Source organism: Chiloscyllium plagiosum, unplaced genomic scaffold (genome assembly GCF_037043375.1).
Source record: "Chiloscyllium plagiosum isolate Xiang-an unplaced genomic scaffold, Cpla_swu_hap1 HiC_scaffold_1, whole genome shotgun sequence".
Lineage (NCBI taxonomy): Eukaryota > Metazoa > Chordata > Chondrichthyes > Orectolobiformes > Hemiscylliidae > Chiloscyllium > Chiloscyllium plagiosum.
In genome coordinates, this window is record NW_028270139.1 from 27732905 (window position 1) to 27857925 (window position 125021).

General features: G+C 40.3%; 1 protein-coding gene across 2 annotated transcripts; it reads left to right on the top strand.

Moving 5' to 3' along the window:
- Positions 1-30677: 30677 nt before the first annotated feature.
- Positions 30678-113733, top strand: ugt8 (UDP glycosyltransferase 8). Of its 2 annotated transcripts, none has more exons than XM_043696937.2 (6): positions 30678-30785; positions 60914-61737; positions 87789-87931; positions 105213-105289; positions 109206-109425; positions 111245-113733. In XM_043696937.2, exons 2-6 carry the CDS (start codon positions 60916-60918, stop codon positions 111597-111599), a joined length of 1617 nt encoding a protein of 538 aa, XP_043552872.1. In that variant the 5' UTR covers positions 30678-30785; positions 60914-60915; the 3' UTR covers positions 111600-113733. The 2 variants fall into 2 exon arrangements, with proteins under 2 accessions (XP_043552872.1, XP_043552862.1); XM_043696927.2 differs by lacking the exon at positions 30678-30785 and adding an exon at positions 31205-31548.
- Positions 113734-125021: the final 11288 nt, after the last annotated feature.

Sequence of the window (125021 nt, forward strand, 5' to 3'; positions counted from 1 at the left end):
GTCAGGAAGTTCCGCCAATAGCTTTATTGATGTAAACTTGTAATAATAATGGACCAGAAATCTCTACTAGGTCTACTTAAAGAGGGCAAGGGAGTGCCACTCATAGCTTCAGGCCAAAGTCAGCAGTGGCACTAAATGCATGTAATTACAAGCTGGAACACCATCTGGGAGGCAAGTAGCAAATGCAGATACATTGAGTTGCCTCCCACTGGTAGATACACCACCGGAGGTGCCACCACTGGACGAGTCTGTCATGGTTTTAAATTTTCTGGACACACTTCCAGTCACAGCTGACAATATCAGACTTTGGATGCAGAAAGATCTGGTCCTGACAAAACCGCAAGACCTGGTGGTGATGACGGAAACTAAAGGACCATCACAACCAGAATTGAAACCTTTTTGGACCCAGAGAGACCAGATCATGGTAGAGGATGGAAAATTATTATGGCGAGCAAGAATGACTATCCCGTGTAAGGTCACCACCAGATACTGTCTGAACTCCAAAATGGTCATCCAGGATCTACAAAAATGAGGATATTGGCTAGAAGTTATTCTGGTGGCCAGGCTTGGGTGCAGAAATAGCTGCATTGGTTGCGCAGTGCCAAAGGGACAAACATTGCCACCAGCAGATTCTGCCATATTCATGGGAATAGAATAGGGTAGATATGAAGAAGAAGATTTGTAGAGACTAGGACTTGAGGGCACAGCCTCAGAGTGAAGGGATGGCCCTGTAAAACACAGATGAGGAGAGCCAGAGGTTGGCGAGTCTGTTCTCCTCATTGCTGCGGAAGGCTATGAAGGCCAAGTTCTTGAGTTTGTCATACAGTCATAGAGATGTACAGCATGGAAACAGACCCTTTGGTTCAACTCGTCCATGCTGACCAGATATCCCAACCCAATCTAGTCCGACCTTATTGAGTATATCTAGGACTTGATTCTTAATTAAGACTTGATATGTTCTTGATTAGTAAGGGTTTCAAGGGTTACCTGAGAAGGCAGAAGAATGGGGTTGAGAAACATTTCTGCCATGGTCAAATGGTGGAGCAGACTCGATCGGCCAAATGGCCTAATTCTACTCCTACAATTTATGGTCTTACATCACCTCTTGCACTTTCTATTGCTCCCGTTGTAACATTTGTTGAATCTTATGATCAGCTGTGCACAAGTCATATCTCATGTCTTCTAGGACTGCCACTTATGTCCACTTTGCTTCTAATGAGGCAGGTCAGAATAAAAGCGCTCTCAGTTTGATTTAATCCCCACACTCCGCCTTCACTTTTTGCACATAAACATTGCCCCTATTGGACCTTGCTTGTCACTGGTTCCCTGGCCATGTGGGTGTTTTTCCTGGTGGTGGAAACACTGAATAAAGTTATATGCACAATTATGTCTTCCCTGAGTCCCTGCACTTACATATACGCAACATAGATGTTCAAAGTTTGTGAGAAGATTTGTAGTTCGGGTGCTCGTTGTTGTGGTTCTGTTCACCGAGCTGGGAATTTGTGTTGCAGACGTTTCGTCCCCTGTCTAGGTGACATCCTCAGTGCTTGGGAGCCTCCTGTGAAGTGCTTCTGTGATGTTTCCTCCGGCATTTATGGTGGTTTGAATCTGCCGCTTCCGGTTGTCAGTTCCAGCTGTCCGTTGCAGTGGTCGGTATATTGGATCCAGGTCGATGTGCTTATTGATTGAATCTGTGGATGAGTGCCAAGCCTCTAGGAATTCCTTGGCTGTTCTCTGTTTGGCTTGTCCTATAATAGTAGTGTTGTCCCAGTCGAATTCACGTTGCTTGTCATCTGCGTGTGTGGCTACTAAGGATAGCTAGTCGTGTTGTTTCGTGGCTAGTTGGTGTTCATGGGATGCGGGTGCACAAAACACTCCATAGGACAAACAGGAAGACAGCTAACGATCCGCATCCCATGAACACCAACTAGCCACGAAACAACACGACCAGCTATCCTTAGTAGCCACACACGCAGATGACAAGCAACGTGAATTCGACTGGGACAACACTACTATTATAGGACAAGCCAAACAGAGAACAGCCAGGGAATTCCTAGAGGCATGGGACTCATCCACAGATTCAATCAATAAGCACATCGACCTGGACCCAATATACCGACCACTGCAACGGACAGCTGGAACTGACAACCGGAAGTGGCAGATTTAAGCCACCATAAATGCCGAAGGAAAGATCACAGAAGCGCTTCACAGGAGGATCCCAAGCACTGAGGATGTCACCTAGACAGGGGACGAAACGTCTGTAACACAAAGTCCCAGCTCGGTGAACAGAACCACAGCAACATAGATGCTGTGGGGAAAAATAAGCTATGCAGCAGGAGTGTGGGGGTAACAAAAAAAAGCAGAAAAAAAGGTGCCCTCAGGTTTACTGACCTGCCTGAAATCCTACATGTACAGGAGGTGATAGATTGCATATATAAGGCTTTCAAGGCACCTTCAGATCAACCAGTAAATCTTTATCAATGGAAAATGATTCCATACCATTAACATGCAGCTGGTCTGCAAACATCAAAAAATTATCTTGTATAAGATATTGAGAATGCTGCCCTGTTGCCTTTATTTTGCACCACCCAAGTCTCCCAGGGATATTCACACCTTGAATTAGGGTGAGATTGTTGTTTTATTGTCAAGAACTACTAAAGCCATGGCTGATGATACATATGAGGAACCCGATAACTGACTTGCAGGAAAGGTACAATCCCGGCGACATGGTCATGGAGTAAACCATCTGAATACTGTATTTAGATGCTTTGGCAAAACTAGCAACTAGGCTTTCCAGAATCATAGTGCACAGTATCCTATAGCAGTGAGGACTGGAGCTGTGGCAGCAAATCTGTTTGCTGTATATTTTTAGAGGAGGAGTAGCAATAAGAGATGAGGGAGGAGCCTGATTTAGCCAGGGTGGTTCAGTAGTTAGTTGTTGAGGATGCTGGGACAGATTCATTCAGGCATGCTCCAGCTAATCTGAAGCAGTGCAGCTGTCCGACACAGTAGTGTTTAATTCAATGCACTATCTCCGAATCCCCGCCCTCCCCCCATTCCGAACCACTCCCTCCCCCAATCCATCTCACAGCCACACAGTCAACAATCCATCCCTGTCATTGACACCCATTGCTCATCTCCCGTTCTGGTCATACCATCTTCCTCATTTGGCTGAAAGTCACTTGGCAGGTGGCAGGCAACAATGGGAGGACAAACAAAAATTTGTATTTATGTAGTATTTGTATAGGACGGGACAATGGAGCTTTCATGGCTCGTAAACATTGAACATAAAAGTGACAATTTAACAAAATGAAAAACAAAAGGATTGATTTTCAGTGAAAAGGAAATGATAAATTGGGTAGGGTGTAAAATGGGCAGCTGACTCACTACTCGCTGTTTCTTAATCTGGAACAATCAGACATAATGTTAAGGTGTTTTTAATGAAACAGGGAAGCTTAATAAAGAAGCTAATAGGAGTATTTGATACTTTGATGGGCTTCAGAGAAGAAATAGTGAAAGATTGTTTTCAAAAGTTGTTGAATTGGTTACAAAGGGCCATAATGTAGTGGACAGTGAAGAAGTTTATCTCAGAATACAATGATATCTTGATCAAATGGACCAATTGGCAGAGGATTGTCAGATGGAGTTCAGTTTAGATAAATGTGAGGCATTTCATTTTGGTCAGGTAAACCAGAACATGACTTATACAGTTAATGATAGTGTCCTGTGGAGTATTGCCAAACAAAGAGACTTAGGGGTGCAGGTGCATAGTTCCCTGAAAGTGGGAGTCACAGGTAGACAGGGTGGTGAAGAAAGCATTTGGCAGCCTGCCTTCATTGGTCAGTGCATTGAGTGTTGGAGTTGGGAGGTCATGTTAGGGCTATACAGGGCATTGGTGAGACCACTTTTAGAATGCTGCATACAATTCTGGTCGCCTTTCTATCGGAAAGATGTTGTTAAACTTGAAAGGTACAGAAAGATTTACAAGAATGTTGCCAAGACTGGAGGGTTTGAGTTATGAAGAGTGACTGGATAGACTTGACATTTTTCCCTGCGCCATTGGAGGCTGAGGGATGACCTTACAGAGGGGCATGGATAGGATAAATAGACAAAGACTTTTCCTTGGAGTGGGGGAGTTCATAACCAAAGAACATAGGTTTAGGGTGAGAGGTGAAATATTTAAAAGGGACCTAAAGGTGTGGGGGGGGGAGGGGCTCTTTGACACAGAGAGTGGTGCACGTATGGAATGAGTTGCCAGAGAAAGTGGTGGAGGCTGATACAGTTACAACATTTAAAAGGTGTCTGGATGGGTGTATGAATAGGAAGGTTTAGCGGTAGATGGGCCAAATGCTGGCAAATGGGACCAGATTAGTTTAGGATATCTGATTGGCATGGGTGAGTTGGACCAAAGAGTCTGTTTCCGTGCTATACACCTCTATGACTATTAGTGAAATACAGGTTATGGTCCTACTATGGCCAAATCATGTCTAACATTTTTTTAAAAAGCTGGATTAAACTCTAATAATAATATTAAAGTATAGATCAAAAAGCAGATAAGTTAAGATTATAATTGAAAATTTAGCTCTATTACTGGCTTATGTATGGTGCCTAAAAGACATTTTCTTGTGCTGGAATTGTTGATTCTGGAGGAAGATCATCTGCACACTGTTGGTAAGCTTGGGGATAGGAAAGGCATTTAATTAAGCAGGATAGTGGCGTGCCTAAACCTTACTGCAGTGTCACCTCCACCAGAATTAAGTTCGAGGAAGTAAGGCTTCTAGTCCACCCTTTTGTCCCATCACCATTTGAAACCTTTAAATGGCCACTTCCCACCCACTTAAGGGCCTCATCCTATACTGAGATTAACCCAGCTACAGGTAGGCCTAATGCTTTGCAAGATACATACAGCTGAAACCATGTGGACTGCTTATCACCACTCAGGTTAGCCCTTTGATCAAAGGCAGTCATGACTGACTGCACATTGGGAAATGGGGGTTTGAACTGTACCAAACTGGTCTCCTTGCTACTGACCTCCCTTCTTCTTTTCCCATGATCCCTATGTTACTAAACATCCCATCCACATTAACTGTGACCTGGGATGCTCAATGTTCCTGGGAAAGCCTTAAAAAAGCTTTCTCTTGCACTCACATAACCTCCCTCATGGAGCTGTAGCCTTTTATTGACCAACAGCACTCAGTAGGTGATATTTCTGCTCCAGTCTTGATTCCACTGGAAGGTCTGTAGGTACCTTCACCACTGCTTGATTAGTTTGTGGTTTGATGAGCCTTCCCAAAGTAAGGCAGTGAAGAATCACACTGGCTCTGCAGTCTTAACAAGGTTCCAAAATGTAATTCTAACTTACATTTTTCTCCAAAATGTAGAGATTATTTACCCATGCAACATGCATTTTCATCATCGTTGGAAGCTTCTACCTAATTAATATTACAAGAGAAAATCTTCATTTAATGAAACATGTTTAGATACAATTAGGTCAAAATTGGATTCATAGCACTACTGGCACTGACACAGGAGCTATATAAGAGAACTATATAAGAGAACCCCTCTCCCACTAATACTAATTAAAGGATTAGCTTTCATCTAATGAATAGCACTGATGTATTGGATGTAAGTATCCCCTCCCTAAAAGTGGCAGAAAGGGCAAATAATTGAGCAGATTGGCCCTGGATAGTTACTCACTCAATCCCTTCTCACCACCTCAGCAAGTAAATGCTGTGAGACAAGGTCCATGGTTGAACCTTTTGACTTGCCACGAATAAAATAGTCAATTATCAGCCACCTAGAGACCCGAGCTCACCAGCAGCTCAATTACATGAGAAAAGAGTTGCATTTTCAACTGGGAAACCAGGGTCACCTGTCTGTAACATACAAAGATCTTTGCCATGAGCTGGAAAGTTAGGCTGGATATCCAGCCAGTGGATCACTACCAATGGCTTTTCCTTCCACCCAACATACTAATCTCTGGAATTCCGCGAAGATACATCCTTCATCCTCTTCTGTTCTCATCTATATGTTACTTTTCAGTGACACTATTTATTGGGGGTTAACTTACACATGTGCACAGACAATATTCAACTTGAGTCTTTCTCCACTTCCACTGGATCACAACTATCAAAGACTGTATATATGGTATAATTGAGTGTGCATGCTCTTCACTTGAACATTGGGAAGACAAAATCCTTTATTTTTAGTCCATGGCTAATTACTCAAACTTAACCATACTGCAAACACCTCAGAATCCTGTATGACTTCAAATCCTACAGGCTGTCCCTCACTAAATCTGCTTCCTATTATCTTAGAAATATTGTCTGCCTCAGCTCCACCTCACTTCCACAGATATGAGGACAATTATCCCATTTTTGTCAATTTCATACTAAACCTCCTTATGATTTTCATTGACAAGAATTCAATGACTATAACTTGCATTCAGGTCTATTTTTCCATCATATTATGCTTGACCACTTAGCTCTGTGTACTTCAGAAATTGAATCTAATATCCTCAGACTTGTATGTGGATTCTTCATGCTTAATCACAACTCTTCCTGCTTTACTGTGTTGTCTTTCCCCTGAATCTAGCTTTCTAAGGACCTTTCAGCTTGCTTAAACCACTATGTGTAACTCCCACACTATAAACTATTTCTTTTTTTCCACATTTAAAAGTCTCATTTGAAATTAGACATACAGAGAGAACAAAAACAGTCAAATAATTTTGATGCTTGTTTCAGGACATACTCAATGCTTCATTTCTATTGAAAGTAATGAAACTAAATATCCATTGGGGTATGTAACAGGTAAATGACATGATACAGCTTGTTCGTACCTCATGACCAGACCTTCTCTTTCCCTTATACAACATCTCTATTAAGATTTAGCAACCATTTCCTTCCTCTGTGAAGTGCGTTGGGATGTTTTTCCACAGTCAAAACATGTGTTGTTGACATCGATGCCAGAAGACTCATACCCATTATGGTTTGATAGCCCGAGGGTTAAGTGTAATATGAGATAGGCTACAAGATGGAATTAAGGCCACAATCAGATTACCTATGGTTGTATTGATTGGTACAGCAGATCTGAAAGACCAAGTGGCCTATTATTATTCTTATTTATAATTTTATGATTCTTACAAGCCTTTGCTGGTGTCATATACCAGAGATATATCAATTAGTGGTGTTGTAATCCAGTTGTTGGTAAGATTGAACAAGTCATATCTCACTGTGAAACCTGGCTTGATGGACCTTTTTTTTGTTTACTGGGAGGACAATCATTAAACATACCTAAAAAGAGCTGCCGAGTAGTTTTAACAAATCAGCATAAAAACTTGTTAGACAAAAGCAAAATTAAACTACATTACATTAGAGGAGACCTATTGGAGCACTTGTCATTATAAGCGTTAAAAAGAAAGATTCACCTCTTTTACCCAAGCATCACTCTTACTGACACTCAAATTCCAGTGAAGAGTTACCCCTAACCCGGGCTAAACATGTTGCTTAGTTGGCATGACTGTAATTGATTTATTAATTTGGTAAATCACGGTGCATTCATTTGATGCTATTTGTTGAGTAAATGTCTAGCCCCAAGATCCTTAAAACAAATTACAATCTGAACTTGCATAGTCCTTAACAAGCATTCCATAAACTCAAATCTTTGACAACCTTGTAGCTTCTCCATTGCCTTCTGCTGTTGCATCTTGTTGACTTTAAAGGAACTTGAGACTTGTCGTTGCCCAGCTTGGAGACTTCTTATATCAACATCTGTTCTACCCTGTATTAACCTGCTTCTGGACTCCTCTATCTATCCATCGCTCTCTCTCTCTCTCTTTCTCTCTCTGTCAGAAAAGTCGTCAGCCTATATATATGACTCCAGTCTGTCATCAGTGTGGTTCACTCCGATGTGTTTTCTCAACTGGCTGAGCCAACCATCTTTTTAAGGATAATTAGAGATAAGAAGGGCGGTAAAGACAAGCCAGGGAACTATAGACCAGTGAGCCTCGGTGGTAGACAAGTTGTTGGAGGGAATCCTGAGGGACAGGATGTACATGAATTTGGAAGGCAAGGACTGATTAGAGATAGTCAACATGGCGTGGGAAATTATGTCTCACAAACTTGATTGAGTTTTTTGAAGAAGTAACAAAGGGGATTGATGAGGGCAGAGCAGTAGATGTAGGCTTTCCACAAGGTTCCCCATGGAAGACTGGTTAGCAAGTTTAGATCTCACGGAATGCAGGGAGAACTAGCCATTTGGATACAGAATTGGCTCAAAGGTAGAAGACAGAGGGTGGTGGTGGAGGGTTGTTTTTCAGACTGGAGGCCTGTGACCAGTGGAGTGCCACAAGGATCAGTGCTGGGTCCTCTACTTTTTCTCATTTACATAAATGATTTGGATGCGAGCATAAGAGGTACAGTTAGTAAGTTTGCAGATGACACCAAAATTGGAGGCGTAGTGTGCAGCAAAGAGGTTACCTCAGATGACAACAGGTCCTTGATCAGGTGGGCCAATGGGCTGAGAAGTGGCAGATGGAGTTTAATTTAGATAAATGTGAGGTGCTGCATTTTGGGAAAGCAAATCTAAGCAGGACTTATGCACTTAATGGTAAGGTCCTAGGGAGTGTTGCTGAACAAAGAGACCTTGGAATACAGGTTCATAGCTCCTTGAAAGTGGAGTTGCAGATAGATAGAATAGTGAAGAAGGCGTTTGGTATGCTTTTATTGGTCAGAGTATTGAGTACAGGAGTTGGGAGGTCATGTTGCGGCTGTACAGGACATTGGTTAGGCCACTGTTGGAATATTGTGGGCAATTCTGGTCTCCTTCCTATCAGAAAGATGTTGTGAAACTTGAAAGGGTTCAGAAAAGATTTGCAAGGATGTTACCAGGGTTGGAAGATTTGAGCTATAGGGAGAGGCTGAATAGGCTGCGGCTGTTTTCCCTGGAACATCGGAGGCTGAGGGGTGACCTTATAGAGGTTTACAAAATTATGAGGGGCCTTGGATAGGGTAAATAGGAAAAATCTTTTCCCTGTAATTGGGGAGTCCAGAACTAGAGGGCATAGGTTTAGGGTGAGAGGGAAAAGATATAAAAGAGACCTAAGGGGCGACTTTTTCACACAGAGGGTGTTACAGGTATGGAATGGGCTGCCAGAGGAAGTGGTGGAGGCTGGTACAATTGCAACATTTAAGAGGCATTTGGATGGGTATATGAATAGGAAGGGTTTGGAGGGATATGGGCCTGGTGCTGGCAGGTGGGACTAGATTCGGTTGGGATATCTGGTTGGCATGGACGGGTTGGACTGAAGGGTCTGTTTCCATGCTGTATATCTCTATGACTCTATATACAATAAATAGACTTGGCCTGAAATGTCCCCATCCTGTGAAAATGTTAAAATACAAATGAGCTGGTAGTATTGGGTCATTAGATGACTTCATGGATTATGTTCAAGTTTAAAGCAGGTTTGTATCAATAACAGATTCTACACTTCTAACAGTCTCATGCTTACCAAGAAAAATTATAAAATGACTGAGCTCATGGTACTCTAGTTCCTTGAATGTCGAGAAGAATTGACAGAACCCAGAGATCAGGACTTGTTTTACTAAAGGGATTGTTGGAATGAGAGTGGACAGTGAGCTGGTTAACTTCGGAATAGAAGGTCTAAAACTGATAGGATGATACCACTTGCGAATTGTATCTCTGATTCTTCCAGTATTTGTGCACATCATTCTGCAGACTGCCAAAAATGGGAAACTTGAATTTAAAAATGCCAGTTTCCATGGATTCTTGAAATAAGGGCTAGTTCTTTTCTTAATTGATCATTGTCTGGTGGGTCTGTTTGTTTTGAGGGAAATAAAGGAAATGTATAGTGAATTTTGTTTTGGAGCATAAGGATTATTTATCTATGAAAATTTCAGAATTAACTTCTGAAAATGTTTTTAGCTTAGTGAACTTAAATGACGATATCTGATTTCTGTATCATGGATGTGTTGCTGGAAAAGCGTTTCTCTGAAACGCCTCTGGGACACCGGACCAACCAACCCAACCACCCCGTAGCCCAACATTTTAACTCCCCCTCCCACTCCACCAAGGACATGCAGGTCCTTGGACTCCTCCATCGCCAGACCATGGCAACACGACGGGGTTAGAGGAAGAGCGCCTCATCTTCTGCCTGGGAACCCTCCAACCACAAGGGATGAACTCAGATTTCTCCAGTTTTCTCATTTCCCCTCCCCCCACCTTGTCTCAGTCAAATCCCTCGAACTCAGCACCGCCTTCCTAACCTGCAATCATCTTCCTGACCTCTCCGCCCCCACCCCACTCCGGCCTATCACCCTCACCTTGACCTCCCTCCACCTATCGCTTTTCCAAAGCCCCTCCCCCAAGTCCCTCCTCCCTACCTTTTATCTTAGCCTGCTGGACACACTTTCCTCATTCCTGAAGAAGGGCTTATGCCCGAAACGTCCATTCTCCTGTTCCTTGGATGCTGCCTGACCTGCTGCGCTTTTCCAGCAACACATTTTCAGCTCTGATCTCCAGCATCTGCAGCCCTCACTTTCTCCTTCTGTATCATGGAGACAAGATTGAGAAATCTATCAGAATTTAGGTTTGTAGGAGGTAGTTGTAGAAATATGCTACAGACAGTTACGAAATGGGCTAATACTTCTCAAATTTCATCATCTGGCAGTTTCATGGACTGTAACAAGTTTTAAACAAACTGTCTTAAAATGGCAACAGCAAACAATTGACCACACAGATGAGACAATTTTCACAAAACAAATGTGGAAAATATTCATTTAGTGAATTAAACAGAAATTAACACTTTAATCCAAAAAATACTGAAATTAGTCCAGCATCAATAAACTTAATTCCTGTTGGGATTTACAGCCTATCATAGTTACCTGTGTGGTAAATTGAATATAAAAGACATCACCTCTAATTATAAAGGTTGGAAACAACGAATTCAGACATTGAAATTCAGAAACCAGCTATATTTCAGGGAATTGTTTTTAGTAGACCTAAGGAGATGGATTTATGATTAGAACCAGCTGGCAGAAGTACTTTCTTGGCCTCCCAACAAGAAGAAACAATAAACAGAAAGGACAATACACTGCTTGCTGAGAATAGAAGACATAAATTAAACAACTGTGATCTCAGGTAAAAATCTTTTCACTTCAAAGATGTCCTTAGGGTATTAAACTTTATTTTTTTTATTTTCCATATGAACAGACAAACAAATGAAGTAGGCATAGAAGTAGTAGTCCATTTGTTCCTTTGAGCCTGTTGTGTCATTCGATAAGATCATGGCTAATCTCATGTATTTTGAATTCCCTTCAATCTTTGATGCCCTTGCCTAACCATTTCTGCATTAAAAATATATAATGAGCCCACCGTCATTGTCTCCTGTGGCAGAGATTTTCAAAGTTACTCAGTCCTCTGAGAGAAAAACAAATTATCCTCATTTCTATCAAAAAAGGGTGGCTCCTAATTTTAAAACAATGATCCCTGGTTCTGGTCTAAGTCCCAAGATGAAAAATCCTCTCCACATCCATTTTCTGTACAGGATATTATTCCTCTTTTAACAATGCACTTATGTGTTTGTGTGCTTGAAATTGTGCCTTTATTTGCTAACTTTGAGAAATAAATAATAAAAATGCCTCATTTCACTCAAGAAAACCTTATAATTGGTTCCTTACTGATGTGCTGACATTACGTTTTTATCAGGCAGAGGTATAGCCTTGTTCTGGAAGGACATAAATCTTTTGATAACTGCACCTCCATGGCTATATGCAATGGAGCTTGATGAAGTGGGAGCCAATTTGTCTGCACTCACCTGGCCATCACAAGTTTAATTGGGTTTAAAAGTTTTATTCACCAAGAATGTTCAGTTATGATTTATTCTTTCCTGTCTTCAATTACAAATGAAGAATCGCCTGACAAATTTTCTGTCTTCATGATCATCTTCCTCTGGATGGAGGTATAGGATGTTTTTTTTTTGCCAACTTCATTAACATAAGCATCTCTGAGAGCTTCAAGCAAATCTTTCTGTACACTCATATTCTGTAGGACACTACAGGCCAAAAGGATCCTGGAAGCTCTTGATGGGCTCAACCAGATTTGTCTAGTACCTAAAACAACATTTTAGAATGCTAGTTGTTTTCACTGTGACACTTTTTGTATTCCCATGAGCCTTATTTGTTGAATCCAGTCAATGATTGCACCTTCATGACTATAGTCAATATCGTAGATTAAACACATATAGATCAGAGTCATCTGAGACATTACTGTGAATACACACATGTTGAACATGTTATGGTGGTATCCAGTGTAGTATGTATTAACTTACAGGGTAAAGTGACTGGCATTGTGCAACTACCCCATCAAATTAAGTTCTTGTTGTTCATAATGTTGAAGATTATGTCATAAATCCAAGGGCTGCAAGCTCAAATAAATGTAGCCTATATCTTTGAGGATGTTGCTGGTTTGTAGAATGAATTGCATTCTCCTTTCCATGGGTCCTGTGCTGAAACTACACGATTTGCCGAAAGAGGGAATCAATTATTTTACTTGTACAATGATGAGTTGCTGCCTGAAAGGATCAAATAGCAAAACAAAATAAGTGGTCAATTAAACTATGAGAGGCAATGCACTTCTCCTTATTGAAGTGAGTTGTAGCAGTTGGTATGATTACATAATATCTCTGAAGGATGCACAGCCAAGCAGAACATTTTGTGTAAAACTTTTGAGGTTTACAGATCTAATGGCATAGGTATCTGCGTAATGCAAGCAGAAGTCTAGTGATGCCTCAAAGTTTCTTTAATGTCACCTCTTTCTTAACCTCTTCTTTCTCTTCTGCATAGCACAGAAGAAAATGATTCCCACTAGGAATCCCCTTCTCCAGATCAAAATGTACCTTTGACCAGTGCACACATAAACTGCAGTAAATGTTTTAATCGCCTAGGAGGAGGGAGTCAACAAGAGTAAACAAAATAAATTGTTGACTGTAAATGTTTCACAAAATTCATGTACTTCAAGCATGGTAGCCTTCTAAGTTCTTAAATGCTGCTTATATAATCTCTCACATAACAATAGTGTTTTGAGAGGTCAGCTTTGGGTTGGTAACTGGGACAATTTCATAGACATTGGTTATACTCTCCTGTTGTCATTTACTCATGGACCTCAATAGCTGATACTGCAGAATGATAGGTTTTAAATAATTTATTCAAATTATTCAACCTTATACTTCAGTATTTTGTGACTATTTTACTCATTGTTGTCTGGACCTTCCACATTGTCGCAGAAGCTAGAAAACCTCCCCAAACGTTTCAAATTCCTACTTTTTCAAACAATTCTCAAATGCATATATCTGCTCTTCATTTCATAGTGTCTTCTCAATCTTTCCAACAACAGAACATCAAAGATAGTTTAGATGTAATTACTTTGTATAATAAGTAATGAATGCAGGAAATAGGTTGCCAAAGAAAGATTGACAGCTTATTTTCATAAAAGAAATGAAGAGTGGATCATTATGAAAAAATAAATATAAAGAAGAACATGATATTTCCTAGATATTTAGATCAGCCAAATGAAGCAAAATAATTTTTACGGGTCCTGTGTATTTTTATGTTCCTAGCCATAAAGATTATTTTTATATTATTTTGTCTGGAAAATCTTAACATTGTAAGTTATCATAGTTGTAGAAAGTTAGCATTAATGCTGTCCACATCTAATTATTTGGCACTTTTTGAAGCTTTTTTGTTGAAAAAATGGAGCATGTAGTATAGTGGTGGAAATTACTGGTGTAGCAGTCCAGAGGCCCTGACTAATGCTATGGAGATCAGAATTCAAATCCGTTGATACCAAGTGAGAATTTAAATTCTATTAATTCAAAATTCTGAAGTAAAATGAATGCCTAATTAATAGTTAGTCAAAAAACCCATCTTATGCACAAATGTTTCTCAGGGAAGGAAATCTGCTTTCCACTATAATGCTGTTGACTTTGAGCTGAGCCAAAAAGCAATGTTTCAAGCATAAGCTGTTCATCAGGAATGGGGGGTGGCCCAAGGGGGCTGAGAGATAAATGGGAGAGGGATTGTGGGGTGAGGGGGTTGATAGTAGCTGAGGATGTGATAGGTAGGTGAATTTGGATGTAAAAGTGATAAGGTCACCCCCAACTTCATCTACCTATTGCATCCTTAGCTACTTCCCCCCCCCAACTCCACCCACCTCCCATTTTTCTCTCAGCCCCCTTGGGCCACCACTGCATTCCTGATGAAGAGCCTATGCTTGAGATGTGGATGTTCCTGCACCTCGGATGCTGTCCGACCTGCTGTGCTTTTCCAGCACCACACTCTTGACTCTGATCTCCAGCATCTGCAGTCCTCACTTTCTCCCAAAACGCAATCCATTTGTATCAAACTGCTGCAGTGAAGTGAAAGTAGCTCCACCATATAGACTGCCGCAGTTCAAGAAACTGGTTTGTAGAAGCGAAAAAAACAGCAGCAGGAAATAGGCCATTCAGCCCTTACAGCCTGCTTTGCCATTCAATATGATCATGGCTGATCATCTAATTTAGTATCCTGTTCCTACCCTGCCTCCCCCACCCCCTTTACCTTTGATACCTTTAGCCCTAAAAACCATATCTAACTCCTTGAAAACATTCAATGTTTGACCTCAACTATTTTCTGTGGCAATGAATTCACAGGCTCACTACTCTATGGGTGTAGAAATTTCTCCTTATCTCAGTGTCATCACCTTCTCAAGGGAATTAGTGTTGGACAACAAATGCCGGCTCAGCCAGTAAATGAGTTAATCCAAAGAATTGATTAAAGAAAACATTTTGCAATCAAACAAAGATCACTTAGCAAATGAAGGTTAATGCACAGTTATTATCTACCAATATTTATGCTACCTATCTAAGCAAGTTTCTGTCATCATTGATCTTGGACTACGTGACATCACGGTTGCTATGATATGTCCTGATCTGCTTATATTTCTAAAGTACATTCCAGTGCAGCCAAATGAGCTGGTGTCATTTAGGGAACTGAACAATATCACGCTGTGCTGCACAGTGAACTCTTTATAAATCATTCATTTAAAATGTCATGGAGCTTAACTGACATCTTTCCTATCTTTCCCTTCCATTTCTCCCTCGCCTTATATTGTTTTAGATTTCAACATCATTCTCCATTATTATTCAAGTTATTTTGTATCAAATTAGAAAACAGTGATCTAGAAATGTCTACACTGGACTTGCTGAAACTACAGGTTTATTCTGCAATTGGCCAAAGTTTCGAGTCAATAAACTTTAAAGTTAGCAAAACCAAAATATTGCGATACTACATCTGAAATCTGACAACAGGTCATTGATCTGAAATATTGGGCTGATCTTACACTGGAGTGTTTGAAGGCAGAGGATTGATAAAACCCAACAATGGCCTGCCCCCTGCCTATGACACTTGCCCTGACCTGTCTGAAATTGTATGGTGGGGCAGGGGAGGTGGTCTCCCTGCTTGGGCCAATTGAGGCCCTTAAAATTCTGCTATACCCAGAGAGGAGCTGTGCTTAAAGGAATCAAAGTTAGAAGTAGAGCTGTATCCCCAGTTCTATAAACCACAGTTCCTGGAAGCACAAAATTTAAAGTCTTTTGCTTACTGTGTTTGAACTAGATGCTTTTGTTTTAAGATGTTACAGTTGGTCTGGTGATGGTGTTTCCACACCACTATTGCATCGGGAATCCCTAGGACTTTGGACCCACCACAGTGAAGTAAATGAACAGTGACAAATTCTCCAATTTGAAATGATGTGTGATTTTTAAGAGAACTTGGAGGTAATGTTATTGTCTGTGCAAGTGAGCTTGTCTGTGTCTGTATGGCATGGAACCACAAAAGCAGTGAAGGGGCTGAAGAATAAGTTGGGCAAAGGTGTTCCAAGTGGGGGATGTGCTGCAATCAGTTTAGAGGACTGGGCTCCAGTCAGTCTGGTGGAGTCGGAATGGGGCTCCAATCAGTGTGAGATTTAGGCTCCAGTCAGTTCAGGGTACGCCATGTAGACAGTACCATCATGCCAAGGCCACATTTTTACGCTTCTGCCTTTAGTCGCCCTGAAGATAAGCTGATGTGATTGGTATGTGAAGGCAAAAAGATAAGCTGATATAATTTGTATGTGAAGATGCACTGGTTACTTTCAGAACCTGGGCAATGCACACTGTCATCATACGCATGTCACAGTGCTCACAAGGAACTGTTCTTTAAAACTATTTGAGGATTTAGCTTCCTATGAAATGCATGTGGCTTGAGGAGTTGACCAGGTGAAGTTTCTCTGAGGCATGACATGGTAACTGGCAGTATGAAAGTCCATGGGACCCTATGAGTGTGAGGGCACAATGCGGAGATGGCACTTACCTTGTGGAGGGCAGGAGACAGTTCACCTACTTCCTGTGCCAGATCCTACTTCTCTGATTCCTACTTTAAGCCCCTATTCCTATCCAACCTTGGTCCAGGCTGGTCCACACTGATGACTGGGGCTTCTTTCTACCAACGGTGGGAAAGAAAATTTAATTTCTGCCTGAATTGAGTGGAGCAAAGTGCCTAGAGAGGATTCCATCTTCTGTTGTCTTGCAGTCATCTCTGGATGGTCTGCAGTGTTGAAATGGCGGGAGTGGGGTGATGGGATTATAATGATGATGACATGCAACAAGTGAAAAAGTTGGCAGGGGGATGAAGCCTTTAAATATGGTGCCAGAACTTTTAACCGCACAATTCGCTGGTGGAAACAAGAACCTCTGCCTGCCAGCTGCATGTGAAATATAATGAAATGTGGTGATTCATTCAGACAATTTGCCACATCCTTGGTAGGAGCGACACCATCTAAGATGCCTGCCACCATACTCTAAAGCCAAAATGGGAAATCCTGGATATGGTCTGAACTGGTATGCCAAACAGCAGTTGGAGAGCAGTGCTGAGTGCTCAGATGTTTCAGTCACTTTTGAATTCAAGAAAAGATTAAATAAAGTGGGACGTGCTTTTCACAACATTACCCGTCATGTTCAAAGTTTTTTTTTAAATTATCAAATTTTTCAAGGGGTTGTTGAGTGAGTCAGTGGGTGAAGTAGGTGACTGTGACATTTGGATACGAATAGTTATGGTGGTGGGGGAATAGTTCAATAAGAAGATAAATGCTTCGGTTTTGGGGTAGCTGAGTGGGGATGGTAGTCAGGTCAAATAAAGGTCAGTGGGATAGCTACGCTTGGTCAAGCGGAAGATAATTCATGAGGTCAGTTGTAGTTGTTAGTTCAGTTACACTGGCTAAGCAAGGCATTGAACCAGGTATTATTCAGTGTAACATTTCCACAATAGGAACATAGGTAAGTCCCACATATTTGTCCCACATCCCTTGCACTGATGTCATTGCTGGAGACTGTCATGGAGTGTCTCAGGCAGCAGAAGTCAATCCATCACAAGTTAAACACCCCAAGCAATTTCAGCACATAAGTGTAGGATGCCCACAGAGCTCTGACATTATTTCCCAATGTTCTCCCATCTCTGAGGACCAGGAAACTGGAAGATTTATGATGTCTGATATTGGAATGTCATATGTGAATTCTAGGTTCCTCGATGCATGAAAAGTAGGAAAGTATGATCAGATCTATATTTTCCTGCAAAGATTTGGTTTAAAAACAATGCCTCATATTGATTACAATACCGTGTTCCTTGAATACATTTTGCGTTTTTCACTTTTTTGGCAAGACTGATGTCAACAGCAATGCTAGCCAAGAACTTACTTTCAATTAATAATTTTGTGTTACATAACTTGAATATTGCTGGAAAAAAAGGCATTTTATCAAAGCTTTTAATCTTGCATTCATAAGCATAATTTCAAGAAAACCAACATTTATAGGTAAGAGAGAAAAGTAATGATTGTTTGGCAAGTGGACTTTGATGAATAGAGGTATTTCCATGATGAATGCAGCAGTTAATGATGATTGATTGTTAACTGCCAGGTTTTGTTTATATTTTACGCTATGCGGGCTGATATTATATGTTTCTGTATTGGCTACATAGAATAAGAGGATAAACACTTGATTAGCTGGCATAATTTTATTAATCTCTGCTTTCTCCCTCAAAAGAATAGTTGAAAGTATCACATTACATTCTTTGGGACATTTTAGAGCAACGTAATTCTGTGGACAACATGTATTGCCGGTTACTTAAACTCAAGTGAACAGGGTCAGAACAGCCAAAAAAAATGGCTCCCTGCCTGTTTATGCTGGCTATTGATCTCAAAGGGGCTTTCTGCTTGAGTGCCTGTCTCTTGTAGATGGTATCGCCTTTTAATATGCTGATCACATTATCATCTGCACATAGAACACAATAACTTACTGATAGCCTGTAGTAAGATGGTTGACAGCTGTAGGATTCTGATACTTAAATGTTAGAAATAGTAATTCTAAAACTTGATTTCAGTCTGAAAATATAGTTACAATCTCTTGTCAATGCCAGTTTTAACTCATCTCATCCCTCTTCCTATATCTTTAGGAATGTGTAAACGGGGAACTCTGAACTCAAAATCTCAGAGCAAAGCTGTACTCAAACTTCAAATGTCAAAACTGGTGTGAAGCAAATTACACAAAGAACATTCAGATTGGGAAATTTCTCAGAGGGCCTCTTAACTCAGCCAAGCACCAGCATTTATAAACCATTACCCTGGATTCAGTCTCAATAAAGGAATGTTTTCATATATTGATCTAAGTTTCAGCACCGGAGTAATTAAAGTTGCTGCTGGTTTCCTGTAGCTCCATTTCCTGTAAATCTTCCTACATTACTCATTTTCAAGTTAATTCGTAATCCTCAATTTTTTTAAATCACAAGTCACATATCATGTTTCCAGATGTTGTCGATCTTGGTCACCTTCTTCTAATACAACCTTGCATCTTTAACTATTCCACCCATCTTTCTTCTCAGAATTATGGTTGTTCATCCACTAGCAGGTTCTGATTCCAGTCATTATTCAGTGAGGACTGGCTGTCTGTGGTGTCTGGATGATCTGTGTCACCTGCCTATGTCTAAAAAGTCACCACTAAGCTCACCCAGGTAAAAACAACCGTTGCGCAAAATGGGTGTCAGTAAACTGACAGCTCATTTTACCATCTGCCCAATCTTCTTTCCTATTGAAATCTATGTTACTCAAGAATCAAACAGGCAATTGATTCATTATTGCCTAACTTGTATGACTTTCCACAATGAATTTTACCACTTTCATTCCAGAAGTTACAGACTTAATTTTTTTTCACATTTTAAATAGAAATCATTTATACTTTTGATTGAACTGTATTAACATTAGTTTCCCAAAGGATGTCAGTTTCAAATAACTTCTCTATTTGAAATGTTTATATTGTTTTATTTTTTAAAAATTGCTGTTCTTAACATCAAAGAAGTGAGTATAAGGAAGCAGATGTTACACTGCAACTACACATACCTTGGTTAGACCCCTGTTCGAGGACTGTGAGCAGATCTGAGCATCTCACCTTAGTAAGGATATATTGACCTTGCAGGGAGTATGACAGAGGTATGCAACTATAATACTTGGACTTCAGGGGTTGCTTGATGAGGAGAAATTACACAAATTAGGCTTGCTTTCATTATAATTTAGAAAGTCAGGGGTGATCTGATCAAAGTTTTCAAGATAATAATAGGAAATGATAGGGTAGTTAGAGATAAACTAATTCTACTGGTTGGAGATTCTAGAACTAGGAAGCATAGTCGAAAAATTAAGGTCAGATTATTTCGGAGAGATGATAGGAAGCATTTCTTTGGAACGTGGTAGAGGTTTGAAACTTACTTCCATAAGCAGCAGTGGTTGTGAGATCATTTCTTAATTTTAAATCTGAGATAGATACATTTTTATTGAGCAAAGTCATTTAGGTATATGGAGTTAGGCCCAAGAAAGCCATGATCTCCCTGAATGGCAGAATAAGCTTGAGGGGCTGAATAGCCTACTCCTGTTCCTACGAAAGGACTTGTATATCTATGATGTTGTCATTTTGATATGCTTGTTAGACTTTGGAAGTTTATAATCAAAATTCTGCAGGGTCTGCCCCCTTGCTAGAGCAGGAAATTTGCCAACAGCAAAGGAGTTCTTCATTGGGATCCTCCAAAATGGCATTGTTGGAGATTGCAAATTAAAATTATTACTCACCACATTTCTCCAGTATTTGCATTTTGTTTTGGAACATGTTGCTTTCTAAAATATGCATGGGTGGTGTAAGTAAATATTACATTGTGTAAGGCACTGCTTTCTCTGACTTGAATAAATCTCTGTGATAAAAGATTTAAAAATGACCAGGTAAATACTGATCGGACAGAAGGCAGGTTACGCAGAAATGTATGAAATGGATGAGCAAGTATATGAAGGACAATCGTATTTATTGAGCTTAGCTTATTTTAGAAAATGGCCAACCAGTGGAAGCAGCAACAAAATAATGAAATGCTAATATGGGCCAATGCATGCAACTCTGAGAACTCACAATGGGCTATTGACAGGCAAAGAATTATGCTTTATACCAGTGAACCTTTCATCACAACACTGGTCACTTGTTCAATTTCTTTGCCGCTCAGGATTAAAAATGTAAGTAGTCATCACCCTGCAATATTTTCTTCTTTACTCCCATATTCTGAAAGAAAAATGTACCAAAGTTATCTGCCGATCCCCAGTTACCTTAGTAGGTTCAGATACGTTCAAGTAAATTTCAGTACTTGTCTCATTGTTTAGTTACCCAGCGAGCAACTATTAGCACAGAAATGTGGCTCCCTTCTTACTGTTCAATTTTGTAAATTTGAACAGAGATCTGTTCTATCAGTTTACTCTTTTGTTCCAATGCATGTCCAAGTGTCCACTAAAGTTTCTAGGTTGAGTACTAGTGCTGTGGAGGACACAGATGTTCACTTTTTGGTACCAGAATATTAAAAAAGGTTCATAGAATTTAATGTAACAGAACCTCTACTGACACCTCTAAAAGGATCCACTGAAGTTCACATTGCTGCTTTCGAATCTCATGGCTGTCGTCACTTTAGGTGAAGCACTCCTCCATGAAACAATTTATGAATGCTCTGACAGGTGAGCAAAATGGTGCTTACTGATTCACCACTTACCCATGCTCCTGGCCAAAGGTGATTAAGATTTTAAAGAGTTTTTGTCATCACTACAAAGGTTGTAATTTGCCTACATTGTTTGTATAAAGGTGGCACAAAGATGAGTGCAGAATGGCAATGTCAAAACTACTGTCAGTATGTTGAGCAAGGATTTATATTATGTGCTGTCTGGGACTGGAAACCAACTATGTTCTGACAGATTGATCGATACTAAAATGATAATAAGGTGCATAAAGGTAAAATGTCATCTTTGTACATCTGTTATCTGGGCAAAGCCTAGTGCTGGCTTCATTCTGGGGTAAGGATCCTTGACCAGATTCCCAAGTCTGGGTTTCTGCCTGTTAGGGATCAATAAGTTATTGTTTTAAAAAGGACAAAATTTGAAATCATGATGACTTGCTAAAAGAAAATCATAAATTTCCTTCGATATTAAGACAAACAAAATTAAATTGACAATATTACATCAGAAAAAGAAAACAAGATACAATATCTATCTTATACTCTAACACACTTAACACATGGTAAATAAAAATCAACAAAGGGTGGCAAATGCAAACAATGCAGATACCATGGATTTGTCCCTGAAGAAAAGTTATACCTGAAACGTCGACTTCTCCACCTTCTGATGCTGCCTGGCTTGCTGTGTTCTTTCAGCCTCCTGCTTGTCCGCTTTGGATTCCAGAACCTGTAGTTTTTTTGTTTCTAACAAAGATAGTCTGGTGGCCAGAATGGGAGTAGTTGTGGTTGGTGGGGTGGGGAGTAGTCACTGTCGGGGAGTGGGGCCTGTCAATGTAAGTGACTGTTGGGAATTATCTCTGTAGTTACCAAGGAGTATGATTTTTCTATATAACATTTCCTCAGTAACTGTTTGGGTAAGTCTAACGGAATTGTTTGAAGTCTCTGACTCTAATTAACTCTTTTTTAAAGGGCCCTCAGAAGTATAGAAATTACCTCTCAGAAGTAAAATGTCCTGGGCAATTCTAGAGTCAATAAGTCTGGATTTCCATGACCTTCCAAGTCCTGACCTGCATCTTGGGTTTCCTATATTCTGGAGACTGGAGGATCTGGGCTAAAATGTAAATTTTTCTCTTGGATTAGAGAGCCTTAATGATACACACTGTTGTGGAAATTAGAATATGTTGTTGAAAATCTGTTGCAGTCAGCAAGAATTCCACTGCATAAAAGCCAAGGACGAATTTTGACTCTAACAGCTATAACATTGCTGTTTGTGACCTGCATCAAGGTTCAGGTAATATTTATAACAGGTTGTGTATCTTGGTTACAGACTCATTAGTGAGGTCAGGGTATTTGAGAAATTGGTCCTGAGAAAAGCTGCATATTGTCTGAATATCCAGTGTGGAAATGTTATCCCATATGGTATCCTCCTTTGATGTCAACACTGATTTGTATTGTCCTTTAGCCCTGAAGCTGTCCCACTATTCATGATTGCAACCAAACTAGCTGAGAAGTGGAAAATAGTGGTACATCAGTAAACTATTGTTGCTCCTGGATGAAGTGAACTTTTGGAGTGGTGAAATTCATCATATAAACCAGAAGTGAACCAGCAATCTGAAATTACAGACCAAAAAATAACCTGTAATTAAATTGTGCAATGAAACCTCAATTATCAATATAAGTTAAAAAAATGTTTTCCACAGCAGTTTGACATAAAATAGTTAAATATATCTCTTTGCACCTTGTCTGCCAAACATCAAATACATGTTAGAGCATATTGGAATGCTTCTTCATGAACATTATTTTTGGACAGAATGAAAATCTAGTCAAATTTTGAAATTGGGGGAGAAAGTGAGGGCTGCAGATGCTGGAGATCAGAGCTGAAAATGTGTTGCTGGAAAAGTGCAGCAGGTTAGGCAGCATCCAAGGAACAGGAGAATCGATGTTTCAGGCATAAGCCCTTCTTCAGGAATGAGGAAAGTGTGTCAAGCAGGCTAAGATAAAAGGTAGGGACGATGGACTTGGGGGAGAGGCGTTGGAAATGCGATAGGATGGATGTCAAGGTGAGGGTGATAGGCCGGAGTGGGGTGGGGGCGGAGAGGTCAGGAAGAAGATTGCAGGTTAGGAAGGTGGTGCTGAGTTCGAGGGATTTGACTGAGACAAGGTGCGGGGAGGGGAAATGAGGAAACTGGAGAAATCTGAGTTCATCCCTTGTGGTTGGAGGGTTCCCAGGCAGAAGATAAGGCGCTCTTCCTCCAACCGTTGTGTTGCCATGGTCTGGCGATGGAGGAGTCCAAGGACCTGCATGTCCTTGGTGGAGTGGGAGGGGGAGTTAAAGTGTTGGGCTACGGGGTGGTTGGGTTGGTTGGTCCGGGTGTCCCAGAGGTGTTCTATGAAACGTTCCGCAAGTAGGCGGCCTGTCTCCCCAATATACAGGAGGCTACATCGGGTGCAGCGGATGCAATAGATGATGTGTGTGGAGGTGCAGGTGAATTTGTGGCAGATATGGAAGTGTCCCTTGGAGGGGAGTATGGGGGGAGGTGTGGGTGCAAGTTTTGCATTTCTTGCGGTTGCAGCGGAAGGTGCCGGGAGTGGAGGTTGGGTTGGTGGGGGGTGTGGACCTGACGAGGGAGTCACGGAGGGAGTGGTTTTGAAATTGATTGCAGCAAACATATCTTGTTTGAAATTTCCCAGTTTCAATACTTTTAATACATTCTTTTTCTTGCTCAGGCTATTTAGTGATGTAGCAATATATCAGGCCATCTTTCACACACATTACAATGAGTTTTTTTTTCTTTTTTTAATTTTAATTGTTACCCCCCCCCCCCCATTACCGCCTAACTGCAGTTGTGCTTATCTTTTCCCCCAGCATCCATGTTGTGTGTGTGCAGGTGTGAGACACAGTGAAAGACACAAGGTGCACGAACCTATATTCAGTTTCCATCACCAGGAAGAAAGGAAACACCCACGTGGCCAGTGACAAGCAGTGCCCTTCACATCAAAGGGCAATGCTACGTGATCAAACAGTGAAGGGGAGGGCAGGAGTAAAATCAAAATAGAATTGGATGGGGAAATAATACACTCCACTCCCCGCAGCGCCCACCTCTCCCATTACAATGAGTTTAAACCAATTCCTCTAGCAAATGATTGGCTGTAGTGAAGTACAATATATATGATACACCTTCCCCTTGCCATTAAACAAGAAGAAAAAAAGGAACTGTGGATGTTGGCAATCAGGACAAAAACAGAAACTGCTGGAAAAAACTTAGGATACACTACCAGTTATAATCATAACCTGAACCTGGAGTCAGGCCATTCAAGTAGTGGGGGGGTGGACAGGATAAGGAAGAGAGAGGGTGAGAAATTGATAAGGTGGAGAAGGAACCCTTCAGACCCTAACAGGGTCACTTCAGTTATGAAGCATGGTCACTGGACCCAAAATGTTAACTCTGCCTTCTCTGGCTGTATCAGTAGTGATAAGGCAGACTTAACATTTTGGGTCCAGTGACCATTCTTCAGAACTGAAGTGACCCTTTTAGGGTCTGAAGGGTTCCTTCTCCACCTTATCAGTTTCTCACCCTCTCTCTTCCCTATCCTATCCACCCCCAACTATTTGATTATTCCCTCTCCCCTTTCCTTCAAAGTTTGTGCAAAGATTTGTAGCTCGGGTGCTCTTTGTTGTGGTTCTGTTCGCCGAGCTGGAAGTTTTTGTTGCAAACGTTTCATCCCCTGGCTAGGCGACATCATCAGTGCTTGGGAGCCTCCTGCGAAGCGCTTCTTTGATGTTTCCTCCGGTGTTTATAGTGGTCTGTCCCTCCGCTTCCGGTTGTCAGTTTCAGCTGTCCGCTGTAGTGGTTGGTATATTGGGTCCAGGTCGATGTGTTTGTTGATGGAGTTTGTGGATGAATGCCATGCCTCTAGGAATTCCCTGGCTGTTCTCTGTCTGGCTTGCCCTATGATAGTAGTGTTGTCCCAGTCGAATTCATGTTGCTTGTTGTCTGCGTGTGTGGCTACTAAGGATAGCTGGTCGTGTCGTTTCGTGGCTAGTTGATGTTCATGTATGCGGATTGTTAGCTGTCTTCCTGTTTGTCCTATTTAGTGTTTTGTGCAGTCCTTGCATGGTATTTTGTACACTACATTAGTTTTGCTCATGTTGGGTATCGGGTGCTTCGTTCTGGTGAGTTGTTGTCTGAGCGTGGCTGTTGGTTTGTGTGCCGTTATGAGTCCTAGGGGTCGCAGTAGTCTGGCTGTCAGTTCTGAGATGCTCCTGATGTATGGTAGTGTGGCTAGTCCTTTTGGTTGTGGTATGTCCTTGTTCCGTGGTCTTTCTCTTAGGCATCTGTTGATGAAAATGCAGGGGTATCCGTTTTTGGCGAATACCTTGTATAGGTGTTCCTCTTCTTCTTTTTGCAGTTCTGGTGTACTGCAGTGTGTTGTGGCCCTTTTGAATAGTGTCCTGATGCAGCTTCGTTTGTGTGTGTTTAGATTAGATTAGATTACTTAGATTAGATTACTTACAGTGTGGAAACAGGCCCTTCGGCCCAACATGTCCACACCGACCCGCCGAAGCGTAACCCACCCATACCCTTACATTTACCCCTTACCTAACACTACGGGCAATTTAGCATGGCCAATTCACCTGACCTGCACATCTTTGGACTGTGGGAGGAAACCGGAGCACCCGGAGGAAACCCACGCAGACACGGGGAGAACGTGCAAACTCCACACAGTCAGTCGCCTGAGGCGGGAATTGAACCCGGGTCTCTGACGCTGCGAGGCAGCAGTGCTAACCACTGTACCACCGTGCCGGGGTGGTTACTTTCATAGTTTAGGACTTGGTCTGTGTGTGTGGCTTTCCTGTATACCCTTGTAGTGAATTCTCCGTTCGGTGTTCTCTGTACCATCACGTCTAGGAATGGGAGTTGGCTATCCTTTTCTTCTTCTCTCGTGAATCGGATTCCTGTGAGTGTGGCGTTGATGATCCGGTGTGTTTTTTCTATTTCCGTGCTTTTAATGATTACAAATGTGTCATCGACATATCTGACCCAGAGTTTGGGTTGAATTTGTGGTAGGACTGTTTGTTCTAACCTTTGCATAACTGCCTCTGCTATGAGTCCCGAGATTGGTGATCCCATGGGTGTTCTGTTGATTTGTTCGTATATCTGGTTGTTGAATGTGAAGTGTGTTGTGAGGCACAAGTCCAGTAGTTTAAGTATGCCGTCTTTGTTGATAGATTCAGGGTCCTGTTTTCTGTTCTGTATGTCCAGTAGGTTGGCTATTGTTTCTCTGGCTAGGGTTTTGTCAATCGAAGTTAACAGTGCCGTCACGTCGAATGATATCATGGTTTCTTCTTTGTCTATGTATATATTTCTGATGATGTCCAAGAATTCCTGTGTTGATTGTATAGAGTGTTTGGATCCGCTGACCAGGTGTTTCAGTTTCTGTTGTAGTTCTTTGGCCAGTTTGTGTGATGGTGTCCCTGGTAGTGATACTATGGATCTGAGTGGGATGTCTGGTTTGTGTACTTCAGGTAATCCATAGAATCTGGGGGTGTTGTTGCTTTCCGGTTTCATTCTTTGTAGAACTGACAGCCAGACTACTGCGACCCCTAGAACTCATAACGGCACACTAACCAACAGCCACGCTCAGACAACAACTCACCAGAACGAAGGACCCGATACCCAACATGAGCAAAACTAATGTAGTGTACAAAATACCATGCAAGGACTGCACAAAACACTATATAGGACAAACAGGAAGACAGCTAACAATCTGCATACATGAACATCAACTAGCCACGAAACGACACGACCAGCTATCCTTAGTAGCCACACACGCAGACAACGAGCAACATGAATTCAACTGGGACAACACTACTATCATAGGGCAAGCCAGACAGAGAACAGCCAGGGAATTCCTAGAGGCATGGCATTCATCCACAAACTCCATCAACAAACACATCGACCTGGACCCAATATACCAACCACTACAGCGGACAGCTGAAACTGACAACCGGAAGCAGCAGGGACAGACCACTCTCAACACCAGAGGAAACATCAAAGAAGCGCTTTGCAGGAGGCTCCCAAGCACTGATGATGTCGCCTAGCCAGGGGACGAAACGTTTGCAACAAAAACTTCCAGCTCGGCGAACAGAACCACAACTCCTTTCCTTCTCCATTCCTCTTCTTCCCATCCACCTTACCACCACATCTTATTTGCTCAAGGAATATGAATATTGCTCACCAGGTCAACATTTGTGCCTATTGCTGACTGCCAAAGAGAAAATGATAATTGGCTAGAGTCACTGTACTTGTTCGGGTGCAGGGGCAACCACAGTGCTGTTAGGAAGTGATTTTAACTGCTCCCTCCTTCCATTTTTCCTCCTCATTCTGCTTAATATTCCTCCCATAAACACCTCTTACTACTCCTTCCATTCCTCTAAACTTCATCAAGCTCTTTCCCATTTCCATTCCTGTCCACCTTTCTTGCTACCTTTTTATCCTGTTTCACCTTCTTTCCAGGATGATTCTTGTTCACTTCATTTATCCCCATCTTCTTTTTTCTTTGCTTACCTTTACCTACCCTTTCCTACCTCATCCTCTCCCAACTTCTACTTTTGCACTTTCCCCAATGCAAGCTATTTCTCCTCCAATTTATTTACTTATATTCAATCTTTCTTTCTCACTTCTCCTCTTCCAGCCACATATACATTGTCTTCCAGTCCCACACACTAATCCTCTTCAACTCATCTCCCTCCCATTCATCCTTCCCCAACTGAACTCTTACTCTCTTCATTTCACTATTCTACCCATTCCTCCTTTGTTGCCCATTTCTGCTCCAGTTCTTGTACATCTCATAGACTAGATTAGATTAGATTACTTACAGTGTAGATTAGATTACTTACAGTGTGGAAACAGGCCCTTCGGCCCAACAAGTCCACACCGACCCGCCGAAGCGCAACCCACCCAGACCCATTCCCCGCCATTTACCCCTTCCCCTAACACTACGGGCGATTTAGCATGGCCAATTCACCTGACCTGCACATCTTTGGATTGTGGGAGGAAACCGGAGCACCCGGAGGAAATCCATGCAGACAAAGGGAGAATGTGCAAACTCCACACAGTCGCCTGAGGCGGGAAATGAACCCGGGTCTCTGGCGCTATGAGGCAGCAGTGCTAACTACTGTGCCACCGTGCCGCCCTTCATTGTTTCTTTCCCACACTTTCACACCCCTTCCACTTGCCCATCTTCCCCCGTACCCCCTCTACTCCATTCCCCATTCCTCTCCATCCTTTACTCCTCCCCTCACGTCATTACTATCCATTTCCCACTCCTCGCCTATTTCCTCCACCCTCTCCTCAAAGCACTTTTTCCTCCCCTATTCCTTGCCCAATTCCCCTCACTCATCCCTCCTTCCAATTCCACTCGTCCCTGCACTCTCACCTCTCTCGTCTTCCCGTTCCCACTCCATCCAGACTCCCCTTCTCCCATACCATCCAGACTTTCCTGCCCTCACACCATCCAGACTTCCCTTCTTCCATACCATCCAGACTACCCCAGCCTCAGACCATTCAAACTCCCCCGACTCCCACTACAACCAAACTGCCCCACCTCCCATTCCATCCAGACTCACCCCCACCACTCTATCTAGAACCCTCCACCCCCACACCATCCAGACTCCCTCCACTCCCATCACTCCATCCAGACTCCCCCACACTCTATCTAGAATCCCCACCTCCCACTCCATCCGGACTCTCCCCATTCCCACTCCATCCAGACTCATCCCCAATTCTATCCAGAACCCTCCACTCCACTGAGATTCTTCCACCCCCACACCATCCAGACTCACCACACTCCATCCAGACCCCTCAACTCCACTCCATCCAGACTCTCCCGACTTCCACTCTACTCCACACCGTCCAGACTCTCCTACTTCCCCCAACCCTTGCTCTACACAATCCAGGCTCCCCCAGCATCATCCTGACTCTCCCCTCTGTCCTGCACCATCCAAACTTCAAACTCCCCTCCTCCCCCCAAACCATCCAGACTCCTCCCAACTTCAATCAGACCCCCTACCTCCACGGCATCCAAACTACCCCCAACTCCATCCAGATCTCCACCTCCCACTCCATCCAAACTACCTCCACCCGCAATTCCAGCCAGACCCACACTGACTCCACTCAGTCCTCGCACCCCCCACTCCATTCAGTCCTCCCTACTCCATCAGAACCCCAACACCATCCAGACTACCCCCACCTCCCCAATCCATTCAGACTCACACACTCCATCCTGACCCACCCAGCCACCACTCCTTTTTAACTCCTCCAACCACCACTCCATCCAGAACCCCACACCCCACCCCGTTCAGACTCCCCTGACCATCCAGACTCCCCCTCAACACCATTCAGAATTCCCCCACATCCAGATTCACCCCCACATCATCCAGACTCTCCCCTTCCTTCTACTCCATCCAGGCTCCCCTCCCACTCCATCCAGGCTTCCCTCCCCCAATTCATTCAGGATATGCCCTAAAACACCATTCAGGCTCCCCCCCGCTCTCCCATCCCCCGCAAACACCATCCAGGCTCTCCGCCTCCAAAAACACCACCCAGGCTTGCCTCCCCCACACAACACCATCAGGGCTAGCCCCCCACTAACACCATCTAAACTCACCCACCCCGAACATCATCCAGACACCCAACATAATCCAGATTTGCCCCCAACATCATAGACTCACCCCCCCCGCCATCATCCAGATTCACCCCTTCAACATCATCCAGACTTGATCCCTCAATACTATCTGAACTTCCTCCCCATCATCCAAACTCCCCCTCCCCCCATCATCCAGACTCCCTCTTCTTCAACATCATCCAGACATCCCCCCATCATCCAGACCCCCCCACCATCTGGACTCCAACACCATCCGGACTCCCATCATCCAGACCCCCCCAACATCATCCAGACTCCCCCAACACCATCTGGACTCCCATCATCCAGACTCACCCCAATCATCTAGACTCACCCCAATCATCCAGACTCACCCCAATCATCCAGACTCACCCCAACATTATCCAGACTCACCCTTCCTCCACACCATCCAGACCCCCCAACATCATCCAGACTCCCCCAACACCATCTGGACTCCCATCATCCAGACTCACCCCAATCATCCAGACTCACCCCAATCATCTAGACTCACCCCAATCATCCAGACTCACCCCAATCATCCAGACTCCCCCAATCATCCAGACACACCCCAACATTATCCAGACTCACCCTTCCTCCACACCATCCAGACCCCCCAACATCATCCAGACTCCCCCAACACCATCTGGACTCCCATCATCCAGACTCACCCCAATCATCCAGACTCACCCCAATCATCCAGACTCCCCCAATCATCCAGACTCCCCCCATCGTCCTGACCTTCCAACATCATCCCGACTCCCCCAACGTCATCCTGACTCTTTATCCAGTTTCCCCAAGCACACCCATGTTACCCTCCTCAGCACGTGGTCCCTCCGAGCTCCCGCCGCTTCCTCCGCCCCGTACTGCGCGTGATGTCAGAAAGGGTTGGAGGCGGAGCTCGCGCTCTGACAGGAGGTCGGTGAAGACCGGAGCGAGAGCGGGAAGAGCTCGAGGGTGCGCGCGGGGAGCCCGAGTTCAAACAACGGACAGCCGGTAAGAGAGGGGGCGGGGAGGAGAGGGGGAAACAGGCTTCCCTTCCCTCTCGGAGGGGAGGGGGCGACGATGTTAGGAGCTCCTCATCGTTAATCCCCTTCTTTGGGCGCCGGGAGACAACTTTTGTTTTAAGAGAACCTGAGCCAAGTCCAGTTGCCTGTAACGGTCCCGGGGCTCCCGGTACCGGACATCCCGGTTCAGACCGGGGGATGCTCCTGAGTTTATCCGGGAGGGGTGAGTGGGGAGCGGGGTCCGAGCTTCCCACCGAGAAGTCCTGTTCAAACTTCTCGAGCAACAGGTGAGCTGCTGGGAGAAGCAGGGCAGCAAACGGAGCAGTTAAGGATATAGCCGGCTCGGTACCGGAGTCAGAGAGAGAGAGGAGGTCTGCCCCTCCGTCCCAGCTCCACTGCAACACGTTATGTTGGCTCAGGTCCCGAGATCTTTCCGCGGGGACTGTTGGTGGATGTGGTCGCAGGGCATGGTCTTCCCGTGAAACGGCACCAACTCCAAGATCAGCATTTTTAAAAAAAAGACAGTTCTGAACCGCCCCGTGGTTTTCCCATTCTCCAAAATATAAACAAAGCTTATCCTTGACACAGGGTGCACCTGCCTGGAAGCGGGAGAGCGCTCGTTTTGCAGATGCACAGCTTCATGACCAGTTGTACCTTGTCATTCGATTTGCATCGATACTGGTTGCATCATCTCTATTTTTTTTGGAGTGCTCGGCAACCTTTTGTGTTTGAAGTACGAGCCTTTGCGCCAGGTACGAAGCCGCCCCTGTAGTGCGTTCATTGGAAACTTCCTGAAGGTTGTCTGACAGCTCTTGCTCTCCAATGCTGTGCGAGCCAGTTTGTTAACCTGGCTTCTTGGATCCTACAACTTCCCAGCTGCTGATGTGCCATTGAAATTGCTTCTGTGTTGCTACTGAATCAATACCGCATTTGTTGTTCAAGTTAAATGTCGATGATCTACTGGTCGTGTGTGGAAACGTGAGCATGTGCAGCTAAAAAAGCCCCATCTTCAGGATCATCATTTATCACATTGCTCCGCTTCACTTTCAAATATTATCAGTGTGTGAACCCTGAAGTGCCTTGTTGCACTTTAATCAACTTAGAGCGCCTAATATTCTTTGAAATGCCGCGACTTTCGGATTAACAGCTGTGAAATGTTTGTTGGCAGTATCTGATACATTTACAATGGTTGTGATTTTTCAAGCCTAATTTCATATTTGAAAGCCTCTTCAAGTTATTAAATCAATTTTGAATTACTGTTGAAAATGATTCTATCCCCTCAAATTTTCTGGCAGAGCTGGTTAGCCATCTGAGGTTTTTCTTTTCCCTGGCCAAATACAACCATTTACTTTACCCTATAATTTGTTTTCACTTCACATGTTCATTCAGTTGACATTTGAAAGTTGTGATTGAATCTGTTTCTACCTCAATATCAATCCATTTTTTTCTTATTGCTTCTGTTTCTTGTGTCACACACCACATACCTTTGTCATTTAGTTTATCGATATTCCGGTAATTTAAAACAGTTTTCTTTATTTCTGCACATTCTTCATGATTTTATGTATCTCCATCAAATCTATTTTCCTTGCTCTAAAATAATAACTTTAATTTTGTTTATTAACTAACCCCTCATCCCCAAAACCATTGTAGTAAATTTTTTGTGTCCTCTCCAAAACCTTTATGTTCTTCCTGACAAATTCAGCCCATAAATAGGGGCTGAATTATTGTTTATTTTTTATATAGGCTTAACATAACTTCCTGGCTTTTGTACCATCCACGTCTATTCATAATGCTCCTCTGTTTAAAGTCTAGTAACCAAATGCATTGTAGATTGTTTTGGTAATCGGTCTTAACTACCTTCAATATACAAAGACTTTCACATTCACTGTCTTGGCATCAAATGAACAAATGACCTCCAATTATTTAAAGAGGGAAAGTACTTTGAATTTCTACTCTTGATCTAACCAGCTGCTACTACTTGGTATTTATGCGGATACTCATGAGCACATAATCTGTATTGACGCTGACCATTTTTTACGATTCTTTCCTGACTATCAATATTCTGCTGCTGTTTGCAAAAAAAAGTGCAGCTTTCCCAAGTTTTGTTATAGAGTTGCAGTCTGTATCCATTTGTTTACGTGGTTGGCTGCTGGATGTGTAGTTAACTGTTCTTTTCATTTGTGCTATGGATGCTGATCTAATAGTGTGTCCAACAGCTTTCCTTTGTTCCTGCATTTTGACAACAGAAAATATTGTTGAATCAGCTCTAGTTGTGTTGCATAGAACACCACGCAGAAGCCTATACATGCATGAATTTGCAGGCTTGTAGAGTACCATAACTGCTAAGAATGAAAGTTGGAGGTGGCCTGGGGCTATATGTTGGGCTGTGTGGGTCAGCAGTTGCAGCTTGAAGAGCTGTAGGCATATGTGGAAATGTACTGTAGCATGATTCTCTAAATTCTGGTGGAATAAGGGAGGGGAAAGTGGGGATTGGGGGAGAGATATGTGGGTGAAACTGGAAAGAAATAACTTTTCTAACAGTTGCTTGATTTTATAATTCAAATTGGAATATCAATTTATTCTGTTTTCAACAGGGCTAATAAAAACATTGTTTTTAAATCAGCAACAGTATTAAAAAACTGTGCTTCTAGAACTGTTATAGCACTAGCATTTTTGTCCATGTGGTATGGACACCTTTTGCCACCTTTGTGGTATTTATAGTGTATTTACACAAAGTAGTAATTAGATATACCAAATGAAGTTATGTAAGCACCTTTGCAAGAATTGAATTAAATTGTTACTTTCACGTTTGTTGCATATATACTGAGGCAAAATGTAACTTTTATAATTCTTTTTTGGTTAGTATTTGTGTGCATTTTAGTGACTTCCATTTCAAATGTTGCAATATTACTGTGGCAATATTGTTTTTAAATGTGGTGAGTTGCCATATTTTAATAAGGAATTGATTGTACTGGACAGGATCCAGATGAGATTCACCAGGATGTTGCCTGGGCTGGAGCAATTTAGCAATGAAGAGATAATAGATAGGTTGGGGTTATTTTTCTTTTAGCAGAAAAGGCTGAGGGATGATTTAGTTGAGGTGTATAAAGTTTGGAGGGTCGTGAAAGATTGGAGGTTTAGAGGGTATTTGAGGAAAGACTTTTTCACCCACAGCATGGTTGGGATTTGGAAAACTCTGTCTTGAGAAGGTAGTTCGAGTGGGAACCCTGATGTCCTTTTTAAAAAATACTTGAATGAGCACTTGAAGTGTCACAATATCCAATGCTATGGATCTAGCCTGGGAAAGTGGGACTGGTTTAAGTAGTAATATATTTTTGGTGGTATACATTGGATTGATTGAAGGGCCTCTTCTGTATATATGATTCTTTGGGTAATTAGGGAGAAACCTTTCCCTTTAAAGGGGCCAATTCACAAGGGGCAGAGTTTTAAGGTAAAGGTTGACAGGATTTGAGGACATTGCTTTTCACTCAGAATTGTGGATACCTGGAAATTGCTGCACAAAAGGGTGGTAGAGGCAGGAACCTTCAAGACATTTTAAAGACAATTTAGATGAGCACTTGAAAAGCTATAGTATGTGAACCAAGTATTTCAAAATTGAATTTAAATAAATGGATGTTTGACTGGCACAGACTTGCTGGGCCAAAGGGTATCTTACTGAGTTGTAAAAACTGACTCCATGGCATACTCAGCTGTTTGATATTTTGTAACTTCTACTAATGTAGCTTTTTTTAAGTTTTCAGTTTTATTACAGTTTGAGATGTACATTGAAAATATTATCAATTGTATGCTCATGTTTTTACAAATGATTGTGAACAAGGAAAAAGACTCTAAGTTGAGTTCAAATAACCTATTTAATCCTTGAATGAAACTTGAGTCATTCCTTGGTGTCATTTGAACCCAATGACACATTTGTATCTTTACCTGCTGTATGATGTTTTTAGATACAGCAATTGTAAATGAGACGATGCTAATATAGCTAAGTATTGATAAAATTACATTGAAGTTGTAAATCTCTAAAGGGTTTCAGAGCAAAATATGGTAATTACTAGAAGGGTGCCGAAAGAGATTTGTTTCATTTCCTAAGTAACTTGATAAGTAATAGTTTAAGGCCTGGTAATCACACCTCTGGATTGGGCATTTTATTATTTGCAATTGGAATACAGATATTTGGAGCAGAGAGAAAATAAAGTCAGGACAGATAATTGAGTGACCGACTGTGCCCAAATCGCATAGCATTGTCAAAGCATTGTTTCTTTTCTTGATTTTTAGTTCTGTTATGCTGGTATCAACATGTCTCTACATTCTTCCAGAATATGGATCTCGATAGATTACACCACCAGACTGATACTGATAAGTTAGAGTGCACAACATAGCTGGCTATTCTTGTGTTACCTGTTGGTGATGTAGAATGGGACTGGAGGAATTGGATCTGGTCAGTGCTGGTAAGAGTTGCGCTCATCTTTGCATCTCTTGCATATGTCTCCCTTCGGAGGAGAAGACCTGAGGATTAGATGTAATTATATATCCAAACTCATTGCGGGCACTGATTTCTTTTTAAAACAGTTGGTTTGGAGAAGGGTCATTATTTTCACCGATGCCACTTTTTGTCCATCATTCATCTGACAGGGGAAGTCAGAAACTCTTAAAAGGTATTCACGGTGATGCAAATTTCACTGTAAATCATGGTGATGAATTGATTCTAGATTTTTTTTTTCTCTTTCCTGATATTTTAGGGAGCTAGATTTTCTTCCATGTTCCTATTGTAGTTCAATTAACAGCACAGTTGAACCCCATTTGTAAAGGAACAATGATTTAGTCAAAAAACATTTTGATAAAAGGTAAGAATTGAAAAAAAGGATCTAAAATTGTGAAAAATTAACTGAGAGTTGGCCTTGTTAACATTGCAGTTAACATTTCAAACCAGTGAGAAGAAAATGCTGCATAAGTGACTCCTTCTTGGAAAGGCATTAGTAATGTTTCAGGATATTTTGTAAGAAGTTGTTACAATTCCTGTAGATTTACCTGTTGCTTTTTTTTCATCTTTGAGTATAATTTAAACTACAGAGCTGAAAGAAATGTATCAGTATTTTATTTAAACTTAATTAATTACATTTTAAGAGTTGAAACTGGTACTTTTAAAAACTAGAGCTGGAAATGTGTTGCTGGAAAAGCGCAGCAGGTCAGACAGCATCCAGGGAACAGGAGAATCGACGTTTCGGGCATAAGCCCTTCTTCACGATTCCTGAAGAAGGGCTTATGCCCGAAACGTCGATTCTCCTGTTCCCTGGATGCTGTCTGACCTGCTGCGCTTTTCCAGCAACACATTTCCAGCTCTGATCTCCAGCATCTGCAGACCTCACTTTCTCCTCAAAGACTTTTAAAACTATACTTGCATCCCAATAAAAGCACTAAAACGCACCATAACAGCCTCTGGTCCCTTCTGTTCTTCCTTCTGTTTCTGAAGCATGCTAAATTGCTATACTAATGCGCACAACATACTTGTACCCTTCTGATACTGTACATGGTACAGAATTTATGCACAACTGTTACAATGTTGTAAATATCAGTGCAATTTATCTTGCAAGAAGAAATAAAATAAGGATCAGTGACTATGGTTAAATATTTGGTTTTTGCTGTGTTACCATTGTAGCTTGTTTGTACAATTGACTTCTTGAAATAAGATGCTTTAGATCCTGCGTTACATTTGTATACATTAACATCTCCTTGCTTTCTAACTGGAAAAAGACTTGTCTTAGTTGTATCTCAGGTTACAGACCTAATACATGTTTGGGTAACTAAGTATCATTATGAACTCTCTGAATACTGGAAACCCTCCATGGTTAACATGGTCAATGAATATCATGGACAAATGTTGGTGTAGCTTTAGCAGCAGCTGGCTTTTCTGCATGCAACTAAATCATACTGTTCTTATTAGGTTATAAGCTTTGGATGTGTTCTCATAACCCCAGAAAATGGATGTTTACTTTTCCTATGTTAATAGTTTCGGTGACTTTCATTTTGATTTTCCATGTAGTTGTGAATATTATTTCCATATGTAACTTAATCAGGAAGCAAAAGTGATAACAGTCCTGAAATCACACCTTTTAAAGAGATTGATTTTTGTATCAGATTTGTCAAAGAATGTGGATAATATAGAAATGTCTGCAGACTGATTTTTTTTTGTGGTTTTGGTTACTAGTTTGCTTTCACAGATCTGGCTCAAAGGAAAGCTGGATGGAACCTTGTGCTTAGGCTCTTAATTCATGTGCATTCTCCACCTAAGATTATAGTTAACAATTTGGCAAGTTTTGATGTGATGCAAAATTCATGCCCTCAAACTGTCCAAAATGGTGACTTATGAATCAGATTTTAGGTAATATCAATTGGGCGGCACAGTGGTTAGCACTGCTGCTTCACAGCGCCAGAGACCCGGGTTCAATTCCCGACTCAGGCGACTGACTGTGTGGAGTTTGCACGTTCTCCCCGTGTCTGCGTGGGTTTCCTCCGGGTGCTCCGGTTTCCTCCCACAGTCCAAAGATGTGCAGGTTAGGTGAATTGGCCATGCTAAATTGCCCTTAGTGTTAGGTAATAAGGGGTAAATGTAGGGGTATGGGTGGGTTGCGCTTCGGCGGGTCGGTGTGGACTTGTTGGGCCGAAGGGCCTGTTTCCACACTGTAAGTAATCTAATCTAAAAAAACATTTAATCCATGTACGTTTGACTCTACCTTACAACTACTCCCTCATTTTCCTTGTCTTTGCCTATCCACCATTGATTGAAATAAGAATAGAGGAGATGGTTGGATAATGTGTAACTTGCTGTAATAATTTTGTTTTGGAAAAATTGGAAAACTTTCTTTTGTATTTGATAAATCTAATATTCGCATGAAATATATCTTTTTACTTCACTAAAGGGAATACTGGCAAGGTATAATTTGTTGTTGTTATAATCAGTAATGGACACTGTTAGGCACAATTGCATCTTTGGGATTGCTTGTTGAGGGCCAGCATATACTTTGTGCTGTAGTCAAAATAATTGGTAGTACTGTCAACTGAACAGGAAAGGTGTGAATTAGTAGTTTTTCTTTTAAGAATTCCAGTTTGTTTCCTGACTTATTGCTACTCCTGTGCTGATGAAGTGCAGTTTTTTGGTGTCTTTGGAGAGAAGAAAGCTAAAACGAGATCTTGCTGAAGTTTTAAAAATTATGAGGGGGGTTTGCATAGAGTCGACGGGGAGAAACTGTTCGTTCAATGAGGCAGAGTATGGTTTTGTGAAAGAAAAATAATGGACTGACAAGATTATAGTAATAATATCCAGAATGGACATTGTCTACTGTATGTACCTATGTAATAGTAATTTGCAAAAAAAAAAAATTAAAAAGTATGGGTTGCCTTTTACATAAGTAATAGTTTGAAGTGGTTAAAATCCACCCTCTTCCCATTACCTTGCAGTGTAGTGTTGCCAAATTGATTGTAGACAAGCAGGAGGGTGGAAGAACACAGCAAGCCAAGCAGCATCAAGAGGTAGAGAATTCAGCATTTTGGGTATAACCCTTCCTGGCTCGCTGAGTTCTTCCAGCCTCCTGCTTGTCCACTTTGGATTCCAGCAACTACAGTTTATTTTTTGCCTGTGGGTTAATGATTTGTTTCTGCTCATCTTTTTCCTAAATTGTAGACCAGGAGCCAAGAACTATGGACTATTGAATTATTATTTATAGACAAAATCTCCATGATCTTTTTGTACACTTTGTTAATCAAAAACAAAAGCGAAAGATACAGATTTATTCAATTTTTAACAGTATAGATACACATGCTACTTAGCAGAGTACGTGCTGAACATATATTAAACTCCATTTTAAAAAAATCATCCCTTTCTTTAGAACCATACAACACACCTTTACACTAATTTTTGAATGATATCATCATATGGATCAACAGCATCATCTTTATCGCCAACATGTCACCATTGGCATATCATCTTGCCATCAGTGTTTCAGATATCTCACTTTTAATAATTTAATAGCAATCTATTTTGTTTTATTCCACACTCAGCAAGCTATTCAATGTGGCTATCTTCTGAGCTTGTGTTCTTCCTTATTTGGTAAATATTATCTCCTTGAGTCATTCAGTTTTTTTTTCTCATAATATTGTTGAAGGGCTTGGCTAAAGAAAGATCCAGTGGTTGAACAGCACTGTTTAGACCCCTGACATTCGCTACAATATCAGTATGCTATGATCGAACTTCAGCAACATTATTGGTGAGATCTAATTTGAACATGTCCAAGATAAGGCTGTTTGTTTTTTGTGATCCTTCATGAAAACTTCAGACTTTCTTTTGTCATATTTTCAAGTTTTTTTTTTAATCCACCCATCTTTTATGTGAATTTGGATGACTGCTCCTTTTGAAAATTCATGTTTGTGAAAGTTGTCTTGAAAATCACAGTTAGCTTGAGCTTTGTTCAGTGAGACATAATGCAGAACATCAAACCTGTTCTTTTCATGGCCAGTTAATTTTCCTAATGTTATTTTCTCTTCAACTTTTTTGACTATTTATGTTAAAATTCATGGAATTCTTGCCCTTGTAGGCAAATCTACATTCCTTCAAATTGATAATGTTCTTCTCTCCCTGGAACACTCCAACTGCTGCACAATGATTGAAGTTTGAACTATGCATTATATCTGCCATTTTTCTGACATACATGCTACCATATTGGACAGTAGGAAAAGTAGGATTACAGTGCACACCTGTCTTGGTGTTAAATGTTGATGTGGACAATCATGTGCAGCTGGACGGTTCCTTTCAGTGGCTGTTATTCTATGATTCTATAGATTTTGAACAAGTAGGTATGCACCAAGGCAAGCTTGACTTCATCAATCAGGTTTACAATCAGATGATTACAAACAGTTTGAATTTTTTTTGGCTAAAAGTTGGATGTTACAATTTAAATTAAATTAACCTTATTCATATGCAGTATTTTGATTTCCAAAATGTCTTGGTGTCACATAAACATTTATTGTGGAAGGCAAGAGTTCATGTTGTTAAGGTTAGCTAAGTAAATTGACAAGCTAACAGGGAACAAAATCTGGATAATTGGATCAATTTTGGGCTATTTAACTGCAACCAGTGGAGTGTTTCAGGGATGAGTACTGGGGTACTTAACTTTATATATTAAAGACTTGGATGAAGAGATGGACGTTTATAGCTGAATTTGCTAACGAAATCTTTTGATTGCAAATATATTTAAATAGCTCAATTGGTTTAAAAAATGGCAGATAGACCATAATGTATGGGAATGAGGTAGTCCACTTTGGCAGGAAGAATAGGAAAGTACAACATTATTTAAGCTGAGAGAGGCTGTTGAATGCCAAATACAGATGGATCTGGGTGTTTCCAATGACAAGGAGTTTCAAACCGCCTGTCTCTGTTTCATCCTGGACAAAAGAGTAGATCAAAACTCATTGGCTGTTATAACAACACTGTATCATAATAGCTTCTCACTTGCATTCTAGCTCAAGTGTTCACTCAGTATCTGTGATCAAAACTAAGTTCAGAAGCTTCACTTATTATCCAGGATCCATCCGTAAACAGAAACTGTGAGAACTAAATTCTGAAAGAAGCTGCAAGTCATCAAGTAGCCAGTATTTAACTAGCTTCATTTTCAAAGGTCATTAAACATTTATTTTTGTGCTTTTGATCGTGGATTGAAATGGGAAGAAGGACTTTTTTAAAATAGAGGATTGTGGAAAGCATTTAGACATATGAACAGACAGGGAATATAGGGATATGGACCATGGGCAGGCAAGTGGAATTAGTTTAGACTGGCATCATACTCAGTGCATGGTGGGTCGAAGGGCCTATTCCTGTGCTGTACCGTTCTACGTACCTTTTTATGATTTGAGCTCTTTTTACAAGCAAGTTACCCAATATTCATTCTAAGTGCTGCTTACATTGCTGTTTGTTCAAACAGTTGGGAGGTTACTACAAATGAGTTGGAGCTCTGAGTTATGTTCAGTAGGAGATTCTGCTGGCAGTAAGTAGCTGATTGCTATGGAGTGATGACTGCTCATTAAAGACAGACTTCTACCTGTGCACAGCTATGGAATGATTCCCAGCTCACTGAACAGCGTAATGATGTGAATGTCTTAGCAGGAGTCTTTGGACCTCCAAAATAGAAGATGTGCATTCTCTCTTTTTTTTAAAAGAAAACACTTCTCAAGACTGAAGAAAGCCTGTTCATTTTTACTTGTTAGGAACTGTAAACTGTGGCTCTTGACCAGTATGTCAGAAACATTGTAAATTATGAGCCAGTCACCCTGTACCACTTGGAGGAGGAATGTTTTGGAGCAACAGGACCTGACCAGCCAATATCATCATCTCAGAAAACATTGGGCAGGAACTGTGGAATTGCATTAGTAGTCTTGCTTTGCACCCATAACGTGCATGTTTATACAGGAGTTTTATAAAGGGGCTGGCATTTTAAGCAGTAGAGTGTTTATCAATAACTAGAAGCTATTTATTTGCAAATAGTCATTCTGTTTAAGTACAAAAATTTGATCTGTGCTTTGTCAACGTGAGTCTAAAAGATAGGCAAATCAGGGTACTATGCATCATTTTATAAAAAAACTTTAAGTTTTGTGACAACACTGGGAATAGTAGCCTGATTTCCAGTATGCTATCCCAGTAATGTGTAATAGTCACCTAAGAACCAATCTCCCAGTTATTTGACAACAAGAAACCTCAACTTGCTGTGAATACTTTGCTTTATAAGACCATCACTTCAACTTTTAAGTCACAGAAACCAGAGACCTGCTAAGTCGAAGACTGGGAAACATAAAGCAAAGATTGAATTAACAGAAATTAAACATGTCTTCATCCAATCTGAGAGTTTGCTGTGTGACCAAGTGTGAGATGTTGCATTAATTCTTTATAAGTGTTCAAAAAGATACTGACCTCTTATTTTAAATCACAAGCTTCCTCCTGAGATAGTTATTTGGTATGAGGTATGTATACACCTCTTTCTGTACACAACACAGATTATGGTCAGTGAGGGAGGAATATATTCTGTCCATGACAGATTGCCCAGTGATTCAAGAACAGTTAATTTGCTTCAAGTGGATGCATCTCATTTTAAAGTTGTCATTAATAGATACTTAAATTTTCAAATCCTCCTGTTTTTCCTAAATTATGCTGAAATTTTAAGCTTTTGTGATTTTGTTTTTGTTTTACCAGCTTTCAAGGAGCCATAAAAATGTGGATTGTAAATGAAGATCTATTTGTCTTGTGGTTTGTCACAGGTTGGGGATACTCCATGTTTTATGTCTCCCATTTAACCAGGTAGTTTTCAGTGTTCATTTTCCTAAAGAACTGGAGATGATTCTTTTTGACCAGAAGGTTATTGGCTAACTTCTGCTTTATGTTGAAATAACTGATTTCACCTGAAAGAGAATTGAAAAAGGAAATTGATATAAATATTTCCTGAAGCATAAAATAGTGGCAAATTCTCTAAAGCCATAATAAAAATATTTATTTAATACAACTGCGTCTTCCAGATTCCTCCTTCCATGGTAATGTACTAAAATTCTGCTGTGAATTGTTTGTGTCTGTTCAAAATTTCTGGGCAGCCAGCTTATGGGATTTCTGAACTAGCGAGACTTATAGTGCATTGAAATTTTGGATAAAAATTATATTGGGCTTGATGTTGGCCTCTAGCAGCTTATTTACTTTTTGGGATAACAATTGTGCATCCACTGTTGTAAGCTGCAGGTGACTTTGAACATGTGAGAATCTTTAGGGGGACGTGGAGAAAATTATTGATGAAACTTGTGTACATTTAACTGTGTATTGGAAAAGTCTGTACCATTGGAACCTGTACTAAGGTTTTGATTGTCAGTTTGTTTGAATGATACATTATTATATATTGTAACTTAGGAACCCTATTTTTAGACCTTATTTTTGAGAAAGTCGACATTAGCTCTGTCAACCTTCACGGCGTCACTCAACTCCTTTGAACAGGTGACTTATGAGAATCTCAGCTTCCACTACAGCAATTCTAATGTGTGGGATGAAAAAGTGGACAAATGCTCACCACTGTCACTGAATCCAACTGATTCACTCACTAATTATCAACAATTTGTGCGAGACGTGAGCAAGGAAACTGCACACATTTCTTAGAAGTAAAGAACAAAAACTGCTGGACGTTGTGTGCATAGTTACAATTTCACCAGGTTATCCAGAATTTTTTTTTTTTGTTGTACTAAATGCAATGAACATGCATGATGAGATGGAAAAAGCTACATGTACATCGGCAAAGAAAACAACTCCATTTGAGAGGAAAAGGATGGGAAGTTATCATTGACTGTAACCAATAGTTGGAGAGATGGCTGGAACAAACTTGTCGTCCAGGGAGATCAGTCACCAGTGGAACTCTGAGCAACATAGAGAGCCAATATCAAACTCTTGTAATGCAAGAGTTTGATATTGAACCAAAAGTACAGGAGATCAACCAGAGAGTCATTTGGTTTGCAATTTGCAAACTTCTGGGTCCTGATACTGTGCAAAGTAGACTGGCACTCCATTGCATAACTTATCTCTGTAGAGAGATGAGGCACTGCCTCAATGTGTAATGCAAGGATTGCTACCTTGTAGAAGAACAAGGATGGCAATTGCAGCAACTCTCGTGACGTTTGCTTGCTGAACATGTTGGAATAAACATTTGTCTGTGTGGCCCTTGTCACACAGATGTTGCTCTGAATGCATCCATCTCAAATCCCAGTCTTGCAGAAGTGGAAAATCCACAATTAACGTATCATTTCAGCAACTGAAAAAGCAATATTTTGAATAAAGGGGGATTTCCACCTATACTGTTTGAATAGCTGCCCACTAAAGTAGTCAATGTGATTCCCTCTTTCTATGATACTATCATGGGCAAAATTAGACCCATTTGAAATCTGTAGTGATGTCAGACAGAATTGCATTCCATTGTAAATATTTTTTTCCTTTTGGTGTTTTCCTTGTCATGTACCTTCAGTTCATACACAAGTGGACACCCTTTGTAGATCAGAAATGACAAAGCTCTTCAACCTTATCTTCCTGAAACCCAAAACAAATGTATACTAAATCCTCAGTTGCTTTAGTCTCGTGCTGTGCTTGAAGTTTATAATGCTTGCAGCAAATGGACAGATTTTCTTATGCCTACAAAGAGCTTTGTTCAGGATATTGCAGTACTCTCTCTATCAGCATTGATAATGTGACATTGGAGCTTGATAGTTTCATGGGTAGGTTCCATAATCGTAAAGATCATTTGAAACTAGAATCCACATACGTTGCAAAGGCAGCAGCTCTCAGCTTAGACACGTGTGTGTGCAAGACAACAGAAACCTAACCAAGACGACAGATTGGATTTATCAAGCTGCATCATTTGTGCACTTTGCTGTATAGTAGTGACTTCTTCTTTAAAACATTACTTAATAGGAGAAAAAGACCCAAAGAGTTTCCACCTTGACTGTCTTGAACCTACTGTTTATCTCCTTTGGAAAGGCAAGGTTAGCAACTGAGGTCCTGGAGTATATCACATGTTAATTCCATCAGCATGTAGTCATTACTAAGTGAGCAATGTCTGTTGTGAATTTCCCTATCAATCGTATACCCATAAACGTTCTAGAAAGCGAACTGATACTTGTTCATGATTTACTGGGCATGCTACATATATCCAGGAAAATGTTGACTGTTTGGAAGGGTATTGGAAGAAGTGAACTGAACCCAGAAAACTCTCACCTGGCCAAGAGAGCCCAGAAAAGGCAGTGGCTAGAAAATAGAGTACCTTCTCAACCTACTGTTCTCACCTGAAAATGTGACAGAGACTAGTTTCTGAACCATACCACCTGATGCTTAATGCAGAGTTGACCAATAAATGGATCTACTATTACATCACAAGATGAAAGGCAACAGAGAATAACATGTAGTTCTCTGCCTGTAATAGTAAAGTTGATGTAAATTTGCACAGATGGCCTTTGAAAAGGAATTTCCTGTATTCTGCCTTGAAATTCTGAAAAATAAATATTGGGTAATAGAAGAAACGATACAAGAGAACAAAACTGAATATGTTGTATTTATTGCGTTGTGGGTGGTTTGAAAGCATGCAGATTGTATGGGTAGACAAAGAATGTATAGTCCATGGTCTTAACCTTGCTGCCCACACTTCTATGCTGCTGAGGCCTTAGCCATTGCCCACACTTCTTTTGCAATTTGGGTGCTTTCTTTTTTGTCTATAATATAGTTAGTGTAATTGTTTAAATTTCATTATGAAGCAAGATTGAATTGTTGTGGTAGAGTTATTCCTTTAAAAATCTAGGCCTGTGGGATACTTCCAGCTGAATGAATGAATGATTTCACCAGCATGAAGATGTTGTGATATCTTAAATTTTTCATCCAAAATATTATATAGTGTACATGTTTATGCAATTCATTAAAGGAACAATCATCCTAAGTATTGAAATTTGAAGCACTGTAGGAGTTTGTGTGGCTACATTTCATGGTTGCTTCTTCATCTTGACTTCCCTGTGACGTTTACTGCAGTCAACATTCCATTGTTTCCCAGGATGGGGGGGGAAGTGGGCAATAATCCTGCATAACTCCTATAATTGGAGTTCCTTTGCATTCATTTCATTTCCAAGCTTGGAATCAGCTTAAATTTATATGATGATTACTCCCAAATTTGGTCATCAGTTTTGAAAGTTATTGTGAACTCTTCAACAATATCCTTTTTGGTATTACATGTAGTCAGAATATCTAGCAGTTCAACATTGACTTGTTTCAGTTAATGATTTTTAGATGTTCAGAATTCAGTTCAGTAGCCTGCAGTTTCACCTAGTTTGTCCATTTTGTGTACAGCCTTTATATCCTGTCCATCTTCGCCCTGAGCTTTTAAACTCTACATTCGCTGTTATCACTGGTGTTGTTTGCTTTTACATTGTGAATATGGCTTTTCCAAGTCATGTTTTTATGGATATTGCTGCCATCGTTAATATTTTTGTAACCACCTGTTCTTAAAAAAATATATATTTTAATCTTTTTCAGTGTTACTTTTGTTGGTTTGCAGTGCTGTATAGTACTTGGGCAAAGTTGCATTCATTCAGAACTCTGACAGAGAGATATAATCTGTTTATTTATATTAGTGACTTAGATGAAAGGACCACATGTACGTAGCAAACTTTTGCTGACAATGCCGCAATAGCCAGGAAAAGCAAGTTGTCAGGAGATTGTAAAAGGTGCATAGGTGAGGTGGCCCATGTTGGCAGTAAAAATGAAAAAGTCGAATAGTGTTCAAATTTGAGAACTCTGCAGAATGCTGTGGAGCAGAGATCTTGGTGTTCTCATATATGGAACTCACAGGTAGCATGCAAATACAGCAAGTAATTAGGATGAAGAAAGGAAACATTTGCAATGTTAAAGTAGGAAATTTACTGTAGAAGACCTTGGTAAAACCACAACTTGGATGCTGCATACAATTTTAGATTAGATTAGATTAGATTACTTACAGTGTGGAAACAGGCCCTTCGGCCCAACAAGTCCACACCGACCCGCCGAAGCGCAACCCACCCATACCCCTACATTTACCCCTTTTAACCTAACACTACGGGCAATTTAGCATGGCTAATTCATTTTGGGACTTACTCCTTTGGATATCCAATACTAGAAGTGATTTAAAGAAGGTGATTCCTGGAAAGAAGGGTTTGTTTTATCAGGGAAGGTTAGACTTATACTTGAAGCTTAGAAGAAGAATGAGAGATGATCTTATTAAAACACATTGGTTCTGAGGGGGCTTGAAGTGGAAGATGTGAGAGGGTTCTTTCTCTAGTATGTGAATCCTAAACTTGGGGGCACGGTTTCAAAATAAGCTCTCGTTGGAATTTCATCTATGAAGATCATTAATCTTTGGAATTCTGCTTGCTTAAATTGACTTATTGCACCTGAATACAGTGGTTTGAAAATCCTTGCAATTCAGCATCAGTTACTCCTTATTTTTAGACATTTTTGCAGTGAGCTTGTCTTGCTGGGCTCCACTTGCATAAACACTCACTAATTTGCAACTTTGAGCACTTTTTTTCCTAATCTGAATCCTTAACAGGACATTAAAAATCATGACATTATTTACTATGTCTTTGAGTTCCTCATGTCCTGACTAACTTTTCTACTTCGATCAACAGTACTGCAATTTTTCTTTCACTCAATTCAACCTTCTGAGTTCAATCTGGGTATTCTTCTGTATTGTGGCTGGGACTTAGTTCCTTTACCAACCAGAACTGAACGTAATATTGAAGATTTAAGCTTGCCAGGTTACAGTGGTGTTTACTTTTGAGCATGATGGTACCTGCTTTCCATTGTTTTCGCAATAACAGGATGTCCTCACTTAGTTTAAGGTTGTGTTTGTGAAAATTGTAAGTGAGGAAGACTAAGTTCCATAGTCTTCCTTAGCAGCAAAATACTGTTAAATACTAAATGGCTAAATTCCTATATTGATAAATTAAATAACTGTTAAAATACATTTTGAGAAAAAAAATGTAGGGTACACAAACTGCTGTAGTGTCTACTCATCAGGCTCCAGGTTGCTTGTTGGGGCAACACTTCTCCCTGGGGCTGCTCCTATTGGCTGGCTGCAGATCATAGAGATGTACAGCGCATTGGCATTTTGGGTGGGCAAGAAGACCATGGCTCCGCCTGTCTTGACGGATTCAGTGGCTCCCCTGCATTGTTCTGGGGAAGAGGGTGGGGATTTATTGCAACATTCTGGTCAGATATAGTATTGTAGTAAACTCTATTCAAACAAGTCTTTCTATGCTCAACAAGATTTCAGGTTGCTGTAACCTATCAACATTAAAGTGAAACAATGCCAAATCTGGCAATGTTAAAAGTGGACTCTATTTTTAATTGGCTTAAGCATCTTGACACAGCTTTTCAGTTTTATCAAAAGCTTTTGGAAGTCATGGCATACTAAAATCTCTTTATATATTTTAAGTGATAATTCAAACCTTTATTAATTTAAAAATAGATTGCAAATATTTATTTTGTGATAAGCCTATATCTAATGTGAGGGCCAAGATTTTCAACAATTGAAACTGAATAAACAAAACCGTTTGATAGTTTAATACTGTAATGTAGTCAGTATCTTTGCAAATACAAGCTTTTAAACAGGTCTGATTTACTGGCATTTTTAAAAAAAATGTTGAAGGCAAAATAGATTTTTCAGAGCTGTCTCAAAATTCTGCAAATGGGTAGCTGATAGAAAAATAGATTGGTTTACCGGTTAGACGTTAAACCTTTCCCAGGTGGTAATTTTAGAATATTTCTCTAATGTATTCACTCAGTGTGGGCATTTGTGATGAGGTAGCATCTATTGATGTTGAAGGTGTTGAGTTGCCTGGCTGACACAATGCATTGTAAAGGTAGTCCCATAGCATGATTTAGGTTGGGAATTGCAGGATATTGACATCAGATCCATATTTTGTTATACAGTGATACAGGTGATTAGCACTGCTACCTCACAGTGCCAGGAACCCAGGTTTGGTGCCAGCCTTGGGTAACTATTTGTGTGGAGTTTGTATGTTCTCCCTGTGTCTGCATGGTTTCCTCTGGGTGCTTTGGTTTCCTCCCACAGTCCAAAGATGTGCAGATAAGATGGATATGGGCAATGTTTTAGCATGGCCAAGTGTCCAGGCACGTGAAGCCATGGTGAATGCAGGGTTACACGGGAAGGATAGGGAGCTGTGTCTGGGTTTGATGCTCTCTCAAGGGTCTGTGTGGACTCTATGGGTTGAGTGCTCTGTTTCCACACTTCAGGGATTTTGTGATACTTCCAAGTCAATAGGATACGTAACTTTGGAAACTGAATCAATACAGGGGTTTTTTTTAATCTTTTTTGGTCTGAGCTACGAGAGATTTTGGGATTTGTCATTGGTGCGTCATTTCTGCTTACTTCTACTTGTAGTAGAACTTGTGGTCTGAATCGTCTAGATAGTGACAATCACTATTGTATTGCTCTGATTCTGGCATTTTCAGAAGTTTGGAACACACCTTCTATGATCTTGTCATACAGGATACACTGAGGAAGTTGTGCCACACTATACTATGGTGCTAATTGTCACATTCAGTTAGAGTTTAAATGCCCCAAATTGTTAATTATTGCACTTCCAAAGATGTTTCACAGCAGAAACCATTTAGAAAGCTTAGTATCCACAGTGATTTTAATTATCTTGTGGCCAGTATTTCTTTAAGGACCTGGTTTCCTGGTAAATATTCCTCCCACCCCGCCATGACTTAATAGTGTTCACCTCCCTCCATCCCCATTTTCTGGCACTTTTTTTAATCCTGTGCTCTCACCCTCTCCAATCGAAGGAAATGCTGAACCATCCCATTACTGCCCTTCTTTTGACATCAGCTGGACAGGAGCCAAGAATTCCAGGAGGCTGTGCCACCAAGGGTTGGGATGAGTGCTGATTACTGTCTATGTTTTGGCTTGGTTTGTGTGGTTCTTGCTGACTGATCTTATTGATTTTTAAAAATCACAACACCAGATTATAGTCCAACAGGTTTAATTAGAAGCACACTAGCTTTCGGAGTGACGCTCCTTCATCGGTAGTAGTGGAGGGCTCAATCCTAACACACAGAATTTATAGCAAAAATTTACAGTGTGATGTAACTGAAGTTAACATTGAAAAATTGATTGTCTGTTAAGCCTTTCATCTGTTAGAATCCAGTGATAGTTTCACTTCTTTCATGTGTAAATCACAAAACTTTTTTTTTTAAAGTTGCATTCTCTGGTTAGTTGTTAACAATGGCAATAGCTCAACAATATGTTGAAGGTGTTGGCCCCCTGTGTTCTCTAGCAGAAAGTGAGGACTACAGATGCTGGAGATCAGAGCTGAATATGTGTTGCTGGAAAAGCACAGCAGGTCAGGCAGCATCCCAGGAGCAGGAGAATCGACGTTTCAGGCATGAGCCCTTCAGGAATTAGTAGAGTGTGCCAAGCAGGCTAAGATAAAAGGTAGGGAGGAGGGACTTGGGGGAGGGGTGTTGGAAATGCGATAGGTGGAAGGAAGTTAAGGTGAGGGTGATAGGCTGGGGTAGGGGTGGAGAGGTCAGGAACAAGATTGCAGATTAGGAAGGTGGTGCTGAGTTCGAGGGTTAGGACTGAGACAAGGTGGGGGGAGGGGAAATGAGGAAACTGGAGAAATCTGAGTTCATCCCTTGTGGAAGATGAGGTGCTCTTCCTCTAGCCGTCGTGTTGCTATGGTCTGGCGATGGAGGAGTCCAAGGACCTGCAGGTCCTTGGTGGAGTAGGAGGGGTAGTTGAAGTGTTGAGCCACGGGGTGGTTGGGTTGGTTGGTCTGGGTGTCCCAGAGGTGTTCTCTGAAATGTTCCGCAAGTAGGCGGCCTGTCTCCCCAATATAGAGGAGGCCACATCGGGTGCAGCAAATAATGTGTGTGGAGGTGCAGGTGAATTTGTGGCAGATATGGAGGGATCCCTTGGGGCCTGGCGGAAATGCAAGAAATGCAAAACTTGCGCCCACCTCTCCCCCCTGACTTCCCTCCAAGGCCCCAAGGGATCCTTCCATATCTGCCACAAATTCACCTCCACACACGTCATTTACTGCATCCGCTGCACCCGATGTGGCCTCCTCTATATTGGGGAGACAGGCCGCCTACCTGCGGAACGTTTCACAGAACACTTCTGGGACACACGGACCAACCACCCCGTGGCTCAACACTTCAACTCCCCCTCCCACTCCACCAAGGACATGCAGGTCCTTGGACTCCTCCATCGCCAGACCATAGCAACACGACGGCTGGAGGAAGAGCGCCTCAACTTCTGCCTAGGAACCCTCCAACACAAGGGATGAACTCAGATTTCTTCAGTTTCCTCATTTCCCCTCCCCCCACCTTGTCTCAGTCCTAACCCTTGAACTCAGCACCACCTTCCTAACCTGCAATCTTCTTCCTGACCCCTCCGGCCTATCACCCTCACCATAACCTCCTTCCACCTAACGCATTTCCAACGCCCCTCCCCCAAGTCCCTCCTCCCTACCTTTTATCTTAGCCTGCTGGACACACTCTCCTCATTCCTGAAGAAGAGCTCATGCCCAAAACGTCGATTTTCCTGCTCCTTGGATGCTGCCTGACCTGCTGCGCTTTTCCAGCAACACATTTTCACCCCTGTATTCTCTGTCTATGCCATGATGTTTAGATTGATTCTAATCTAAAAAGTATAAGGTAATGGAGTTCTACATGAATGAATGCAGTTTTTGAGCAAAGTACAATGTAACCCTGAAAGTACAAATTCACCCCACAATATATGTGTGCATGTGGATCTTTGTCTGTCTGTGTGTGTGTATGTCTGGGTTAGGGTTTATGAGTGTGAGAAAGTGTGTGTGTGTGTAGTGAGTGCAGAGTGTCTTCAGTCTGTGAGGGGGTGCATGTGAGTGTAGGAGTGTTTGTGTCTGTAAGGGTGTGTGTGGGTGTCTTTGTGCGCTTCTGTGTGTATGCGCGTGTGTGTGTGTGTGTGTGTGTGTACACAGTGCAATAGTGGTCACCTGTAATGTGACATGAACCCAAGGTTGAGGCCCTCCCTATGGGTACCGAACTTAGCTATCAGCCTCTGCTCGGCCACTTTTCTCTGCTGCCTGTCCCGAAGTCCACCTCGGAGGATGGTCACTCGAAGGTCCAAGGTTGAATGTCCTGGATCACTGAAGTGGTCCCCAACTGAGAGGGAACACTCCTGTCTGTTGTGCGGTGCCCATTCATCCGTTGTTGTAACCTTTGCTCGGTTTCCCCAATATACCATGCCTCCGGGCATCCTTGCCTGCAACGTATAAGATAGACAACATTGGCTGAGTCACATGAGTACCTGCCATGTACAAGGTGGGAGGTGTCCCCATGCATAATGGTGGTATCTATGTCCACTCTCTGACACGTCTTGCAGCGTCTACCGTGACACGGTTGTATGGGGTTGTCCTGAGAGCTGGGCAGCTTGCCTCAAACAATGATCTGTTTGAGGTTTGGCGGTTGTTGAAAGGCAAGTAGTGAAGGTGTGGGGAAGGTCTTTGTGAGGTGCTCATCCTCACTGATAATGTGTTGCAGGTCACGAAGAACATGGCGTAATTTTTCAGCTCCTGGGAAATACTGAACAACGAAGGGTACCCTGTCAGTTGCAGCACGTGTCTGTCTCCGTTATCTCTCTTTTTAGATTAGAATCACTCTAAACATCGTGGCATAGACAGAGAACACAGGGGGCCAACACCTTCAACATATTGTCTAGTTATCACTATTGTTAACAGCTAACCTGAGAATGCAACATTTTTATAAAAAAGTTTTGTGATTTTACACATGAAAGAAGTGAAACTATTGCTGTATTCTAACAGATGAAAGGCTTAACAGACAATCAATTTTTCAATGTATAATTTCAGTTACATCACACTGTAAATGTTTGCTATAAATTCTGTGTGTTAGGATTGAGTCCTCCACTACCACCTGATGAAGGAGCATTGCTCTGAAAGCTAGTGTGCTTCCAATTAAACCTGTTGGACGATAACCTGGTGTTGTGATTTTTAACTTTGTACACCCCAGTCCAACACCGGCATCTCCAAATTGATCTTATTGATGTTGGAGTCAGGAGTGTGGTTAGGGTAAAACTGTCAGTTGAAATGAAGCAATTCAATGGTAATAAGTTGAAGCTGATGCCTCCTCTCCAGTCTAAAGATTTGTTTTTTGTTATCTGAAAGCTTAAGCCAATAACATCTTGTACAGGGAGGAGAAAGTGAGGTCTGCAGACGCTGGAGATCAAAGCTGAAACTTTATTGCTGGAACAGCACAGCAGGTCAGGCAGCATCTAGGGAACAGAAGATTCGACGTTTCGGGCACATGCCCTTCTTCCTGAAGAAGGGCATGTGCCCGAAACGTCGAATCTTCTGTTCCCTACATCTTGTACAGACCAATTGGTTTTGGCAGAACTATTGTTTGATGTGCTTGATATGTACATTTTCTGAAAGTAATGCCCACTGAACACTGGATGATTCAGTAATTGATTCATTGATGATCCTTCATAGTCTCAATAGCAGTTAGGCAGTTAAATAAAAAAAAATGCATTTTTTGAGCAAAGTATGGAGGCTTATTATACAGTGGCCTTTTGTCAGAAATTCCTAGTTGCTTTGTGTTTCACGTCCTACATTATTTCTCATCTATCTCACATCATGATTTTAAAATAGATGTAGACACCTACTTCAAATACTTTCTCAAATTTTAGTTTGGATTTCTGTATATTTGGAATGAAATTGTTCATGCAGTTGGAAGGCTTTTATTCTGATGTCAGAAGAAGTCCAGAATTCATAGGGCAGCAAACTCTGTAAACATACTTAATTGTAATTATTTTCATTGTACCAAATTGGGTGGCTGGGTGTTAACATTACACAAGTGTTTATGCAAAAAATATAACCAGTCTTCAACAGGAGGTTTGCTTGACATCAGTCACCTTATTCAGTCAAGTCCTCTTGATCAATCTTATAAACAAAATAAGTGGTCTGCACAAAGTTACACCAGTTTGAAATTTTCTTAGAAATTTCTATCCATTTACACCACGAGTAGAACCTGTTGGGTATGGGTTAAGAATGTAGGAATGGCTGTTCTGCGGAGATTTTTAAACCAAAAGTTTGAGTCATTTTGAGGTCAGCGTAACTGGCTTTAGAATACCTCTGTTTTACACCCGTGAATCTCTTGACCTATTTGCTGTTAATTTGTGTTCAGTTTTATTTACAACTCTTCATTATTAAATAGTCCATGACTTAATGTAGTAAAACCTAAACAGTGCTCAGATTTGAGCTGAGCATTAATAAATGTTTGGTTGTGGCTTGACACTTGAATCACAATGTAAAAACAATGACTGCAGATGCTGGAAACCAGATTCTGGATCAGTGGTGCTGGAAGAGCACAGCAATTCAGGCAGCATCCGAGGACAGGCAAAATCGACGTTTCGGGCAAAAGCCCTTCATCAGGAATACTTGAATCACAATGACCAGCAAGAGTCCAACTATCCTTTCTAGATATTTTAACTATTTTATGATCTAATTCCATCACCAACATCATTGGTATCACCATTTACAACAAATCTAATTGGCTAATCGCATAAAATAGCCATGGGAGTAGCTCAGAGGCTAGGTATCTGTTGGTGAGTGTTTCATTACCTGCCATCCCAAAGTCTTTTCATCACGTTGTGCACATGGTAGTGTAATGGAATGCTCTCTATTCATTTTGATGAAAGTAGCTTCAATAATATTCTAAAATCTATTTCCATCCAGTACAAAGCAGCCTGCTTCATCAGACACCAACCACCATCTGATGTATTCATTTCCTTCACATTTGGCATGCTGTGGCTGCAGTGTGTATTACCTACAAAATGTGCTTCCCTGACGCTGTCTTTATGTACTGTAGCCATACAGTACTACTGGATTCATTGGTCCAGTTATCTTTCAAACACTATATACCATCCTCCATTGTTTTTAATCTTTACTTGAAAATCTAACATCTGTATCCTACCCTAATGTGCAGTAAATCCAGTTTGGCCATACTCCAGTTCTTACTGATATTTTTGCACTTCACACACCAATTCAAAGTTTCTACCCTTGTGTTTTTCACTGAAACTCACAGAAATATAACCTTAAATATCCAGTGAAGCTGTTGAAGGCTGTCACTAATATGTGGAAAGTCAAAACCAATTTCACCTTAATTTCAGAAAGTTATTGTTAATATTTTAAATTTGATATTGAGATATCAATATTAACTAGCACACTGCTGGAACTCTCCTTTCTAAATGTGCTGCAAGTTTATTTGTGGGAAATATCTGGTGGGAAATCTCAGCATTGATTAATGATTTAAAAAGCAGCTATAGTTGCAGCAATCTTAACACTGTTATATGGAAGTATTCATTTAAATTATGAGCATACATCCTGGAGTGAGGCATAAACATTAAGATTACACCACATAGAGTAAGGAAGACTTTGCTTGCCTGAGACAGTGTGTAATAGAATTTGAGTCAAAGCGGGAGTTTGAGGTAGAGGGGAAGAAATGCTTTAGTCCAGGAAACAGTGAGAAATGAGCAAAAAAGGAAATAAAAGGCTGACAGGGGTCCACTTGTATTGATGCTTCAGGTGAGATAATGTCACAAGTGCAGGGTAAACGACTGATTTCATGAGTAGGCATGGTCAGTATTTTGAATCTCTAGTAAAATTTGGCTAATCAGTTTGTGTTAATGTCTCCCTAGACCTTTTTCTCTTCCTGAGAAATAGCTGAAGTTCTCATGGCAAGTTCAAATGTATTCTAAGGGTAACAAATTAGAATTATGGGATGACTGGTCAGCAGGGCCACGTGGAGTGTACATCCTGCTGTATGTGTATAGTCATAGATGTACATAATGTTACCAGCTGTACTAACTTGAGTTCTGGGTTTCAGAGTTAGCATCAACTGGAATCACTTTACATCCATGTAGATAGTACATATAATACTGCAAATTAGAAGCCTATAGCACAGAGGGAATGGCTAACTACCAGGTAGCCTAAGAAAACTGAGCAGGTAGTGTAGGAGTCCCCTGGTTTAAACTATTGGAGGATAGGATCCTGAAGGGTAACCCTAATTGGAAGGGAGTAAAGTTGGTAATAGAAGTTACCAACAGTGATACCAGGGAGAATAGAAAACAGGAGAAGCAAAACTGAGCATAGAGTATGGTTAGGGAATGTTAGAAAAAGCAAGTTATTATACCTGAATTCATGTAGTGTTTATAATAAAGTTAGATTAGATTCCCTACAGTATGGAAACAGCCCCTTCGGCCCAACAAGTCCAAACCGATCCTCCGAAGAGTAACCCACCCAACCCCATTCCCCTGCCATATATATCTCTCCAATGAGTATAGTCATAACCAATTGAGTCTGTCTTTATACGTGGGTCCTACCACCCTGTGAATCAATCTAGTCAATTCCTATTGCACTCTTTCCATATCCAGAATATATCTCCTCAGATAAGGGAGGTGACAATTACGCACAATGTTCCAAATGTGATAAAATAAGACAGAAGTGTTGATGCCAGAAGTGAAGACAGTGTTGGAGAAACTGAGCAGGACTGGAAGCATCTGTAGAAAGAGAAACAATTAACTATTTAAGTCCAGTGACTGTTTGTCAGAACTAAAGGCAGATGGGAATAGAGCATAAAATGAGAACTAGGAGCAGAAGCAGGCAATTCAGCCTAGTGAGCCTGCTGTGCCATTCAGCACAGTCATGGCTGATCTCATCTTGGTCTCTACTCCACTTCCTGCCTGCTGCTCATAACGCTTCAATCTGTTGCTGGTTTAACTACATTCAAAGAGAGTTTTTTTTTATAATGTTCTGGATCCACCCAACTCTAGGAGAGTGAATTCCACAGATTTGCAACTGTTTGAGAGAAGTAATTTCTCCTAGTCTGTTTTAAATTTGCTAACCCCTACCCTAAAACTACGACCCCTCGTTCTAGATTGCTGCACAAGAAGGAACATCCTCTGTACCTCTACTTTCATTGCTTTTAGCATCTTGTGTACCTCAATTAAATCTCTCTCTTCTAAACTCGAGAATATAAGCATAAACTGCTCAATCTCTCTTCATAAGACAAAACCCTCATCTCTGGGATCAATTTAATAAATCTTCTCTGAACTGCTCCAAATCGACTACATTTTTCCTCAAGGGGATCAAAACCACGTGCAATACTCCACATGCAGTCTCATTAATGCCTTGTACAATTGTGGCAACATTTTCCTAATTTATATTCTCTTCCTCTAGCAATATATGCCAAACATCATTTGCCTATCCTTTATTACCTGCTGTACCTGCATACTAGTTTTCGGCAATTAAACAATTATCTGGTCATTAGAAAATATTTGCCAGCGTGTTATGACAGTGGATATAATGAGGCATCATTTACATTCCAGATGCCATCTGCCATGCTGAATATCCGCATGGGCCCCAGGGGGTGCTCAAATATTTCCCTTTCTCCTGTCGTCGACTGGGCACGGAGCCATGTCTGACCCATTTCCTAAACTTCTGTCCTCACCACAGCAACGATAGGGTTTCTTAGCTCTCACTTTCCACCCCAACAACCTCAGGATCCAAAGGATCATAAGTTGCTATTTCTGCCATCTCCAGAAATCTAATTGCACTGCATTCAGTGTATGATGTTTGCTCACAATATTGTCTTCTCAACATTGAGGAAATGAAATAGAGACTGGGTGACCACAGAACATGATGCTCTGTCGATTTAAAGATGACAATGACCTTTCAATGGCATGCCATTTTTAACACCCCACTATTCCCATGGCAATAATTTTGCTCCTACACGCTCAAAGCATACTGGTGGAACAACATCTCGTTGTTTCCCGAGATACTTTGCATCCTTCAGGACTCAACAGAGAGTAACAATTTTTCAGAACAAGAACACTCTCCTCCATGTTTGCCTGACGACTCGACCCTCCTCTTCCCCCTTTCTCTACTCTTTCGATCCCCCTACTCCCCCTCCCCCTTTCTCTACTCTTCCCCCCCCCCCCCCCCCCCCCACTTTGTCACTGTGTGTGTGTGTGTGTGTCTCTGTCTCTGTGTTTGTTAAACACTTATTGTGAAGTAACCCCATCCTTTTTTAGAAAATAAATAACAAAAACTAATAACTGCCTGTGGTATTACTTTTGACCTCTAGTAATGAATTTTGTTTCATCATTGCTCTGGTCATGACATATGATGGCAAACTACCTGGAACATGTTCCTGTACCTATTCCGTCTTATAAATACTATCTTTTTTAAACAGCTAATGCTTTTATAAGGTACACGTTACCTGACACTCACTGCAAGTGCTGCTTACACTGCTATTTGCTCAAGCACTGGGTGATTAATCCAAATGAGCTGGAGCTAATGGGAGATTTGTCTGGTAGTAATTGCTGATTGGAACAAAAACAAATTATTGGAGAAACTCAGATCTGGCAGCATCTGTGGCGAGAAAGCAGAGTCACTGGACTTGAAATGATCTGCTGAGTCCCACCAGCAATTTGTGTTTTTATTAAAGCTTTCTAGCTTTTTGTGGGATGTACATGTATTTGGAAAGGCAAGTACTGATCAGGGATAGTCAACATGGTTTTGTGCATGGGAAATCATGTCTCTCAGACTTGATTGAGTATTATGAGGAAGTGAAAAAGAGGATTGATGAGGGCAGAGCAGTAGATGTGATCTATATGGACTTCAGTAAGGCGTTCAACAAGGTTCCCCATCGGAGACTGGTTAGCAAGGTTAGATCTCGTGGAATACAGGGAGAACTAGCCATTTGGATACAGAACTGGCTCAAAGGTAGAAGATAGAGGGTGGTGGTAGAGGGTTGTTTTTCAGACTGGAGGCCTGTGACCAGTGGAGTGTCACAAGGATCGGTGCTGGATCCTCTACTCTCTGTAATTTACATAAATGATTTGGATGCGTGCATAAGAGGTACAGTTAGTAAGTTTGCAGATGACACCAAAATTGGAGGTGTAGTGGACAGCGAAGAGGTTTATCTCAGATTACAACAGGATCTGGATCAGATGAGCCAATGGGCTGAGAAGTGGCAGATGGAGTTTAATTCCGATAAATGCGAGGTACTACATTTTGGGAAAGTAAATCTTAGCAGGACTTATACACTTAATGGTAAGGTCCTAGGGAGTGTTGCTGAACAAAGAGACCTTGGAATACAGGTTCAAAGCTCCTTGAAAGTGGAGTCGCAGGTAGATAGGATAGTGAAGAGGGCGTTGGTATGCTTTCCTTTATTGGTCAGAGTATTGAGTACAGGAGTTGGGAGGTCATGTTGCAGCTGTACAGGACATTGGTCAGGTCACTGTTGGAATGTTGCATGCTATTCTGGTCTCCTTCCTATCGGAAAGATGTTGTGAAACTTGAAAGGGTTCAGAAAAGATTTACAAGGATGTTACCAGAGTTGGAGGATTTGAGCTATGGGGAGAGGCTGAACAGGCTGGGGCTGAGGGGTGACCTTCTAGAGGTTTACAAAATTATGAAGGGCAGAATAGGATAAATAGGCAAAGTCTTTTCCCTGTGGTGGGGGAGTCCAGAATTAGAGGGCATCAGTTTAGGTTGAGAGGGGAAAGATATAAAAGAGACCTATAGGGCAACATTTTCTCACAGTTCACACACGTGAATGAAATGAGCTTCGAGAGGATGTGGTGGAGGCTGGTACAATTGCAACATTTAAGAGGCATTTGGATGGGTATATGAATAAGGAAGGGTTTGGAGGGATATGGGCCGGGTGCTGGCAGGTGGGACTAAATTGGGTCGGCATGGACGGGTTGGACCGAAGGGTCTGTTTCCATGCTGCACATCTTTGACTCTTTGACTCTATTTTATGAATAGCTAATTGGTTTGTGGAGTGGCAATGAATTGTCAGTGTTGATGAGCAGAAGGTCTTCATCACTGTGAAAGGCTGTTCGACTACCTGGGAGCCAGAGTGTGAGAATTTTAGCATAAGCTTTTAGAGGAAGAAATTGTCCATTTTTCTGCATTTTAAGGAAAATAGCTTGAAGAAAATCAATTTATTTTAGCTTATCGGTTTCTATAATTCGTGGCTCTTAACCAATAAGCCAGAGATTTTATAAGTTAATTGGTTGCCCTGTGTATCACTGCATGCAGGTGAAAGTACCCAGAGAGGAAGTAACCCTTGACAAGTCACACCATCCCAATGACTCCAGTGGAGTGAAACCAATAACCTGCCTTTCCAATTTTTCTGTTTATTTGAAACACGTGCGCGTGTGTGTGTGTGTGTGTGTGTCTTTTTTCTAAAGAGGTTAAGCTTATGTCAGTGGTACATAATTGTTTGTGTAGCATGAATCTATTTTTGTCATAATTTAATTCTTAGTCCAGAAATTTGTTCTGTGTATTGTCAACCTTGGTCTAAATCAGTAAAGTGAGGAATTGTGCATATGTTTATGAAGTCTTTTTAATTTTTGTGATGTCTCCAGGAAGACAAGTTCTTCATTTCCAGTGCACTACCCAAGTGAGGCTTAATGGTCCCTGCACTTTATTTAGACTTTACGTGATTAGGGTTGAATCAATAAGCTTTACTCCAAAGACTATAGTCCAAAAAATGGAAAGAATGTGATCTGTTACTCAATTCATTTACATCTTGCCAGTGAGAAAGGTCCATTCATGCACACTGTTTTCTGCCAGCCAGTCCATATTCTAACTATTCTAACATGTAATCCCCATACTTTGTAATTTTGTTTTCCAAAACAACTTTTCATCTGTCATCTTGTCTCTTGTGGAAATCAAAGTAAAGTACATCTACCAACTTCCCTTTTATCCACTGCACATGTTGTTCCTTTAAAGAAATTTAATAAATTGACTAAATCTGATTTCCTATTCACAAAACCTGTTCACCCTTTCCGAATTTTACCTCTGTGTTTCTAAGTGCACATAACATTCTTTATGAGCAATCTTGATCTTTGTCACTTGACAAATATCAAGGTGGCTGGCCTTTAGTTTCCTATTTTCTGCTTCTCTTCCTACTTATTGCCTATTTTCTACTTTCTAATACAATGAAACTTCCTGAATCTAGAGAATTTTAAATTAACATTAGTACATCTTCTGCCTCATTAACTATCTATTTTAAAACCATAATATGATGCAGGATGCATAAACCTGTCTCAGCAGATTGCAAAAGTACACCAAATGAAGGCCAGGTGTGTTTTGTTGTTCTATACTTTTCCATGTTGTTCTATACTTTTGCTGCACATAGTATTTGTTTGATTTTATAATAATAGTGATTATGATTTTTAAGCAATGTTTTGACTTTGAATTAATTTTTTTTGGTACCACATCAAAAAATTAAATAATTTTGGGAGATTTTAAAGCTGTCATGTTAATATTAATACATGTTCTTACTGGTTATGGTATAAACTTCATGTCCTCCTTTTAGATTAAAAAAAGATAGAACTTTGTATGATTGTTAACTATTCTGGATAAACACATTTGTGTATGTAATTTGTGCTGATGTTGTTTTTATTGTATTTTCAGCCATGAAGTTATATTTCCAAATCCTCATGCTACTTTGGTGCTTTGTGGATATATCAAAGGCTGCCAAAATTGTGATTGTGCCGCCGATTATGTTTGAAAGCCATCTCTACATTTTCAAGACTCTAGCTAAAGCTTTGCATGAGCATGGACATGATACTGTGTTTGCAGTATCAGAAGGTAGAGAAATCCCTTCATCAGATTACTTTAGATTGCTGCGGTATCCTGGTTTCTTCAATAGCACAACAGCAGATGAATTTTTGCAATCTAAGATGCGAAACATTTTCTCAGGAAGACTAACGGCACTAGAACTTTTTGACATTCTGGAGCATTACTCCAAGAACTGTGACATCATGGTTGGCAGTCAGAGTTTCATTGCACAGCTCAAAGAGGAAAAGTTTGACTTGCTTTTGGTGGACCCAAATGAAATGTGTGGCTTTGTCATTGCGCATCTTCTGGGAGTGAAGTATGCAGTCTTTTCTACTGGTCTCTGGTACCCAACAGAAGTTGGTGCTCCAACACCGTTAGCCTACGTACCAGAATTCAACTCTCTCCTTACAGATGAGATGAATTTATTTCAACGAATTACAAATATTGCAGTATATTTGGTGTCACGCTTTGGTGTGAATTTTCTGTTCTTGCCAAAATATGAGAGAATTATGCTGAAATATAAAATTGAGCCTGAACGCTCCATGTACGATTTAATACAGGGTTCCAGTTTATGGATGCTTTGCACGGATATAGCACTGGAGTTTCCTCGGCCGACTTTGCCCAATGTTGTGTATGTGGGAGGAATTTTGACTAAACCTGCAAGCCTTCTACCTGAAGTAAGGTTTGCTTGTTATTCGCACAGCTCGAGGGCTCTGTTACTTTCAATATCACGGTAAAGGCAGAATGTGATCCTTGAAGGCTCCAGATAATGAGCAAATTAATGAGAATAAAAGACTATGGTAGGAATAGGAGGCAAAGGTTTGTGCCAAAATAGAATGTAAAACGTAATTTTGATGTATTTATGTCACAAAAGAAAGAAGCTTCAGAGCCTTTTTGACTACATCACGAGAAATCGTTTTTAAAATAAATCATTAGTCTAGCGTGATAATCTACAGTTAATAGATGGCTTGCATATGAAGTATTTTTTGGTTGCGCATTGAAGGTTGAAATTTAAAATCTGTACTGTAATTTGGATGTTTTATCACAAATTGACTATTAGACATAATTCTTTGCCTACCAAGATATATGGCCTATCACTGAGCAGAAAAATGAAAATACAATACATTGGAGTACAATACATTTTAAAATCTTGTTTAGATTATTTTATTTTTATTTTAAAGGTGAAATAATAACTTCATTGAACAATTGTCAATTTATCAATTTTCAACAGATTGAGTCTGTATGATGTAAAATTTTTCTTGGGTTCTCATCTATCAAGTTGCCCCAGCACCTTAGCTCCAAGACTGAGTTGAAATAGTTTGTTTTTGAAAAGCAGCAGTAGTTATAGATTCATTGGGCAAGCATCTACTATTTTTTTTAATTACTGTACCAATCACCATGCTCACAGCTGTTAATTTTCAATCCCAGAAAGAATGGATTGTTGTTTAAAATGAGCTATTTTATATTTTAGATATTACTAATACACATCAGGTAATTTCAGTTGCTATTTTAGCTTCACCAGCCCTTAAATGTTTTAAAGGCCCTCATTCTCCTTCTCAAGGACGGAATATAGATAATGCCAATTGTTTATCATCTTGGTGTTTGGCAAACGATCCATTATTCACTCTCCTTTCCCATCGCTCCCTCTGACCTATGAATAGATTTAAATTCTGAATGCAGTTGTTTTGCATTGGCTGCACTCTTTCTTTCTCATCTGTTCCAAAATGGGACATTGCTGAATATAATCACACAAATTTAATAATGCCTGTGCTGTTAAATCTGAGACAAAATGTCTGCCATGGAAATCAGTTGAGGAGCGGTAAAGTTCTTTTTGAGGAAAGAGCCCACAGAAGTCCATTCTAGACACCAACAGGAGTACTAAGAACTTTCTTGTTATAAGATTTATATGACACGGGTTTACTTGAAATCCTGTTGGACTCTAATCTGGTGTCACGTGATTTCTTTGTCCACCCCAGTTCAACACCGGCACCTCCTATGTTTAAGATTTGTTGTAATTAAAGAACAACAACCTGAATGATCCTCTAAAAGCCGAATTTGAGTAGACGTATTTAGAGGATCAGCAATAAATCCAACACTTAGCTCAAAAAGGTGTGGAAGGAAAAAGTAGAATTTTAAGTATTATATAAGTTTTATGTTTGAACCTTTTCATGTTAATTCATGAGATGTTGACCTCATTGACAGCTGACATTTATTGCTTATTCCTAATTTAACCTTAAAGATGGTTGAAAGTTTCCTCTTGAGTTGATACAGACTATATGACTGCTGTACACCCATAGTGTTGGTAGTGTTTCAAGATTTTTATCCAGTGACAATGAGGGAGCGGTGATATTTTTCCATTAGGATGATTTTCGTGAAGGGTTTCTTGTCAGGCAGTGGCTATCCTTTGTGTCTGCTCTCTCTCATCCTCCTTAGCTGTATTTTTGAGGGTTTGGAATGTGTTTTTAAATTCTGAAATATTGCAATGCTATAATGAAAAGTGCAAATTTTAAGGTGATAGTGCCAGTTAAGTTCACTACTAAGTAGTGTTGATCACCTTGAGTGATATTCGGAGCTGCACTTCGCTTGCACTGAGGTCTTTGCCCTGAAAATCCAAACAAGTGAGATGTTAGACTTCCCCAGTCTTGTAATAATCTGAAAAGTTGTAACTACATACTCCTCATCTAGATGTTTCACAAATTAACTTTTTTCTTCCTCTGAGGTAAATTTTATTCACTTAATTGTTGAGAACAATCTCTTTGCCAGGAGAAACTATTCCTGCATCTGACACACCAGTTAGGTCTCCTTTGAACTTCCCAAAAACTCTGGATTTTTTTTCAAACTGAGAACAATCTTCGATTTATTCAAAAGCCAGCTAATATCTTTCAATATTTTCTCTGTCCTGTCATAAAATCCACAGAATAACCAAAATTCCATTTAACAATTCGAAGATGCACATACAAATTTATAAGTTTTCTGAAATGCCTGACCTAGTTGATTTTAAACCCCTTCACAAAAATAAACCAACTTACATATGTCACTAGTTTTAAAATCCAAATTCTTTCATATTGTATATAAGGTCTTTCACCTTTTATCACAGTTAATTATCTTTGATAAGGTTAAAAGTTTTTTGGAATTTTTTAACCTAGTGAAATGCAATTGTTTGCTTCAACTGAGAAATAAGAAAGGGATGATCACCTTATTGGGATTGTATTATAGACCCCTCCCCCCAATAGTCAGAGGGAAATTGAGAAACAAACTTGTAAGGAGATTTCAGCTATCTGTAAAAATAATAGGGTAGTTATGGTAGGGGATTTTAACTTTCTAAAAATTGACTGGGACTGCCATAGTGTTATAGGTTTAGGTGGAGAGGGATTTTTTAAGTGCCTACAAGACAATTTTCTGATTCAGTATGTGGATGTACCTACTAGAAAAGGTGCAAAACTTGACCTACTGTTGGGGAAATAAGGCAGGGCAAATGACTCAGGTGTCAGTGGGGGAGCACTTGGGGCCACTATTCTATTCGTTTTAAAATAGTGATGGAAAAGGATAGACCAGATCTAAAAGTTGAAGTTCTAAATTGGAGAAAGGCCAATTTTGATGGTATGAGGCAAAAACTTTCGAAAGCTGATTGGAGGTAGGTAAAGGGACGGCTGGAAAATGGGAAGCCTTCAGAAATGAGATAACAACATGAATCCAGAGAAAGTATATTCCTGTCAGGGTGAAAGGGAAGGCTGGTAGGTGTAGGGAATGCTGGATGACTAAAGAAATTGAGGGTTTTGTTAAGAAAAAGAAGGAAGCATAAGTCAGGTATAGACAGAATAGATCGAGTGAATCCTTAGAGTACAAAGAAAGTAGGGGTATACTTAAGAGGGAAATCAGGAGGGCTGAATGGGGACATGAGATAGCTTTGGCAAATAAAATTAAGGAGAATCCAAAGGGTTTTTACAAATATATTAAGGACAAAAAGGTAAGTAGGGAGAGAATAGGATCCCTCAAAGATCAGCAAGGCAGCCATTGTGTGAAGCCACAGAAAATGGGGGAGATACTAAATGAATATTTTGCATCAGTATTTACTGTGGAAAAGGATATGGAAGATATAGACTGTAGGGAAATAGATGGTGACATCTTGCAAAATGTCCAGATTACAGAGGAGGAAGTGCTGGATGTCTTGAAACGGTTAAAGGTGGATAAATTCCCAGGACCTGATCAGATGTACCTGAGAACTCTGGGAAGCGAGAGAAGTGATTGCTGGGCCTCTTGCTGAGATATTTGTATCATTGATAGTCACAGATGAGGTGCCGGAAGACTGGAGGTTGGCAAATGTGGTGCCCTGTTTAAGAAGGGCGGTAAAGACAAGACAGGGAACTATAGACCGGTGAGCCTGACCTCGGTGGTGGGCAAGTTGTTGGAGGGAATCCTGAGGGACAGGATGTAGATGTATTTGGAAAGGGGATTCGGGATAGTCAACATGGTTTTGTGCATGGGAAATCATGTCTCTCAAACTTGATTGAGTTTTTTGAAGAAGTAACAAAGAGGATCGATGAGGGCAGAGCAGTTGATATGATCTATATGAACTTCAGTAAGATGTTTGACAAGGTTCCCCATGGGAGACTGGTTAGCAAGGTTAGATCTCATGGAATACAGGAACAACTGGCCATTTGGATACAGAACTGGCTCAAAGGTAGAAGACAGAGGGTGGTGGTGGAGAGTTGTTTTTTAGACTGGAGGCCTGTGATCAGTGGACTGTCACAAGGATCAGTGCTGGGTCCTCTACTTTTTGTCATTTACATAAATGATTTGGATGCGAGCATAAGAGGTACAGTTTGTAAGTTTGCAGATGACACTAAAATTGGGGGTGTGGTAGACAGTGAAGAGGGTTACCTCAGACTACAACAGGATCTGGACCAGATGAGCCAATAGGCTGAGATGTGGCAGATGGAGTTTAATTTAGATAAATGCGAGCTGCTGCATTTTGGGAAAGTAAATCTTAACAGGACTTATACACTAATGGTAAGGTCCTAGGGAGTGTTGCTGAACAACGAAACCTTGGAATGCAGGTTCATAGCTCCTTGAAAGTGGAGTCGCAGGTAGATAGGATAGTGAAGAAGGCGTTTGGTATGCTTTCCTTTCTTGGTCAGAGTATTGAGTACAGGAGTTGGAAGGTCATGTTGCGGCTGTATAGGACATTGGTTAGGCCACTGTTGGAATATTGTGTACAATTCTGGTCTCCTTCCTATCGGAAAGATATTGTGAAACTTGAAAGGGTTCAGAAAAGATTTACAAGAATGTTGCCAGGGTTGGAGGATCTGAGCCACAGGGAGAGGCTGAATAGGCTAGTGCTGTTTTCCCTGGAGCATCGGAGGCTGAGGGGTGACCGTATAGAGGTTTACAAAATTATGAGGGGCATGGATAGGATAAATAGACAAAGTCTTTTCCCTGGGATCAGGGAGTCCAGAACTAGAGGGCATAGGTTTAGGGTGAGGGGAAAGATATGAGACCTAAGGGGCAATGTTTTCACGCAGAGCGTGGTACGTGTATGGAATGAGCTGCCAGAGGATGTGGTGGAGGCTGGTACTATTGCAACATTTAAGAGGCATTTGGATGGGTATATGAATAGGAAGGGTTTGGAGGGATATGAGCTGGGTGCTGGCAGGTGGGACTAGATTGGGTTGGGATATCTGGTCGGCATGGACGGGTTGGACCGAAGGGTCTGTTTCCATGCTGTACATCTCTATGACTCTAAATGCAAAATGGGGTTACCTAATGTATTCTATAGCTTCTGCCTTCATTTGACATTCTGATTTTATCTTGTTTAACACTGTTTAACATTTGTCTTTCCACTTCTGATTCAGTCCATTACTTGTATTTTTCTGAAGTGGAAGGATTCTGCTACTGTTTCTAACATTGCTTGATTATGAATTGGCTGATAATGCTTTGTATGCTCACAAATATGTGAAATCTTAATTAGAATTGCATAGATGTTTTATCAAGTCTTAGTAAATTAATGTTGGAGACTTTCCCATGTCTGGTGGCACGTGTGATATAAAACTGAGCTTCTGTCAGTTATTATAGCTAGATTTTCCTGGAACTTATAGATTGGCAGGGTGCAACTCTGCAGGTCTCATTAACCAAGAGACTCTCCTGTGCTTCCTGCCTGTCAGAGATATCGGAAAGATTTGCACGTTGATCAAGCTGTTTGACTTTGTTATGAATGCACCTTTTACAAAGTCTCAGTTGGACGTGAACCTAGAGTGTGTTGTTCAGAGATAGCGGTCTGACCACTCTATATCATAACGCACTTAGAACATAGAAGAATACAGCGCAGTACAGGCCCTTTGGCCCTCGATGTTGTGCCGATCCAAGCCCACCTAACCTACACTAGCCCACTATCCTCCATATGCCTATCCAATGCCCGTTTAAATGCCCATAAAGAGGGAGAGTCCATCACTGCTACTAGCAGGGCATTCCATGAACTCACGACTCGCTGAGTAAAGAATCTACCCCTAACATCTGTCCTATACCTGCCACCCCTTAATTTAAAGCTATGTCCCCTCGTAATAGCTGACTCCATACGTGGAAAAAGGTTCTCATGCTCAACCCTATCTAAACCCCTAATCATCTTGTACACCTCTATCAAGTCACCCCTAAACCTTCTTTACTCCAATGAAAACAGCCCCAAATGCCTCAGCCTTCCTCATACGATCTTCCTACCATACCAGGCAACATCCTGGTAAACCTCCTCTGCACCCGTTCCAGTGCCTCCACATCCTTCCTATAATTGCTTTTAGAAAAAAAATACTAGGTTTTTAATGTTGATTTTTAAGAATTGTTATGAGTATTGAGAGTGGATTCGGCTACCTCACAATGTGCATACTGAAGAAGGGATGTAAGAATTTTGTTTTGGACTTGTGTTCTTTTTTAAAATCTAAGCTGATTTATTGAAAGTGCTTCTCCAGGAATTTTAGTTTTTTGCTGCAATAATCAGCCTGTCAGTGAATGTGATTAATTATACTTTGTGGTTGCCCTTCTGCAATTACTACTTTGGGTCAAGATTCTGGATGTCTAAGTTAGTAATGGGAATGGAGAAGATGGGCATTAAAACAAGGTGATTGAAGTTACTTGCAAATTTTGAAAAATAGAATGCTGATTATTATTTGATGAAGGAATAAAACTTCCAGTCAATAAGATTTATCTTGCCATTCAAAAGATATTTACACTGGAATGGAGAAGCCTGAGCTTTGCCTGGAGAGTTTATTCTGATTTGAGGGAAGTATAGGAGCTTCATACACTGACTTATTTGGACACTGAGTCATGATGGAATATCATGCAACTTCTGAGGGAGTAGGGCATTTCAGATGTTAAACACACAAGTTAGAAATGTTCAGTATCCAAAGTTGTCATATTTCTTGGTAAAAAGGCAACACAGTTGTGCTGTTTATTTCTTCAGCATGATTCAGTGCAGTATTGTTATTTGAGCTTTAGTTAACATACACTCATTGGTGATATGTTAAAGCAGTGACTTTTTAAAAATAACTAAGACATTGGATAGGAGATTTGTATTTCGTAATTTAGGAAAATATTTGCTTAAGAATTGCTTGCAGTGGCACTAAGAGCATTTTATAGTTTTGTAGATATTCCAGAATAAGCAAGTTATGAAGTACACTTGTTTGGATTGCTGCAAAGTTTTTTTTAATGCCTCAAATGTTTGCATTGTTTCATTATTTAAAAAAAACTAGATCCAAAGTATCTTGCTACCAGTTAGTGTCAGCCTGTGCCTGGCTCGATAGTTACAGCTGTGTATTTATTAAGTGTTTACTGTTCTAGCAATGGTTAGACTTGAATAACTGCACCCTGGTAGTGAGCATTATCAGCTATAATACAATTTCTAAAGCCTAAATTTTCTCACCTAACGTGGTTTGAAATGCTGTTGGTCATGCACAAATGTCTGTACTTATAGTAAATTAAAAAAAAAGGCTTTTCTTTGAAGCAGAAGCAAGTATTTTCTGCTTTTACTGAGTTTTGTTTGTGTGGGGCAGTATTGTTTCAATTTTAGGTTCACTAATATGCAAAGCTACTTTACAAAGCTACCAGTCATCTTTCTGTCTCTTAGTTTTGCTGATAACTTCAGATTAGTGAAGTTATCTACGATTAAAATGTGAGCAGGTGCATTAGAAGTAAGTTAAAGTATGCTAGCTTTTGCGCTTATTATTGGAAATCGATTTAAGTGTTACAATGGAACATTATTAAATTAATTTTGAAGTTGAAATTGCATGGGTGCACATCTCAAGAAAACACCACATGATGAAATTATATTTGGAAAAACCCACTAATACATGAACAAACTATCGCTTACCAATAAGCCTTTGTAGGACTTGAGTTTCTCCCTGCTTTACTCTAAACATCCTCATAAAACATTGTCATTTGCATCCTTAACTTTTAAATATATTGTATTAAATTTTCAGTCTTAAAATTGCAATAATTAAAAAATTGCATTCTTTTACTTTTCAAAGTTTGGGAGAAGATTTGTAGCTCGGGTGCTCGTTGTTGTGGTTCTGTTCGCCGAGCTGGGAATTTGTCTTGCAAACGTTTCGTCCCCTGTCTAAGTGACATCCTCAGTGCTTGGGAGCCTCCTGTGAAGCGCTTCTGTGATGTTTCCTCCGGCATTTATGGTGGCCTGTCTTTGCCGCTTCCGGTTGTCAGTTCTAGCTGTCCGCTGTAGTGGCCGGTATATTGGGTCCAGGTCGATGTGTTTGTTGATGGAGTTTGTGGATGAGTGCCATGCTTCTAGGAATTCCCTGGCTGTTCTCTGTTTGGCTTGTCCTATAATGGTAGTGTTGTCCCAGTCGAATTCATGTTGCTTGTCAGCTGCGTGTGTGGCTACTAAGGATAGCTGGTCGTGTCGTTTCGTGGCTAGTTGGTGATGACAAGCAACGTGAATTCGACTGGAACAATACTACCATTACAGGGCAAGCCAAACCGAGAACAACTAGGGAATTCCTAGAGGCATGGCACTCATCCACAGACTCTATCAACAAACACATCGACCTGGACCCAATATACCGGCCACTACAGCGGACAGCTAGAACTGACAACCGGAAGCGGCAAAGACAGGCCACCATAAATGCCGGAGGAAACATCACAGAAGCGCTTCACAGGAGGCTCCCAAGCACTGAGGATGTCACCTAGACAGGGGACGAAACGTTTGCAAGACAAATTCCCAGTTCGGCGAACAGAACCACAACATTCTTTTACTTTGGTAGCACATAATAGCTTTCTTGCAACTAGCTATATGTATATGGCACACAGACAATTTAATTTAATAAATCTTGAATTTGGAAGATTTGTACAAAATCACTTGAATTTGAGAGGAAATTTCTGTGGGTTCTCGACCTGCCTTTTTTTTTTGTAGAGAATGTAAGCAACAACCCTGGGAAGTTAAGGCTGTAACTGGATGAATTGTGACATTAGATTTTTTAAATTTGAAAGTTTTTAGTTTTACAAGTTTTATTTGTTTATTTATTTTCTTCTACTCTGCAAAAAAATGAGAATGGTATTAAGGAAGCTTAAGAAGTGTTTGAGGAGAGGGAGTGACTCAAGTTGAGACCATGTCATTTTGTGTTTTAATAGTTTCATGCAGTTCAATAAGTCAATGAGCCTGGCATTATCTTGCATTTATATCTAAGTAGCTCTGATTTATCTTAAAGATCCTGTAATGTTTGAATAATTTTATGTAAAATCACATCACTCGTTCAATTTTCACAAAGTGTAGACATGTTAAATCCCTCTCGCTCAGATCTTTTGTATTTTAATTAGCAATGGAATTCTTTTTGAAGTAGTGATACTCAACAGTTAGCTTTAACATTCTGACTACACTCTTCTCTAAATAACTATTCTAATTCTTAATGTGCTCAACCAAAGTTTTAACCCCCTTGTTGTCTTGCTAATGCCCAGTTGAATTAATTGCATTGCTATTAATCAGTGTAATCCTTCATGATGCTTTAATTGATTTTTAGATATGTTCTGACCCATCTCTGGAACAGAGAGGATTTGAACCAAAATAGTATGGCCAAGAGGTAGGGGTGCTACCACTACATCATAGAGCCTTAGAGACTGGCTGAGTGAATTTCATTTTGGGTGCATTCAGGAAATTTCACCTGTAGATATTTTTAAATGATTTGTTTAGACAAGTAGTGACATATCTCTGGGACAGAGTCTGTGTTCAAGTATCACCTGTTCCCGAGGAAAGCTTGCTACCACTGCACCATAACAACCATTATAACCCTTTATTCTTTGATTAACTAGCTTGGCCATAAATTGCACAAAATACGGAGGCATGGGATTGAGGGTGATTTAGTGGTTTGAATCTGAAATTGGCCATCTGAAAGAAGACCGAAAGAAGTGGGTGATGATTGGGAAATATTCATCCTGGAGTTCAGTTACTAGTGGTGTACTGCAAGAATCTGTTTTGGGTCCACTGTTGTTTGTCATTTCTATAAATGACCTGGATGAGGGCATAGAAGGATGGCTTAGTAAATTTGCGGATGATGCTAAGGTTGGTACAGTTGTAAATAATGACTAAGGATGTTGTAGGTTACAGAGGGACATGCCTAAGCTTCAGAGGTGGGCTGAGAGGTGGCAAATGGAGTTTAATGTGGAAAAGTGTGAGGCGATTCACTTTGGAAGGAGAAACAGGAATGCAGAGTATTGGGCTAGTGTTGGATTTTTGTTTGTGTAGATGAGCAGAGAGATTTATGTCTATGTACATAGATCCCTGAAAGTTGCCACCAAGGTTGATTGGGTTGATAAGAAGGCATACGGTGTGTTAGCTTTTTTTGGTCGAGGGATTGAGTTTCGGAACCCTGAGATCATGCTGCAGCTGTACAAAACTCTGGTGCGGCCACATTTGGAGTATTACATACAGTTCTGGTCACTACATTATAGGAAGGATGTGGAAGTTTTGGAAAGGGTTCAGAGGAGATTTACTAGGATGCTGCATGGTATGGAGGGAAAGGCTGAGGGTCTTAACTTATTCGTTAGAGAGAAGGAAGTTGAGAGGTGACCTAATTGAGACGTAAGATAATCAGAGGGTTTGATAGGTTGGACAGTGAGAGCCTTTTTCCCTGGATGGTGATGTCTAGCATGAGGGGACGTACCTTTAAATTGAGGGGTGATAGATATAGGACAAATGTCAGAGGTAGTTTCTTTACTCCGTGTAGTAGGGGCGTGGAATGTACTGCCTGCAACAGTAGTAGACTCACCAAATTTAAGGACGTTTAAATGGTCTTTGGATAGGCATATGGACGAGAATGGAATAGTGTAAGTTAGCTGGGCTTCAGATTGATTTCACAGGTTGGTGCAACATCGAGGGCCGAAGGGTTTGTACTGCGCTGTAATGTTCTATGTTCTATCTATATTCTATAAATTGCCATGGTGTTAATGCACCAAATTTGAGTCCTCAACAAAAATCCTTCATCCTTGGTAGTTTCCTAGTGCATTTAAACAATCAGAAAATTATTGTAAATTTGAGTACCTAAAGCTGTGCATAATGTCCCAACTGTATTTCAAAGGTGTTAAACAGGCTCAAAATTATCTCTGCTTTTGTTTCTCTTGTATAGTCTGTCTGCTATAACACCTGTTTCTTCCACACTAATTAGCTTTAACGTGATTGAAGAATTTATACTATTATTTACAGAACAAAAATCTTATCTGTAATTACTATAACGTGATTATGGCCCTGTTAATTAAAATGCTGCAGCTACTGTACAATTTTCTTACAACGTGAGATCCGTACTATTGTTATATAAGAACTGACAGTAGCTGGAAATGTGTTGCTGGAAAAGCGCAGCAGGTCAGGCAGCATCCAGGGAACAGGAGAATCGACGTTTCGGGCATAAGCCCTTCTTCAGGAATGGGGAAAGTTTGTCCAGCAGGCTAAGATAAAAGGTAGGGAGGAGGGACTTGGGAGAGGGGCGTCGGAAATGTGATAGGTGGAAAGTAGTCAAGGTGAGGGTGATAGGTCAGACTGGGGTGGGGGCGGAGAGGTCGGGAAGAAGATCTCAGGTTAGGAAGGCGGTGCTGAATTTGATGGATTTGACTGAGACAGGGTGGGGGGAGGGGAAATTAGGAAACTGGTGAAATCCGAGTTCATCCCTTGTGGTTGGAGGGTTCCTAGCCGGAAGATGAGGCGTTCTTCCTCCAACCGTCGTTTTGTTGTGGTCTGACGATGGAGGAGTCCAAAGACCTGCATATCCTTGGTGGAGTGGGAGGGGGAATTGAAATGTTGAGCTACAGGGTGGTTGGGTTGGTTGGTCCGGGTGTCCCAGAGGTGTTCTCTGAAATGCTCCGCAAGTAGCCAGCCTGTCTCCCCAATATAGAGGAGGCCACATCGGGTGCAGAGGATGCAATAGATGATATGTGTGGAGGTGCAGGTGAATCTGTGGCGGATATGGAAGTTTCCTTTGGGGCCTTGGAGGGAGGTGAGGGGGGAGGTGTGGGCGCAAGTCTTGCACCTCCTGCGGTTGCAGGGGAAGGTGCCGGGAGTGGAGGTTGGGTTGGTGGGGTGTGTGGATCTGACGAGGGAGTCACGGAGGGAAGTGGAAGAGATGCGGTGGAGGGCATCGTCGACCACGTCGGGGGGGAAATTGCGGTCCTTGAAGAAGGAGGCCATCTGGGTTGTGCGTTTTTGGAACTGGTCCTCCTGGGAGCAGATGCGGCGGAGTCGAAGGAATTGGGAGAATGGGATGGCGTTTTTACAGGGGGCAGGATGGGAGGAGGTGTAGTCCAGGTAGCTGTGGGAGTCGGTCAGTTTGTAGTAGATGTCCGTGTTGATTCGGTCGCCTGAGATGGAAATAGAAAGGTCGAGGAAGGGGAGGGAGGAATCTGAGACTGTCCAGGTGAATTTGAGGTCGGGGTGGAAGGTGTTGGTGAAGTGGATGAACTGTTCAACTTCCTCGTGGGAGCACGAGGCGGCGCCGATACAGTCATCGATGTTGCGGCAATGAACTGACAGTACACCAATTGGATTTGAGGTTTAACATAAATGAATAGTGTGTGTTTGGTTACCCGCTGCAGAAATTTCCAGAACAATTTTGGTAAACTACTTCATTAATTTTCAGAAATATAGATGCAATTTAGAGTGATTGAAGATGTCTGTTGTGTAATTATTAACCAGAGAATGACGCTTAGTGGAGTTCCTCATGATTGAGTTCTTACTCGTTATTTTGTTAATGATCTTATGGGCATTCTTCTTATTAAATGTACAACTAATGTAAAAGTTCACCATTCGGTTTAGGTTCTTGATAATTTTAATTGGCTGAAATATTATTTGATATCCTGTACTATATGCAAAACATGTTGTTGATGGCCTAATGGTATTATCATTAGACTATTAATCTAGCCACCCATGTAATGTTCTGGAGACCCCAGTTCAAGTCCCACCATGGCAGTTGTGGAATTTGAATTCAATACAAAACCCTGGTGTTAAAGGTCTAATAACGACATGAAACTGTTGTTGATTATCAGAAAAGCCTGGTTCACTAATGCCCTTTTGTAGGCATTACCCGTTCCTACTTGGTTTGGCCCACATATGATTCTAGACCAACAGCAATTTGATTGACTGGACTGCGCTTTACGCAATAAATGTTAGCCTCGACAGCGACACCCATATCCCGTGAATGAATTTATTTATTTTTTCAAAGTCCTAAAAAGTAAATAAGAAAGTTGCAGTTTTATAATGGATGCCACTATGTTTACTCTCTCAAATGACTTGTTTTGTGCTCAGTTCATGTTTTGCAGTTTCTTCTGTAATAGTTGTGGGATGTACTATCATGCTGCAGATGATTGTAAACTTTTACTTAAGCATACCTTAGACATTTATTATTGAATCAAGGGAAATAAGATTTTTTGGCTTTATAAAATCATAGAATCCTAGTAGAGGTCAAATTGAGTACAGGAGTAGTGAAGTCTTGCTTCGTTGTATGAAAACTACAACCAGAGTGTATTCAATTTTGGTCTTATCTCAGAAAAAATATTGCCTCAGAGGGAGCGCATAAAGGTTCATCAGGTTGTTCCTGCAATGGCCTAATACAAACTGGGTTTGTATTCTTTAAAGTATTTTTGAAGTTTCAATGAAATTGCTTCACACTCTTCAAACGCTAAAGGGATAGAGGGGGTTGATCTATATAAGATGTTTCCTCTGGATGGAGAGTCTAGAACCAGGGAGCATAATTTAAAAATAAGGAGTTATCACTTGGGTCTGAAATGAGGAGAAATTCTTTTGTTTGGAGGATTATGAAACAATGAAATTCTCTACTACAGAGGGCTGTGCAGGCCAAGTCTTGAGTATGTTTAAGGTAGAAATTGATAGATTTCTGGTTACTAATTTGTATGGGGAATGGGGTGAGTAAAAGGCACTGAAGAGTTTCATTAGCAATTATCATACTGAATGGCAGAATATGCTTGATGGTCTGAATGATCCACTGTTTCTATATTACTAGATTATAAACCGCTTGACAGATTCACTGTGTGATATTGTCAGTGCAGATTCTTTTGCTTAAAGTCAGCTAACACCATATCAGTCTTATGTTTTGAAGAGCCTCCAGCCTAATTGGTGTGTCAAAGGTTGTTCAATTGGTAGCAGTCTGACCTTTTGCGAGGTTGAGAGTTCAGGTCCCATCAAATTTGTGCATACAAATATAGACTGCAATATTAAGTGAATACTGTCCTTTCAGAGCTGGTGTCTTTTGGGTTAGTTGACTAGTGAACCAGCTGTTGCACTATTTATCGAAGATGAGTGCACACCAATTGGCATTTTTGTCAGTACTATGGTACAAAGTTACTTGATTGGCTGTAAAGCACCATGAGATATCTGGCGGTTATGAAAAGTACAGTATAAATGCAAGTTTTAAAAAAATCTATGATCCGTTTGAATTCAGAGAATATCTCTGTGCAGCACAGATTGCAAATATTTCTTAAACTAGCGATGTTAGCACCTGGAGTAAGTATTTATTCATACAGTTTAGCTATTCATCAGAACAATTTGCCCTGGATTTTCCAGTCAGTGGCAATGTGGTGCCACTCACCATTGAACTTGAAGAAAGGTACTGCAGTCTGTATGGTGTGGATTTCACCCTTTTCTAGCCAGAGGGTTTTCTGGACTTTTTTTTAGTAATGGTGATATCAGTAAAGCAGGGATAAGCAGACAATCTCTCAAACAAGTTCTCAAACAGCAAATTTAGAATTAAAATGCACTGATTGCCCTTCACTTTATATTAAATTTTAAAAAGTGGAATAAACAATTGGGACATCTACGTTAGAAGCTAAAGTGTAGGCATCCAATATATTGTTATGCATTAGAAGATTTGACATGCCACTAGTATAAAATTGCATTTTCATGCCAAAAGGGCTAATTAGCTTGTTCATAATCCACTTGCATCAAGGCATAATTTTTACAAGAGTTTTTACAATAAGACTAATATAAAAATGGAAGTTCTTATCTTTAAGTAATTCTTAACTGATTTTAGTCTGGGGATTTCAGCACACTATTGGGGAGTGTGAAATAACTGATTTGTAGAATCACTCTGCAAAATAGAACACTTGCAAACTCAAAGCACAGTGAAAAGAAAACCTAAGATGGACTCACCTTCCATATACACAACTAAATCTTGAAACCTAGATAGCATTAGCACAAACAACCCACTGCAAGATGAGGAGCGTAGCCTCAGCAGCTTCCACACATCAGAAGTTGAACATCCCAGAATACAAATACTTATTCCTAGTGCTGATGTTGGTTTAAGAGTGATCTATCAAAGAAAACTGAAGACACTCTATATTCCTGACTGATTTCACATTCTTTTTCAAACAAAAACTTGTATTTGTAAAGCACCCTTGTATAACCCCCCAGATGTCTCAATATGTTGATGTATTTAGCATCTTTACATCTCAAAAACTGTCAGATTTGCTTTCATTATTCCTATTATAAACCAACTAATTAGTACAGTTGCCACAAAACATGTGAACAGTTTCCTGTTGGTGGAAACTTGAGTAATGGATCCATTCTGACATTGTGAATTTTTAAAATCCTATTTACACATTGCTTGCTTGCATATATGGTCCCAAGTCTTATTGAAATACATATTGGTGAAGTTTTCACATACTACTGCAATGAGTTAGGTGAATGTCTTTGCTATGCAAAGGAAACAGTAGTACTGTGTCTAATTATACAACATTTTTTGGTGTCTTTGTGGTCTTAAACATATGTCTCTTTACTTCTGATGTGTGGAAACTGCTGAGGCTACGCTCCTCATCTTGCAGTGGGTTGTTTGTGCTAATGCTATCTAGGTTTCAAGATTTAGTTGTGTATATGGAAGGTGAGTCCATCTTAGGTTTTTTTTTCACTGTGCTTTGAGTTTGCAAGTGTTCTATTTTGCAGAGTTTTTTTCTACATTTTTAACTGTCATTACTATTTTGAAATTTTTACATGAATAAAATTTGAGTAAAAATAATAGAATCCTGCATCATGTATCTTAGGAAATATGGACTGAGCTTTTTTAAAAAGATTTTATAAAATCTTAATTCCAATATATTTTATACTTGGGTTCTCATTGCATGTTTCCAGTGGTATTGTTAAAGTATAAGAATATCAAATATGGCAACACAGGTGATTATTTGGTTCATAGTGCCTTTTCAAGCCTCTTGAAGAGTCATTCCAGTTGATCATATTCTTCTGCTCTTTCATCAACCTATACAAATATTACCCTTCAAATATTCATCCAATTTTGAAAATTATAATTGAATCAGTTTCCAGTATTTCAGGTAGTGTATTCCAAGTAATGGTGACTTGCTTCAATTTTTCCTTTCATCATTTCTGGTACTTTTGCCAGTTACTCTGTTTTTAAAAAAAAAAATCTGTCCTTTTTGCTACTGTTCTGTTACTGGAAACAAGTTTTCAATCATTGTCAAAGTTGTTCTTGCTTGTGAACACTCTTAATTTTTTCTGCTCCATGGAAAACAATCCTAGTTTTGTTAGTCCGTTCCTATAACTGAAGTTTCACAATATGGTATCATTTCAGTAAATTTCCTCAGCAGTCTAACACCTCAACGCCCTTCTGAAGTGTTGTGCTCAGAACTGACACTGCTCAGCTATGATTCATAAATGTTTAGTATAACTCCCTTGCATTTCTATTCTCATCCTTAATTAATAGAACAGAAGCTCATTAATTGCATCCAACTTTTTCAACTAAATAAACATGGAAAAACTCTGGATGCTGGAAATCAGAAACAAAAATAGAAATTGGTTGACAAGCTCAGCAGGTGTGGTAACATCTGTAGAGAGAAATGTCACAATTTCTAGTTATGAGGTAGGGTTACTGGACCTGAAATGTTAATTCTGATTTCTTTCCACTGACACTGCCAGACCTGCTGAGCTTTTCTGACAATTTCTGAAAAAACAAATCACAAAAACAGATCTTTGGTACAGCTACCCAATTAAAGAGCCAATGTTATTATTTTTAACAACCATACACTTTTATATATTTAAAAGAACAAGGCTGATTTGATTTACTTTGGAATCAATTTTGTTGCTTGTAATGATGTCAGTTCCTCATTGCTGTCCTGGCTGACGGAGGATCAAAGCAAAATATTTAGATTTTGTCAATTTTAGTCAGTAAGCTTTTTATATTCCTATTTGATTTTTTTGCTTTCAATTTTGCAAAGCAGTGAAGAAACTCTCAGTATGCTACCAGGGAAAGACATGCATGCAAAAGTGATTCCATGTTACCCTGTCATTCATTTCAGCTCCAGCTTTTTCTACAAATTCCTGATCTTGGTCTGTGGTTCTTTAGTACCTGTGCCGCTGTTGCATCCAAAGTAAACACTCTTTGCCAAAGCATTGTGTTTCTGATTCTTAGACTGTCATCTTTTAGGCTTTTAAAGGAGGCAACTACTGCAGAAAACTTCAAAAATCCACACAGTTGTCTGATACCATTGGTCACAAATATCAGGATGTGTTGGACCGGGATGGACAAAGTTAAAAATTACACAACACCAGGTTATATTCCAACACGTTTATTTGAAAGCACTGGCTTTCGGAGCACTGCTCCTTCATCAGGGAGCTACGCGATGAAGGAGCAATGCTCCAAAAGCTAGTGCTTCCAAATAAACCTGTTGGAATATAACCTGGTGTTGTGTAACAAATGTCATTAACCCCTCTGCTCCTGATATGAACAAATTAAGGACGGTCACCATAGGCATGGCAACAAAATAGTATCCAGCCAAAAAAAGGCTAATTTAAACGAGATTAACCATGGTGTCTGTGGAAAAAGTACAGTACAGCCCCAGAAAAAACAAAGAATACCTCCTTCCCATAGTTCTTGAGAGATTTTTGTATGTATGGTTAGTTCATACAACTGACATGAATCTTGGTCATAGTTAAGTTGTTTGGAGCTTCAATATTTCTGGATAGAAATTTAATGCTTTGTAAGTTGTATCCACTGGAACCGCAGCAACTGGAGTCTTGAGAATCTGAGCTCACAATTAACTGACATTTCTGCAGTATATTGCAAAATCTGATTATTTTGTTTTTATGCCATCTTTTGGAAATGTCAATGAAGTTAGTTCAATAATGCCGGCAATGGACACCGGAAAATAGTGAGCATGAGATAGATCACCTCTAAATGAAATTTAAAAAAAAAACACTGAAGAAAATTGTGACAAGTTTTTGAAACTCAGTTGATTTTGGGGAAGTTTCAGTAATTTGAAAGATGGAGTACCCGCAATTCAGGTACACATGTAGGAACAGTATGCAATTAAAAAGTTAGCACAGGAGATATATTTTGGGATAATTGAAGAAGCCAACTGTGAGGTAACTAATTTAATTGCGAATGAAGGTTATACATTTGCCTGAAAGTAATTCACACAGGATATTAGGAAATGATAAATGGATTTCCTTGGCATGGTGGAGTCGAATATTTTTGATATAACTTTCAATCAATGTTCAAGATGCACATCACCCAGTTCAGTAGAATGCTGGAATTCATGAAATTTTGAATTAGTTAAAACTCAACAATAAATGAAATTGAAAAGGCGTCAAATTCCACAAAAGGAAACTATTGGCAAGTAAGACTATTATTTACATTCTAGAATTATCCTCACCCCTCTCTATCGGTATGGTGTGAACGTAGTTAGAGTCAGAGACATGTACAGCATGGAAACAGACCTTTTGATCCAACTTGTCCATGGTGACCAGATATCTTAAATTAATTGTCCCATTTGCCAGCACTTGGCCCATAGCCCTCCATATTCATGTACCCATCCAGATGCCTTTTAAATGTCATAATTGTACCAGCCCCCACTTCCTCTGGCAGCTCATTCCATACACCCACCACCCTTTGCGTGAAAAGGTTTGCTCCTTAGGTCCTCTTTAAATCTTTCCCCTCTATGCCCTATAGTTTTGGACTCCCCCAGCACACAAAGACCTTGACTATTTATCCTATCCATGCCCCTTATGGTCTTCTAAACCTCTATAAGGTCACCCCTCAACCTCTGATGCTCCAGGGAAAACAGCCCCAGCCTATTCAGCCTCTCCCTGTAGCTCAAATCCATCAACCCTGGCAACATTCTTGTAAATCTTTTCTGAACCCTTTCAAATTCCACAGTATCCTTCCTGTAAGGAGGAGACCGGCCAGTGTCCTGTACAGCTGCAACATGATCTCCCAACACCAATACTCAATGTGCTGACCAATAAAGGGAAGTACTAAATGTCGTCTTCACTATCCTATTTATCTGTGACTCCACTTTCAAGGAGTTATGAACCCACACTCCAAGGTCTCTTTGTTCAGCAACGTTTCCCAGGACCTTACCATTAAGTGTGTAAGTCCTGCCCTGATTTGCCTTTCCAAAATGCAGCACCTCACATTTATCTAAATTAAACTCCATCTCCACTCCTCTGTCCATCTGATCAAGATCCCGTTGTACTCTGAGGGAACCTTCGCTGTCCACAATACCTCCAATTTTGATGTCATCTGCAAAATTACTAACCATACCACCTATGTTCACATTCAAATCATTCCTATAAATGACAAAAAGCAGCGGACCCAGCACTGATCATTGTGACACACGGCTGGTCACAGGCCTCCACTCTGAAAAGGAACCATCTTCCACCACCATCCACTGTCTTCTACCTTTTGAGCCAGTTCTGTATCCAAATGGCTAGTTCTCCCTGCATTCCATATGATCTGATCTTGTTAACTAGTCTACCATGAGGAAACTTGTCAAATGCCTTGCTGGAGTTCATATAGATCATGTCCACCACTCTGCCCTCAACAATGCTCTTCGTTACTACTTCAAAAGAATTCAATCAAGATAGTGAGACATGATTTCCCATGTTCAAAACTATGTTGATTATCCCTAATCAGCCCTTGCCAATCCAAATACATGTAAATCTTGTTCCTCAGTATTCCCTCAAACAACTTGCCCACCACTAACTCCCTAGTCTATAGTTCCCTGGCTTTTCCTTACCATCTTAATTAGTAGCATTATGTTAGCCAACCTCCAGTCTTCTGGCACCTCATCTGAGACTATTAATGATCCAAATACTTTGGGAAGGGGCCCAGAATCATTTACCTAGCTTCAGAGTTCTAGGGTACACCTGGTCAGATCCTGGGGATTTATCTGCTTTTATGCATTTTAAGACATCCAGCACCACCACCTTTGACATCTTGAAAAATGTCCATATTGCACCATCTATTTCCCTATATTCTGTATCTTCTATGTCCTTCTCCACAGTCAACACTGATGCAATGTACTCGTTTATCATCGCCCCCATCTCTTGCAGTTCCACACCTGGGCTGCCTTGCTGTTCTTTGAAGGGTCCTATTCTATCCCTAGTTACCTTTTTTTTTCCTTAATGTATTTATAAAATCCCTTTGGATTCTTCTTAATGCTATTTGTCAAAGCTATCTCATGTTCCCTTTTTGTCCTCTTAAGTATACTCCTACTGCCTTTTATATCTTCTTAGGAATCACTCGATCTCTGCTGTCTGTACCCGACATATGCTTCTTTCTTTCTCTTGACCAAAACCTCAATTTCTCTAGTCATCCAGCATCCCCTACACCTACCAGCCGTGGCTTCCACCCTAACAGGAACATACTGTCTCTGGACTCTCTAACTCATTTTTGAAGGTTTCCCATTTTCCAGCCATCCCTTTACCTGTGAACATCTGCACCCAATCAACATCTGAAAGTTCTTGCCTAATACCATCAAAATTGGCCTTTCTCCAGTTTAGAACTTCAACTTTTAGACCTGGTCTATCCTTTTCCAGCACTACTTAAAAACTAATAGAATTATGGCTGCTGGCCCTAAAGTGCTCCCCCACTGACACCTCAGTTACTTGCTTATGTTAAGATTGATTTTCAGAAAACCAAACAAACAAAGTACAGGCCAAGGTTTTGACCAATGCAGTAAATTAACATGGAATGATGCTCACAATTAGGCCACAATCTGTTAGGGTACAGCTAGAAATTTAAAATAACAAAAACTATAGTTCATTTACATAAAATGTTAACTTTTATTTCCTTGTGCAGTTATTTCCTGACCTGAGAAAAGATGTCTTTTCTGTCAAAGCACAATTTTCTCTGCCTCCTCAAACTCATTTTATCAAAGCTTTTTGTCTTGCATTCATCAGAACAATTTACAAGAAATACCGATGCAAGGGGGAAACAACACTTGTGCTGTATAAGAAGTGAATCCTGATTGTCTACCAAATAGGATCCAGTTGCCAAGCAAAGTTAAACTCTCACAACACCAGGTTATAGTCTAACAGGTTTAATTGGAAGCACTAGCTTTCGGAGTGCTGTTCCTTCAGGTGGTTGACAACCATCTGATGAAGGAGCAGTGCTCCGAAAGCTAGTGCTTCCAATTAAACCTGTTGGACTATAACTGGTGTGTGATATTTAACTTTGTAAACCCCAGTCTAACACTGGTATGTCCAAATCATGACTGTTTGGTAGAGGCATTGCCATACCTGGACTTACTAAGGCAACATCTTTGTCAATCACATGGCTTATATTTATAAAGTATAAAAGATGTTTTCCCTCTTAAACTAAATACCATGCTGGAAATCTGGAGGAACTCGGTTCATCTGTCAGCATCTGTGGAGAGAAAAACAATTAAAATTTCAAGTCTGACTAATCCTACTGGATTCTAAATGTTTTCTACGTTTTTCTTTCTTTCTCTCTTTCCACAGATGCTGCTAGACCTGCTGTATTTATCCAGCATTCTGTTTTCTTCCCCCACCCCCACATTGGCATTTCTTGAGTGGAAAGATGCTGAGAGAGATAAATCAACCATAGCTAACCAAAAGTTAGTGTTTTAAGAAAAAAGCATTTAAGGAGACTGAAGATGGGGATACATTCAGAATCTGGCAAAGGAGCATTGAAAAGCTGATAGAGAAAATAAACTGAGGGCAAACTAGTGATGAATAGAAAAGCTGACAATAAGAGCTTTTGCGTATATAAAAAAGAAGAGTGTTAAAGTGAACAGACACTCCTTCGAAAATGAAAGTGGGAGATCTGTATGAGGAGCAAGGAAATGACAAATTAGTTGAACAGATACTTTGCTTCAGCCTTAAGTGGAAGATATTTTGGTCATCTCCATAAATTTAAAGAATATGGGGAAGGAATTAAGTACCATCATTAGAGAAGTAGTATTCGGGCTAAAAGCTGCTGATGGGCTAAAGGTAGATATTTTTCTTGGCTTTGATGGGTTACATCCAAGGATTCTAAAAAGTAGCTATAGAGGTCATGGATGCATTAGTTCGAATTTTCCAAAAAATCTTTGGATTCTGGAGAAATACTGAAGGATTGAAAACTGCCAAATGTGACACCCCTATTCAAAAAGGCACAAAACGGGCAACTAGATGAACTAGCCTGGAAAATTGTAATCTAATTGAGCTGAGTCAGCATGGCTTCATGAAAGCAAGATCACATCTGACTAATTTGTTATAGTTTTCAAGGAAGTCTAAACCAGAGTGGATAGAGGAGAACCTGTATATATGTTGTATTTGGACTACCAGAAGTTGTTTTGACAAGTACCTTGCAAAAGGTTAAGTCAGAAATAGTAAATTGGCATGGATAGAGAATTGGCTTCTGGGCAGGAAACAATGAGTGGGGATAAGAGACTTTTTTGGGATTGGTGATTTGTAACCAATGAAAACAGTGCTGGGGCCATACCTTGGAAGGAAGTTGCCAGTACGGTCATTAAATTTGCAGACGACACAAGTAGATGGAAAGCCAAGTTGCCTGAGGGATACAAACAGTTCTCCCTACAAACAGCATGACTTGTTAATAAATCCAGTGGGCAAAAAATTGGTAAATAGAGTATTACGCATGAAAGTGAGATTTTCATTCTGGAGGAGAGAACAAAAGAATAGTTTTATTTAAAAGGAAAAAAGCTGCAACACACAGGATTTGGTACTAGTGCACAAAATAAAGCTAGCCCATGGGTCCGGCAGGTAATCTGGAAGGTTTTACATGGTCAGGAAGGAAAGGTCACATCCAAATTGAGATAGCCCAAGCGAGTATATGGTTCGGGAATTTGGAAGCAATGTCTGAATTCAGTGCACATGGGAAGAGATTCTTTTCCCTTGCTTTTTTTTTTGGCTCATAGTTTGTCAGGTTTTCTAACAGGATAAATTGAAAGTCAGGATCAGAAGCCCAGCTCAAGAATGACATCATAGGAAAGCCATAAGTTCACTGGTGATAGCTACTAATTTGACAATTATATGTTACTTAGGATTGAAGATAAATAAGGGAAATGTCTACACGTTACAAACTAAAAGACCAGTAGGAAACTTTTTAAAAAATTAAAGTAAGAATCAAGTAAATTAAATAGTTGTGGGGCCAGGTGATATGTTGTACCTGAATGATGTGGGAGCTGGTGGATTCTATTGTAGTTCATAGTGACTACATTTGGAGCAAGAGGAACTCTAGTTCAGAGTTGATGAACTTAAGTCTGAGCTTCAAACACTGCAACAGGGAGGAGGAGAGTTATCTTGATGCTGTGTTTCAGGAAGCAGCCACATCCCTTAGATTAATTACCTTGAATTTGTTGAATGGTCAGGGACAGGAGGATGTAACAATGAGCAAGGCAGCTCTTGACATCCAGGAGGTAGTGTGAAAGGATCCTAAACCCTTGAGCTTGTCTAACAGATTTGAGCTTCTTGCTCCCTCTGTGGGCAAGAGTGGGGGCTGTAGAGAGGATAGGCAAACTGACCACAGTGCAGTTGTATAAGGACCCATTCAAGAGGAGGGAGAAAAGAGAAATGTAATTATAATCGGGGATGATATAGTAAAGGGAATAGATGTTGTTCTTTGTGGTCAGGATTTAGAGTCCCAAAGTTGCCTGCCTGATGCCTGGGTACAGGATATCTCTTCTGGGATACAGAATTTTGAGTGGAAGGGGAAAGATCCATTTGTTGTGGTCCATGTTGCTACCAATGATACAGGTAAAAAAGGACTGTGCTGAGGGAATATCAGCAGCTAGGTGCTAAATTACCAAACAGAACCAAAAAGGTGGCAATTTCTGGATTACAACCTGAGCCATTAGATGATTAGCACAGAGTCTACAGATTAAAGGGGTAAATGCATGGCTCAAAGGTAGGTGTGGGAAAAACTGGTTTAAATTCATGGTACATGGGTGCCAGTACTGGAAAAGGACAGAGCTGTTCTGAGGGCATGGGCTTCACCTGAATCATGCTGGGACCAGAACTTGGTGAATCGCATAACTAGTGCTGTGGATAGGACTTAAATAGTGGAGGGGGAAATTTTATGGAAAAAGTTAAAGGCGGGGAGGCTCAGCAGAGGTTATTAAAGTTTTCAAAATAAGTAAGAGGACAACATACGAAAAGGGTTAGGAATCTAACTTTGGAATTAGCAGATAAGTGGACAACTATGGGGATGTGGTGGAGCAGTCAACGTCAGACAGGGTGCTGCACTTCAGTGCAAACAATATATGAAATAAGGTAATTGAGCTTGTAGCGCAGATTGAAATCAGGTACAAACTGGGTGTCCCAGGCGTCTTTGAAAGGAGATCAAGGCTGGAAAGTAAACATCAAAGGACATGCATCCTATTGAGAGGACAAACAGATGGACAGAGGGGGTGAGGTTGTCTCCTTAGTAAGAAATAAAATTAAATCACTAGCAAGAAGCGATAGAGTCAGAAGGTGTAAATCTATTAGGGTACCTTTTGAGGAACCACAAAAGAGAACATTCCCTAATGGAAGTTATGTACAGGTCTCATAGCAGAAATTAGGATATGGGGAAGAAAATAAATCGAGATGAGAAAAGTGTTTGTAAGCAAGGCATTATTACAATAATCATAGGGGTCTTTAATATGCAAATGAAGTGGAAAAATCAGGTTGGTGACCTCTCAAGAAAATAAATTCTTGGAATGTCCTTGAGATGGTTTTTGAAGCAGGTTGTGGTGGGGCCCACAAGGGAACAGGCAGTTCAGAATTTGGTGATGTAATGAGGCAGATTGAGCTTGAGGTATAGGAACCCAAAGGAGATAGTGACCATACTATGATAGAATTTACCCTGCAATTGGAGGGGGCAAAGCTGGAGTCAGATGTAATGGTATTACAATTGAATGAAAGTAACTACAAAGACGTGAGTGAGGAGCTGGATGGAGTTGATTAGAAGGGGTGAATAGCAGGGAAGACGGCAGTGTCGCAATGGCAGGAGTTTCTGCTGGGGTGGGGGGGGGGGGGGGGGGGAGGTAAGATGGGGCTCATCTGGGAGGCACAGCAGAAATTCTTCCTAAGGAAGAGAAAAATATGCTAAGGGGAGGGCAAATCAACCATGGCTGATAAGGGAAGTCAGGGACAGCATAAAAGCAAAAGCATACATTGTGGTGGAGTTGAATGGGAAGCCTGAGGATTGGAAACCTTTTCTTTTAAAAAAAAACAACAGAGGATAACTGAAAAAAAGCAATAAGTGAGGAGAATATGAAATATGATGGTAAGCTAGTTAGTAATATAAAAGATCGCAAGTGTGTGTGTTTTTAAATGTTGACAACAAGCAAAACTAACATTTACGTAATACCTTGCAAGAACTGTAACAAACACTATATTGGACAAACAGGCAGAAAAGTAGCCACCAGGATACATGAACATCGACTAGCTACAATAAGGCATGACCCACTATCACTAGTATCCTTACATACAGATGAGGAAAGACATCACTTCAACTGGGACAACACATCCATCCTAGGACAAGCCAAACAGAGAATAGCACGAGAACTCCTAGAAGCATGGCATTCTAACCAGATCTCTATTAACAAACATATCGACTTGGACCCCATTTACCACCCTCTGAGAAAAAGAGCAGGAAATGATATCACCACAGGAAATGGCATCACCAGCCCAAGGAAACCTAAACACACAAATAGAAAGTAGGTCATAACACTAGTGCTTCATGGGGGACTCGCTACTGATGTTACCTACTATGGTAACAAACCTTCCAGCTCATCAAGTGAACTTAGATCCAGAATAATGGCAATATTACAAAGAATGCTGTACTTTAAGCCCTATACTAAATGCAAATAACCATGTGATGCTATAATGTGAAAAACGCGTTTAGCAAAGATATGTCTGATATACATTTCCTTTTTCATTGAGACAGTAATGTTGAGTGAAGCATTGTTAACTTGTATCCCTTTTATATATATATGTCAGGACTTCATGACCTGGGCAGATGATGCTAAGGAGGAAGGCTTTGTCCTCGTATCTTTTGGAGCCGGTGTGAAGTATCTGTCCGATGATGTTGCACACAAGCTGGCAGGAGCTCTGGCACGGCTTCCTCAGAAAGTAGTGTGGAGGTATGTACGTAATAGGTGACATGGAGGGTGAGTGTTGGTGAAAGAAAACACCGTGCAACTGTTCTTCAACAGATTGGAACATTTCAAATGATAAAAGCAGTTTTCAGTTTAAAATGCAAATAATGAACAGTATCAAGTAAATTAAGGTAATTTTGTCATTTATAAATTAAAACATAATGATGAAAAATTTACTTAATTGTAGAGTGATTTAAATTGACTGGTTTATTTCTATTCAAAAAGAATACAATGCAAACTCTTGTGTATTGACACTAGGGTTATCTTGGTCTAAAGGTTATGCCTCTAAGCACAAACAGATCAAAAATTTTCTTAAAAGCAATTTAATTCTGTTTGCACTGCTAAATGTGTTGCTTGGGGATTTTGATTGACTGGCTAGAGTAGAAATGAGGAGAAAGTGAGGTCTGCAGATGCTGGAGATCAGAGCTGAAAATATGTTGCTGGAAAAGCGCAGCAGGTCAGGCAGCATCCAGGCAACAGGAGAATCGACATTTCGGGCATAAGCCCTTCTTCAGGAATGAATTGACCCTGCAAATGATGGTCCTCATTTTAAATGACTGCCAGAAAATGCAGTCATTTTTATATAAAACCTATTTTCACGTTTTGCAAAGTTACAAGTGAACTATTGTTCAATAACTTCTAGGATTCTCAAGAATATCTGAATCCAACTTTTAACAGACTTGCAAAAATTACCAACTTTTAGGTTTGTATCATTGAATGTAATTCCTGTTATAAATGTTTGCTTTTCATAGGGCGAAGATAGTGACTGAAACATGGCCTAGATTTTTTGATTGCCATCAGAACAGATTTTAATGCTTGTAGTTCTCTTTAGGATTATTCATTTATCTGTTAATCAATGTTCTGTCCAGAATTCTAAATGTGGCCTACCCTGAATGCTATTGGAAGAAATTAAGGAGAAATTCATTTAGTTAGCAAAGTTGTTCCGTGCTAAGAAATACATTTTTAAAATTATATTTGCCTCCAGTATTTCAGAAGTTCAATCATAGAATTGTAGAATCCCTACAACACGGAAACAGGCCATTTGGCCCATGAGTCTGCACTGACCCTCTGAAGAGCATACCATCCAGATCCAGCCCCCAACCTATTCCCATAACTGCAAATTTACCATGGCTAATTCACCCAGCATGCTCATTCCTAGTCACTACGTGGCAATTTAGCAAGGCTAATCCACCTCACCAGCACGTCTTTGGACTATGGGAGAAAACAAGAGTATCTGGCAGAAACTTATGCAGACTCAGGGACAACATGCAAAAATCCACATGGACAGTTACCCAAGGCTGGAATCAAACCCAGGTTCCTGGGTTTAATTGTTATAAGTTCCCAAAGTCACTTTGACAGTCAATGCAAAATGGTAAGTGAGAGGATAGGGTGATAGCTGGTTAAAGGAAAGAAAGTGCCGTTTGAATGAGGTTATGTTGCTAGTTGGGTTGGGTGGATAGAAGGCCGTGTAATTCGATACCTCTGTTTAGGATAGTGTGCAAGTGGGGGGGCAAGGGTCAAGACATCCAGAGGTGTCAGACCTGGAATGTGGTGTGGGGTTGTGCAGTGTTGGGGTGGACATGTATTGTCTGGAGGTGTTGGCTGGTCTCTGGTTTGGCGGTGCCAGGAGTTAGGGTTCTTGACCCTGGCGAGGCCAGGTAGTTGTGTGGTCTGGGGAGCACATTACATCAGGCCAAGCAGGTGGATTGTTGTTACATTGGGCAGTGGAGGGGAGTGGTGACGTTTATGGAGGTTTGGAGAGATGTGGGGATGTTGGGGCCATCATTCTTGAGAAGCTTGTCAGGAGAAGTTAGTGGTGTGTTCGGGGATTTACTTGGACAATTATCCAAAAAATTGTAGGAGGTTTTTAGTCTCCTAACATTTCCTAGACAACTAGTAAATTCGGATCGGAACTCTACGGAGAAAGTCTCTAAAAGTCAGATTTCTGAGAGTTCCAGATGCATGAGAATTGCTCCAAGAAAATCTCTTAATTACTGTCTTTACGATGAGAATGTTAATAAAATTATTTGAAGATAAAACATTTAATGGTTTAAAGAAAAAAAAATGGTAGCAGCTTGTATTTATATGCCACTTTCAACATAGTTAATCAGTTTGGATTTTATAAATATGATAAATGGATGCCTCATGGAATTGGAGACCCATAAGTTGAAAGAGAATGGCGAGAGATTGGAATGTTCTATTAAGGGACTGAAAGCTTTGCCAACATTGGTCCAGTAAAAAGAAGAATGCAGGCAAATAATACTAGGGGCATTGAGCAAGACTAGACAACATTACAGATGTAGGGAGGCATGCAGGGCAATGGTTTTGACAGAATAGGTTATGAATAGAAAGCCAAAGCAAATATCTAAGGATGAAGGTTGTGGAAAAGGAAGATTCAATATGGGGCAGTTGTAAGACAGGTTTATTAAGATTCATTTAATTTCAGATTATTAAATTTCAGATGTTTTAAGTTTGTGTAATTGAAGTACAAAATGCCTGTTGAAATAATTGTTGATGACAAAGCATAAAAGTTTTGTCAAAGTTTGTAGAGGTGGAAATAAGTGTTCTTGGCGATTGAACATTTTGTATGGATCTAGATTTGTACTCCAGTTACCTGTCTCTTCATGGTCAACGTTGAATAGTGAGATCAACAGTGAACCTGACTCTCCTTTTGTAAATTTACTTGAAAATTAACTGTGGTGCTGGAAACTTCATTGTTCTGAAAAGTACAACTACACTGTCCATCTTTCCATAGTTTTTAGGAGAAAGTTCTCTTTACACTGAACATTAAAACTGTGTGTTCAGGTATAGATAAAGTGCTAGTGAAAAGTGGGATCTTTTTGTTTCTATGTACAGTCAATACCAATCACCATACTGTGGGTTTCATTGATATTCACTTGCCTTATTTATATTTTATTTGTTGTGTAACGGATATTCCAGGTTACTTCAATTTCAAGATTGGAATTTAAGCTGCCATAAAGTTAATTGGTTGCTTAATAATTCTATGTAAACCTGATGAGTCAGAGTGTATGCCCTTTTCTTGTATGTTTAAGACTTAAAATGACTGGAGATGATATCTGATTCAATAATTTTATTATTACAGTTTCTAAATGCATTTTAGCAACTTTACTTTGGTTTACTTTGGTATTTCTAGTTTCAGGAGAAAGTGAGGACTGCAGATGCTGGAGATCAGAGCTGAAAATGTGTTGCTAGAACACATTCCTGAAGAAGGGCTGATGCCCGAAACGTCGATTCTCCTGTTCCTTGGGTGCTGCCTGACCTGCTGCGCTGTTCCAGCAACACATTTTCAGCTATTTCTAGTTTCATTGTAGCACATACTATGCTATCTTATTAAATATAACATTGAAAATGCTTTGGTACTATTTGTACATTTTGCTGTTAACTTTATTTTAAGTATGCCCTCTACTTATTATGAAATGTTACACAATTTATTCATATGGGAAATTAATCATGTGTAGACTGTTTATATAATATAATTTGCTAATTTAGTCAGATCCAATCCAGGTTAATCCTTATAAGTTATATAGGTCAGTGTGTAGGTTCCAAGGTTTATTAAAGTTGTACAAGAGAAATGCCTGAGAGTGGCAAAATTGATGTTAGAAGGCACAGTTATCGATCACTTGTTTCTTCCAGATGGTTCCATTCTTTTTATGTGACAGTATATCTTTTCTGTTCATTCAGTTCTCCAGACCTATTATCAATCCTTGATTAAGGTCTGTCGTAGGCATATCATGTAATGGTTGTATTACATGCCCATAAGCCTCTGGAAAAGATGGGTATTTTACTTTGAAAAGGTAACATGGAATATGGAAGGTTTACTGTGACAAAATGAACTTTTGAATTCAGGTGCTTTTTTTCAATGCTTTAGTTTTATTTTTGTGGTCTGAACACATTGCCATTATTTAAATTTGAATAGCTTTTGAGAAAAGAACCTTGAATTCAACATTATTATATATTTGCTGACCCCCATGAAAATGGGGCTACAAATGAAGACATTTTAGATGCTCTTGCCTCAACTGTTGATGACTTGTTAAGTACCTACATTGTGTGATGAATTGTTCAGTCATCAACCTGTTTGGTTGGAGAATAAAACATCAATACAATGGCTTGTAATAGGAAAATGTTGCCTTCATAAGTACAGATTTACACATTAGTCTGGTATGACCACTGAGGAAGAGGTTTTGCCCAGAAAAATGAAAGAACTCTGCCTTAAAAAGAATAGTCCTCTTGGATGAAGTGAGGCTATTTAATTTCACCTGCAAGATTATTGGTCACAGAGGCTTGACCACACATTTAAAATGAAAAATATTCAGGAAGTCTTCAGTCTCTAAACTCCATTGTACTCTCTCTCAACCAAGAGAGAAAATCCTTAAGCCCTGCAATGTTTCAACTGTCATCTTGCAAACTGTTTATAAAGCGACCTGTTTCTTTTAACTCTTGAAATGACCTAAGTGCTAACCTCAGAAATTCATCTGTTTGAGTCTGTAGCTGGTGTGCATGGTGATTGTTACAATTGCATTTCGGGTGTTCTGAAACATAAATGTTTATTCTTCTATTTTAAATTTGCAGAAATGCTTGTTTTGTCGCCCAGTAGTCAAGGCATTAAAATTTTCCCTCTGTAAAATGCATTGGTTAATTTAGTAGTGGAAAAGGGAGAAATTATCCTTTGTTTCTCCCCTTTACAATTCATAACAAAAATTTAAGCATGTAAGAAATGTGAGCAAGAGTAGACAAATACAACCAATTGAGTCCTGGCCACCATTAGTGCAGTCATACCTGATTTTAGCCCAACTTTTAAAAAACTTTTGTTAGCCTATTCTCCAAATAACTGAATCTCTGATGCAGCAGAAATTAGTCGATCTCAGCCTTGAGTTTTGACAACAATGGAGCTGTCACAATCCTTTCAATAAAGAAATTTCTTCTTTTTACAAATACTAACAAACAGTCCCTTCTCCTGACTTCCTCCATGTTTTTCCTGGACCAGGGCAAACAATTCTGTCTACTGTGTCAAGTTGCTTCAGAATCATGTATGTTGAGAGTGTGGATTGAATCTTGAAAGATAGAGGTTAAATTTAGACTTGGGTCTGTTGTAAAAGGAATTTGGAAGGACTCACACAGATGCTATAATTGCCCAGGGAATTATAATCTCCACCCTGAATTCTGCACATCTCTTAGCATTCCTTCCAGTGTTGAAGACTTGGGCTATGTATGCAAAGTTTATTCAGATAGTTGGTGTAAAAAAAGTTGCAAAACTTAACTGATTTTCCACCCCTCCAAATTCCATCATATAGTCAGTGATTGTCTCCTTTAAAATTCAGTGACATTAACATCATTGAGTCCCCATTATCAACATCTTGGAGGTTACCATTAACCATAAACTCAACTGAGCCAGTTGTGTAAGTACTGTGGATTTATCCTCAAACAGCTGCCCTTAATCTACATTCCCCAGTTCCTGCCTAATATTGTCAAATTATTCAAAACTTGGGAAGGCAAGGATTGCTCAGAGATAGTCAGCACAGATTTATTAGAGAAGGAGAATCTGTGTGATTAATTTGAGTTTTTTGAAAGGCTGACTAAATACATCGATTTTAGGGTATGCAGTCGATGTGGTTTGTGTGACCTCAATGAGATCTTTGACACAATCCCACTTGGAGGCTGGTCCAAAAGATAAGAGCCCATGGGATCCAAGGCAAGTTAGCAAACAACCCAAAATTAGCTTGCAAATGGGAGGCAAAGGGTGATAGTGGTGGGTTGTTTGTGATTGGAATCCATCTAGTTGGCATGGAAGAGTTGGACTGAAGGGTCTGTTTTTGTGCTGTATATCTCTATAACTCTGTGAATGTTGTCTGTGTGGACTTTACCAAGGCCTTTGACAAGGTCCCTCATAGCAGGCTGATGCAGAAGGTGAAGTCACATGAAATCCGTGGTGAGCTGCTAAGATAGATACAAAACTGGCTTGGTCATAGAAGACAGGAGAGAGAAGTGGTGAAAGGGTATTTTAGGAGAGCTGTGGATACTGAGGAGGATTGCCAGATGACACAGTAGGATACAGATAGGCTGGAGACTTGGGTGGAAAAATGGCAGATGAAATTTAATCTGGCTAAATGCGAGATGGTGCATTTTGGAAGGTATAATGTGGGAGGGAAGTATACAGTAAATGGCAGAACTTTGAGAATCATTAAATGCAGAGGGGTCTAGGCATTCAAGACCACAGTTCCCAGAAAGTGGTAACACCAGTGGATAAAGTAGTCAAGAAGGCATATAGTACGCTTGCCTTCACCTGTTGTGGCATAGAGAGTATAAAAATTGGAAGTCCTAATGCGGCTGTATAGAACTTTGTTTAGGTCACATTTGGAATATGGCCACACTACCAGTGATGTGGAGGCTTTGGCGACGGAACAGAAAAGGTTTACCAGGATGTTGCGTGGCTTGGAGGGTATTACCTATAAATAGAGATTGGACAAACTTGATTTCTTTTCACTTGAATTGGAGGCTGAGGGGTGACCTGATGGAAGAAAGTAGTAGTGGAGAGGCATAGGTAGAGTAATGGTCTTTTTTTCCCAGGGTAGAAATATCAGTTCCAAGGAGACACAGTTTTAAGGCAAAAGGGGGAAAGTTTAAAAGAGATGGGAGGTAAATTGTTTTACACAGAAGGCGCTAAGTACCTGGAATGTGCTGGTTGAGGAGGTGGCAGAAGCAGATACAGTAGCAATGTTAAAGATGCATCTTAACAGAGGGAATAGAGGGATACAGACTGTGTAGAGGCAAAATGTTTTTAGTTTAGAAAGATGTCGTGTGTTGGCGCAGGCTTGGTGGGCCAGAGGACTGCTTCCTGTGCTGTTCGTTGTTCTTTAATCCTGACCCTTTGGGAAATTATTGAAAAAAATTCTATCACTGATATTAGACTGTTCGTACCTGGCCTCCCCCTGCTGCCCTTCTTGAACAAAGGAACCATATTATCAATCTTCCAGTTAGCTGGCACATCACCTGTGGCTAGCAAAGTATTGAGTATCTCCACTGGGGCCCCAACAATTTCCTCTCCTGTCTCCCCTCGCAGCCTGGGTTACGTCTCATCAGGCCCTGTCAATTTATGCACCTTTATGCCCTACTAAAACATCCAATACCATCTTACTAGCTTAACGTGGTCTAGAACCTCATCATCGCAAATTAATTCCCTGGCTAAAATGTCTTTCTCCTTTGTGAATAAAGATGAGAAATATTCATTTATGACCTCTGGCTTCATGCACAGATTGCCCCTTTGGCCTCTAATAGGTCCCACTGTTCCCCTAATAATCCTCTTGCTCGCAATATACTTAAAATATCTTGGGGGTTTTTCTTAATTCAATCTGCCAAAGATGTTTTGTGGCTCCTCTTTACTGTCCTAATTTTTTTAAACAGCTCCCCTACACACATTTTAAAAGGCATTTCCTGTTTTTAATATGCTGCACCTAGCACATGCCTCCTCCTTTTTCTTTACCAAGCTCTTGCTATTCCTTGGTATCCAGGGTTCCTTGTACTGCTGCCCTTGCCCTTCACCCTTAGAGGAACATGCTGGCCCAGAATTCTCAATATCCTACTTTTAAAAGACTTCAATTTCCAAATGTAGACTGAGCTGCAAGTAGCTGTTTTTTCTCTAAAGGTATTAATATTGGCCGCCTTTTATTTATGCATTGTCCTTATCCTTTTCTATAATGAATTTAAAACTTGGAGTTATGGTCACTATTCCCAAAATGCTCACCCGCTGACACGTGAACAACTTGACCAGCATCATTTTATAGAATTAATCTAGCATGACTCTTTCTCTAGAAAGACCATTTATAGGCACAAAACGTTCTCCTGGATGCATTTCAAAAATTCCACCCTGTCTAATCTTTTCACACTAAGATGATTCGAATTAATGTTAGCAAAGCGACAATCCCTACAACTTTAACCCTATTTCACTCTCTTTTCCTGTGGTTTGCCTCTATATCTGCACTCCAATCTCTCTCTGGCTGTTGGGAGGTTGTAATATAATCTTTTTTTTACTTCTTAGCCCTATAGAGAAGGTCTCATTTGAAGTGCTGATTTTCTTATCAGTAATAAAAGTCCTTCACCTCTTTTTTACAATTGTGAGCAGCAAATATAGTAGACAAGATTGAAAGAAGTGCAGGTAAATTGCTGTTTCACCTGGAAGGCCTTGGATAGTGATGAGGGAGGAAATGAAGGGCAAGTGTTTCAACTTTTGCGATTTCATGGAAAGGTGTCATGGGGAGTGGAAGACTGGTGGGACACAGGGAATGGCTGGTAATGGTTTCCTGCTGGAGGTGGCAGAAATGCTGTCTTGTGATGGTGAGGCTGGTGGGTGGAAAGTGAGGACCAGGGCACTCTATTGTTGTGAGAGGGAAGGGGTGAGTGTAGAAATGCGGGAAATGGGTCAGGCATGGCAGAGGGCCTTATCAACTACTGTGGCAGGGAATCCTCAGTTAAGGAGAAAGGTGAGCATTCCTGAGCAGCCCCCCCCCCTCCCCCCCCCCCCCCCCCCCCGCAGTAGAAGGTCACATTTTCAGAACAGATGAAACAGAAACTAGGAGAATGGGATGGAGTTCTTGCAGGAAGCAGAGTGTGAGGATATATAGTTAAGTTAATTGTGAGAATTGGTGGGTTTATAATAGATATCAATGGTCACCTCATTCCTAGGAATGGAAACCAAAGAGGGGACGATTCAGAGATGGAGATGAGAGCAGGATGGAAATTTGAGTAAAATTGATAAATTCTTCTGATTCTTTTTCTTTTTCTTTCTGTCTCCCTCTTTGCTCCAGAAATACCACTCTTTCATAATTAATTTCAATTCTGATGAAAGGTCACTGGACTTGATATCAACTCTGTTTTTGTTTCTATTGATACTTTCAGCATTCTGTTACTATTCTAGATTTCCAGCATCTGCAATTCTTTGTGTTTATTTGATTGCATCTTGATTGGAATGGTGAGAAATCTGCTGCAAAAAAAACCTGCCTTTTAAGCATCTCAAATACTTTCTTCATTGAACCAAATATATTGCAGGCTTGCATTGTATTCACGTCTACACCCTGGGGAAAAGCAAATATATCCATAGAATTCCTCACCTTTTTAAGACCTAAATTCATTCTATCTTTTGTAATCTCAATTTTGTAATGTACCTTCTGTGTTTGCATGAGTATGAGAGTGGGTTTGGTTGTGTATCCAGTAGTGTAGGATAATGAATGTTTTCAGTCTTTAGAAACCTACAAGAGTAACTGATTACCAGTGGCATTCAGGATTATGGTGATGGGTAAGCAAAGGATATTGAAGTATTCAATTAATCATGATTGTGTTGAATGATGGAGCTACCTCAGTGGGCGGATTGGCCTGTTCCAGTTGTATGTTCCTATATTATTTGTTCCTGACAGTTACAGCCCTTGGGATTAGAAAACATTTTATTTATAAAAGAACACATGCAATTTTGTAGTCAGTTGAGGTGGAAAAGGAGAAAACATCCACTTTAGACATTTTTTAAAAAATGCTCACAGCGGGATGTGGGCATCACTGACTGGACTAGCATTTATTGCCCATCCCTAGTTATTCCTGGTGAGCAGTTGTCTTGAATCACTGCCGTAGGTAAGCTCTCAATGCTAATACATAGCTGTATGACTTCATCAGTTTCTTCACATAACTGCAGGTAATATATATTAAAAGTTGAAGCAAAGAAGCTGGGAGAAGTGAAGCAGAAAAGTAAAAGTGGTGGTAAATAGGGGATCTGAATGAAATTGGGCTGACTCCAAATTTGCTGATCCATAGCTGGCTCCTGTCTGGCTTGGTCTGTGAAACCCCTTCACTTGAGTTTGGTATGACAACAGAAGGAAAGAACTATTGAATTGTTGGTAGCATGATTTTAAGCAGAGTTGTGAAACAATTATATATTGTGAAAAATATAAATTAATTTTACTTGTGACCAATTTTATCTTGGTCCATTTCGAGAGAGGGTGCAGAAGGTAATTCATCAGTTTTATAAAGTGATGCTCAGTAAAGCCTGAGGCTTCATGTTGAGGACAAAGGAAGTCAATAGCAGATATAGTAAAACCGTTTCATAAGCTGGCAATGCAATATCACCATCTTCTGGTGGACATGGAGTATTTCTGTCACTGGACCTGACATTTTCTTTGTGAGTCACCTGAGTACATGCAGTTAAACTGTCTCTGCATGGAGAAAATATTCTACTTCTCCTTGCATATTTTATCAAGATTAAACCAATATGTTTAACTCGAAACTTGTTGACTAAACTACTTAGTTTGTTATAAGATTTTAAAAATATGGTTAGATAATTGATTTAAATATCCTATCTTTATTGCAAAAGTGGGTGGTACAACTAAGTTGGCTGGACACCTGGTTCACAAGAGCTTCCAACAGTGTGGGTACAATTCCTATCCAAATGGAACTTGTCATGAGCATTCCATCTTCTCAACTATCCCCCTCACCTGAGATGTGGTGACCCATAGGTTAAACCCACAAGCAATTATGTCCGAGAGAGCTGCTCTATGATTGCTGGCACTATAACGGCTTTACATTTTACCTTTATTGAAAACTTTACATTGAATTTACTGTTGTAAAGTATTGGTGGTGATATACTGCCATAATTAAAGGCGAAACTGGTTCTATCACCACCAGATGAATTAACTAATGCTATTGCTAAGGCTGACCATTCCACAATCCTTGTTGAGGCAAAGTTCCTTTTTTCACACTAAGAACACCCTCCATTTATATTGTGTGCTGGGAGCACTAGGCTAAATGCATTAAGTTCAAAACACAGCAGCTCAAAAGTCAGCATCCATAAGGCACTATGGGTCATCAGCAGAGTGATTTATTCCTCCATCTGTAATCTCTCAATCCAGTATATCCCTCACTCCGTCATGACCTGTTCTCTAGGAGTCCAACCCAATGAGGAGTATAGTGCCACATGCCAGAAGTTAGCACTAAATGTATACCCTGGAGAACTTGGAACACAAGGTAACATGCTTGATGATCAACAATTAAATAAGGGGAGTTGATTCCAACAACATTCCTATTCTCAATGAGAATGTTGGGTCCCAAAGTATGAGGCTGAAGTAGTTGCCGAGTGGTGTCTCCAGCTCTGCTTCTTCCCAATGTTGCACATGCTAGTTTTCAATCAATTTGATTCACTTTTCATATCAGGAAGTGGCTGTCCATAACTAACACATCTCTGGACTCCAACTACATTTTATTTAAGATGAGTAAAGATGGCTAGCTTGGGAGCATAAGTAGTGTTTCCGGCTAATAGAACGTAGAATACAGCGCAGAACAGGCCCTACAGCCCTTGCGCTGAACTATGAACTAATCTAAGCTCATTCCCCTACACTATCCCATCATCATCCATTTGCTTATCCAAAGATTGTTTAAATCTCCCTTATGTGGCTGAGTTAACTACATTGGCAGGCAGGGTATTCCATGCCCTTAACACTCTGAGTAAAGAACCTGCCTCTGACATCACCTCTAATTTATTGCCCCTCAATTTGTAGCTATGCCCCCTCGTACAAGCTGACATCATCATCCTAGGAAAAAGACTTCCACTGTGTACCCTATCTAATCCTCTGTTCATCTTGTATGTCTCTATCAGCTCCCCTCTTAGCTGCTGCCTTTCCAATGAAAACGGCATGGTATGAGCAGCTTGGTGGCTCAGTTGGTAGCACTGCAGCCTCACAGCACCAGGGTCCCAGGTTCAATTCCAGCCCTGGGTGACTGTCTGTGTGGAGTTTGCACATTTTCCCCGTGTCTGTGTGGGTTTCCTCTGGGTGCTCTGGTTTCCTCCCACAGTCCAAATATGTACAGGTCAGGTGAATTGGCCATGTTAAATTGCCCATAGTGTTAGGTGTATTAGTCAGAGGGAAATGGGTCTGGGTGGGTGTGCTTCAGCGGGTCGATGTGGACTTGTTGAGCCGAAGGACTGTTTCCACGCTGTAAGTAATCTAATCCAATCAACAGACCAAAGTGTCTCAGCCTTTCTTCATAAGATCTTCTCTCCAGACCAGGCAACATCCTGGTAAATCTCCTCTGCACCTTTTCCAATGCTTCCACATCCTTCCTGTAATGGGGTGACCAGAACAGTACACAGTACTCCAAGTGAGGCTGCACTAGTGTTTTGTATAGTTGCAGCATGACAATACAGCTCTGGAACTCAATCCCTCTACCAATAAAACCTAACGCACTGTATGCTACCTTAACAGCGCTATCAACCTGGGTGGCAACTCTCAGGGATCTATGTACATGGACTCCAAGATCCCTCTGCACATCCACACTACCAAGAATCTTTCCATTGACCCAGTATTCTGCCTTCCTGTTATTCTTCCCAAAGTGAATCACCTCACATTTATCTGCATTGAACTCCATTTGCCACACCTCAGCCCAATTCTGCAGTTTATCCAAGTCCCCCTGCAACCTGCAACGTTTTTCCACATTGTCGGCTACTCCACCAACTTAGTGTCATCTGCAAACTTACTAACCTATCTACCTATGCCTGCATCTTGATCATGTATAAAAATGACAAACAGCAATGATCCTCAAACAGATCCTTGTGCCACACCAGGCCTTCAGGCTGAATATTTTCCATCAACCACCATTCACTGCCTTCCTACAGAAAGCCAGTTTCTAATCCAAACTGCTAAATCACCCTCAATCCCATGCCTCTGCATTTTCTCCAACAGCCTACCATGTGGAACCTTATCAAAAGCTTTACTGAAGTCCATGTACAACGTGTCAAATGCCCTACCCTCACTGACATGCTTGGTCACCTTCTCAAAAAACTCAGTGAGGGTAGGGCATTTGACATGTTGTTCACCTGCCCTTGATGAAATCATGTTGACTATCTGCAATTAAATTGTTGCTTGCTAGATAATTATAAATCCTATCTTTTTTAATCCTTACCAAAACTTTTCCTACAACAGACGTACAGCTAAGAAGCACTTCTGTTAATAAGAGGAAAATGTCCCACAAACATTTAAAACAACGCAGAATGGATTGAATACAGCTAGCAGTCCATCTGAATCATCAGCAAAACTATGAATGGTATTGTAGACTTGACCATCAAGTGGCATGGTTATCAGTAATTTGTTTGCTCAGTTTTGGTTCAGCCAGATATATTCCAAACTTTATTGCTGTCTTCATCCAAACATTAATAAAAGAACTCCATTCCGAAGGGTAACTGTCATGTCATAGCAGCATTGACTAAATTAGCAATAAAAAGCTCTAATAAAATTGAAATCCATTCAAATGAGGGCTAGATACCTATTGGCTGAAATCAAACCTAGTATCCACAATTGATGTGGTGGTTGAAAGCCAATAATCTCAGCTGCAGGGAATACCTGAAGAGGTTCTTCAGGCAAATGTAATTTGCGTAATATCTTCAGTTGCTTTGTCAGTAATCTTTCCTCTATGCTAAACTAATTTGCATATTAGTGTAAATGTGTATCATTTGCAACTCATCAGGAAACTGAAACCATCTGTTTCAGGCTGCAACAAGACCTGGGAAACATTCAAGTTTGGGCTGATGACATTAGTAAGTCATAGTCCTGCAACACCAGTGCCAGATGATAACCATTTCCAGCAAGCGATAGGGAATCTAGCTGTGTCCCTGTGATATTTAATAACATTACAATCATTGAATTCCCCACCGTCCTGAGGGCTGCATTGGCCAGAGTCTTAACTAAAAGAAGAACACAAGTGCTGTGGCTACAAAGGCAGCTCATATATCACAATTGTGGTATGTGACTCTGAATCAAACATGCAATACCTTTCCAACATGTGCAAAACGCAAGTCAAAAGTGTGCTGGAATTGTGTCCACTTGCTTGGATGAGTGTAACTCTAACAGTTCATCCTCTAAAGAAGTCTGAGCATTCACAGAATAAACCAGGAATGTGTTCACCTGCACCCTCCAGTAGTAGAGACTTGCACATCAGTGCTATCTAGTGAACACATCATTGATACTTTGCAGCTGATTGACAAGAAACATCTGTGATCTGTGGCATTCGGAAGGCTGCTAAGCTCATGCAGAAGATATGTGATTGTTTCTGGCTATAAGTGACATGTTCAGCCTGCAGAGACACTCCTGGAACATTGAACAGGTGTGTCAAAGGCACTCTGTATTCTTCACAATAAGGTGGAGGTGTCTTTCAACATTCTCACTTCTATGATTGCTCTGGCATATGCTGACTGTGTATCTAAACAAAGGGTGACAGACACCTTGGAAATGCAATTCCAACAGACTCTTCAGTCAGACATCTGCTTGGACCTGCTCTTCAATGAATTGGCCGTCAAGCACCCATAGTAAGGAAACAGCAGTTGGATCTGCAGGGAAGGAGAGAAAAAGAAAGCATACTGAAAACACTAGTGGCATGGGTCTAAATCTTAAGTTATTACTTTTTATCAATTTATTTTCGCTTGCATAAACTACAGTGCTATAATATTTTCACTATAGAACCTGATTTAAGTCAGATCCATGTATCCAGTATCTTCAGACATTCTCAGGATGTAAGAAATTACAAATGTCAAATATTCTCATCTGACATAAGCACCCAAAGTTTTTTTCCCTCATCTGTCAGAGATTCGTGAATCGTGACTTTGAAGACTGCAGCCAAGGTGTTACATGTTTATGGAGGGAAAATGCCAGGGCCTGACATCCATACATGCTTTGACACTTCTCTCACTCATATGGTTTGTGAGAATACAGATCAGTATTGATTATATGCCTCTTTAGGAGATGATGTCCCATACATGAGGTTTATAAGGGAGCATAGTGGCATTCAAGGCTAAGAGATGGTGGAGTTGGCAGCTCATATGTTCACTGTTCCTCTGAGCATGGTGATATAGAGGTAAAAGCTACACAAAACACTGTCAATTAAAGGCTGTCATAGAGGATGTTCAAGAAAATCACGACCATGTTAGTCTCCACACAGTGAAGTGTTGGAGTGATGCAAATAAAAGAAGGGTCAAATGAGCTTTTTCGTGATAGCTCTTGAGGGAATGGACTGCAAAAATCATGCCATACCTTGATAGGTGATTTCAGAGCTATGTAGTTTTAGTCCTATGTAGAACAATTATGCATCGTTGGTTCAATAGAAGGTATTATTGGCACACTGACATAGTATAACATTAAATCAACAAGACAAAAAGTAAGGAACAGAAAACAAACAAGTTAGACATAATTTATGCTGTTAAGGGGCGACTGCCAGATGAGCGACTGGGTTGCATTATCAAATGAAGCTTGAAGCTGAACCCAGCTTAGTCATGCTTGAAGTGGATGGCAATAAAGTAGTCTCTGCATACGCCCCAATCTCTGAAACATTGCTCTGCCATTCTGTTGTTGATAGCCCTCATTATTCACCTGATCTTCAACCTCATTGTATTTCCCATAGAATGTTTTCACTGTCTTATATTGTCTACATTCAGGATATCCCTGGTTTATCAGCTCCAGTAGTAGATGCAAGAAACTCTGTCTGGACCAAAGTATAAAGCCCTGCTGACATGATTCAAACATTTTAACCTTGCCTTCAGTCTTATGGTCTGTTTCACTATATTCCTGGTGGAAGTATGAACAAGGTTGTACATTAGTTCTGAATGAAATCTATTCCTAATGAAGGGTTTTTGCCTGAATCACCAATTTTCCTCCTTGGATGCTACCTGACCTGCAGTGCTTTTCCAGTGCCACACTCTTGACTCTGATCTCCAGCATCTGTAGTCCTCATTTTCTCCTCCAGTAGTTCTGAATCAGCCTAAATGCTTCGTGGAGGTGCCATTGGGCCAGGCTTTGAGGGGATACCCCTTGACTCCCAACAGTCAACCCTATACAGAGAGTACTTTGGAATGAAATCTGAGATGTTCCAGAATGTTTTTTTATTCATTCATGGAATATGGGCAGTGCTGGCTGACTGGTATTTATTGCCTGTCCCTAGTTGTTCTTGAGAATGTGGTGATGAGCTGCTTCCTTGACCTGCTGCTGTCCATGTGCTATAGATAGACCCACAGTACCATTTGGGAGAGAGTTCCAGGTTTTTAATCTTCTGTAACAGTGTTGTTCCAAAATTTGAGAATAACAGCAGTGAAGCCTATATTCACCATTGCTCTTTCTTTCCTTGGTAAATATGTCCTGCTGCTTCCCTCTGAAGATTGCATGGCACCTCTGGAGATTATGTTGTAGCTGGGCTTGAAGTTTTTGTCCCTACTATCTCCTCTTCCTGTTCCTTCCCAGTAAAAGCAAGGCCAAAAGGAAGGAAGGAAGGGAGGAAAGAAGGCAGGCATGGCATCTGACATTTTAGCTCTGTCAAACATAATCTGTTGGGAAAAGTTTGATCACATAGCGATGTTGAAGAGATGCCTGAGCCTTGATAATCTAGTTGAATGACATGCCCTCACACAGGATAGTATGGAGGCTTCCCAAGGAGGTTGGCATAATGGCTCAATAAAAAGCTCTGAAGTATGCGAGTTTGCTAATTGCATACGAGCAAACTGTACTGTTGTGTTCCAGTTGTGATTAGGCTTCTGCCAATAGTGTTTTAGTACACAAGGTTTTTATTGACAAGACAGAGTTTGCCTGCCTCTAACTTGGACTGAACACCTTGTGTGCTAAAAAGCAGGCTCAGACAGACCAGATCCTAGCTCTAAGTCAGTGGTAAAAGTACCATATAAATGCATACAATGTCTGGCTGTGTCTGTGCAAAATGACTTGCCACAAGTGTGCAGATCTATGCTGGTCTTCAACGGCATTGTAAATGCAGGAAACTATCAAGTTGTGAAAAAGTGAGGCTGACACCAAGTCTGATGATATGAATCTCGTGCCTTGCTGATAAAAAACCGAAAGAACAGCAGATGCTGTAAATCTGAGTTCCATGATACTTATTTGGATGTAGGGTCCAGAATGAGTATGCCTGTTGACTGTTGAAGAACCTTGTGTCTCATCTAAAGAGAAGCTGGCACAGATTTTCTACAAGGTGCAGTGCATGCTGATAGGTGCAGATACTTGTTTAAATAGTTAAGTTTTTGCACACTAAATTGTGGAGAGAAAGATTGAATGTATGGTATTATTACTGATAAGCTCATTTTTGTGTATTTGCATATCAACAAATGGAAAGACTCTGAGTTCACTAAGATACAAATGTGAAATTCTTTGAAGTTTTCTTTTCACTGCAAGTACAAGAATTTTCCTTTGTATGCAGTATGACAAATTCATATCATTTGTTTTTCTAGGTATTCTGGAAAGAAGCCTGTCAATTTGGGAAATAATACAAAGCTTGTGGAATGGATGCCCCAAAATGATTTACTTGGTGAGTGAATCAGGAAAAGGCTGGGTGTTTGGGAGACATTCATGTAGGACATAAATGCTGGTATTGCCCTTATTGGGATAAAGGCCTCTTTCTACACTTTTTAACTATTTCACTTCTAAATCACTTCTTTGGCTTTGAGGAGCTTTGGAACAGCTGATGCTTATGTAAGATGTTACAGAAATTTGTTACAGCAAAGACTGTTTATATATCCAATTTCTTTTGGAAAGTATTTACTAATGCTTTCGCATCCTTTCAGGCAGTGTGTACAAGTTTTCTAATGAGATACGTTCTTTATTTCATATTACAGCTTTCCCAATGAATCTTGAATCTGTTACTGGCCCTTAAATTACAAACGGTTTCTGGTAGTTTATTCTGTTGGAGCTCTTTATGAATTTCAACAGCTTTATCTGATCTTATTGTAACTTTCTCTCTGTTAAGAGCAAGGTCAGCTTCTCTAATCTCTTCACATAATTGAAGTCCTATTACCCTGGTACTATCCAGTAAAAATCCATGTGTGTACTCTCCAAGACCTTAACAGTCAAAACTGTGGTGCTGAGAATTTGATGCAGTGCACCAACTGGTGTTGACAGTGATTTATCAAAAAGTTGCTTACTTTTTTATTGTATGCATTCATTTATAAAAGTCAAGGATTCCGTGGGTTTTCAATAAGGTGTTCAGATAAACCTGTGAATGTTTGTCTTCCTGAAATCCCTTTAAAATTGTGTCATTTAGTTTGTATTGTCTGTCCTTATCTTATCACCAAAATACGCCACTCCATGTTTCTATGTTAAATTGCATCTGTCATATGTCTGCCCATTTAACTGCTGTAGTGGTAATGTTCTGGAATAGTAAACCACTCTAAAGGGGAGATGGGTTCAAATCCAACCATGGCAGATGGTGAAATTTGAATTCAATAATTTAAAAAAAAGTAAAAGCTAGTCTAATTGCACCTATGTAGTCATTTTTAATTGTTGTAAAAACTCATCTTGTTCATACATGTCTTTAGGAAGGGAAATCTGCTGTCTTTAACTGGCCCAACTTGGTGTACATGACTCCAGGCGCACAGTGTTTGATACTTAATTAGCTCTCAAGGCCATTTCAGAGGGCAGTCATTTTCAGGGAAACAAATATAAGCCTTGCCATTGAAACCGATATCCCGTACAAGAATGGAAGAAAAAAAACTTTTGTTACCTCAAAATGTTTAAATTATGAGGAGGAAAAAGTGAAGACTGCAGATGCTAGAGACCAGAATCTAAAAGTGTAGTGCTGGAAAAGCACAGGAATTCCTAATGAAGGGCTTATGCCTGCAATGTTAACACTTCTCCTCAGATGCTGCCTGTCCTGCTGTGCTTTTCCAGCACCACATCTTTTTACAATGTTCAAATTATGCCTAGTACACCAAGATATTAATAGACATCACAAAGACAAGTATCCTAATGTTGACTCCTTGATAGCTTCACTGTCCATTTCCTTCAGTTCTGGAAAAAAAGATTTAATATTGCTCTCTGCTTTCTGTTGCAAAGCAAGTATTTTCTATCTGCAATGTCGCTTTCCTCTAATTCCATATATGTCAATTGCACTGACAAGCCTATTGTGTGGTACATCTTCAAACATGTCCATATATCCAGGTGTTTTGGATTTATTGGTCAGGCTATTAAATTCCAAATGTATCTAAGCCCAATTACCTTTGCTTGATTTTAAAATCCTTTTCTCTATTACAAATGGTTTGTTTGTTGACAGTTGCATCATTCAGTTCAATTTGCAAAGTCTCAGATAACAATACCATTGCCAAATTCCACATCAACATCTGAGGGCAACCATTGACCAGAAACTGGACCAATCGTATCCATGTATGTCATTACTACTACATTAATGGGTATTCTACAACACATGGCACACTTGACTTCCTAAAGCCTATGATGTACATAACACAATTTGAGATCTGAATGGAATGTTCTCTTCCTTTGCAACTGCAACACTCGAAGTTGGGTGCAGTCCTCAAACAAGTCTGGCAGTTGACCTACCAAGTTAAACATTTACCAGCTCCATCATTTGCATGCACTGGCTACAGTATGGACTGTTCATGTAGCAGCAAGTAATCAAGGTAGCTTCAGTGACACCTTCCAAGTCCAAAACCGCCACCATATTCAAGGGCATGGGCAGTATGTGAATCAAGACAATATTCATTACCACCTTGACTGTCTATGCCTTCCTGCCTTGGGGACGCAAACAATTCTTCAGTCAGGTTTTTAAAAACTAAATTCCAAACCATATGGACTTATAAAGAATTTCCTGCACCTCCAGGTTGGTGATTATTGTCACAGCTCTGCTTTTTGTTGAGAACCTTAAACAAGGCATTAAAAGTCTCGTCAATACAGTAAACGTTTTTAAAACATGTGGTATGTTTCATTTTTAAGCCCTTACTTGGAACAATTCCATCAAATTATGTTAAGTGAATTTTTTTCAGAAATCTTGTTGGTTATTTCTGGCCTCAAGGTTACAATGAATTGTATGTAATGTGAGATAAAAGATGTAATGTGCAATGTGATTTCTCAGTTCAGCATTCCACACTGAAATTCCTTTTAACAATAAATTCACAGCCAACATTTACAGCAGTGTGGGTATTTTTCTGTAGGTAATTCTGTAGGGAAAGTTGGCATAGATTTTCATAGAATGTATGACCTACATATAGTTAGTCTTGGCATTAAGAGACAGTGATCAATTATTTTGGATTACAGGACATACAAAGTTAATATATAGGGAATAATTGCATCAAGGCTGACAGGATAGCAGAATTCCTCTTTTCCTTCCAACCTCTGCCTCTCAAAGTTACACCCCAACCTTTGATACATGTGGATGAATGGAACAGGCGCTTACCAAAACTATTTGGTAACGATGAGCACATACCTAAGGGCTCTTACATTGATAGTGCTGTTAAAGTCAGATAAATGATTCTTACTGTTTTCTGTAGCACCTTTTGGAATTGTGATCTGCATCAATGAAGCTAATGTCAATAAAGACTAATCTTCTCATTACTAAGCGGGGTGTGGGAGGGCAAGCTGGTTCTGCACGCTCCCACTTTGGTGCAACAATCACAACATAGGTGCCCTGAATCCATAGGACATCAATTTCTCAAGTTGACTTAGATCCTTTTTCTCTTCTGAATTTTCTGGCTGAATTTTCAGTGGTGTGCCAGATTTCCATAGGTTCCTTCAACTATCTAAATTCTACCTAGCCTAGCATACTTTGTGATATTGTCAAGAATTCAATTTCTTTAATAAAATTAATATGCAGCAATTTAGTAGGATATTTAGAAGCTAAGTAAAGCATTGCATTTGCAGAAGAATTCTGATTTTTTTTTTCTTCCGTAATTGGAGAAACAAATCCATTTAAATATGAAATCTCAAAGTCTACTTTTTTTGCCCACCCCATACCAGCAAAATGTTGTATTTATACAGAACTTTTAACATAGTAAACCATTCAAGGCACTTCACTGGAACCTTACCAAAGTTTCACGTCAGGCCAGGTGAAGAGGTGATAGGCAAATGATGAATAACTCGGCCAGTGATTTGTTTTGAGAGACAGAAAGCGTGCGAAGGACAATGAGACTTTGGGAAGGCTTATAAAATTGCATTGAATTATTAGCCTATACAGTGCCATCCTGGAATAAACAATGTGTATTGATCAATCGGCAGCATTTCTGTCACAGATGGCTTGTTCAGATCTTGGACAAGTCTTTTTTCTATTTTGTTTGGGTTTCTTTTCCTGAAGAAAACATACATTTCGTTAAATAGTTTTATGGTGTTTGCATCAAGTGTTATGTATGTTAAGTTGGATATATTGTATTGTTTTTGAAAATATTTACTTTTGAATTATATCATACTGACAACTAATAGATTTATTTGTGTGACAATAGGTCATCCAAACATCAGAGGATTTCTAAGCCATGGTGGTCTGAATGGTATCTTTGAAGCAATGTATCATGGTGTACCTGTAGTTGGGATCCCTCTTTTTGGTGACCACTATGATACAATGACCCGTGTGCATGCCAAAGGCATGGGCATCTCATTAAACTGGAAAACAATGACAGAGCATGATCTATATAATGCAATGTTGACAGTGATTACTGATCCACGGTAAGGGGATGATTTTTCTTCTTGCCAGTATATATTTTTAAAAGATACAGCTGGCTTTTGTTCCTGTAAAAGAAAAGGTGAACAAGAAAGTGTATGGAGATTTTAAAGTTAGTCATAACAGAATTTACAAATGTCTTTTTTTAAAAGTATGCAAAATAGAACACGTTTTTAGAATTTTTCTAAAATCTTTGGTTGCATGTTTGAAGAGTTTGAAAGTGATTTTCACGCAAGTTGCAAGGTGTAAAAGTGCTCTTTCACCAGAATAATGCTGCATATTGAATAGCAGCATGGTGGGGATGGGTTGCACAAAGGTAGTGACCTACCTTAAACTTAGGCACAGAAATGATCGATCCATGTATTTAAAGTTGTAAAAGTAATTCGATAGAATAAATACAGTGGAGCCATTTGCTCTGGAGCAATCCTGAAGCAAGGGATGTAAGATTAGAGCTATGGCATTTGAATGAAATCAGGATGCTCTTTCCTCACAAGGATGGATATGTGGAACTCTTTCATCGAAAGGTTCTAGTACACTGAGATGATTGAAATTTACTGTACTAAGGATGATGAATGCTTGCAATGCATTTCCCAGGGAGGAGATGATGTTCAACAAGATCAATATATTTTAGCAACTTGATTGACAGTTGTCTAGAAATGAATTGAGAAATTTGGTTCATATAACCCAATATAGAGGAGGCCAACTGGGGAGACAGGCCGCCTACTTGCGGAGCGATTCAGAGAGCACCTCTGGGCCACCCGGACGAACCAACCCAACCACCCTGTAGCACAGCATTTCAACTCCCCCTCCCACTCCACCGAGGATATGCAGGTCATTGGACTCATCCACCGCCAAACCACAACAACGCGACGGTCGGAGGAGGAGCGTCTTATCTTCCGACTGGGAACCCTCCAACCACAGGGGATGAACTTGGACTTCACCAGTTTCTTCATCCCCCCTCCCCCCACCTTGTCTCAGCCGAATCCCTCCAGCCCGGCACCACCTTCCTGACCTGCAGTCTTCTTCTTGACCTCTCCGCCTCCATCCTACTCCAACCTATCACCCTCACCTTGACCTCTTTCCACCTATCACATTTCCAACGCCCCTCCTCCAAGTCCCTCCTCCCTACCTTTTATCTTCTCCTGCTGAACACTCTCTGCTCATTCCTGAAGAAGGGCCTGTGCCCGAAACGTCGAATCTCCTGTTCCCTGGATGCTGCCTGACCTGCTGTGCTGTTCCAGCAATAAAGTTTCAACTTTGATCTCCAGCATCTGCAGACCTCACTTTCTCCTCCCAAAATCTGTAGTCAATACTCTGACTAATAAAGGAAAGCATACCAAACTCATCCTTCACTATCCTATATACCTGTGACTCCACTTTCAAGGAGCTATGAATCTGCACTCCAAGGTCTCTTTGTTCAGCAACACTCCCTAGGACCTTACCATTAAGTGTATAAGTCCTGCTAAGATTTGCTTTCCAAAATGCAGCACCTCGCACTTATCTGAGTTAAACTCCATTGCCACTTCTCAGCCCATTGGCCCATCTGGTCAAGATCCCATTGTAATCTGAGGGAACCTTCTTCGCTGTCCCCTACACCTCCAATTTTGGACTTGGATGATCCCAGATTGTTGTTTCTATTTACAACTTCTCTCTGGTCATTGCTGAGATTAATTTTCGTAAGAGATTGGAATGGCATTTGGGAGTGAAGTAACCCCGATATATTTCAAGTATTTGTTAGATAATTGCAAGTTTTCACTGATATTATACATTTTAATGGCTGTCAAACCTCTTGATGCAAAATGTTTTTTCTATTTTTGCTCTTAGTTACAAGCAACGTGCTGAACAGTTATCTCAGATTCATAGAGACCAGCCCGAGCATCCTGTGAGCCGAACTGTTTACTGGATTAACTACATTCTTCGTTACAGTGGAGCAGAACATCTTCGTGCTGCTGTTTATAATATCCGGTTCTATCAGTACTTCTTATTGGATGCAGTTCTGCTTGTTTCATTGAGCTTTTTTGTTGCATTCAAGGTAGTATTGTGGATAGTAAAGTTGATTGCCAAAAGGTTTTCATCTAAAATAGTGCACAGTAAAAGTAATGGACACTGCTACAATGGAATAGCAAATGGTAAACATCGGAAGAATGGTCACGTCAAACATGAAAAGAAAGTGAAATGAATAATATTGTCTATCCTCTAATACTGGAATATATTTAACAGTTAACTATACTGTTGGTATAATACCACCTGTGTAACACACTACTGACAGCATTTAGGAAAATAACTGTTAACGTTTTTCACCATTTAACCTCGTTTTGCCTAAAAATCCATGTGCTGACTAAAGGACCGATGAGCACAATTTAAAATGCAATATTGTATATCTGATTGTTGGCATTTCTGCACAAATTACTTTGGCACTGAAACTATAAGGGCCTTAATTCTTGGAACATTTTATTATGGATTTTTATAAATTGTTTTGCGATTTAAGTGTGTTGTGTGCCCCACTTTTTAAAAAAAAAGCAAAACGATGAAGGGTTTGATACTTGGGTAAAATTCATTAAGTTTGATTTGTTTTTTTTTGTTTGTTTTGGTGTTGACAGAAGATTATGTTAGCTAGGACTACATTGAATAATACACTAATCCAATTGTGATGGTGGTCTAGTCAATTATTGGACCCATACAAAGATGTTTTACTTGTTGATGCTGAATATTTTCCTTCTGATGAAAAACAGGGTGGTACGATCTGCTGAATACTAAAGGATTGAACGTGCTTTTTCACCATTCAAGATTTTTTAAAATAGGTTGGGCACAAATCCCGGTAACCCTTGCATGCAAATCCTTCACAAAATCAGTCAGCATGAAGTTTAATCATCTTGTCAAGTAGTGCTCAGTGACTACATAATTATCACCTTTTAGTCTTTTTGAACTTAATTACAGATTGTGGAGTTGATGAGGTACAAATAGATTGTGTATCTTAGAACGTGCTATTGTCATAATTCACAATTGAGAAATGAAGCACTGTTATTTAAAACATGAATGAAACAGCACGTTTTTAGGTGCACAATTTTTTTTTACTCTGTTAAGTGCTCTGCAAATCCCATTTAAAAATACTGCATTTGTGATAGGTGACAACATTTCTGACATCACATTTCACTGAGTTTTGGGTATATCACCTATTCTACAGAGTTTTTAAAATGTATATTAAAACATGAAATACAGCAGTAACATTATCCATCATCTGATTTTAGAATATACATTGAATAAAAGTGGTTTGAAAATTAATTTTTCAACTATATTAGGACGGCTTAGGTTCCATCATGAACGGACATTTTGGATATATGAACCAAGCTGAAGGTTTATATTCTCTTATTTCTGCTACCTCTTCTTGGTCTACTCTGTTTTGATGCATAACCTGTAAATGAGAAGGTCATATTTGCTGCACAAATGAAACAGCTCCATGTATTGTTGCCCATCACTTGCCAAAGTATTTTTACGTGGTCTTCATATTTTCCCATTAAAATATAGATGAATTGTATGTCAATGGCTGTTAATTTTCAATGATTTCATCTTGGCAGCTTGTTCTTTTGAACGTCTTTGGGGCACACAATTCACTGTTTTGTAACTACTCTACTTAATGTAGCCCAGTGTTGCTTCCTGTATCTGTCATAGTTTGTCTACAGTGTGATGTGTTTACTTGCAATATGTAATAGCCCTGCTGTGAGTGTAAATTTTATTTATTGTAATTAGAATTCACATGTCTGACTAAGAAAAGAGTATTCAATATCACTATTGCCTCCTTGATTTTTACTAATTTGTGACCCAAATAAGGATTGTAACTTACTTCTATCCCACTTGGAGCCACAGGTGACCACTGAATGTAGGAAAATAGACAGGAATATAAACAGCTAATAACTTTAAATAACTGAACAAGGGAAAGTTGATACAAAAATGTAATTACTTTTATTTCTGTTCAATACTGTCTGTGCAATACTGCCATGAAGTGGCCATTGAGAATGCAGTTAAATTGCTTTGGAAGGCAATGAGTAGTGGGGTGGTAACTATGTCCATCTTAACATGTACTGTATGCAGATATTTGTTTTAAAGTAAAATAACAGGTACAGTGTCTCCAGGCTGAAGAAAGTTGGGATAAGCCTAAAGCTGTGATAAAGTCGAGCAATAAGCACTGATTACATAGCCTGAAACCTTTTTTATGTATATATAAAAATGTAAATGTCTAATTACAGCTACAGTTTTAAATACATACACTGTTATCTGTTGTTGCAGGAAAGTTAAATAAATGCGAAACATTGATAATTGTGTGCATGCTTTACAATTGTTATAATTATACGTAGTTGCATGCTTTTATAACCCCAACGTTTTTGGAATATTTTATACTTTGCCATATTGCAACTTCACCTTGTATTCAAAAATGTAATGAGGCTTATCTTGAGTAGAATGATAATTTTCATGTAGTGCACAGAATTGAGCACAAAATCTGGTCTGCGCAATGATTTGTAGAGGTGTAGAATCACTTTGCTTTTATACTATGTGCCTTTATTTATAAACCCAAAGATTATGTAAGCCACCTTAACAATTGTTTCAACTTGCCTGGCCACCTTCAAGGAAGGATGTTTAAAGCCCTGGGCAAGAGTGCAAAGGAGATTTACGAGAATGGTGCAAGAAATGAGGGATTTTAGATAGGAGGAAAGATTAGGCTTACACCCAACATTTCACAAGCAGCAAAGATATTGGCCAGATCGATTTCGGTGAGTACTTAGAGATTCTTGGATGGCACGGTGGCTCAGTGGTTAACACTGCTGCCTCACAGCACCAGGAACTCTGGTTCGATTCCCCCGTCTCAGGCAACTGTCTGTGTAGCGTTTGCATTTTCTCCCCGTGTCTGCGTGGGTTTCCTCCCATAATCCAAATGATGTGTAGGTCAGGTGAATTGGCCATGCTAAATTGCCCAAAGTGTTAGGTGCATCAGTTGGGGTTAAATATAGGGTAGCGGAATGAGTCTGGGTGGTTACTCTTCGGAGTGTTGGTGTGGATTTGTTGGGACGAAGGGACTGTTTCCATACTGTAGGGAATCTAATATCAATTTAGACTATACTGGAATTTGAGCAGTGCTCAAAATTTCAATCTTCTGCCTCAGTGTGAGCACTGACTCTGATGGTTCCCATTCATAATCAAAGGTGAGCTGAGAATCTTGTAAGTGAGTATCAATAGACCTATTTGCATGTCTTGACATCTCACCTAATTACCTAATGTCTCACTGATATGAAATTTGCTGTTTTTTTGAGGTAATGATAGGGAAGCTAGATTGTAATAGTTCCCAACATGAAGGTCTGAGCAGGTTGCTAGCAGCTCTAGCTTGACCCATAGTTATTTTGGTCTCAACCCTGGGCAACATTCCAACATCTTAGGACAAGCTCCAGGGACAATGACCACCTGCATTGTTCACCCACAAAGGTTGCCATCGTAAATGTACCAGTCTCACCACATCATAATGCATTTCCAACTCTCAATACAGTTCTACCTCCACCACTTCATTTTGGAGTGCACTGACACCTTTCATGAAGAGTCATCTTGGTGCTCTTATGCTAACTTAGTACACTCAAATTTAATGCTTACTTTATTTATTGCATCTTTGCATCACTTTTTAGTGCAAGTACAAAGCTGACCTTGTCATGATTGCCAGCAGTGATCAGTCAAAGGGTTTGGAGATGTTGCTATATAGCAACATGCTACACTGATCACACCTAAAGTAGGTGATGGTGACAAGCACATTGGCTCATAACGGCCACGGTTCAAAATCTATGGGGAGTAGTACTCAGTTAAGGGTTGTTGTCATGCAGGTCCTCCACAGCATCTGATCTCAGCCCAAAGGCTTGTGTATGGTTAGTAGACCTCTTGGAACAGTCTGGTTTTATAAATTTACAGTCTAAACTGGGGCCACAGTCAGTCCTACAGACCCAGTACAATCAGTCAGAGGACTAGTAGCGGTGGGGGAAGTTGATGTTTCAAGTCTGGTATGAGTCTGGAAAGTTTTTTCAGAGGAGCTTAACACCACACTTATCTTTCCCCTCCAATGTCAGCCTGCCACAGAGACCATTCCTTCTGAGACACCTGACCAACTCTTCTATCACTCCTAACACCACTTCCCTTCCTCCTTAGCATCTTCCCATGTGATTGCAGAAGGTGCAACAGTTGCCCATTCATCTCCCACCTTATCATCCAAGGCCCTGAACGTTACTTTCAGTTGACATGATTTGGAGATGCCGGTGTTGGACTGGGGTGTACAAAGTTAAAAATCACACAACACCAGATGAAGGAGCTTCGCTCTGAAAGCTAGTGTGCTTCCAATTAAACCTGTTGGACTATAACCTGGTGTTGTGTGATTTTTAACTTTCAGTTGGAACAGTGTTTTACTTGTATTGCATTTAATCTTGGCTACAGCATTCACTGCTCACAGTGCAGACTCCTTTATATTGGTGAGACCTAATACAGACTGGGTGACTACATATTAGAAAACTTTTCTCCTTTGTAGATGTGACCTTGCCCTTCCATTTACTTGCCATTTCAAAGAACCATTTGCTTTCTTGCTAACATTTCCATCCTTTGTCTGCTATAGTATCTCGAGACAGCACTTTTTCCACTTAGGCACTTTACAGTCTGTAGGACTCCATACTAAGTTCCATGACATCAGTGAATAACCTTTGCGCGCACACACATCCTCGGCAGTATCTTTATCTGAAGATGAGTCACACTGGATTAAAACATTAACTATTTCTCTGTCAATACATGCTGCCAGACCTGCTGAGCGTCTATAGCAGTGTTTTTATTTACAGTTTCTAGCAACTGCAGTATTTTGCTTTTGTTTGTGTTGTTGGCTTTGATCTTAGCAGAGCTGACTCATTTTCTCCTTTTTTGCGGCTAATATTTACACCTGTTTTAAGTGTCTATCACTCCTTTACCACCGTTACTTTTGTCTTTGCTCCTCCTCCCACTGTCACTAGTATATATTTTTTTTAAAAATCCAGTTCCTTTCAGTTCAGAATGTTCTGGAATCAATGCAAACTCTATATCTGTCTCCATAGATACTGCCATGCTCCTGAGTTTCTCTAGCACTTTTTGATTTTTATTTCAGATTTCCATGATCAGTGGTATTTTTGCTTTTGATTTAGAGTTAAAGCAGTTAGGAAGCTGCAAAGTGAAGAATTGGGACTGACTACTCATCAGTCATAGCTGTCTTTCCAAGTCAGGCAGAAAAATGAGCTATGGTCAATCCTGAGAATCTGTTTCGTGAAGGTCAAGAGAGTTATCAGCGACATATGCTATGGTGGGAAAGTTGGGGATGTCCACTAATAAAGATTTGAGGCAGCATTTTTGAATGTGGAAGGGGCAATATTTATGATTAGGGCAATTTGACAGAAATAGGGGATAATTGGACATGAGAGGAGGGTTCCTGGCTCTGATGGGCACAGTGCATCATAGACATGCCAACCATTGTGTTGTAGGCCTAAGAATTGGTGGTAAAAGTGAGAGGTGGAGTTGATTAGGGGTTTGTGTAACCTTGGAGTTGCTAGAGTTAGCAGGGAGGGCAAGGCAGAAAGGAACATAATCTAGGTGACACACCAAGCCTTTAAGAGGATGAGCTTGCCATTCCGATGTGATTTGTGTTGTCTTCCATCCTCTTTCAACTCTCAAATGTGCATTATGAATAAAGGATAAGTGTAGTCACACCTGGCCTAGCTGGAGAATTTCTTTTCCAGTCTGAGGATGCAGACTCTGTTGTAACTGAGGCCCTTCAAAGGGCAATTCCATTAATCAGGCACTTACCTGGTACAGTTTAATATATCTGTAATCCATAGAATTTTACATGGGGAACCTATGCAGCAGAAACTCCAAAGATCTAATAGATTGCACAAGGATTAAAGCAAATTTCCTTTCATCTTGAACAATTTGTCAACCTTCTGTCAATGCAAAGCTGTCTTTCTTGGATGATGTGGGCAAAAAGGGGTGGGGGAGGTGGGAGTAAGGTTTCCGTAATCTTACTGAATTTATAATCTACTGCATTTGTGTACCATGGCTCATGCTGCACACATAGGATCCACCATGTTCAAGGTCTACATACAAGCATTCCATGGCTGCCTTGTTGCAGTGCTCCACATCCCACTAACATTGTGTGATATGAATAATGAGTGCTCATATAAAGAGGACCTTTTCCACTTTCAGGTATTGCCCATATGTGTTTAATGGAAATTTGATCAATTGATCTAGTCACAGCAGGAGTTATTGTCAGAGGCTACAGTGCAACAAAGATGCAGAAGCAGCAGCACATTAGGCAAGCAAAGGTTCTCTTGGAATGCGTCAGAAGATGTCCCTGATGTCATCATCTCCAGATGAACAAGGTGCTTGCTGCTGGAGACCAGCAATGACCCATAACAAATTGGAGCAGCACTTGCGAACTGAAAGGAACCTATTCCAGTAGCCATCTATGTGAACCCTGCACTCATTTTTTTATACAACCACCTGCTCCCAAGATTCCACTGGGGATTCTTGATCCACAAATGTATCAAGACTATTACTGATGCAATTTGTACCAGATCACACTACTTCATCCCATCTCGCCATGACTAATTCTGTGCCACAGCCCAGGTAGTAAGCTTTTCCAACATAGCTGAATCCCCCCCCCCCCCCCCAAGTGCAGGGTGCTATAGACTGTGCATGCTTTGTTTCTAGGGTAGACGTCTTCTAAGTATGGTTGCTGGGAGATCAGGACCATCTTCTGTAAGCAGGATTATTAACGCCATTATGCAAGCCCTAACTGAGGCTGAGCATAAGAAAAATACAGCCCATGGCTCACAATAGCCTTGGTAAGGTAGACAATAGGCTTGTTCAAAATGAGTTTCTGATACCTGGGCCAGTCTGGGGAGCCTTGCAGTACAATTCAGAGGACACAGTGTAACACATGCTATGCTTTGCACACTGAGCAGATAGGTGATGGCTTAGTGGATGCTGAAGATCTGGAGAGCAGCAGTAGTCTTCTGAGGAGGAAGACAAGGGCATTGAACAGAACAAGCAACACCATCAGCAAGACCAGGACTTAGTTGACTCCTGGTTCAGATGTGAGTTGGGCACAGTCATCATTTATTGACTACATTTGTTCAAAAAGTGAATTCTCTGTCTATTCCAAAATGCAGATGCAGCTTTTTTGTGTGTGTTCATTTTTTCCCTTGCTTTTGTTCAATAAAAAATGAACTTTTCAACCGTTTGAAGGCTTTCCAACATCTGATACATCAAACGCTGACAAAGTGTTGTGCTATGCTGCGTGTTAGGGAAAGAGCAGCACAACTTCAAAAAGGGCTTAAACATAACATGGTGCTAACCATGGGGAGTCTTTGTAACTTCATTCTCAGAGCTGCTGTTACTAATGACAGCCCACCAGAGAGGTGATGATATAACAAAGCAACATATTTATGGTTTTGAGATTCTACTTCCAATATCACCAATGTGACTTCATATGCTTTTCTTTGTTATTTCCTTCTCATTATAAGTACTGTGAAGGGCTATTTCTGGATGGCAGTGTTTGACGTGATGCACAGCTGGGCTTTAAATATAGCTCCAGTGATGGAACTGCCAGAATGTCTCCGCAACAGTGGTTCTTCAGGCACTGGAGAATGCATGGTAGCGTGAGCACAGCACTTTAGGGATGAGTTGCACAGAATTGCACGAGATAACTCACTGGAGTTTATGGAGTGAAACCCTCCATGAAACTCACTGAAATACATACTAACATTTTGGAGAAATTGAACATGTCAAAAGATACCCAATTGGATGTAAAGGGCTTCCTGATATCTTGAAATATGTTAATCAAAAGAACATTCATTTATATACTGTTATCTGTTTATAAGTCCCACTATACTATTTAGGAATCTTTTACAAAGATCCAGCTACTTTGTATAGGATTTATGTGAGAGGTTTGGTGGGACATTGAGGACGGATGGAGTGGGGTGGAGGAGATAATGCTGGAGAGTCTATTTTAAATGTAATATTCAGAAAATGGAAAGAAAACAGGAAAGGATATTTAGGGGAAGAAAAGTCTAGTCTTTGCTGAGGATTCTCTACCTGAGAAGAAAAATAATTCAGCTTGCCTGTTCTAGCAGCCAACTGCTTTCTGTTAGGCAAATGATACCTGAACGAATAGTCACTTCCCAGGCAAGAGTTATAGATGTTGCTTGAAAAAAAAGGCAAAAGAAATGCACATCCATATCTAGGATGAATATCTCTTGTCCGAGTTTATTACACTTGAAATCAGACATCTCAGCAGTTATTACAATAGGTAATCAGATGAACAAAATTATATAATATATGCTATTAGATTTTTAAATGAACTTTAGAGCAATTTAGTGGCTAATATTAAAAGGATTCATCTGCAGAGCAGCTGCACTAAGCCTACAAGAAAGAAACACTTGCATTTACACAGCAGTTTGCATGACCACCAGACATCTCACTGCTTTATTGTCAATTAAGTACTTTGGAAATGGAGCTCCTTCAGTAATGTAGGAAATGGGACAGCTAATTTTCTTTCAGTGAATTCCCACAAACTGTAACATGATAATGACTGGAGTCTGTTTTAGTGTTATGCTGTTTCAAACATGAATATTGCCAACAGACTGGAGATTATCCTCTTGCTCATCTTCAAAATAGTGCCCGGGATTTTTTATGATCATTTGAACAGAATATGGAGCCTTGTGTTAATGTCTCATCTGAAGCATGGCATGTGTGACAGTGCAATGCTTCCTCAGTACTGTACTGGTTTTACAGCTATGATTTTTGTGCTCAATGATTCAGAGTTGAGAGTGTCACCAATTAAACCATGCTGTCATTATTAAAAGATTAATAATAACAGTACATCCCAATTTTTTTATATTTTAAAACAAAACTGAGCACATTATGAAATGCTCTGATTATGCAACATTTGCTCAAGCACCTGCTGTTCATTTGTTGAAAATAAGAAACTATGACTAACTCTTCTACCCAACTGTGCAGGGATCAAGCTTTTTGGATCTGTTGATGTGTAATGAGACACATTCAGTTTGAGCAGAGGGAACAGGGGTCAGATCCAAAAGCTTAAATAAGAGTAATTAACATGAAATGAGCAAAGAGCTGGCTGGAATGGACTTGGAATGGAATTTATCAGCAAATACAGTGAAGGAACAAAGGCAGATAATTAAGAAAATAGTTCATGCCTCAGAACAAGGATATATCCTAGAGGGAAAGAAGAATTCTAGGAAGTGGATAAGCCAGCCATAAGATTCCAAGATTGCTAAGTAATTAAAGGCCAAAAGGAAGACTGGAATAAATACAATAACGTTCATAGAGAAAACATACCAGAGAAAATAACAGGGCTAAAAATCACAAAATCTTAAAATTGGTATGGTGCAGAAGGAGATCATTTAGCCGCTTATCGGTCACTCTGCTATAATGCACATTTCATCAACGTAAATTCGCTGTAACGCAATTGACTAATTGGGGATGCTGTTTCTAAAGTGCAAACTTTTAAAGCATGTATTGGCTGTAATGTAATTACATCACCAATACTTTAAGCGCTGCTTTTAAACTCGGGTTGCACAAGAATGCAGCTATTGCATTATAGAAGAACTTAGTATTTTTTATTATTGATGTTACTATTATTATTACCTAGTGTCAATCTCTGCCTTTTCCCCCATATCCCTGCATACCATTTCTATCCAAATAGTCATCCAATATTCAGAAATGTGATAGAGTCCAGAGACAGTATATTCCTTTTAGGGTGAAAGGAAAGGCTGGTAGATGTAGGGAATGCTGGATGACTAAAGACGTTGAGGGTTTAGTTACGAAAAAGAAGGAAGCATATGTCAGGCATAGACAGGATAGGGAGAGTGAATCCTTCGCAGAGTATAAAGGCAGTAGGAGTATACTTAAGAGTGAAATTAGGAGGGCAAAAAGGGGACATGAAATAGCTTGGCAAATAGAGTTAAGGAGAATCCAAAGGATTTTTACAAATACATTAAGGACAAAAGGGTGACTAGGGAGAGAATAGGGCCCCTCAAAGATCAGCCAGGCAGCCTTTGTGTGGAGCTGCAGGAGGTGGGGGAGATACTAAACGAGTATTTTGCATCAGTGTTTACTGTGGAAAAGGAATGGAAGGTATGGAATGTTAGGAAATAGATGGTGACATCTTGAAAAATGACTATATTACAGAGGAGGAAGTAATGAATGTCTTGAAACGCATAAAAATGGATAAATCCCCAGGACCTGATCAGGTGTACCCTAGAAATCTGGGAAGCTAGGGAAGTGATTGCTGGGCCCCTGGCTGAGATATTTGTATCATCAATAGTTACAGGTGAGGTGCAGGAAGACTGGAGGTTGGCTAATGTGGTGCCACAGTTTAAGAAGGGCAGTAAAGACAAGCCAGGGAACTATAGACCGGTGAGCCTGACATCAGTAGTGGGCAAGTTGTTGGAGGAGATCCTGAGAAACAGGATGTATCTTTGGAAGGGCAAGGACTGTATAGGGATAGTCAACATGGCTTTGTGCATGGGAAATCATGTCTCACAAAATTGATTGAGTTTTCTGAAGAAGTAACAAAGGCAGAGTGGTAGATGTGATCTATATGGACTTCAGTATGGCATTCGACAAGGTTCCCCACAGGAGACTGGTTGGCAAGGTTAGATCTCATGGAATACAGAGAGAATTATCCATTTGGATATAGAATTGGCTTTAAGGTAGGAGACAGAGGGTGGGAGTGAATGGTTGTTTTTCAGACTGGAGGCCTGTGACCAGTGGAATGCCACAAGGATCGATGCTGGGTCCACTACTTTTCATCATTTATACAAATGATTTCGATGTGAGCATAAGAGATATAGTTAGTAAGTTTGCAAATGACACCAAAATTGGAGGTATAGTGGACAGTGAAGATTGTTACCTCAAATTACAACAGGATCTTGATCAGATGGGCCAAAGGGCAGATGGAGTTTAATTTAGATAAATGCGAGGTGCTGCATTTTGCGAAAGCAAATCTTAGCAGGACTTATGCACTTAATGGTAAGGTCCTAGGGAGTGTTGCTGAACAAAAAGACCTTGGAGTGCAGGTTCATAGCTCCTTGAAAGTAGAGTTGCAGGCAGATAGGGAAGTGAGAAGGCATTTGGTATGCTTTCTTTTATTGCTCAGAATCTTGAATACAGGAGTTGAGAGGTCATGTTGCGGCTGTACAGGACATTTGGAATACTGCATGCAATTCTGGTCTCCTTTCTACCAGAAGGATGTTATGAAACTTGAAAGGGTGCAGAAAAGATTTAGAAGGATGTTGCCAGGGTTGGAGGATTTGAGCTATAGGGTGAGGTTGAATCGGCTGGGATTGTTTTCCCTGGAGTGTCGGAGGCTGAGGGGTGACCTTATGAAGGTTTACAAAATCATGAGGGGTATGGATAGGATAAATAGACAAATTCGTTTCCCTGAGGTGGGGGAGTCCAGAACTAGAGGGCATCGGTTTAGGGTGAGAGGGAAAAGATAAAGAAGAGACCTAAGAGGCAACTTTTGCATGCAGAGGAGGAGTTTGTGTATGGAATGAGCTGCCAGAGGAAGTGGTGGAGGCTGGTACAATTGCAACATTTAAAAGGTATCTGGATGGGTGTATGAATAGGAAGGGTTTGGAGGGATATGGGCTGGGTGCTGGCAGGTGGGACTAGATTGGATTGGGATATCTGGTCGGCATGGACAGGTTGGACCGAAGGTCTGTTTCCATGCTGTACATCTCTATGACTCAATGCCCTCTTGAATTCCTCAATTCAGCCTTCCTCCGTGACATTTCCAGGCAGTGCATGCCATAGCTTAAGTATTCACGATATGAAAAAGCCTTTTGCTCACATCACCCTTGCTTCGTTCACACATCACTTTAAACTCTTGTTCCTTTCTGTTTTAGAAATAGGAACAGCTTCTTTCTAACTCCTCCATCCAGTCACACAGTCACGGAGACAGAGGGATGTATGACACAGAAATAGATCCTTTGGTCCAACTTATCCATGCCAACCAAATTTCCTAGGTAAACCTAGCCTCATTTGACAGCATTTGGCCTATATCCCTCTACACCCTTCTATTTCATGTACACATCCAGATGCATTTTAAGTGTTGTAATTGTAATGGTCTCCACCACTTCCTTTGGCAGCTCATTCTATACACGTTCCACCCTCAGTGTGAAAAAGTTGCCTCTTAGATCCCTTTTAAATCTTTCCCCTTTCACCTAAACCTATACCCTCTGGTTTTTGACTCCCACATCCTGGGGAAAAGACCTTATCTATTTACTCTATCATGATTTAATAAACCTCTATAAGATAACCCCTCAACCTCCAACTCTTCAGGGAAAATAGCCGCAGCCTATTCAGCTCTTTTGCCCTTTTTGCTCGAAACATTGATTTTCCTGCTCCTCGGATGCTGCCTGACCTGCTGTGCTTTTCCAGCACCACTCTAATCTTAACCAATGTCTTCCACAGCCACAACATGACCTCTGAACTCCTATACTCAATGCTTTGACCAATAGTGGCAAGCGTACTAAATGCCTTCTTCACTATCCTGTCTACCTGTGACTCCATTTTCAAGGAGCCATGAACCTGCACTCCAAGTTCTCTTTGTTCAGCAACACTCCCCAGGACATTATCATTAAGTGCATAAGTCCTGCCCTGATTTTGCCTTTTCAAAATACAGCACTGCATATTTATCTAAATTAAACTCCATCTGCCACTTCTCGGCCCATTGGCCCATCTGATCAAAATACTGTTGTATATGGAGACGCCTAATCTAACTAAAGGTTTCAAAGACCCATGGACATGTCACTTTGCTTCTCCTCGATCCTGCCTCTTTAAAATTGAATTGGAGCATGTTGTGGACAGATATTTTTCACTTTTTAACATCTCACCTCAAGCAAAAGTCTATTTTCAACATTATACTTACCCCCAAGTTCTTAGTGAAGTCATTTAGAATATAATGTTGCTATAAAGATGTTGTACATTGACCTCTATGTTATAAAGAATTTGGATGATTTTCCAAAACTAATTCTGTCCACAGTAATAAAAATTACTAAAATTGCATCTTAGGTGATCACGGTCAGTAAGCTATAATCACAGGAAATCTAAGAACTTTAATCCTTTTATAGTCTCACCAAAAATAATATGCTTCTTGTAAGAATTGCATGTAAATGCCAGCTAATGTGTGACCAGTGGAAGACCTAACTTATGGAGTTTCTTGGCTTTTCTCAGTTCAGCCATATACCTAATGAGCTAGCACTCCTAAAAAAAGTGGAGAGAGGTCGGAAAAATGTATGTTGTATTGAACATGACTTCCTAGGGCAATATAGCCAGGGTGGAAACACAACAACTAAGACCACTTAGCCTCATCCTGGAAACAGAACAAATTTTCTATGATATTCATCACTGATTCTGCTTAGGAACTATCCTATTCCTATTATAGCTTCATTAATTTACTGAATCATAACCTTGATTGTGATATCCTGTTTAATTAGCAATGCTGAAATTTATCCAGTAAAAAGTAAGTTATTGT

Bases quoted from the DNA above. Each gene is read 5' to 3' on its own strand.
- ugt8 (XM_043696927.2), top strand. From the start codon at position 31,425: ATGCACAGCTTCATGACCAGTTGTACCTTGTCATTCGATTTGCATCGA. The intron at 31,549-60,913 runs GTACGAAGCCGC...TTGTATTTTCAG, and splicing joins AGTACGAGCCTTTGCGCCAG to CCATGAAGTTATATTTCCAA. The intron at 61,738-87,788 runs GTAAGGTTTGCT...TATATATGTCAG, and splicing joins CTGCAAGCCTTCTACCTGAA to GACTTCATGACCTGGGCAGA.